Source organism: Schistocerca gregaria, chromosome 4 (assembly GCF_023897955.1).
Source record: "Schistocerca gregaria isolate iqSchGreg1 chromosome 4, iqSchGreg1.2, whole genome shotgun sequence".
NCBI lineage: Eukaryota > Metazoa > Arthropoda > Insecta > Orthoptera > Acrididae > Schistocerca > Schistocerca gregaria.
This window is the reverse complement of record NC_064923.1, coordinates 560,355,469-560,499,647: the sequence shown is the minus strand read 5'-3', so window position 1 is coordinate 560,499,647 and position 144,179 is coordinate 560,355,469. Positions and strand designations below refer to the sequence as shown.

General features: G+C 41.5%; 2 protein-coding genes across 2 annotated transcripts; one reads left to right on the top strand and one right to left on the bottom strand.

The window, feature by feature from the left end:
• The first annotated feature begins 23,905 nt into the window (after positions 1-23,905).
• On the top strand, positions 23,906-86,862 carry LOC126266731 (glycosyltransferase 25 family member-like). Its single transcript, XM_049971216.1, has 5 exons — positions 23,906-24,273; positions 35,087-35,318; positions 46,189-46,531; positions 85,167-85,286; positions 86,669-86,862. Exons 1-5 carry the CDS (start codon positions 24,035-24,037, stop codon positions 86,860-86,862), a joined length of 1,128 nt encoding a protein of 375 aa, XP_049827173.1. The 5' UTR covers positions 23,906-24,034.
• A 21,065-nt stretch (positions 86,863-107,927) lies between these two features.
• Positions 107,928-143,814, bottom strand: LOC126267814 (trace amine-associated receptor 4-like). Its single transcript, XM_049973120.1, has 4 exons — positions 143,809-143,814; positions 133,893-134,368; positions 121,688-122,114; positions 107,928-108,512 (listed from the first exon to the last, which is right to left on the bottom strand). Exons 1-4 carry the CDS (start codon positions 143,812-143,814, stop codon positions 108,252-108,254), a joined length of 1,170 nt encoding a protein of 389 aa, XP_049829077.1. The 3' UTR covers positions 107,928-108,251.
• Positions 143,815-144,179: the final 365 nt, after the last annotated feature.

The window sequence follows — 144,179 nt, the reverse complement described above, 5'->3', positions numbered from 1 at the left end:
ATAAACTTTGGTGATTAGAAGTCAGGGCGGTAGCCCATTTTACTAGGAACTTCCCATAGAAGTCGCCTCTGAACTGTTTATAGTGCTGTTACCGAGATTGATATTATCATTACAGATGTTATTAGTAGTAAGGTAAACTATGTTCTGCCCCACACTGCAGGCTGCTTACATCAGGGGCAAGTATACATTCAGGGGTAAAAATATTGTTCTCTCTTGATTGATGGGTCCTTAACCTATTAGCACACTGGACTCCCATTCAGGAGGACGATGGCTCAATCCCACATTTAGCCATTCTGGTTTAGGTTTTCTGTGATTTCCCAAAATCGTTACAGACAGAGGGTGTGATGGTTTCTTGGAAAAGGAACAGCCAACTTCCTGTTCCATCCTTCCCCAATCCAATCAGACCGTTGACCTCGCAGTTTGGTCTCTTCCCCCAAACAACCCAACCCAACCCTTAACCTATTGTTCTGCTAACAGGATTAAGACCCCTGGAGATAATCCATCCTATTGATTGACAGGTTATGACCACCTGGGAATAAGCCTTCCTTTTGAATGACAGGTCCTTAATCTATTGTTCCCCCATCCCTACCTCTCCTCCTCCTCCCCTCCACCTCATTCTATCCCATCCCTCTGGGAACTCTCCTTGCTGACACAAGCACACTTTTTATACTAGTTTGAGCAATTAATTAGATAAATCGTTCAGTTAATTAAATCTGCCCTCTCGGAAAACCCCCAGACCTTCCCCTCCCTCTACCCTCCCAAAAATTGATGGGAAAAAGACTCATATTTCCCTTCGAGGGGAATCAATTGCAGTATATAGAATATTGTTTAAACAACTTAGACAATGTGTCGAATATTGTTTATTTAACAGTTTAGGCAATTCAAGGCAGTGTATGGAATACAGTCGATTTATTTAGTTAAAAATTGAAAATTTGTGATAAGTTCCAATGGTACCAAACTGCTGAGGTCATCGGTCTTTAGGCTTACACATTACTTAATTTAACTTAAACTACCATACACTAAGGACAACACACACACCCACGCCCAAAGGAGGACTCGAACCTCCAATGGGAGGAGCCGTGTGAACCATGGCAAGGTGCTTTAGACCATGTGGCTAACCACGTGAATATTTAAAGAATTTCTCAGGAAACCGATTGCAGTGTACGGAATATTGTTTAAACAATTTAGACCACGTGTGGAATATGTTTATTTAAACACTTTGAGCGATACAAGGCGGTGTTTGCAATATACTTTGTTTATTTAGCTAAAGAATTGGTCAGGAACCTGACTGCAGTGTGTGGAATACTGTTTATTTAAACAGTTTACAGGATACAAGATGGTGTATGGAATATAGTTTATTTAAAGAATTTGCCAGGAATATTTAAACGACTGCACTGCTTTTTTTAAAATCTGATCGCACTTGGAAATGCGGAGTAGGATTAGTTTATATTTTCTGCTGGAGTCAGGAGTGTTAAGGGTCTTATTATTTATTTTCTCAGTTTTCGGAGCACACTATTATCTAAATACAGACGGGAAAATCAGAACAATTGCATATCTAAAAGTCCATGACATATTTAGAAACCCACCGTCACTTTTTGCAGCTGTACAAATTACTAGAATCTCCGCGGCAAACTATTTGGTACAGGTCGAGAAACATACAGCAGTCATATTGTACTGACAGTTAAACCCTGTGGTCTACAGATCGTGAATGGAATGAAGTGTGGTACAGTAGCCGCCATTTGTGGTCTCCCGTGAGTGTGTCTATCGTCAGGGCACCGCAACGAAGGTCAAAACCGCCCAATGTCCTAATTACAGATCACGTTTCTAAATACCACGGACCACGTACCACATATCGGCCTCCTTTGATCTCGCGGCCCTCAAACAAAGCGCCAAGTGGCAGCATCCTGTCTCTGTCTTACTGAAGAGGCCACCCCTTGACTGTATGAACCACTGTGCTGAAACATGCAGACAGAGGACTGCATGTCTCTTCACAGCGCAGTGTTCCTATTGGCTAACGCTGGAGACAAAGGGAGAGCCGACATAATTTCCATATCAAAAATAGAGTGAAATAAGCTGATATCACTGTCCTTTCAAATTAATTGTTTAATAATTTACAGCAGTCAAATAGATCTCTTACAATATTCACCTCCACCTTACTATGATCCTTCTTCGTAATAAAACATATTTTCAAAGTTTGGGTATCACACACAAGCATTATGCAAATCAAGCGATCAAATACACTCCTGGAAATGGAAAAAAGAACACATTGACACCGGTGTGTCAGACCCACCATACTTGCTCCGGACACTGCGAGAGGGCTGTACAAGCAATGATCACACGCACGGCACAGCGGACACACCAGGAACCGCGGTGTTGGCCGTCGAATGGCGCTAGCTGCGCAGCATTTGTGCACCGCCGCCGTCAGTGTCAGCCAGTTTGCCGTGGCATACGGAGCTCCATCGCAGTCTTTAACACTGGTAGCATGCCGCGACAGCGTGGACGTGAACCGTATGTGCAGTTGACGGACTTTGAGCGAGGGCGTATAGTGGGCATGCGGGAGGCCGGGTGGACGTACCGCCGAATTGCTCGACACGTGGGCCGTGAGGTCTTCACAGTACATCGATGTTGTCGCCAGTGGTCGGCGGAAGGTGCACGTGCCCGTCGACCTGGGACCGGACCGCAGCGACGCACGGATGCACGCCAAGACAGTAGGATCCTACACAGTGCCGTAGGGGACCGCACCGCCACTTCCCAGCAAATTAGGGACACTGTTGCTCCTGGGGTATCGGCGAGGACCATTCGCAACCGTCTCCATGAAGCTGGGCTACGGTCCCGCACACCGTTAGACCGTCTTCCGCTCACGCCCCAACATCGTGCAGCCCGCCTCCAGTGGTGTCGCGACAGGCGTGAATGGAGGGACGAATGGAGACGTGTCGTCTTCAGTGATGAGAGTCGCTTCTGCCTTGGTGCCAATGATGGTCGTATGCGTGTTTGGCGCCGTGAAGGTGAGCGCCACAATCAGGACTTCATACGACCGAGGCACACAGGGCCAACACCCGGCATCATGGTGTGGGGAGCGATCTCCTACACTGGCCGTACACCTCTGGTGATCGTCGAGGGGACACTGAATAGTGCACGGTACATCCAAACCGTCATCGAACCCATCGTTCTACCATTCCTAGACCGGCAAGGGAACTTGCTGTTCCAACAGGACAGTGCATGTCCGCATATATCCCGTGCCACCCAACGTGCTCTAGAAGGTGTAAGTCAATTACCCTGGCCAGCAAGATCTCCGGATATGTCCCCCATTGAGCATGTTTGGGACTGGATGAAGCGTCGTCTCACGCGGTCTGCACGTCCAGCACGAACGCTGGTCCAACTGAGGCGCCAGGTGGAAATGGCATGGCAAGCCGTTCCACAGGACTACATCCAGCATCTCTACGATCGTCTCCATGGGAGAGTAGCAGCCTGCATTGCTGCGAAAGGTGGATATACACTGTACTAGTGCCGACATTGTGCATGCTCTGTTGCCTGTGTCTATGTGCCTGTGGTTCTGTCAGTGTGATCATGTGATGTATCTGACCCCAGGAATGTGTCAATAAAGTTTCCCCTTCCTGGGACAATGAATTCACTGTGTTCTTATTTCAATTTCCAGGAGTGTACATTCTGTCCACAAGGTGGTCGAGATGTTGTTGTTCAAGCCTGCCTCACTCTTCGACGGCGGCTCTTCAGAGGTCAGCTAGTGTGTGACTTAAGTTCCTACAGCAACGAACATCAAGTTTCATTGTTTCCAGTCATGCTCAATAATGTCGTCATTCTATTCATTTGCTCCTTGCCTTCTGGGGAAAGTGTCCACCAAGTGGATGCAGTGTTATATTGAAAAACGAGCTCACCGCCGAAATGTTGACTCTAGGCGAGGACAATAGGTTGAAGCATTCTATCCTGACGCTGCACTCTATCTGAACAGGCCTCGGAAGTCCCAACAGTGCTGACCGACAGCCATATCATCCTCAGCTAACTAGTGTCATCAGATGTGGATGTGGAGTGACGTGGGGTCAGCAGACCATTTTCCCAGCCTTGTTAGTTGTGATCTGGAGTCACTACTGCTAGATCAAGTAGGTCCTCAGTCGCCACCAAGAGGCTAAGTGCATCCTGGTAGGTCAATAGGGCATGGTGGCCCAGATGGTCACCCATAGAAGTGCCAACATTGCCTAATAGTGCTTTACTTAAGTGATTTGACGAGAGCTAGTGTATCCACCATGGCATGGCCGTTGATTAATACTAACAGTCCTCAAATTAACATCGATAGTTATGAGAGGTACGGTATAATACAAGCTCGAAACGTAGCTTAGCTAACTTGTTGTTGGGCAACATACCTGAGATGTTTGTTTGTTCCTGATCACCTCCAAAACTTTCTACGATAATCACCAGACATCAGACAATTCCTGCACCCATTAGTAATTACAACAAGATGCATTCCTGCACTCATTAGTAATGACAACGAGATGCCATTTAGTCAGGCTCCAATACTGGTGTTGCATCACCGATCACCTTTGTGCAGCATTGTGCTAAGGGATTTGTACTGTTGTTGTGATCAATGTGCAGAGACCAAATAGAATGCGTGGAGACTTGCTTACTGTGTGGTTCAACACATCCCTTCAAATTCAACCCCAAAAGGTGGTGTGCAGTTCTGTTGCATTTCTCTTAGCGTGCTTAAGAGTGGTTCAACTTATCCCTTCAAAGTCGACCCCAAAAGGTGGTTGCAGTTCTGTTGCATTTCTTTTGGCGTACTTAAGAGTCTTAATTTGAAAGTAGTGACCATCATCTAGTTTTGTCGACCATGAACAACCACTAAGAATCAGATATTAATATTTCATGGCTATTGATAGCAGCTGAATGTTCGACTAACATCACTGTGACGAATGTCATTGCTGTGGACAACTTCCCAAGCTGGTAACCCTTCTTGCAATTTAAATTACATTACATTGTACGTACTTTTCATTCCAACTGATCAACAGTGAGGAGATCCTCCATGTCAGAAGAATAAGAATACACATTGAATATTTACGATGAAAAACAAATAGGAATATGACAATGTACCTTCCACAGGTCCCAAGTGAAGTTATCGTTGTGTATGTGGAATGAGTCAAAATATTTTTCAACATATTTTCATTTGTGAAATAATAAACGCTGAATAGAAAAATCACTCTATAACACTTATTTACAATGGTTTCATTACTGAACTGAATTTATGTAGAAATCAGATTGTACTAATATTCACATTATTTTATACTGTTACCCACTGCTTCGTTCACTTATCAGACTAATTTATGTTAACATAGTCAGTTAATGGATCATAATTAAATGCAGTCTCACTAAAACCCTCCCACTCTCTACATGTAAAGGAACAGCTCTCTGTTTGTCGTACACCCTTTAAAGGACACTGTCGTTGTCATTCTTCAAGCGTCTGGAAGCTGTAAGAGACGTTTGACCTTCAGTGTCTAAAATACGATGGGCTTATGACTGTTATAATGTCTTTGTAAGTCTTAAGACCACCATATGTTGTGCATCCAAGTTCCAGCGGGCAAGAGCTTACTCTGAGTTTTTTATTTTATTTTTTATTTTTTATTTTTCTTTTTAAGTCTGAGTAACTTCCAGAGCTTGAGCTCTCTTAGAATTATGTGCTAGCGAGGCTTGCAGTAATATGGTTCTCAGGCAGGTATACGGTTCCCAGGCTTATCGTCTGATTTTATTCTTATATTTCCATCCAAAAACTCTCCAGCTACGCCAGCCTATGGTGTTCCTCAGGGCTCAAGGGAACTCCACACCAAATACCAAGAGAATCGGTTCAGCAGTAGAGTCGTGAAAATGTAACAGAGAAAGTTACTTTCGCAATTATTAATAGGTTAAGAATTGAATAAGCGTTGTAATGATTGCATTGAATCATATTATGTGGAACACACAAACCAATAAAAGCATTTTCACTAATGTACTAAAGTTCAAAAGTGGAAGAGTAAATAGCTTTTTCGAAGAGCAGATAATTTTCCTTAATTTTCGCAATATTCTTCAAATCAATAAATATCTTGTACTACACACTTGTAAAGTAGCCTATCTTCTTCATCATAGTTCAAGCTATATCACGCTAAATTTCATGCATATCGGTTCAGCAGTTTAGCCATAAAAACATAACAGGTAGAGTTATTTTCGTGTATACAATACTAGTATGGGAATATGGATTGGCACAGATGTAACACATTGAGGATCGTATAAGCTTTGTGTTCCAGCTATTACCCATGGCTGGGCTCGCATATCAGTAAAATGAAACGAAATGTGCATATGGTTTTATTGTCTGGGAGGCACTAGTTGGGATGTTCAGGAGGTTGGTGCAAGTCTTTTTATTTGACACCACTTGTGACTTGTACATCGATAGTGATAAAATGATGATGAGGACAATGCACACATTCAGATGCGAAAAGAAAAAACAAACCGACAGAGGCGGAAACTGAACCCACCATCATGAAGGAGGAACGCTGACTGCATGACCAAGAAATATTCACACAAATTAGAATTTTAAGAAGAAGTTATAAGAAAGCATGACGCTCAGTGGCTAAAATGTTATCAGCTTGAGACTGTTATTAATATTGAAGTATGGTTTGTACACACAGAGGATTGTATAAAAATTGTATTCATGATGTTGAATCCGTATTATGTATAAGATGTCAATCAATAAAAGCATTTTCACGAATATAACCAATTTCTAAATCAAAGAGTAAATAGCTTTTTCAATGAGTAACTGGTGTAGTCTTCAAATCAGTAAATGTGTTGCAATACATACTTTCTACAGTAGCCTATGTTCCTCCTCGGTATTAAAGGCACCTCCATTCCAAATTTTACTAAAATCATTTCAGGGATTTAGTCATACGAGTGCATAACAGACAGAATTACTTTTGTATTTCTAATATTGGTATGGATTATTAGTGAAACACACACACACACACATCAGTTGTGTCTACTAAGAAATTCATCACTGAAGTAGAAGGAGTTGGCTATTCATAAATCCTTTAGACTTATCTTAAACTGAACTTTATTAGTAGTTTCATGGGAATTGGAAAATTATTTTTGGACCAAAGTAAGTGACATTAAGTCTTTGTAAAGATTATTCTTAATTCTAGTGTTGATTCCATGAAATGTGCTGTTGGTTAAAACACGAGATGTATTTTTAATTACAAATTTAATTAAGGAGTAAACGTAATGGGAAGCGTTCTCTAAACAGGCTTCTGGAGGTTGTTCTTGAGTTCATACCACAAAAAAAACTCTTATTACACTTTTTGTACCTGGAAAACTTTAGCTTGGCTTGATGAGCAGTTCTGTGGTGTGCTCCTCCGAGCTCAATTTACATTGATGAGCCGATACATTATGACCACTGCCCACCGCGAAGTTGTATGCTGCCCGGCGGCGCTGAGGGCATGTGACGCGATAAGAGAAGTATATGAGAGTAGCAGAGACAAATGTGTAGTCATCCCAGCGATGATAAGTGGCGAAAATGAGTAAATACGCCAACTGAGGCGACTTTGACAAAAGCCAGATTGTTGTGACCCACTGCCTGGGGGGAACATCTCGAAAACGGCGAAGCGCGTCGACTGTTCGCGCGCTACTGTCGCGAGCATCAGTGGAAAGTTATTGAAGAATGCTGAAACCATGAGAAGGCGACAAGAAATTGGAAGTCCATACCTCATCACAAAACATAGGGAAACGAGGCTTGCGCTCTCTTTAAAGCACGATAGCAGGTGATCTGATGACAGAGTACTGTGCTCGCACAGGCACAAGTTTTTTGGTGCACTTCGTTCAGCACACAGTGTTGAACATGGTGATCCACAACAGATGTTAAGCCACGTCGATGGTTGTGTCCAGATACGCCGTCATTCAGGTGAACGACTGCTCAAAACATGCGGTGTGCCATGGATGCAGGCTGGTGGGAGCAGTATATGTTATGGGGAACATTCACCTGTGCTTCCATGGGATGTGAGGTAGTAATCAAAGACGCCTTGACAGCTATGGTCTACATGAACATTACTAGGGAACACCTGCAATCAATTATGCTTGATGTCTTCCTCAACAGTGATGGCATCTTCCAGCAGGATGAGTGTCAGTGTCACAAGGCCAATGGTTTGAGGAGCATGATAAAAGAACTCACGTTGATGTCTTGGGCATCAAATTTGGTTTATCTGAATCCAATGAAACCCAACTGAGACGCTACTGGGCGCCAGGTCCGCGCCCACAATCCAACCACCCATAAACTATGGGAAGTGTGTGAGCTGTTCGTAGGCAGCTGATACCATAAACCGCTGGAAACCTATCAAGTACCTGTCGAATACGTGTCATGCAAAATCACTACTGAATTGCATTCCAGAGACGGACAAACACATTTTTAAGTAGGTGAGCATAAATTTTTGTTCCGTAAGTGTCTTATCAAGCTACTATCCCAAGAATTTCACTTTGTCCACTACTTCTGTCTGTTTGTCATATTTTTGACCTATACTGGTGGGAAACCTCTCACAAGTTCTGAATTGCATGTAGTGTGTTTTTTGAAAGTTTAGTGATAGACAACTGGTTAGCAACTATTTATTAATGTCCATGAAATTTTAATTAACTGATCTTTCTAAGATTATGCTATTTATTACAATGTATGCATCACCTACATAAAAAAAACTTGGGATCTGGTAATGTTACTGATGAAAGGTCATTGATATACACAAGGAAAAGCAAGAGCTGTAAGAGAGAACCATGTGGAATGCCATAGCTTAATTTATGTCTCTTTCTTAATAACGCCCTATGTTTCTCATCAGAGATACAGGCATTGAACCATTCTGCAGCATTTCCTGTTACAATTTAATATTCTAATTTAATTAAAAGAATGTTATGATTTACGGTCAGATGCCTTTGACAGATCACAAAATATACCAGTAGCCATAATTTATTGTCTAATGAATTAAGTAACTATTCCCTGTTTGTATAGATAGCGTTCTCAATATCAGAACCCTTTAGAAATACTAATGAGACTTGAACAATGTATTATTTGTTGTCAAGTGGTTAAGAAGCTGACCATTTATTACCTTTTCTAAAATTTTTGAGGAGGCTGGCAAAACTGAACGAAAATTTGACAGTAATTCCTTACCTCCTTTCTCAGACAAAGGCTTAACTTCAGCATATTTCAACCATTCAGTAAATGTTCCACTGTTATACAACTGGTTACATGGATACCTTAATATGTTATGAAACTTAGAAGCACTTATTTAATTAACTTTGTACATTTTATCATAACCACTAGATTTTATTAGTTTAGAGATTTTATGATGGGCACTACTTTTACTAGGGTAGTGAGGGTCACATTCATATTAATGAATTTCTGTGTATTTTCTGGTTTGAGGTACTCTATGCCCACATCTACTGAACCTGACAACACCACCTTTTCAGTAACAGCTATGACATGTTTGTTAAAAGGTTTTGCAACAGTGCAAACATCTGTTACCAATGTATCATTTATTCTTAATGCTGTTTGCTCCTCTTTAAGTCTGTTTCTAGCAGTCCTTTCCTTTACTATATCCCAAATTGTCTTTATTTTGTTATGTGATGTGATTATCTTTTTCTTGTAGTGTATTTGCTTTGGAATCCCTCTTACTACCTTTAATATTTTGTAGTATGTCTTGTAATGTGCTATAGCATCAACATCAGAGCTGTTTTTGTTTTACAAGAAACTTTTATTCCTTTTATTATCCATAGTTTCTTGTAGCCTTTGGTCTAATTTGCGTTAGTTTTGGGGAAAAACAGTGTCCAAAGAAGATAAGCACTTATTATTTAGGATGTTACATTTTTCATTCATGACATTAGTGCTGTATACATCACTCCAGTTCATGTCTGTGAGGAGTGTCCTAGAATAATCAATTTTTTGTTTACCAGCCTCTTGGATTCAGATTTAATATACATTATGCACAGTCAGCATTAACATTTAACGAAAAGAACTACATGTCATGGTCTGAGTAACCATTGACTGTTGATTTTATAATATAATTTTGTTCATTAGACCTGTATATAAAGATATTATCAATGGTAGGAATTAAGTTGAATGGTAGTAGCACTGACTCTAATAGATTCTCACTGTGAGAGTTCTTAAGGAAACTGACTTTAAAGTCACCAGCAAGCACTATTTCCTTGTTTTTTGGTTTTAAGTAGGCTAATAAGATTAAAGGCGATTTATGAACAGATTAAAATTACCTGCAGGTTCTCAGTATACACTTACTATCATTAATCACTTATTATGAAATTCTACTTCTGTTGCATACGTTTCCTTGTGCTGCTCTAGGCAAAATTTATGAATGTCTATGTTCTTAAATTAATAACAGTTCTTGATGAATGTGGCAACTCCTCCTTTCTCCATGTCTGCTCTACAGAAGTTAGATGCTAACCTAAATCTTCTACCAATTAACACATAGACAGAGCTATTAAAAAAGAAGTGGCAGATTTCAAACACTTAATGCTTCCAAACTACAAAAGATAGAAACACAATTACAACGTTCCTGGAAACAGAAAAATTCAAATTTCTGTCAATTGAATGTGAGCAGCATGTATTACATGACACATATCAAAACGGTAGCTCATTTCCTGACACACACGAAGCAGCTCGTCTTTCGTTATCGAATTCACAGCTTCAACAATGCGATCTCACAGACTTTCAAGAGTGTCTAGCATGTGGGGGATACAAACACAGTCTTTTACCTAACTCCACAGATGAAAGTCAAAAGGTGTTAAGGCTGGAGAACTTTGAGGTCACCGGCAATGAAGTTCATCTTCTGTTTCTCCCAGGTCTCAAAACTCACCCCTTATGACTTTTATCTGTGGGGCACATAAAAGACCACTTTTCTATCCCTCCTACGCCTGACACTCTTGAAAGTATGTGACATTGCAGTGTTGAAGCTGTGAATTCGGTAACAAGTGACCAGCTGCTTCGTATGTGGCTGGAAACGAGCCACTGTTTTGAAATTTGTCTTGTAACACATGGTGCTCACATTGGAGAAAAAAAAATTGAACTTTTCTCTTTTCAGGAACGTTTTGTAGTTTGGGAATAATAAATGTTTGAAATCTGTTCCTTTTTTTTAATTGCCCTGTATACCAGTGGTCACAAGATTTTCGGAGAGGCCGTTTATGCTAGCTGAGTTTGATGACTGTAGTTCATAAATGCTGATAATTACTTTATTTATATTGTTTTTTGGTTGTCAAATATTTTGATGCAGTAAAGATAGCTGACATTCTCCACTGAGTGAGTTAAAATTTGGCGGAAATAAGATTTCTGCCGATTGCTGAAAATTCGTAACCAACAGTTGTTTCTGCTGATGGAATATGCTAAGATTATGTTATTTGGTTTCTTTCCTAAAGTGGAGATTTGTTTCACTCTTAACCTCTCGTAAAACGTGGTGTCTTTCTGTCCTCCCTAATCCTAAAAAGGTAATAACAATGTGCACATGTTCTAACCTTGAAATGACCGTCCGAAGTATGCTGAAAGACTGAACAGTATAGTATACAAAAGCCGCATTGTCTCATTCACAACTAGAGACCTGCTACATCTACTCACTTACAATGAGATTACAGATTCACTTATATCTCAATTACATAGGCGACTTCACATAACGATATCTTGTGGTCCAAAACTATTTATAAAGAAGTTTACGACAGAAAAGGCATGCCAGTGAAGCGAAACTTATCTGAGCAGTTTTTCGGTGAATTTCACTAATTGAATATTCTCTACCGATCCGTCAGGTAACATTGTCGTCTTGAAGTAAGGCGACACTACTACACCGATGATAAGCCGAGTAATTTCATAATACTCATTATTATTCAACAATTTATGAATATTTCAATACTTATTGACTCTATGTTGATCAGTCTCTATAACATTCTGGAAACTGGAAAGTGTCACAAGAAACAGTTGGGATCAATGGAAGTCTTTGAACGAATTAATTTGACTGTGAACCTATAGCGTCCCCAGTGCTATATTACGAAAAGACTTTAAAAAACCGTATTTATAAAGAAGGGACATTTAAAAATTTAATAATATATTTTTATCATGTAACCGTAAAATAATGATTTCTATGTGTAAATTTTGAGGGCAAAGAAATATAAGAAAATGATCTAAAGAGACGACAAGGTACGCTCTTTTGTCAATTTTTTAGTCTTCACTTCATCTCTGGTCTTGGTAGTGTGTAGACGGACATCTTGCGAGTGCTGACAAATGTAAGCATATTTGTATGAGTTAAGCAGATAATATATTGATTTAATCTTATTGTGCACTTTTAATTTGTAAGAGGTGATCCCGATTTCATGTCCGCCTTCCTTGAATTAACCTGCATTCAAGAAATTTACAGTTGAACAATCGCAGCGGGCGATGCAGCCAACGACGCCATTACATGGCGATATTAACTTATAAAAATTTAGCGGAAGCGAAAAACTCGCCCGCTATTAACATAATATTCATTTTTCTCCACAGCCGCCCGACGTTGCAGAAAATAAGTAGCTTTAAGATTCTTATTTTCAGTACCATAGCCGAGAGCCAGAGCCAGGACACCGACTACAATACAATGGTTAACGGAGATAAGAAAAAATACTCTCGCGCTTTTGTGGGCCTCAATTGTAATTAATAATTAAAGATTTATTGCTTTAAAGTGAACTGAGTAGCCGAGGAAACTAATATGAAAAGTTTATTCCAATGTTCAACTTGTATGCTCTTGTGGACGGTGGACGGTGAATGACGCTCCATAGCAGAATGGGAATAGAGTAACAACAACTCCACTGCCTGGGCAGGGGCGGGGGGGGGGGGGGGGGGGGGGCTCGGGGGGAGGGGGGGCGGCCAGTCGAGTGCTAGATTAAGCGGAGCACCAGTATGCTCACCGATTGCAGACCCATTTAGTAGTAGTAGTAGTAGTTTTATTCATCCTTAGATCTCTTTTTACAAGGATATAGGACATGTCAAAGTATTTACAAGCTTAGATCAATTTACAATAAGCTAATTCGTATACACATATATTTACAGACTTCTAGTTAGAGACAATCATTAGATTTTACTCCTGGTATACAATAATTTATTTACAAATAACTCATTAAATAATGTAATGCCACACTATTCACTCATATTTCACTATCAGTCACTGCACACACTATACACACATTGTTTCATAACACTTCACTCACTACATACACACACACACACACACACACACACACACACACACACACACACACACAGGTGATCCTTGGGCCATTTTCTGTACTGCAAGTTCCCATTTGCTATCCTGAAAAACTGAGTCAGCATCCCTTCATAATGAGTGAGATGTTGAGCTCAGAAAGAGGAAGAGGTGTTAGTATTGTGCTATGCATAGCTTGAGGGGAGAGTGTCTCTAGAAAGGAAAAAAGAAGAAAAATAATAAAGTGAAGGTGTTATGTGGAATATTGGATGTTTTATAATCATCATTATTATTATTATTTGTTTGTATAACATTTTTTATCAAACCCCTACTCTGCTTTATCTAAGTAATCCTTCAATGTGTAAAATGTATTGCATAACAGGTACTTTTTAGCTGCCTTCTTAAATAAGTGTATTTTTGAAATTTCTTTAATCTCTTTTGGTAATTTATTGTACAGTTTTATTCCTTGGTAGAAAATGCTGTTTTGAGTTTTATGTTTATTTTTTCTTGGTAAATGTAGGTTGAGTCTATCTCTTGTTGCATGGTCATGGACAGAGCTGTGTGTGCAGTAATTGCCAATGTTACTTTTGATGTGTACAACTGACTGGTAAATGTGTTCACATGGAGCAGTTAAAATTCCCAGTGTTTTGAACAGATCTTTACAATGAGCTCGACTACTATTTCTGGTTATTATTCTTATGGCTCTTTTCTGGAGTTTGAAAATTGTGTTCATATTTTGTGGATTTGTTCCCCAAAAAAGAATGCCATAGCTAAGAATTGAGTGTACATATGAATAATATGTAACTAAAAGACACTGCATGTTACACACAGATGATAGAATTCTAAGGGCATAACATGCTGATGACATTCTGTTTGCAAGTACCTTTGTGTGTTCGCACCACTTCAGCTGAGAGTCAATATTCATTCCTAGAAATTTTGCATTTGTTACACAGTCTATAGAGGTGCCATCTACATTTAATTTAACATTGTCATTTTTCCTCTTCAAACTGAAGTTCATGGCATTAGTTTTCTTTATGTTTAATGTCAATTTGTTGCTTATTGACCAATCGTAAACTTCCTTGAGAGTTTCATTTGCTTTCTCGGTAAGGAGTTCTCTTGTTCTCTCAGTGACTATAATATTGCTGTCATCAGCGAAGAGAATTTTCTCACCATGAGTAACACTACTGGGAAAGTCATTGATGTATATCAGGAATAGTATTGGTCCTAATATGCTACCTTGTGGAACCCCTATATTAATATGTTTTGGTTCTGATAAGTATTTTACTAAATGTTTAGATCTATTTGAAGTATGTGTTATCTCTACTCTTTGTACCCTATCTGTTAGGTATGATCGAAACCAGTCATTAGCTACCCCTCTTATTCCTAATGCTTCTAATTTATTTAATAGAATCTTGTGGTCGACTGTATCAAAAGCCTTAGAAAGATCCAAAAATATGCCTGTGACACACTCATCTTTATCAAGAGCATTAAGTACAACTTTTGTGAATTCTACTATGGCTGACTCCGTATTTTTGCAACTTCGAAAACCAAACTGTGATTTGCTTAAAAGATTGTATTTATTCAGATAATTCATTAATTTGTCTTTCATAATTGCTTCTATTATTTTTGAGAATGCTGACAGCAGGGAAAGGAGCCGGTAATTTTCTATGTCTTCTGCATTACCTTTCTTAAGCAAAGGTACAACTCTTCCCTGTTTTAGCTGCTCTGGAAATGTCCCTGATGTGAAGGATTCATTTATTATATTTGTTAATGGGCCTTGTATAATCCCTATGCATTGTTTCAGTACACACATTGGTACATCATCTAAGCCTTCTGACTTTTTATTTTTTAGCTTTTGAACAGTTTTATTGACTTCATTCTCTGTGGTTGGAAGTAACATCATTGTATCTAGTGCAACAATTTTTGCAGGTGTTATATTTGTTTTGGGGAATTTTTGCTGTAACTTCTCTGCAATACTTGAAAAATGCTCGTTTACATAGTTTGCTAAGTGTTGTGGATCATTTATTACCTTATCCCCCTCCCTTAGCAGTATGTTATTCTGCGTTTGTTTGCCTCTCCCCATTTCCTTTTTTATAACATCCCAGACTGCTTTGCTTTTATTCTCTGCATTATATATTATTTTGTCATTAAATGACTTTTTTGCAGCAATCAGCACCTTCCTATAAATCTTTTTGTATCTATGATAGAAATTTAAGAATTCTGGATCATTGTGAATCTTTTTCATGGAACTGAGGTGTTTAAGTGTTTGGGAGGACTTCTTAATACCTGCTGTTATCCATCTGTTTTTGTGAGATGTTGATACAGTCATGCATACTTTTGGAAATGCTGTTTCAAAGTTCAATTTAAACAATGTGGAGAATTTGGAGAATTTCATATTCACATTGGTTTCCTTATACACTTCATCCCAGCTTTGTTTTTCTAGTTCTTTTGAAAAATCTTTTATTTTGATTTCTGATAGATGTCGTTTATAGGCTTGTAGTTTAGGGAATGGTTCGATGTCTGATTTTACTGTTGTTATTTGACAGAGATGGTCTGATAGTCCGAGATCTTTTACAGCTACATCACATTTTTCCCTGTCTATATTTGTGGCCACATGGTCAATTACTGATGCAGTCATTGTAGTAACCCTTGTTGCACTATTGACCAATAGTGACATGCCAAAACTTTGAAGGATATTTATGAAGGTGCTGCTGGATTCATTTATGATATTAGTGTTCATGTTTATGTCCCCACACAGAATTATGTTGACCTTTGTACTTGAGACTTTATCTAGAACTTCTGTTAATTTATTGAAAAAAGTGTCCACACTACCACTGGGAGATCTATACACACACAAAATGATTAATTTCTTGGTGATATCGAGCCCTGATAATTCAATAGCTGATATTTCAATGTGTTTGTCTTCACTTACTGTACTGAGGTCATGTCTAGATTTGAACTGTGTTCCTTTTCTGATATAAATGCATGATCCTCCACCCCTTGAAGTAGTTGTGCAGTAAGAGTTTGCCCTTTCATACAATGATAATACTACATGTTGGATTTCTGTGTCTCTACACCAGTGCTCAGTAATACAAACTACTGTGCAGTTCAAAGATTGGAGCTCAACTTCTAATGCTTGTATTTTATTTTTTATTGATTGCATGTTTTGATGGAGGATTGTTAAGTCTGTGAAATGCCCCATGTTACTCTTTTCGATGGTTTGTTTTTCTTTGTGACATCTGCAGAATTTCTGCCCAGGTTAGAAGAAAGAGATAGGGACAGAGATCAGAAATTTGCTCAGATGCTCCATGAGCAAGGGCAACAGAGAGACGAAAAACTGGCTCAGTTGCTATATGAGCAGGAGAAAAAATTAACGCAAATGCTACATGACCAAGGGAAACAATTTACGCAAAAGCTCAGTGAGCGCAGTGAAGCGAAACTAGATCATATACAAAGCGAACTTGCCGAGATGCGGGACGCGTGCAAAGAAATACCCGATCTTGTGCAAAGCTTAGCCGGCGAGATGCACAAACTACAGATATCGCAGGCTGGGCTTGAAGACAATGACCAAACTTTAACCAACCGCGTGGATAATGTACAGATAGACGCACGTAAAGTATTGATACATATTTGGAAGTGCAAGCTCAAAAAGCTGACAAAGAATTCAATGAATGGCTAGAAGTAAAGGATCGCGAGATATCTGCAAAGATTGAAAGCGACGTAAAAACAGCTGTAGAACAAGCGACTGCGGCCGCGAGTGTAAATATTGACGCTAGCGCTGCCGCACTACATGCCGAATTAACACAGATCAAATCCCGTGTGACAGAGGAGTTGCCAAATTGGCAACAGGTCACGCGGAGGCTGTCTGTATTGGAAAGCAATGTAAACAGTGGCGGACAGATAATGAATCCAACTCCGCGTACTGATTACTATAATAACGCAGACTGTATGCAGGGTGCGATTGCGCAACCGCAACCTAATGTGAATTATGAGCACAAACAACATGCGATACCGTGCAGCGCACATCATGAAGTAATGAATGTCCCAGAATGTAGAAATCATATGTGCAAAAAAGAGGACAATGTAATAAAACACAGGACATTCCAACCCTTCAATAGCGAAAAACGAAATGTCCACCCTGTTGTATTTATTAAGAGCTTCAGGAATGTGTTTCCCAGGACATGGACGGAAAGACAAAGAATACAGTTCGTAGTCTACTTTATTCAAGGTGACGCGGCACTGTGGGCCAGCGACGTGTCCGAAAAATGTCTAACGATGCAACAGTTTGAAGGTGCTTTCTTGCAAAAATGCTGGTCCTATTTTTAGCGTCTATGAAAGAGTACGAAAGGAGTTATACAGTACAGAAATGTACAATCCTAAGATGGGAACGTTACGAAAATATTTTGAAAAGTATATAAATAAAACCAGGCACTGGAACGAGCCAATGTCCGATCGTGACATAATCAGATTAATAAAAATGAAGTTGCCCAATGAAAGTAAAAGATATTTCATCAATGTGCCGGAATACGATATAGAACAATTCATGGAAATAGTGGCTTCTGTTGACTTACTGACCGAAGATATGAAAACCGAAAACAAGTGGAACCATGCAGGCTGAAATCAACAAAAAGCCGATTACAATGGCAACCACAGTAACGGTAGTAACTTAGTACCAAATGGTAACGGGAATAGGCAAGAGCACCGACAACAGAATCGAGGCACAAACAATGGCAATGGTTATAACGGCAACGGTTATAATCGTCAAAATCGAAAGAGACATCATGATGGACGCATGACTAATGGATATAATGGCAACGGCAATCCGCAATGGCGGAACAACCGAAACCAGTGGCGCGGTAGTAATGAACCGACAGCACAGTGGCAACAAAACACAGCGCCACAAAGGAACGCCAACCCAAGTCCATCATACAACATGTCAAGAAGTTACAACCGACCACCGCAAAACCACGGCTATACACAGTATCAAAATGCGCCATCGGAGAGGCAGGGCGGCCAACCCCAACAACAACCAGAACCATAATGTGAGGTTAGTGGAAGTGACAGACAACTGTCAATCCACTAATGCTCATCCGTTAAACTAAAGACAGCCACAATACGCTCTCCGTTGTTGGCTGCAGGATGGTGTAGTGAGGGCACATTCACGGATGACAGCCATAAACTTTGTATGCTGAGATACAATGAGGGAATAAAAATAGAAAAGGGACTTGTAGACATACCGCAGAAATGTAACCGAACCGACAAAAGTGTTGTGCAGACTATATTGCAAGTAGATATGTACGGAGCACCAATACAGATAATAGTTGATACCGGTGCGTCAACGAATGTCATGAGTGCAAATTTTTACAAGTACTTGAGTCAAAATAATAGAATACCCGTATTGCCAGTGAAGAATTGTCGTGTAACAAGTGCAATAGGCGTACAATCTCATATAAAGCACTAGGTGCAAGTCGAGTTCACGGTAGGAAATGAAGTAATGATAAGCTCGTTCCTAGTAGTTAAAGGATTAGGTGTTGCTTGCATCCTGGGGATGGAATTTTTACGCCATAGGGACGCAAAAATCGACCTCTTGTGCGGGGAAGTAAGCCTTATGAACGAGGGTAGACGTGTAATTTTGCCATTGTTGAGGACACGGGAAGTACACGGTAAATATTGCCGGAGCTTTCAGTCTAGATTTGAAGGAATACAGGTAATGAATTTATATTCTGACTTAAGTACAAGACAAGAATTTATTACTGAAGACAAAGAGGAAAAAGGGAAACTGATAGCCATGAAAGTCAGGGAGTCAGAACATTTGACTGAAGCACAACAAAACGAATTGACTCAGCTACTTGCAGATTATGGGAGTGTGTTTTCGGAAAAAACTGGTGTTATCGAGGGCTACACCTATAATATCGAAGTGATCCTCACGATACTTTATGTCACGCAAACTACATCATCCCGTGGTCAAGGAAGGAGGCAATCACGAAGGAAACAAGAAAAATACTTACAAAGACTTAAAAACGTTGGTTCAGTAGAGCAACTTTTACATATGTGAATGGTAGGTTAAGTTTAGTGTATTTTTTCTGTGTGTAAACGTTCAGATTTTAGTGTAACAGGTAAAGACGATGAGGAACACAAAATTGGTGGGATTCAGTCTTGTAGATGTTAAGGAATAACAGTATTTTTAAGCAATTGCATTTTGAAGAGAAAAAAAATGAACGTAGATTTAAGAATGTTTTACAAATTTTATGTTTAAAAATGCTTTAAAAAATATTTCATTTTTAAAAAATTCAACAGCATGTAATGATGAAAGAATTTTTCATTAGTGTGTCATGAATATTTTTGAATTGTAGTAGTAATGAAACTTATGAAATTCAATATGATAGTGTATATGTTGTTCCATGTATTTATGTCTATATCGATCTTGAAATATGCTCAATCATAATTTACTAAACAACATGAGTGCAAGGTGTACCTCACCCAAGGTACCTCGTGTGTTGTGGACAAGGTACAAAGCAAATCAGTAAACGCGACTGCCTCTAAGCACTGTTAAACTATATTGCCGTCTGCTAAGGCAGAGATTTGCACGAATTTATCGTGTAACCAAAAGTCACAAATCTAACACTAATCTAGGAACTTGCACGCTAGGCCTAGATTATAAAATATGTACAATAATGCGAGAGGCAAAGTTTTGTGAAGTCGAGCCTGGCTCTGGAGGGCAAGTACGCAATGAGTGGGCAGACATGGCATGGGGACTTACCTCAGATGAGACGAAAATACAATTGTATAGTCAAAAAATCTGAAGGCAAGTATGACTCTAAGTGGAAAATGAAAAGAGATAATTAGTGCGAGAGACTGGTAAAATCCAGCACGAGCCCAAAATCCAGTTCAGGCTGAATGAAATACATTAGTGTTTGTGAACTAATCGAAACAGTTACTTTAAACAGTGTGAAAAACTGTGAAGGTGAAACTGTGATACGGACAGTGAAGTGCTAGTATTGAACGTTCAACAGCGGTGAAGACGCCAAACGCTAATATTGCGCACGAAAAACTGTGAATTTACTTATAAATGTGAATCGTTAACGTGAAGTGAACCCACAGTCAATATTTTTGAGACAGACTGTAATTTCAGTGAGTACAACAATGCGAGATTGGAATGCGATGCGTGGACTGTTGCAAAACAGCGACCGCAGAAACGGCGAATGTTTGTGCTAAGCTCGTGTTGGGACACTCACCAGTGCGTGCGAGTGCGGCGAAAACATAAATAATTTTGTCGAGACAAAAACTGACGTGTAATGGAAACAGTGGCGCATCAAAACTTCATTCACGGGAGAAGATCCATGTCATGTATTCAGCAAGACACGGAAACTGGCGAAAACTTAACAACTGCCGCGCTAATAAATACTTGTTTCGCACTAGCGTAACCATCTGCAGCGGAAAACAGATATTACGTTGGTTGTGTGTATGTTTCATGTGCTACGTCGGAGATGCGTAGCAGAGCTGACTCCTGCCAACAAGCGTGGGGGGCGAATATCATCCCACTCCGCCACGCCCAGGCGAGACAGAAGCGCATCGCCAACCGTGAAGCCGATCAGCTGATTCTGACGTTCCGCTGGCGTCGAGCGGGCGTTGACCTCTCCGCAGCCGCCACGAACGCCGAGCACCGAACACACGAACCGGCGCCGTCGCAAGCAAAACGTCGCGGCGTAGAGCATCAACGACACGGCAATCAGTTGTTATAATGATCTCATTCCTTTGCATAGTGCAACAAAACATTATTTGTAATGTATGCACGTCCTGTACTCCAATGACATCCCAGAAACAATTAAGTGAAAGTAACGAAAGCAGTTAGTCTGTCGCTCCGCCGAGGTTTTCCCCGTGGTTTCCCTACGGCCGCGCCGAATGGGGAGCGAACAGTTGACACCCGTGGGACTTGAAGAATTACGGACTAGCTCGTGATTGTATACCTTTGAACACTGCAAAAGTTGCAACCCTAAAAACAAGCAGCCAAAACGAAACTAACTGTATTTTACGTCCTTTTGATTTGTACATGACTATATTCGTAACCAATTGTGTATTACATTGTTATGTAAATAACTTCATCTGTATTACACATTGTGTGCAACAAACCTCAGTAATTACAACGATTTAAACATACGATGTGACGTATGAAGACTGTGAAAGAAAAACCTGCGAGTGGACACTGTAGGCATGAAATAGGAAATTTTTATGTCAGAAACCACGAACATTTTTATGACATAAACATTTCCGGGGGCAATGTAGCGTCCCCAGTGCTATATTACGAAAAGACTTTAAAAAAACAGTATTTATAAAGAAGAGACATTTAAAAATTGAATAATATATTTTTATCATGTAGCCGTAAAATAATGATTTCTATGTGTAAGTTTCGAGGGCAAAGAAATATAACAAAATGATCTAAAGAGATGACAAGGTACACTCTTTTGTCAGTTTTTTAGTCTTCACTTCTTCTCTGGTCTTGGTAGTGTGTAGACGAACATCTTGCGAGTGCTGGCAAATGTAAGCATTTTTGTATGAGTTAAGCAGATAATATATTGATTTAATCTTATTGTGCACTTTTAATTTGTAAGAGGTGATCCCGATTTCATGTCCGCCTTCCTTGAATTAACCTGCATTCAAGAAATTTACAGTTGAACAATCGCAGCGGGCGATGCAGCCAACGACGCCATTACATGGCGATATTAACTTATAAAAATTTAGCGGAAGCGAAAAACTCGCCCGCTATTCACATAATATTCATTTTTCTCCACAGCCGCCCGACGTTGCAGAAAATACGTAGCTTTAAGATTCTTATTTTCAGTACCATAGCCGAGAGCCAGAGCCAGGACTCCGACTACAATACAATGGTTAACGGAGATAAGAAAAAATACTTTCGCGCGTGTGTGGGCCTCAATTGTAATTAATAACTAAAGATTTCTTGCTTTAAAGTGAACTGACTAGCCGAGGAAACTAATATGAAAAGTTTATTCCAATGTTCAACTAGTACGCTCATGTTTTAAGATTCAGCGAGTCTAACATTCATTAACGTAACAAATAATTTAAGATTAATATTGTTAAAAAGGAGAACTTCACAAAAGCATTTAACCGTAAATCAAAATTGAATGAAATATCATTTTTATTAAGGCCCACCACGTAAGTCGGCAACAATCAAAAGATATTAATAACAATAATAATATATTAAATTACGACAGCCGACGGACGCGGGAAACCTCACATACACTTATTATAAGCAAGTACGCGAAATTAATGATTAAATTGAGGATAACTTGGTTGGGAGGACACAGCACGTTATATTGGATGGAGAGTCATCAAAATATATAGAAGTAATATCGGATATGCTGCAGGAAAAGTTTATAGGACCGTTGCTATTCATGTTGTACATTAATCACTGTCTAGTCGTGTCAGTTTTTGCTGATGCATTTATCTGTAATGACGTCGCGTCTGAAAAAATCTGCACAAACGTTCATTCAAATCTCGATAAGATGTGAAAATGATGCAAAGGTCAGCAATATGCTTTAAATATTCGGAAATGTCAAAGTTGCTCCAGGCCAAAAAAAGAAAAAAAGCATAGGAGCCTATAATTACGATATTAAAGACACACAGTTGAAATCGGTCAACTTCCTATGTGGAACAATTTGTAGATTAGATTAGATTAGATTTACTTTCATTCCAGTTGATCCGTAGTGAAGAGGTCCTCCAGGATATAGAACGTTTCAGAAAAACAACAATACATGAGAAATATTTACAACTCAAACAAATAAGCTAATATACCATTCCACAGGTTCCAAGTGGAATGATCGTCATTTTTAATAAACACTATATGAAAGAATCATTTTACAAATACTGATGCACTGAATTTAAAATAAAAAAGTTTTATTTATTTATTTATAAGGTAATAAAGGTGTAATACGACTACTATAATACTTATTTACAATGAACACAATACTGCACTGAAGTTGGGCAGAAGTTATATTGTACTTACATATACACACATGAATCAGTTGGTTCTACTGAGAAATTCATCAATGGATTAGAAGGAGTTGGCCACCAATAAATCCTTTACGCTTCTCTTAAACTGAATTTCATTGGTTGTTAAGCTTTTTAAGGCTGCTGGCAAGTTATTCAAAATGTGTGTTCCTGAATAATGCACACCTTTTTGTACAAGACTAAGTGACTGTAAATATATGACATGAAACGAACACTTTCGCGGGTGAACCAATGGCAGACATGGATTTGGATTGCGAGGACGAGATTACAGTAACTACAGCGCGCACCTAGGCGTTTAAGCAATCATTCTTATCACGCTGAATAAGTGAATGGAACGGGAAATAGCACTAATAAATGGATGGTGGAATGGGAATTACCGCTCTGCCATGCAGTTTGCAGAATATGAATATAAAAGTATACAAATAATTGACAGTTTATTAATTAGTGCAGTTACAATCAAGTACAAGTTGCTCCTGGAGTACGCCAAAGTTAAAGTGATTTCTGTGTATCACCACAGTTAATAATTATATTGGACTGTGATACTACTGATGGAAATTTACTTTTCGATACTAGTTTAATTTGATGTATAGTCGATATTATGCTGTATCTCGAAAAATCGACAACAGTACTATCGATGAAATGTCGACATATTACCCCTTGGTGTGGTTTGCAAATTGATTTCTCTACCTGCCAACAGGTGGCATTATCGTAGACGTCAGGGGGACTTTTGAATTCGAAACATAAACAAATCGGTGTACACAGTAACTACACAGAATATGGGAAGCAGAAGGCATAACGTGGGAATGCATTGCCCCGTCAGTTTCAGTTTTGGTTTCTACAGTGCAATACTTATTATTTTTGCATTCATTAGAGCAGAAGAACTTACCGATCCTCAAAGTTTGAGAGATCCTACGGTTGTCATCGCAATTCTAGTTCGAAATAAAGCTCATACATTGCCTTACTTTCTGACACTCCTAGAGAGGTTAGAATACCCTAAAGACAGGATATCACTGTGGTACGTTCGTTTTTAAAATATCTTTTCATATTTTATCTATAAAACCCAAGTTTTCTTTAATGTAAGGCTAATATCGAATCCCTCACTAAAAGACCTCGGGGGAGAAAATACGACCCTTATATTATAGCGATAAACTTATATTATGTATCATTTAACATTATAATGTTTTATTTGTTTATTTTTAAATGAATACAATGTGTAAAACTCCGCGATGTGTTTCGTATATTGATGGTTCGTGCGTGCTATCCATGTAAAGTCTAAGAAATTATTTTTACATGTTCGCTGCGAGTGTTTTATTGTTCTTGTTAGAAGTAACATTGCAGTTCTGTTGTCGTAAACTTAAAAATTTAGTGCGTGAAATAGGTGTATGTTCCTGTCATGGAAGCTGTTTTGAGATGGACTGGTTGTAGTTAGCCTTTCAGAGCAGAGTTCAGAAAACGAGATGATATGCATGACATTCAGTGTATTACTTACTCAGTGACAGTGTTGCAGTATTACTTTATTTATATTTTGTAAGTATGTTAACTACGCTATAAAATGTACTATAAGTTTTGTATTTGTATCAGACAGGGAAAAATTGTTAACAGATTGTTTTAAAATCGGTGTAACGGGTTACTTTTCTTTTCGTTTGCCATCCATATAACTGTTAATATAAAGACCATGAGCTCACAGATGGGAGAGTTACTGGTTTTCAGCTTTCTTGTATTTGCAGTCTCTGCTCATGATTGCTTCCATAAAATTGGTGTCCCAAAGTTATCCACGATGTACCTCTATGTACCAGAATATATCCATTGCATTTGTATTTCACTGTTTGTTTTTAACCCATGGGTATTCTGTTGGAATTTGCAAGCATGCACCAAATTTGGTTGGCAACCACTTTGCCCAGTCTGTATCTCTTACAGCTGGTGTATCAAGGTTATTATTACAGTAGGCTAATCTCACTTTTAATAGAAAAAGTTAATTTAATATACTGCGGAAACAGAACAAATCAGGAATTTCTTGTACTTGATCTCTCATTACTAAACCACACCTGTCCTTTTATTTATTTATTTATTTATTTCTTTCTTTAAATTTATCTAATGATTACTGAGACAATAGCTATGGCTATATTATAAAATATTTTCTTTAGTAAGGACCCAAGCTGATCACAATATTTTGCAGTTCATATTTGATTACTATTGTCAGACTGGTTTTTTGCCACCTATAAATCTCAACTACTTAAGGCAGTAGTATCTAGAAAAGATTCATTGTCACACCATACCCATATGTCATAGTTTGAGTGCATGAATTTCAGTGAATTACCAACAGCTATTGTTGTAATCTTCAGCTTAACAGCTGGTTTGATGAAGCTCCAGGAAAAAATTACATTGTGTCCTTCTCATATTTTTTGTTGTTAGTGTGTGTACATAATATTTACCAAAATGTCCACTGGATATATATCTGTTATCTAATTCAGCTTCCAAATACATATTGTGTGATTTTTTGTTTATAAAGTAGGCTAATTGCATCTGTATCACTCGACTTCAGTCAACTGTACATCAGTTTTTTTCTTGTATTTGTGTTGATCCTACAGGCTATTCTCAAGATAGTATCCTTTCCATTCAGATGATTTTCTAAGTCTTTTGTGGTCTCCGACAGAATTATGTCATCGGCACATGTTGTGTGTTTACTACTTCTCCTTTATGTTTAATTTCTTCTCTAAATTCTGTTGCATTTCTGTTAGTATTTGTTTTGTATATGTCTTGAACAAAGTGGGAGATAGACTATATCCTTGTCCCACTCCCTTCCCAGCTGCTACCTCCCTTTCATGCCCTATGACTCTTACAACTACAATTTGGTTGTGTACAAGTGTAAGCAACATACCACCATAAAAGGACTATGCCTAGCAAAGTACTGTGGGATCCAAACAAACTGTCTGCCAGATTACAGCATTACTTTTTTTGTACTGCCAGGTTAGTTTCATCATGGTTGGCTCTCCTAAGGCTCTTACAACATTCTTAGGGAATGTCATGTAGTCCAACTTCCTTGTTTCATTTTACACCTTTCTGTAATGTATCAAAGTATACTCACCGTATTACTTCCCCCATGTTATCTTCATCCATTTTTGTAATATTGTTTCAACTTCCTTTCCTCTGCATAGTCCTCATATTTATTCCTTCCACCTATTGCCCTTTTCTCTTTTGTTTTGCGCTGCTTTGTCATCAGAAATGTGGATGTTCATGCATCTTCTTACCTTTCCTCCAAAGTTATACAACAGAATGGCAAATAGCAGTTAATCCATTTCGTAATATTGTCATTATTCCATCCTGGGTTTTCCACTGTTTGACTTTCTCAACAATCGCTGGCAGATTCAAATTACTGAGGCCTCTTTTCCTTTATTTCATATTTTTTGCAGTCTCATAAAGTTTCATTCTGTATGTCATAACTATCAAATTAGGGTCGGAGCATTGTCTGCTTATGGACACATTTTACAGTGTAAAATCTACTTTCTAAAACCTTGTCTTACTGTTACCTACTGTACCGAGAATATTTAGTTGTCACCAGGTCGCATTAATGTGTACAACCATGCTCCAGTATTCTTAAGTCAGGTGTATGCAGGGAGGCTTTATTCCTTTCTCACAGTCCACATTTTCATGTCTTTTTTCCCTCCTGTTCCTTTTCCCACTATCAAATTTGACCATCTTAACTAATTTTTAATTTCCAGTAACATAGTGGATGATTTCTTTTAACTAAGCATATCTTTTCCATCCCTTCATCATGTGCAGAGCTATCAACAATGTATACTTTATTATTCTAGTTGTCATGTTTTGCTATCTACGATGATTCATTCACTATGCTGTTCGTGGTAGCTAACCCACATAACTATTTTTTTATTTTGTTCATTATTAGACCTATGCCTCAGATATGAATTCTATTTTGCATGTATACCAGTGCACTGAGACTCCTGTTCTTTGTGCCATTTCACTTCACTAATACCATCTATATTTAGCCTGAACCTATTAATAACTGTACATTCCACTGACCAAATTTTCATATGGACAGCCACTCCTTTATTTTTATTAACTGTATAATACAGGGTGTACATAAAGTCTGGGAACACTTTCAATTGTTTGTTGCACAAGAACTATACATTGTAAATATGTTATACATATTGCATTTTCAAGAGAAACTCGGAAAGTTTTTTTTACAAACAGTCAATATGCGAACCATGAGTAACCCGGTAGACATCAATACGGTAATCGAATTCTTTCCCTGCCCATCCCAGCATGGCATCACCGACTGTGGCAGTCACTTCCCGTATTCTCTCCTGGAGTTCAGCTACATCACGTGCTAGAGGCAGTAGCGACACCACATCTTTAATGTGTGCCCACTGAAAAAAGTCACACAGAGTGAGATCTGGTGATTGGGGAAGCCATTTCATGAAACAGCTGTTCTCTTCTGTAGCATGGCTGATCCATCACACCGCAGCTCCGTGTTCAAGGTACCCACGAACTTTTCGATGAAAATGGGGTGGCGCCCCATCCTGCTGAAATGGTCTTCCGTGTTGGTGGCTTCTTACCGTAGTTGGTTCTAAGCATCCGTTGAACAGCTGTAGCACACTTGTTTTTGTCAAACTACAACACACAGAAAGCTCGTTCCACACCGAAACTCGCCACATTTGCGACCAGCGCTGACTATTCGCATACTGCCAAACTATGATGTGGCGGTATATATTTAAAAAAAAAAAAACAACAACACTTCAAAATGACATATGTGTGATACCTGTGCAATGTTTGGTTCTTGTGCGATAGATAGTTGAAAGGGTTCCTGGACTTTATATACACAGTGTATTATAATACACATGTGTATCTCTCAAGGGGAAACCTCCAGTTTTATTGATTTTCAAGTGCTGCCCAAACAGAGATTACATACATGTGTGATTTACAAATTCTCTTCTTCTTCCATTATAATGTAGGTTGCAAAAGATTTCAAATTCACTGCAGCTTGATTGACAGTCTCTGAATGATAAAATCTTACCACACTGGCTATCATTGGATAAAATGAAATACACATTTATTTTAATTCATTCAGTTACCAAAAGTGATACAAAGTTGTCATTCAGAATTACAGTATTGGTGTGAAAATCTCACACTTTATATTTAAGATGTTTTTTATATTTAGGTACATGTTTTCAAAAGTGTGCTGTTCATTGGTATTCTGTTTTCTTTGTTCTAACCATGCTACCACTATCATTGTTTCTATTTCATCTGTGGATGTGGTGCAACTCTATGTTGTAGAATTATTTATGCTAAAAAAAGTCCTTTGAAAAGTTTCTGCTCTTGCCTTACTAAGTGTGTTTGGTAATCAGCCTTGGAGGACAACTTAGTCAATGTGTCTTGATGGAAACAATTCTTTGCATTATATGAAGGAGTGAGACATAATGTATTACAAAATTGTTAAGGCTCTCATGATCACTTGTTGACAAATTGCCTGTTGGCTTGTCTCTTGTTCCTGGGCTGACATATGTTTGACAACAAGTGGCAGCCACAGAACACGAGATGTGTGAGTTTTCCCCTTCTTTGGGTAACCTTGTGAGCTTTGAATCCCTTGATCAGTTTGAATTTATTAAACTGTTATGCAGTTACAGTATCAGCTGTTTTCAAATTGATGTTCCATGAATAATGTATATCATACTTTCTGTAACATGACACAGTAATTGTGTGAGTAGTTGTTGGCTGACATAACTTTCTATTATATAGTCACTAGCATGTAACACAACAGTGGAAGCCTGCTTCTGCAAGACTTGTTTTTGTAGGAAGCAGTACTGTCCATCAACATGTGATGAAATGATCAGTAACATTACAGTGGTAAACAAGTTCCATAAACTTTAGGCAGTGAATTCAAGTTGATAAATGTCATCAGTTTTGGCCTCAGCATATTAGCTAAACTAACAACAAGACTATCAATGTCACCGTTGTGCCCACCATCAGAAGAAAAAAGAAACATGAAATGTGTGAAAGATGTCATAGCTGTCAGTATACTCCCTCTGAATGTCACCATTTCTTAATACACTGTCATCCTACTCTTAGCATCTGTAAAAGATACATTTAAAAAGATTTATAAGATAAATTCAATTCAATACTGTAAATGTTTTATGATAAATGCAGTGCAAATGAATATAAATGACATTCTCACAACAAACTTGATCTGTTGAGACACAGGTTCCATTATGTTGCAGTAAACTCCTCTGAAGAACTGTACCAAAAGTGCTCAATGTTCCCTTATGGTTACATTTATGTAATTACTCTGCAGTTCATAATTAAGTACCCAGCAGGCGGTTTATTGAACCACCTTCAAGCAAACGAGTGTGGTAGCACAGCACTGGATGAAGGTTCAAACCCATGTCTGGCCATTCTGCTTTAGGTTTTATGTGATTTCACTAAACAGCTTGAGGTAAATCCCAGTATGGTCCCTTCAAAAGGGCGTGGCCACTTTTCTTCTCCATCATTTCTTAAGCAGAGCTTGTATTCTGCCTCTAAAGACCTCCTTATCGACAGCTCAATAAACACTAAAGTCATCCTCCTCCTCCTCCTCCTCCAAGCTATTTCTCTACCATTCCACTCCCAAAAAGTGCGCAGGAAAATTAACACTTAAATCTTTCTGTGTTAGCACTGATTTCTTTTATTTTATTATGATGATCATTTCTGCATATGTATATGGGCACCAACAAAATGTTTTTACCCTCTAAAGAGACAGTTGGTGATTGAAATGTCATTAGAAGATCCTGCTGCAGTGAAAAATGCCTTTATTTTAATGATTACCACCCTAACTCGTTGATCATATCTATCACACACTCTCCCCTATTTTTTGGTAATACGAAATGAGCTGCCCTTCTTTGAAATTTTTTTATGTTATCTGTCAGTCCTATCTGAAGCAGATCCCATACCATGCAGCAATGCTCCAAAAGAGGATGGACAAGCCTAGTGTACACAGTTTCTTTAGTAGACCTGTTAACATTTTTCAAGTGTTCTATCAGTAAACCGCAGTCTTCAGTTTCCTTTCCCAACAACATTATCTACATGATCATTCCAATTTAAATTATTTGTAATTCTAATTCCTAAGTATTTAGTTAGGTTTACAGCCTTTAGATTTGTATGATTTATCATGTGATCAGAATTTAGTGGATTCGTTTTAGTACACCTGCTGATGGCTTCACACTTTACATTACTTAGTCAATTGCCACTTTTCACACCGTACAGATATTTTGTTCAAATCATTTTGCAGTTAGTTTTGACCACCTGATGACTTAAACAGGACAGTAAATGATAGCATTATCTGCAAGCAATCTAAGAAGGCTGCTCAAATTGTCTCATAAGTTGTGTATGTATATCAGGTACAGCAGAAGCCCTGTAACACTTTCTTGAGGAGCAGGGGATGTTACTTTCATTTTAGGCAGTGACTTTCTGTCAGTAACTGTGAATTGTTGATTGATTTGATTTGATTAGTTTAGATTTTCGATCCATAGATCCGTACTGAGGAGATCCTTGTGGATGTGGAACAATCCCCCTTTTTTTAAGCTGAAATGACAATACGAATAGTATGATTATATATAATACATCATTTGTTTCTATTAAGAAATTCACCAATGGAGTAGTAGGAGTTAGCCACTAGTAAGTCTTTCAGGCACATTTTAAACTGATCTCTCTTTGTAACTAAATTTTTTATGTTTGCTGGCAAATTATTGAAGATGAGTGTTCCTGAGTAGTGGACCTCTTTTTCAACTAAAGTAAGTGCTTTTAAGTCCTTGTGCAGATCATTTTTGTTCCTGGTATTATATGTATGAACTGAGTTGTTTGTTAGAAAAAGAGATATATTATTTAGGACACATTTCATTGAGGAGTAAATATACGGAGAGTCAGTAGTTAGTATACCAGGTTTCTACAGGACATCCGTGAATTTACTCCACAAATAATAAGTATTACACACTTTTGGACTCTGAAAACTTTTGTTTGACTTGAAGAGTTACCCCAGAATAATATACCCTATGACATTACGGAATGAAAGTAGGCAAACTATGCAAGCTTTTTCATTTTTATGTCGCCTATGTCTGTTAACACGCGAATTGCAAATACAGATTTGTTAAGGTGTTTCTGAAGTTCTGTGGTAAGCTCCTCCCAACTGAATTTATTATGAAGTTGTAATCCCAGGAATTTAAGACTGTTAACCTCTTCTATCTGCTCTTCTTCATACTTTATGCATATGCTGGGTGGAAACCTCATACAGGTTCTGAATTGCATATTGTGAGTCTTTTCGAAGTTTAATGTCAGTGAGTTGGCTTTAAACCATTTATTAATATCCATGAAAATATCATTAGCAGATCTTTCTAGAACTACACTCGACATACTATTTACTGCAATACTTGTGTCATCTGCAAACAAATCTAACTCTGCTTCTGGCAGTTCAACTGATGAGAGGTCATTCACGTACACAAGAAAAAACAATGTCCCTAAAATGGATCCTTGTGGGACACCACATGTAATTTCTTCCTATTCTGGTGATGACTGATGACTTAATTCACTAGTCCCTTGCACTGACACCCTTTGTTTGCTGTTACCGAGGTATGACTTGAACCATTTTGCAGCACTGCCCGTGACACCATAGAATTCTAATTTATTTAAAAGGATGTTGCGGTTCACACAATCAAATGCCTTTGACAAATCACAGAAAATACCTGCTGCTTGTAATTTGTCATTTAATGAATTAAGTACATTTTCACTGTAGATGTAAATAGCCTTCTCGATATCAGAACCCTTCAGAAATCCAAAGTGTGTTATTGATAATATGTTATTTGTGGTCAGGTGGTTGAGAAGCTGCCTGTACATTACTTTTCTAAAAATTTTGAGAATGCTGGCAAAAGTGAAATCAGTCTGTAGTTCGAAGGTATCTCTTTATCCCCTTTCTTGTACAGAGGCTTAACATCTGCATATTTTAGCCAGTCAGGAAATGTCCCAGTTATAATTGATTGATTACACAAGTAACTTAGAATTGTATTAAACTCACAATAACATGCCTTAATTAACTTTGTTGATATTTCATCGTAACCACTAGAATGCTTAGTTTTTAAAGATTTTATTATGGAAGTTATTCCTTCTGGTGAAGTGAGTGATGTATTCATGTACCTGAAGCTATTTGTAAAGGCTAGTTTCAGATATTCAAGGGCATTATTATCTGATCTGACAATCCCATTCTATCAGTAACAGACATAAAGTACTTGTTAAATAGATTTGCCACACTATGCCCATCGGTTACTTATGTGTCATCTACCCTTAATGCTATTTGCTCCTGTTCATTTCTGGTTCTACCACTCTATCCCATATTGTTTTTATTTTGTTCCCTGACATTGCTATCTTCTTCTCGTAGTGCATTTGTTTAGATGTCTGAATTAATATTTTTAATATTTTACAGCATTCCTTGTATTTAGCTAATTTACCAGCATTGAAGCTATTCTTGGTTGACAGATACGTTTTCATTTTTGTCTTACAGGAAATCTTTATTCCTTGTGTAATCCATGGTTTTATTATAGACTTCTGTTTAATTTGAGTTACTTTTAGAGGAAAACAGTTTACAAACATGGTACTGACATTGTTCATGAATGTGTTATATTTTTCATTCATGTCATGAGCACTATAAACATCTTTCCAGTTCATATCTTTGAGCAGTTTTCTAAAACACTCAATTTTTGGTTGATTGACTACTCTCCTGTACTCAGATTTAGCAGTCTTGATAATCTACTTAGAATTTACATCTAATCTGCTAGTCCATTTATTACAGGTTTTATTATATGATTTTGTTCCTTTGACATGTCTATAAAAATGTTATCAATGCCTGTCCTTGAGGATTTAGTGATCCCAGTTGGAAAGTTTACAGTGTGAGGTAGATTGAAAGACAACATTACTAACTGCAGTAAATGTTTACTGGATGATTGCATTAGAAAATCTGTATTAAAGTCACCGGCAATCAAAATTTCTTTGTTTCTTCCTGTTAAATAACCCAAAAGAGCTTCTAGATGATTTATGAATAGATTATAATTTCCTGCAGATGCTTGGTAGATAGCGACTGTTATGGCAGAAGATCATGAATCCAGTTTCACAACAGAGACGATACTCCATAAACACACAATTTGATTAGAAGTTGCTTATGAGGAATGGTGTCAAAAGCCTTCTGGAAACGTAAAAATATGGAATCACTTTGACATCACCTGTTGATAGCATTATTTACTTTGTGAGAATAAACAACTAATTATGTTTCACAAGAACAATGTTCTCTGAATCCATGTTGACTGTTTGTTAATAAACCATTTTCTTTGAGGCAATTCATAATGTTAGAACACACAATATGTTCCAAAATCCTACTACAAATCAATGTTAGTGATAATGGTCTGTTTATAATGAAAGGGACATAAATGTCTGGCTGTTGTTTTTTTTTTCAACTTTATACAAAAGCAACAGAAGAACACCAATTGTAAATACATTTTTACGCCAAAGTTTGTCGTATCTCTGAAATATAGAGGAGATGCTGGGTCGCAGATAGGCAACACACACACACACACACACACACACACACCACTGGTGTGTGTGTGTGTGTGTGTGTGTGTGTGTGTGTGTGTGTGTGTGTGTGTGTGTGTCTTGTTGACGATGGTCAGTGGCTGAAAGCTTTAAGTGTAAGAGTCTTTTCTTTGTGCCTATCTGCGACTCAGCATCTCTACTATATGGTAACAACTATCCTTCTCATAGTATTGTTATATTCCATCCTGGATTTTCCATTGCTTGATACCTCTGAAATAGTTAAATAACTGAATTTTCCACATCAAGCGTCACTGATATGAAGTTTCATACAAAATAATGAAGTCCATGTCTCCTTCATCTGGTCACGTACACACCACATTAGGTTCCCTCTGCACTTCCAATAACTTTTTACAAATGAATTTTCGAGTCATTAAAGTATTCATAGTAGTAGTATAGCCAGTGTTGATTCCCACGGCTCCTCAAAGTAGTTTTCTTCCCATTCTGATTTTGAAAACTCACTATCCGAAATTCTCAATCTGTTCAATCAATTCTGTTAGTTTTTTATGTGTGCAGTTACCATGTCTTTTTGCGGTAGTGAACTCAGAGATTTAGTTTTTACTACTGTAAGATGAAAATCCAATTTGCAACTTGAGACTGTAATGTGCAAAAAAGCAATACTTGAAGGTTTATTTGGTATCGCGTGCGTGCGTGCGTGCGTGTGCGCGCAAGTGTATACCTGTCCTTTTTTTCCCCCTAAGGTAAGTCTTTCTGCTCCCGGGATAGGAATGACTCCTTACTCTCTCCCTTAAAACCCACATCCTTTCGTCTTTCCCTCTACTTCCCTCTTTCCTGATGAAGCAACCGTTGGTTGCGAAAGCTTGAATTTTGTGTGTATGTTTGTGTTTGTTTGTGTGTCTATCGACCTGCCAACACTTTTGTTTGGTAAGTCACATCATCTTTGTTTTTAGATACATAAGTGAGGTATATTGTTAGATATGAAAATGTTGCTACATTCATAGGGACAAAAATGCTGGATAAATAGCAGCATTAAAATTATCTGCTTTCAAAAATGACATATTTGGTTACCCCTAAAATGGTTTAAGTATTTTCTTATGTTTTGTCTGTATCTTCAGTTAGATTGACACACAGGTGTGCAAACAATTGCACATGACTGCAATTTCATGAAGAAATTGCATTGTTTTGCTTGGCAAATGTTTTTCTATTGTTAATAAAGTTGCTGTTGCACTGTAATTATACTTTTCTCCAAGGATAAGAAGTGACCACAATGAAGATTCGTCTCTGGAAATACTAAAGAAGTGGCTGACAACTGTTGAAAATGACTACCATTCTATAAGTGCTGAACTGTTGTCATCACCACCCGACCGCTTGCCAGGGGAGAACAATTCTGTTGCATGGTCTAAACAAAGATTTACTCATGTTATTCAACTGAGAGAAGAAGCACTAATGGTAGCAAGATATGTGTGGGCAGATTATGTATGGGTGAGTGAAAATATGTGTATGATCAGTTTACTACCAGGACAATATTGTGACTAATGTTACAGTAGAAGCCATTTTCAAATAACAAAATATACCTACATTTTTATAAATTTTTATTTGCAGCTATGAGATGCAATACACATTTTGGCAATTACACAAAGATTGAGAAAATTTTGTATCTAATGAACTGCTTGTAATGTTATAAAATTGCTAGATAGTGAACATCTGTGGATAATTTTTTACTTGAGCAGTAACATTTTTGCCATTGACTGGATATGTTTACTGTAAACTCCTCAATTTTTAATCTTGGATTTCAGTCTAGCAACAAGTAGCTTAAATGCCGAAACAAACAAAATGGATGTTATCTTGTATGGTGCTTATTAACATTTGTAATATACACCACTGGTGTGTAACAGATGGAAATTATTTTTGAGGAACTGTTTTTATGCTCCCTACGCCCGTCACTGAATTCAGTTCCTCGGGAACTGTTTACATCTGTTGTAAACCAATGCTACGCATAATGAATACTGATGTGCCATACAAGCTCGCATCAGTTTTATTTCTTTTACCTATTTTGACAGTTGCTGTGTTCAGTACGACAGTTGCTGTGTTTCAGTACGTACACAAACCACTTGCTAATGGGGAGTAATGACTTAGAAGATAACGTGATGTTCGATGATTTTGTACACTTTTGACAATCTTGGGGAACTTGCTGGAGATTGAAATTTCAGCTGTTCTGGCAACAATGATGAAAATGATGATGGACCAAAAGACAATTCTGTCTGCGATTTAAAAGGGAAAAAAAAGGTCATCAGAAATGTTACACATGTGCAACCTGAGAACAAAAGTAGACAATGATGTATTTTTTACGTTGGTTGCAATAGAAAATGTGCTGGGCATAACTGAAGCAGAAAATAATCACCGATTTATTTGCAAAATAAAATGATTTTTTTTCATACTTTTAGAAATATTTATGTTCATTCAAAGTGTTAAAATAAATAAAAATTGATAAGAAAGATCAGCTTCCTCTTAATTTTAATTGTAGCTCTTCCTTTCACTTCTCATTGTAAATAAATATGAATGGTTTTAAAACTATTGTATTATTTATTAACTATGTTCATATTTACTTTTTCTTAATTTTCTCTCAGTTATTTGAACTATTGCTAAGCTCCCTTGAACTTCAAATTTTCAAGGGTCATGTGTGTATAAAATCTGACTGAAGAAAATCTCTTCATTTACTGTTTTCAACATTGTTCCTGTGTTCTTAAGTAGCTCCCTTAAAGTATGAATCTGTATAGCAGCTCTTGTGTGCACACAGAGCAAGACCCACAAGTGTGCTCCAGCTGTCTGGAATCTTGTCGCACAAAGCTATTTAAATCACGTTTGCACGTATAAATTCCCTTGACCCCCTTTAATCGGCATCTATGACCAATAACACCTTGTGTGGTGGCTTGTATGACAAGGAAAAAAAAAGGAGATTGATGCTGGACATCTTACTCGTGTGTCCTGTGGCATACTGACATTGGACTTGGCCAGAGATGGAACTAGTGCAGGTGGTTTCTGCCGCCTCTGGAGGGAGCTGTTGACTTTGCTGTGGTATGGTGAACGCCATGAATGGCGTGGGAGGATTAAAGGCTCAATTTCTATGGACACCAACAGTTGTGTGAATGAGTATTTAGGCTCTTGTGACTTTCAGTGGGGCCTGCACTCTGGGTATGGACTTGGGTGGTGCATGCCTGTGGGCAGGATCACAGTAAGTTACGCATGTCCTAGTGAGGTGTGAGGGGCATGGGCTATGCATGGTGCTGTGACTAAAGCTGTTTCCTATGGCATACCATCTGCGCATTGTCTGCCTGTGATGTCAAAAAGCTGGGGGACTCCTGTGATGAACGATGAGGCCTTGCAATCAGCCTGGGTCCAGTTGAAACTATGAGCCCAGTGGTGGGATCATGTGCAGTAGTAGGTGCTCAAATACCCTTGTGGGCTCACAAAAATGGTTTATAAAAATTTGAACACCAAGCAATATTTGTGTAAATGCAAAATTTTGGCCAGGCTGCAACTAATGTCAAGGGTTGTTCTATACATTGTGAGGAAGCTGGCGAGAGTTTCCTTGAACGATATTGTAGCTTTCCTCAGCTGCCCACAGATGTTTGTGACAAACTACTACTCTGCCTCTGAATTAGGTGCTGTGTGAAAACGGCAATGTCTGTAGAAATCCACATAACTTATGGAAAATTTGACACTGTATCCACTACTAGAAACCATATTGCTCCATGGACTGGTCTGGCGAAGTCCACATTCACTCACTCCCAGAGGCGATCTGGAATTGGCTGCGAGTAAAATTGGTTGGTGGGGTCAGCCAGATTATACAGGCAAGTGAGACATGCTTGGTCCACATGTTAAATATCTTTGTCCAACTAGGCCACACATGTATTATGTGAATCATCTGTATAATACAGTGGATAGAATCTGTGTGAGACAGAGACTCGGCATTCTTCCTCCTGGTAGCAGGTCCATCTTGTGGCTGTGGCTACTTAAAGAGCTGGATACTCAATCAAGGGTATTTTGCATAGTACATCCAGGGTGAAACAGCATCTTGTGAATATTGAAGTCTGGGTGCATTCCCATAGACACATGATGTAGTGCATTGGCATTTGTTGTTGGGCAGGGAGGTGATGCTGTATTTCTTAATTGTAGTTACTTAAAAATGTCGCTCACTGTTGTAGTGTACAGCATGTTATCTCAGATTGGGAGTCATCATAATATGTCGAAGTAACTTTGAGTGTGCCCCAGGGAATTGTGTTGGACCTGTGCTGTTCATGTTGTGTATTAATGACCTTTCGGACAATATTAATTGTAAAATCAGGCTATTCATAGACGATGCAGTTATCTATAGTGAAGTACCGTCTGGGAGAAGCTTCATAAATATTCAGTCAAATCTTGATAAGATTTCAACATGGTGTAGAGATTGGCAACTTCTAATGTTCAGAAACTTCACAAAAATGAAAAAAAGTAATATTCTATGACTATAATATCAATGAGTAACTGTTGGTATTGGACAACTCATACAAATACTGTAGGGATGTAAAATGGAATGATCACACAGGTTCAGTTGTTGGTAAAGCAGGTGGTAAACTTCAGTTTATTGGTAGAATACTAGGGAAGTGCAGTTGGTCACTTGTGTGACTGATCCTAGAATATTGCTCAAGTGTGTGGGACCTGTACCAGATAGGACTAACAGGAGATGTTGAAAATGCACAGAGAACAGCAGCATGAATAGTCACAGGTTTGTTTAATTCTGGGGAGAATGCCACAGAGACCCTTGAAGACAGTTTTAAATTATCCTGAGAGAGTCTATTAACAATGTTCTGAGGACCAGCTGTAAATGATTACCATAGGGTATACTACAATGCCCTATGTATTGCTTACACGGAGGCGTGCTGATAAGATGAGAATAATTACTGCATGCACAGAGGCATTCAAACAATCTTTTTCCCGCATTCCATACATTAATGGAACAGGAAGAAACCCTAATAACTGGTACAATGGGGCATACCCTCTGGCATGCACCTCATGGTGATTTGCAGAGTATAGATGTAGATTTGGATGAGAAATATGTAGAACTCTTTAAAAAATACATATTCCCCCCCCCCCCCCATATTTGGCACCTTGTTTTAGTAGACAAGAGGTATGGGTTTTAATGTAAACTATGGTCTGGAACACTGATTAATGTATACTGGGACATATTTGTCAGAAACATCATAGATGGACTGTGTCAGTAAAAAACTTAAATTCCATACAAGCAAAGAAATGATCTGAAATAATTTGTTTTGTTTAATATTAATTTTCCCTAAATAAAAATTTGTGAAGATTTATGTGAAAACAATCACTTTAAAATATGCAAATTGTAAACAAAATGTTCAAGTATTCCAGTTGCCTTCATTTACAAATGTTACCATGTTGAAGTATTTTTAATTTATGGATGCAGACATTTTAAAAATAATGTTAATGGAGGGATGCAAAAAAAAAAAAAAAAAAAAAAAAAAAATTGTTTACTTACCCAGTGATATAAAATGTCGGACATATAGTCATACAGTAAAGAAAAGTTTAAAAACAAAGTGAGAATATTTCTCCTCGACAACTTCTTCTATTACTGTAATGTGTGAAAGATTGTGGGAAGGAACTACTAACTCACATCTGCATATCCTTTTTTAAAAGCAATTAGCAGTATTCAGCATGTAACCATACATACAAATTAATTTGCTGTGCGAGTGTAAAATGACTCATTCAACATCATTACAATATATAGTGCAAAATGATCCCTGGAGGATCTACATCTACATATACATGACTACTCTGCAATTCACATTTAAGTGCTTGGCAGAGGGTTCATCGAACCACAATCATACTATCTCTCTACTATTCCACTCCCGAACAGCGAGCGGGAAAAACGAACACCTAAACCTTTCTGTTCGAGCTCTGATTTCTCTTATTTTATTTTGATGATCATTCCTACCTATGTAGGTTGGGCTCAACAAAATATTTTCGCATTCGGAAGAGAAAGTTGGTGACTGAAATTTCGTAAAAAGGTCTTTCCGCGACGAAAAACGTCTTTGCTGTAATGACTTCCATCCCAACTCATGTATCATATCTGCCACACTCTCTCCCCTATAACGTGATAATACAAAATGAGCTGCCCTTTTTTGCACCCTTTTGATGTCCTCCGTCAATCCCACCTGGTAAGGATCCCACACCGCGCAGCAATATTCTAACAGAGGACGAATGAGTGTAGTGTAAACTGTCTCTTTAGTGGACTTGTTGCATCTTCTAAGTGTCCTGCCAATGAAACGCAACCTTTGGCTCGCCTTCCCGACAATATTATCTATGTGGTCCTTCCAACTGAAGTTGTTCGTAATTTTAACACCCAGGTACTTAGTTGAATTGACAGCCTTGAGAATTGTACTATTTATCGAGTAATCGAATTCCAACAGATTTCTTTTGGAACTCATGTGGATCATCTCACACTTTTCCTTATTTAGCGTCAACTGCCACCTGACACACCATACAGCAATCTTTTCTAAATCGCTTTGCAACTGATACTGGTCTTCAGATGACCTTCCTAGACGGTAAATTACAGCATCATCTGCGAACAATCTAAGAGAACTGCTCAGATTGTCACCCAGGTCATTTATATAGATCAGGAACAGCAGAGGTCCCAGGACGCTTCCCTGGGGAACACCTGATATCACCTCAGTTTTACTCGATGATTTGGCATCTATTCCTAGGAACTGCAACCTTCCTGACAGGAAATCACGAATCCAGTCGCACAACTGAGACGACACCCCATAGGTCCGCAGCTTGATTAGAAGTCGCTTGTGAGGAACGGTGTCAAAAGCTTTCCGGAAATCTAGAAATATGGAATCAACCTGAGATCCCCTGTCAATAGCGGCCATTACTTCGTGCGAATAAAGAGCTAGCTGCGTTGCACAAGAGCGATGTTTGCTGAAGCCATGCTGATTACGTGTCAATAGATCGTTCCCTTCGAGGTGATTCATAATGTTTGAATACAGTATATGCTCCAAAACCCTACTGCAAACCGACGTCAATGATATAGGTCTGTAGTTAAATGGATTACTCCTACTACCCTTCTTGAACACTGGTGCGACCTGAGCAATTTTCCAATCTGTAGGTACAGATCTATCGGTGAGCGAGCGGTTGTATATGAGTGCTAAGTAGGGAGCTATAGTATCAGCGTAATCTGAAAGGAACCTAATCGGTATACAATCTGGACCTGAAGACTTGCCCGTATCAAGCGATTTGAGTTGATTCGCAACCCCTAAGGTATCTACTTCTAAGAAACTCATGCTAGCAGATGTTCGTGTTTCAAATTCTGGAATATTCCATTCGTCTTCCCTGGTGAAGGACTTTCGGAAAACTGCGTTCAATAACTCCGCTTTAGCGGCACAGTCGTCGGTAACAGTACCATCGGCACTGCGCAGCGAAGGTACTGACTGCATCTTGCCGCTTGTGTACTTTACATACGACCAGAATTTCTTCGGATTTTCTACCAAATTTCGAGACAATGTTTCATTGTGGAACCTATTAAAGGCATCTCGCATCGAAGTACGTGCCAAATTTCGTGCGTCTGTAAATTTTAGCCCATCTTCGGGATTTCGCGTTCTTCTGAACTTCGCATGCTTTTTCCGTTGCCTCTGCAACAGCGTTCGGACCTTTTTTGTGTACCACGGGGGATCCGTTCCATCTCTTACCAATTTATGAGGTATGAATATCTCAATTGCTGTTGCTACTATATCTTTGAATTTGAGCCACATCTCGTCTACATTCGCATAGTCAGTTCGGAAGGAATGGAGATTGTCTCTTAGGAAGGGTTCCAGTGACACTTTATCCGCTTTTTCAAATAAAATTATTTTGCGTTTGTTTCTGATGGATTTGGAAGAAACTGTATTGAACCTAGCTACAACGACCTTGTGATCACTAATCCCTGTATCAGTCATGATGCTCTATCAGCTCTGGATTGTTTGTGGCTAAGAGGTCAAGTGTGTTTTCGCAGCCATTGGCGCAAGTCAAGGAATCTGCAGCCAACACGGTCGCAAAACCGTCTGAGCCTCTGATTCAGACCCTCCACCCGCCTCTGCACCAAAGGTCCGCAGTCGGTTCTGTCAACGATGCTGCAGATGGTGAGCTCTGCCTTCATCTCGTAAGCAAGACCGGCAGCCTTCACCAAATCAGATAGCCGCTGGAATCCAGAGAGAATTTCCTCAGATCCAAAGCGACACACGTCATTAGTGCCGACATGTGCCACCACCTGCAGCTGGCTGCACCCTGTGCTCTTCATGGCATCCGGAAAGACCCTTTCCACATCAGGAATGACTCCTCCCGGAATGCACACGGAGTGCACACTGGATTTCTTCCCCTCCTAAGCTGCTGTATTCCTAAGGGGCCCCATTACGCGCCTAACATTGGAGCTCCCAACTACCAGTAAGCCCACCCTCTGCGATTGCCAGGACCTTGAAGGCTGAGAATGATCCTCTGAAACAGGGCAGGCAGCTGCATCTGGCTCAGGCAGAGACAGTGCCTGAAACCGGTTTGTCAGACGCACTGGGGAGGCTTTCTGATCAGCCTCCGGGGATACCTTTCGCTGCCTGCCACACCTTGGAATCAACCACAGGCGAGGGCTCAGCCCCACTGCGGGCAGCAACTGGGGCAACCACAGCGGCAGACCGATCTGGGAACAGACGGGACGAGGTTGACATCCCCGTGATACCCAAGTCCGGCTCCCCACAGTGGTGCCCATTGGCAATAGTCTCAAGCTGCGTGACCGAAGTCAGCGCCGATTGCAGCTGTGAGCGAAGGGATGCCAAGTCAGCTCTCATCCGAACACAGCAATCGCAGTCCCTGTCCATTCTAATTGATGTTGAACAACAGTTACTGAAACACGAGTCCGTGCCTAGATAACGCAAGCGAAACACGCAAAGAATGTATCAACTAACCTGTACAAATGCCTAACGACTGTGCTAAAATCTGCTGAATTTACGATTACAGTAACTAAAACTCGAAATTGCACCTCCTATACGAAACTCACACGCAATTTAAATAAGAATCTACCAAGTAAACACTAAAGCGCGATGCTACAACTGTCAAATACTATAATACACCCGAAATATGAATTAAACAATGCAAGTACCCGAAAACACGCAAAGAAATTAATTAAACTATCTAACAAATAAGTAAGCTAGGGTTATACGACTTGCTGCTGCAGCTGCTTATCCAACGGCAGCAGGATGAAACTAACCAACCAGTGAAGTTTGAAATATTTATAGCTTGAACGACTGATTACATTGTTTTCTACAGCGTTCTGTAGTACAGATCTGTGTGCTTTACTCAAATATTTTAATGCATAAATGAATTTCTTTTTTTCTGAATATGGAAAAAAGTGTCTGAACTGAAACATATGTACACGAAGTTCTGATCTATATAATTTTGCAGTTTACACTAAGAAATGTGATGATGAACTTTGCCATCTACAAGTCATTAAATTACTTTAAATGATGACAGGAGAGGAATTCGTGATGGATCACGTCAAGTCAGTCAGAAGACTGATGGTTCTAAACAACACATTAAACAGTGATTGATATGTGTGCCAAGGAGAAACATAATTGGAAATGTGGGTCAACATAATAAAAATACAATATGTTAAATGCGGCATAACCACTGGTGTTGTATAATTCATTTGAAAAGTGGATCACATACGTCTGTATGAATAAGGTCTCATGAATTGCATTATATAACTCTCCTAATAACATAGCAGTTAACATCCAGATCAGCTGTTATAAGTTTTAATTATTTGATCGTCTCATTTCAATAATGAAACCTCATGTTCAGTTGACTCTCTCTCTCTCTCTCTCTCTCTCTCTCTCTCTCTCTCTCTCTCTCTGTGTGTGTGTGTGTGTGTGTGTGTGTGTGTGTGTGTGTGTGTGTGTGTGTGAGAGAGAGAGAGAGAGAGAGAGAGAGAGAGAGAGAGAGAGATTTGGACATTTAAAAGGTGGAGATGATTTGATTATTATTAAGCTAGTGGACAAAATTGTTTGTCAGATGCAGAAACACACGCATATCTTGAATATCTTGATACATGTGCACTCATGGCTTCTGCTGTGAGTGGCAATCTCATCGGAGGGGGGGGGGGGGGAGGGAGGGGGGTAAGTTCGACATAAAAGAGGCGTGGGACTGGGAGGGGAGGGATAGCAGGGCAGAGGGGGTAGGGGAAGGTGCTATATCATGGCAGGGACTGTGTAGGTATGGGATTGTTGCCTGCCTAGCGATATAGATCGGAGTGCAGTGATACACGTCATTTATGTTTGTGGGATCTTAGTTGCCAGTGTCAGTCAGTTAACTTTGTATACTCACTGATGTACTTCGGTATCCGGAAGTGATGGCTAATCACCCTGCATTGCAAGAAAATGTGCAGAATATGAAGAAGAGGAGGTATTTGTGACGTAACAAACGTTCAATCGTCTCTAATGATATTACAATGTGTGTTGAAGAGTGATACAAAAAGAACAGTTGGCTAATATTACCAGTTACAATCAAAGGGCTGCAATTTGTGCAAACGTCAGCCTCACCACAAAAGGATGCATAAGGAAGGAACGAGAAAATAAGCAGCATGGTTTACTGGAATTGCCATGAAGGAACACTAATAATTATGGGAGGAAACCTATCGTTATAAGCAGTTTCACAATCACATAAAAACTTTGATGCTTATGGAACAGCAGCATTTGATTGTATTCAGTCACTAGATTTCTATCTCAGTTATTGTTCACCTGGTTCTAAGACATATTGCTTAAAACAAGCGCAGAATAGATATTCTAAACACTGCTGAAATTTCCTTCGAAACATATATATTGATTCTGGTCTTTTAAGTAAAAAGCTTGACAAACGAGACTGTTGACATATTAATTTTTATTTTTTGGTAGGAATTTTATTTGTTAATCTACAGCAATTTTATCCTCTTGAAAACATTCACCATTACATACTAAACACTTACACCAGTGCTTTTTCCAATTCCTGAAACACTTTATGAACTATTTTCTTCTAATAGTTTATAGGTCTCTTAACTGTGCATTTTAAATCTCATCCATGCTTGTAACACTGCTGACCTTTAACGCCAGCTTTGAAATGTTTATATCACTTGTATGCCCTGGTCTACTCATAACAGATTCACCAAAAGCAGTATTTAACATTTCTAAAAAATTGATACACTTTTTTCCATTCTTATAACAAAATTTAATACAGATTCTCTAATCTATTTTTATACAAAACAAATAATTGTTGGTGGTACCAAAACACATGTAACCTTTTTGACAGCTGACAACAGAGTAAATATCCAATATGCGTAGCTCTGTACATATATTTTTCCGGCATGTTTACGAAGACTGTGACAAAAAAAAGTAGTGCACATTCGACTAATACAACACACAAAATTATAAATTTCTGCTTACTTTTTGAACACTCTTCATGTTGCAAGAATTGTGAAGTTTCAATGCAGCCCTCCAAAGAAAACTTCTACCTTTTAGTAGAAACAAAAAGTAAGAACAACCCTTAAATTCTAGAGATTAATTGCATTATATGGGGTTCGTTTTACGAACAGCAATAGACAAACATACATTCCCTTGAACAGGCATTCGGTTCTATATTTGTAGTAGAATCCTGACTTTTGTTCTTATGTTAGTATTATTTATTCAATAATGTTGTGTTTCAGAAAAAGCTACTGTCTTTTGTATTCCTTATGGTCTTAACACACTTGTCTAAAAATAAATGCAACTGGGACGTATCTGTATACTGCACTGTGGCAGATTTAAAGCATGTGTTGTGGCAGGGCCAGTACTACATTGTGAAACAGCCTGTAGTAGTGCCATGTGTTGTAGCTGGGTAGGCAGAGTGGGGACTCACTCGCTCGCTCTTCAGTTTACAGAAATAGAGGCATGTAAAGGATGGAGACCAGCAAAGACAGTGTTGCATGGAGAGTTCCCACTTGCAGAATTCAGTGTATAAAACATGCGAGTAAACACAGTTTTTACATAAGTGACGTGAAAAGTGCATCACCTACTCCTGCATCTTGGGTATTTCATTATGTAGTTCTGAAATGTCAGTTAGACCTTCCCACTGCAAACTGTTTAAAATCATAAGAATTTAAATTCTTTTACTTTTTGTCCTCTGTACCTGCTATTTATCATGACATCAACTTTAACTTCTATTAAATATCATGGAATTTGCTGATATGTGAGTGCTCTATGCAAAACTTCATTTCTTTCCAGGAAATAATTTTTTGTTTGTAATATTTTCATTTATGTTTCAGTTTCTGGACTGCGATGTGTTTCTGACAAATCCAAATACACTCCAGCTGCTTGTGCAGGAAAACCTCACTGTAGCAGCCCCAATGCTCAGATCTGATGGAATGTATTCAAACTTCTGGGCTGGTATGACAGAGGAGTATTATTATCAGCGAACAGAGGATTACCAACCTATATTGTACCGGGAACGTACTGGCTGCTTTTCGGTCCCAATGGTAAATTCTGCAACACTGATAAATCTAAAGAGAACAGCTTCCACAAAATTGACATTCGTGCAGAATAAAATTCCTGCTTATGATGGACCATATGATGACATTATTACCTTTGCCATTGGAGCAAACAAATCAGGTACATACAAGTAATAGTTTAAAGATTAATTTGTATATATTGTTGAAATTAAATTTTCAAGTTGTGGCAACATGGAGGCAGGTAAAATGATACAGTAATTTGCCAAAAACAAATTTCCTTTAAGGGGCTGTTAGATCCTGCACACAAGCAGAGTAAAGTAGTAAAGCAGAGTAGTGATAAACATCAGCATTTTTCCAGTTGTGTTTAGTGACCATTTTTAGCTGTCATGTTTCTGCAGCTTAGTTCTTCATATGTATAACTCCGAAGGAATCATTGATACTCTTTGAGGGAGTAAAGTTCACCGTCTCTCTAACATATCTGAAGTAAAACCAAACAATGGAAAGTCCAGGACAGAGCAACAACAATACTATGGAAATTATAAGATTGTTACTCATCATATATAGAAGATGATAAATCACAGGCAGGCACATCAGAAAGACTGTACTTCCTCAGAAAAAGCCCCATTTGGTCTAAAGCTAAAATATATAACAGTCTTTTTGTTGCAACTCAGCATCTCCTCTGTATGGCGAGTTGCAGTTTAGCCTTTTCATAGTATTGTTGACATTTCTGAAGTACCTAGCTGGGGCCAAATTTTGAATACAGTAGAGAGCTCAGTCAACACTTATTGTGTTTGGGCTTCTAAGCCCAGGCTAGTGAAAGCTGATAAGCACCATAATACTTCTACAACCTCAGTAAGCTCAGATTCAGTTTCATTGGCCGCTGTTGATTGCAACACTGTACTAGTATACTCACAATGCTGATGATTCCATATCTGAAAGAGGACTGTGAGCTTCTTGTCAAAACAGTCTGTTGGATTGGATTGATAGTGGTTAGTGTTCTTTAAAGTGTGAAGTGAGTGGGCATCATGAAGGAGTGGAAAAGGAAGACATGAGAACAAGGAGAAATTACAGCAAGAGAAGCAGTAGATGGTTTTGCAAAGAGTCTTTTTTGATGCAGTGGTACAAAAAATATGACATGCTGAAGTATCTTGGAGTCATAGGCACCTCTTTTAAGGCCTTTGGACAATGACGATGACGTTACTGGCTGGAAACAAGAGTTTAACAAGGCTACTGGTGCTCTATGCAGAAACAGATTTTGTGGCTAGTGACATTTCACAGTCCGCCTCTACTGATACGTTGTGTTGCTATTATTACCCTCGGGTGACATTCTCTCCCTCTCCCTCTCTCATATAAACAGGAACAAATAGTTTGGTTTCTGGCTGAGTGGTGATGGTCCCACAATAACCCAAGGAAGGTGCTGCCAGTGGCTCTAGAAATGTAATATCATGGAACAGTGTCAGAATGAGCTTCAGGTCTGCAGGGAAAGTGTGCAAGGGAGCATGGTCTGCCTGGTGCACAGATTTTTGTGGTGGATTGTTGATTATGTCATCGTCATATTGATGGGCACGAATGTGATTCCAGCATATGATCACCAAAACTCATGGCATATGCACTTCCACCATGGTTACCCTTTTAGTGGTGATCAAACTAGATGATAAAATTCTTCATTGTCTCATACATATAGCCAAAATTCAATCCTGGTGTGGAAATATTGGACTGTGACCTCTGTAAAGTGGGCACAGCTATTCTGCTTGACAAGGTGGAGCAGCATGGTGTCTTAACACCGATGGAGAAGTTCCACCCTCATCTTGTTCTTAAATGATTTGTTCTGTTTTAAGAAATAGTGGAAGTTGCTCTTCATTCTCAAAATACAATGACTTTTCCATGTGATTTAAAAGAAATACTAAGTGTCTGATCTTGCATTAGACTGAGCAATGAAATTATTCATTCCATTACCCACTCATATACCTTTAAAGGACTGCAACTACAACTGGCACCGAAAGTTGATATCTAACAGTTAAAGCAAAAATTATGTGAGCACCAGGAGTTGGACTTGCATGTTATAGAATTTCTCTTTATTGCATAAGGGATACATAAAATGTATGTACTACTGTTAGTTTAAAAAAATAATGATAATAATAAATTAAGTTCTTTTGTTCCTTTGACTGTGTTGGTGTTGACCAAGATGTGAAAATCTGCATGGGAAATGCTTCGTTTTCTGAATAGGTGACTAATGGTCGCAATAGATTTTCAGTACAATTACTGTTACAATACTGGACACAATATCTTTCATGCCAACAACTTTGTGTAATAAGTGCATCATTTCTGGCTTTTGTGTTGGAGAAACTAATATCCAACAGCATCTTTTTGTGGTACTGTGGACAAGGATGAGGCCCTGTTGTAAAAGTTGATGCTGTGGGGTAAACAAATGCTGTGCTTCTGGGTGCCTAACATTGAATCATTCCACATACCACCCAAAATGTATTTACTTATGGACATGCCTCAGTACTAAATAATTGTCAGTTTCTTGATGACAGATTTTGCCTTTACTGGGAAAGCTTTTATATTTTCAGTCCTTCCTGTATCAGTGGAAAAAAATATATTTTCTGTGGTATCTAAAGTATTCTTAGGATCTGATAATAGGAATAACAATATGCATGCATTAGTAAATTTCACTGTCAAATGAAAATGATAGTAATTGTAGTTGACCTAAAAGTATGTCCAGCAGTTCAGTTGGTGAGTTGCACTTAGTGTTTCGCTAGTGGGATAAGAAATTCAGTGATTCATTCGTGATCAGTAACCAGATGGAACTTGACCCCAGAAAGGTGCTGGAGAAATTTCTGCTCCTCGTAGGTGATATAAGTACCTCTTTCTTGATTTGAAAGAGTTCCATTATACACTGGTTGTAGTTTTTAAAAGCAGCTGTTAAGTCCATTCATTCCATCTTCAGCTTAATGTGAGATGATTGCTCCAGTTCCACGCTTTCATTCATCAGTTGCGGCTGTGAGTGATTTTCGTAATGTATACTGTACGTGGAGGCTATAAACAGGACCCATAGGGCAAGAATTTTGTACACCTCTGCAGGGGAAGAGTCTGCAGAGGTGTACAAAATTCTTGCCAGTCATTTGACATTAGTAAGGGTGATTTCAAGCTGCTTACAAATGTTAGCCAACTCATTTTGTGTTAGAGAACAGCATTCACAGTGGGACTGCATTTTGGCTGGTGCCCTGTGTTACAGGGCAGTAAATGGAAAACCTTAAGGGGAGCCGGAGGTGTCTATGTTGCCCATGTTAAAATCACTAAATTTGAGGAACATTTATGAATAAACTACCAAATAGAAAAATTTGAATTTTGTTTTTTACATATAGAGTTGTTTAGTATTGCAGTTTTGACAGAGGGATTTTGAAGTATCTTTTCTAGTTTCCTTCCAATTTTTTTTTAAATTAATGACGCAATTTTTATAATTGCTTTATAATTAAACTGAAATGAAACTACTGAACATATTGCCAAATGGCTGTGTTACAATGTAAGTTTGACCACTAGGAGTGCTGTATAAAAATTTCATCTCTCTAGCTTGAGTGGATTTCGAGAAAATGTTCCTTATATTCGAAAAATTCTAATTTACTGGAAATGGCTATCAAAGTTTCTCAATAGATTCCTGCACTATAGGATGGATTATCAGGGTCTTCTTCTTCATCCTCCAAAAGCTTCCTCTTCTGTCTTCTTTTCTGGCCTGTTATTCCATCATACTTCATATGCCTTTCTCTTCTTTCTGCTCCTCTTATCCTTTCTCTGTCAATATTTCTTGGTGCTCATACAGTGTTCACTCCAGCTGTAAATCCTAATGCCTTCAGAACTTTACACTTCACACTGTTCCCTTGGTTGTAGGTTGCTTTTGCATCATAAATGCCAAAGTGCAGTGTTTTTATGCTTACAAACACCCTTTTAGGAATCACTTTCCAAATCAAATTGTTTACACTCTCATTATCCTGCGTCTTTCCGTGTAGACATTTGTGTAACAATTCTGGCTGTGCTAAGTCATGAAAAATTGGTTTTATTGCATTTATCACAGCTGCTGGCAAACCATGTTTGTGATCATAGTCCTTTTTTGCATTATATTTGCACCAGGAATCTTTTGGGCACAGGCTGTGTTGAGGGTATTCATTGGAAGAGGCAGTATGAAGGAACAATGCCCACACTACTTTTCACATGTCACTAACATTACTAGTATTTTGCCTTATAGCATACCCATAGTATCTCTGTTAGAGTCTCTGTAGACGTTCAATCACCTCATCAGTAAGCCTACCTCTCCCTCCTGTTGTCTTTCCATCACTGAGCTTACTTGAACCCAAAGTTTGTTTGAGCCTTCAAAGCCGTGCACCCATACGCTTTTGCACATGCCCAATGCATTCCAACTTTTCAACAACAAATTCATTTCCATATGGTTACAGTTCCTCTACAGTCTTGAAACCTTTGGAGCCACCATTCCCAAGGTAGTATTTGTACCTAATGTTGTATCTGGGAACTGAACGTTCAAAAATTTGTTTCACTCCAACCACTTCCATTGCTCCACTTGATCCACTAAAATTTGCCTCATAGGTTCCACTGTGCTCTCCTTTGATTTTATTTTTGCACCTACAATGTTTTGATAATATTGCAATATCTATCACTTTTGCACTATCACCACAAGTAGCAGTTACAACCCCATTCAGGGATTTATGACCCCTCTTTTGCCAGGAACCATCTAATGCCACTACCAAATCCCTAGAACCACCGTTCATTTCTACAGATTCCTCCACTGCTTCCTTCATGGTTTTCAAAGCCACATCTTCAACAGAGGATCCTACCAGTTCACAGTAGTACCCAAATTTGCTTGGAGGCAATGGCAAGTTCATAATACCACAGAACAGTTTACCAGCAGCAGACCCTTTTCCAGTGGATCGAAGACCATACACAAGTCGAACATTCACATCAAACACGCTAGATCGTCCATTTACACCAAAGAGACTTGCAACATGCACAGATTATCTTCATCTCACTAGCTAAACCAAAGTGCTTTGTTATCTCTAGTCCCACTCCTACACTTCAACACATTTTGCACAGAACACTTTCTTTCAGCACAGAAGATAATAATCCAATATTTAGTACTTCATTAATATCATAACTGTCACTAACATAGTCATGAAATCTGTCACTTCCACTAGTAAGCTTCTTGTTAGAAGATGTCACAGGGCAATGGCCGGCCATGTGTTGCTTACCAGAAGAACACACTGTTTCAGTAATTGTAGTATCGCAATTTGGTATTAGTTTTAATTTTCTTTTCCCTGCGTTCTTCCTCTTCTTATATACACGGTTACTAAAACGTGGCATCGTAACCAGAACAACGCTTTACACAAGATGTATAATACTACCAACAACAGACGCAACACTGAACTAATTCAAAATGGTAAACAGGCAAAGAGATGATGTTCCTCGCTCTTAGCGCTTCATTTGTCACAGAAAACAATGTAGCCAACCCTTGCACACTCGCTGTATGCGTAACATAAGGTGCTGTATGCGTAACAGGCCGAGAAAATCCCAAGCAGTTCGCCAGGAAGTCACGAGAGGGTGTTAAATGCTTTCAGCGGCCGCCCATTTCCTCTGCAGGCGTGGCGGGAAAATGGTAATAATTCCACTTCTAGGGCGAGTAGAACAATAATTCAAAGTTTACATTAAAGAGGAATGTTCCAATTAATTTTCGGTAGCAAAAAGCAAAAAAATCGTAATTTTTTGGATTTGACCACCTCCGGCTCCCCTTAAACTAAGACCAGTAATTGTCTTTTAATCTGAGCTAAAAGGTACCAGTTCCCTATAAGAACTGAAACAAATACACAAAATGAGATTTCTATTAAGGCAACAGGAAAACCAATGATAAAAATTGCCAGTTCCCTGTAAGTTTTAGAGGTTAATTATAGTTGTTAGCAAACTCAAAAACAGAATTAAATGTAGAAAATATATAGGGCTACTCCTGTTTAAGGGAAAACTAGATGCAACACATATGTATATCTGGTATAGTAACTAAATCACAAACACTGATTTACTGTGAATTAGATTGTGGACAGGACAATGGTATCTTATGAAAATTCTCAAAGATTCACATTTATATGCACCAGTATACAATGAAAATCAGGAGTGATCTATTCTTTGGCTGTAACTGTGAACCACAAATGCTGATTTGCTATGAAATGAGTTACGTATCCAAAACACTGATGTTGACAACTCATGAAAATATAGTTTTGTAAGTGACCAAAAATTCCCAGAAATAACCTATTTCTCACAGAGTTATATAATGAAATTAGATAATGATTGTTTTGATCGAGGATAGGCCCTATTTCTCAAAAAATTTTACTAGAGCACAAATAAATTTAAGCCTATTGATGATAAAAGTAAAAGTTTATTGTGGCCCTTGCGATTATTTGAAATTTTACAGTATATCACAGTACAAATGGCTAAAATTATGCAGAAGTGATGTGAACAGTAAAATATGTGAATCTAGAATTTCAGATACGCACAGGAATCTGCACACGTGGACTCACCAGTGGTTCTGACCAGTTGCTGTGGCTCATCAGTCCACAGGCATCACTGGTTATGGATATGGAGGGCCATGTGGTCAGCACACTGCTCTCCTGGCTGTATGTCAGTTTATGAGACCAGGGCTACTCAATCAAGTTGATTGTCAGTTTGCCTCGCAAGGGCTGAGTGAACCACAGTTGGCAGACTGGATGGTCACCCATCCAAGTGCTAGCCCAGCCTGACAGCACTTAACTTCAGTGATCTGATGAGAACTGGTGTTACCACTGCAGCAAGGCCATTGAACTTTCTGATATACAAATAAACATCCAAATTGCATGGATTTTTCACATAGCTGTTTCCATGGCAATGTGGACATTAGTGTGCTGAAGAACAACACTGTGGCTTGAGTTTATTTCAGTCAAAAGCTTGAAATTGTGTACCATTAACAAAGTACACAAATATTTGCCAAATAACAAAACATTTGGAGGCAATAAAAGATTGGCATCTCCGTGAAATTTAAATTATGTGCAGTCTTTCTGTGGTGAGGTAATCACTGTCTCAGTTATTCTGCAAGATGCCACTAACACGGCAATATACTATAAAACCAGTAATGAGTCTTTCAGTATGAAGATATAAAATCTACTCAGCAAACTGCAGCAGGAGGAAACCTATAAAAGGTATGGAAATGTGTGTCCTTTCAGAGCCAGTGGCCCTGTCTTCTGGCAGAAGGATTGGATGAAAAAGAAGAGGATGAAGGAAAAGGGTTGGCAAGGTTTAAGAAATGGGTAGAGTTACTGGAAAGCCATCCAAAACCCCTGGTAAGGTCTCAACCACTTTTTGTTTCAGTATGCAAATGGCAACTTCTGCAAATCATTGTTTGGTAGCATGCCTGAGAGTCGTGTCTGCAGTACTGGTACCAAAGGTACCTCAAGTTCTATCTTCTCCTGAGGATCCTGTCTTCTCGGCAAAAAGTATGGGATATGTCATTACTCATACACTTAATAGTGAGTGGCATTTCAATGATAGAGCTAGGTGTCTTGTACATGGTGCACAGGGACCAGGGTAGACTCAGGATCTTATACTGATCCACATAACCAACAAGTTAGAGGTGCTGTCTGTTGTGGTTGGCAGGAGAGCCAACACCGTGCTACTAAAGGATGCCGAAATGCACGCGCTTCAGCTCACGCAGGCTGGCGTGATGTCTGGAACATGGCAAGGGAATTAGAAGAGAAAAATGGACGTAGCTGGTGGAATACTTAACTTTAAACCATTAATGACGAATGTCGCTCTTGACATTATATGATTCACAGTATCAATAGTAAATGATAATGCCGCCTTGCTAGGTCGTAGCAAATAACGTAGCCGAAGGCTATGCTAACTATCGTCTCGGCAAATGAGAGCGTAGAAGTCAGTGAACCATCGCTAGCAAAGTCGGCTGTACCACTGGGGCGAGTGCTAGGAAGTCTCTCTAGACCTGCTGTGTGGCAGCGCTCGGTCTGCAATCACTGATAGTGGCGACACGCGGGTCTGACGTATACTACCGGACCATGGCCGATTTAATGGCTACCACCTAGCAAGTGTGGTGTCTGGCGGTGTCACCACACTGTCATTCACTGAAAGTGACCCAGAGGGACACACTTCAAATGTTTTGTGGAAACTAGTTTTGTCTGGTATAAAGAGGAGCAAATTCAAAAGGATAGGCATCTTTTAATCATCGGCACTTCAAACATACGGTGAATGATGGTAACCCTTATAACAATAGCAGCTAGAGGCAGGAAAGGACACCAGGTGTACTCAGTGTGTATGCCCAGGGGCCTGATGCAGCATGTTCAAGAGTCTCTTTTGGCAGCTGTTGAGGGAACAGGGTGCAATCCATCCAGTCCAGACAATAGCTGTAGGAAACCAAAAGTATCAGTGTAAGATCAAAAGAAATGCCTCCTGCAAGTGAGAGTATTAAAATTGTAATGGTTAACTGCTGAAAAACTCAGGGAAAAGTGTCAGAGTTCCAGGTGCTCTGAAAAGCACTGAAGCTCACATAATACTAGGCACAGAAAGCTGGTTGAAACCTTAAATTGACAATAGTTAGATTTGTGAGGAAGATTTAGGTGTATATCAAAATGATAGGCTAACTGGAGAAGAAGATGGATTATTTGTCACCTTAGAGAAGAAACTAAAATCCACTGAAATAGAAATTTAAGCTGCATGTGACATTCTTTGGGTAAGACTCAATATCAGGGATGGGCATAAAATGGTAATTCGATCCTGTTATTGCCCCTGGACTCAGTTCCAGGGTAACCCAATACTTTAGAGAAAACCTCAGTTCACTCGTACATAAGTTCCCCAGTCATACTGTAACCATCAAGGAGACTTTAATTATCCAACAGTCAACAGGGAATACAGGGTGTACATAAAGTCTGGGAACACTTTCAATTATTTATTGCAGAGTAACTAAACATTGTACATGTCATACATATTGAATATTGAAGTGAAACTCTGAAAGTCTTTTTTTTACAAACATTCAGTATGCGAACCATGAGTGACCCGGCAGATGTCAATACGCGCTCCACATTCACTTCATTCTCACTGGGATGTTCGCTTCTCTTTGCCAGGCAGGCAACCCATCATAATGGATTTGTTGTGCCAGAGGTAAATAGCTTTCCTTGTTAGTGTCTTCATACCGTACTTGGTTCTAAACATCCATTGCATAGCTGCAGCACACTTATTTTTGTTGAACTCCAACACACAGAAAGCTCGCTCCGCACTGGAACTTTCCATGTTTGCGACTAGTGCTGACTATCAGGAAATTACCAAACTACGTTGTGGTGTAGCAGAAAGATACATATGTTCAGTACACAAACAAAACAAAAAAAATAAAAAATAAATAAAAAGTAAAAAATAAAAAAATAAAAAAAAGTCGGTAGTGTGATATCTCAGTGAGGAACTTGAAACTTTCAGCACAGAGTAGTAGCTTGTACGCATATAGAGAAACTGTAGCTCAAGTATAAAAGAATAGTTGACCATGGATTGGACAGACTTGTACGCAGATGTACCCAGTTACCCAGTAGAACAGCTCATAATAGGAGGGAAAATAGTGTCACTTTAAAGAAACAGAGACTACTGCATAATAGACTTAAAACAAGGGATGGGACTGTAGATAATGAGACACTGAATGAAACACATTTGTCTGTCAAGAGAGTAATGCATGAAATCTTCAGTGACTACCAAAGCAGAATGTTGTCAAATGATCTTTCATAAAACCCAAAGAAATTTACTCATATGTAAAGACTGTTAGTGGCAGCAATCGAGTGAGATAGGAACTGAAATTTAGGGTAGCAAACTAAAAGCTGAAATGCTTAACTCCATTTTAAGATGTTTCCTTACAAAAGAAAACCCAAGAGAATTGCCCCAGCTTAATCCCATACCACTGAAAAGATGATTGAAATAATTATTAGTGTCAGTGGTGTTGAGAAACAGCTGAAATCATTAAAAGTGAACAAAGGTCTAGGGCCTGATGGAATCTCTATCAGATTCACTACTAGGTTTGTTTAAAAAATTCTAGAAAATTTTTCTGTACTTACCTTTTACATTTTGTGTATGGTTGGCTTTTAAATACTCTTCTCCACAATTGATACACTGCTCCCAATGCTGTTTCCACTTCTGGAAGCAGTCTTGGTACACCTCTTGCTGGATCACATGAAGGGCCATCTGCGAATTTTCTTTTATCTCATCTATCATTGTAAATCTTCATTCTCTCAATGGAGTTTTCAACTTCAGACATAAATACAATGTCCACAGGGGCCAGGTCTGGAGGGCACGGAGGTTAAAGCTGCACAATGATGTCATTTTGTGTGTAATAGCTGCGCACCAACAGTCATGAATGTGCAAGTACGTTATCATGATGCAAGTGTCATGAATCATCTCTCCACTTTTCAGGCCATTTCCTTCTCAGATTTTCTTACAAGCATCACAATATGTCTCAATAGTACCATTGCTTAACAGATTGTCCCTATGGCTCGAAGTCATGATGAACTAATCCTTCAAAGTCAAAGAAAACTGTCAGCATGACTTTGACATCTGACCTGACCTGACCTGATGAGGTTTTTTTTGGTCTTGGAGTACCTTTTCCAATCCAGAGTGAAGATTGAACCTTGGTCTCAACATTATAACTGTAGACCCACGTCTCACCACAGGTTACGATTGTCCTAAGGAACATCTCGTTTTCATTTGTGCAAACCAAAAGCTCTTCACAGAATGTGAGGGGAAGGTATTTATGGTCTTGACATATGAGCTGTGGTGTGAACTTGGTGGCAACACGATGCATTCTAAGATGCTGTGTCATGATTTCATGACATGATCCAACTGAAATGTTACATTCTTCTACAATCTCTCGGAGAGTCAGTCTTCGATTGGCCCGCACAATTTCGTTGACATTTCTGGCATGAGTATCATCGGTAGACATCGAATGGTATCCTGAACAAGGGCCATCTTTAACTTCCATATGACCATTTTTAAATCATGTGAACCTTTTGTAACATCAAGTACAGCTTAAGAACTCATCACCATAGGCTTCCTTCATCATTTGGTGTAAGATTTCTTGAGTTTCATGCAAAATTTAATGCAGGTGCAGTGCTCCTCTAACTCTGCTATCCTGAAATTTCCAAACTGTGCGACACAGTGTTTTACTCAATAACCACTGAACAGTAACTAACAGGCATACAACAATGAAACTTCCAGCAGCTGCACTTTAAACATAGGCCTGTACAGGGATGAAAACCACATTTTGTTCCAATGAACCACTGGTACGAAATTATGACTGTTCTGGAATGTTTTGAACAGACCTCATGTAATCAGTTGTTGGTACCTCAAATGAAAAACCATGCCCAGTTTTCAGAAGAAAGCACAGGTCACACCTGTCTACAAGAAAGGTAGTAGAACTGATCCACAAAACTACCATACAGTATCCTTGACATCAATTTGTTGGAGAATCTTAGCACATACTCTGAGCTCAAGCATAATGAGGTACATGGAGCAGAATTACTTCCTCCATGCCAAACATCTACCATGTGAAACCAAATTCACACTTCTCTCACATGACATAATTAAAGCTTTATATCAAGACTGTCAGGTGGATGCAGTATTTCTTAATTTCTGAAAAGCCTATGACTCAGTGCCACACCTACACTTACAGTCAAGGGTACAGTCATATTGGGTATCAGATGAAATTTTTCACTGGATTTGAGACTTTTGGGTATGGAAGAATGCAGCTTGTGAACTTGGACGGAGAGTCATAATCAGACGTACAAGTAACTTCGGGTGTGCTCCAGTGAAGTGTGTTTGGAACCTTTATATTCATGTTGTATATTAATGACCTTGCAGACATTAATAATAGTAACTTCAGACTTCCTGCAGGTGATGCAGTTATCTGTAATGAAGTACTGTCCAAAAGAAGCTGAATAAATATTCATTCAGATTTTGTTAAGATTTCAAAGTTGTGTAAAGACTGACAAATATATTATGTTATGACTATAACATCAGTACGCCACTTTTGGAATCGGCCAACTCATACAGATACCATGGTGTAACACTTTGTAGGAATATGAAATGGAGTGATAACATAGACTCAGTCAGGGATAAAGCAGGTGGTAAATCTTTGGTTTGTCGGTAGAATATTGGGGAAGTGTAATCAATCTACAAAGGAAATTGCTTACAGATCACTTGTGCAATTCATTCTAGAGTATTGCTCAAGTGTGTGAGGTCCGTACCAAATAGGATTCGAAGAGGATATTGAATGTATACAGAGTAGGACAGCATGAATGGTCACTGTTTGTTTGATTCATGGGAGAGTGACATAGAGATGCTGAAGAAACTGAACTGGCAGACTTTTGAAGATAGATGTAAACTGTATGAAGAAAGTCTAGTAACAAAGTTTGAAGGAACGGCTTTTAAAGATGACTCTAGGAACATACTACAACCCTTCACATATTGCTCACATATGGATTGCAAGGACAAGATCAGAATAATTAAAGCATGCACAGAGGCATTCAAACAATCATTCTTCCTGTGGCTCCATAAGTGAATGGAATGGGGAGAAACCCTAATAATTGGTACAGCGGGAAGTGCCATGCACTTAACATTGGTGTGCAAAGTATAGATATAAATGCAGATGTAGTATGTCCCATATATATCAGTGATAGTCAGTCTATGGTTGACAATATTTAACTTTTTTCTGTTTCAGTTCAGTCCTTGATTGTTAATGTACGGAGCAATTTGTTGACATGCTTTGTTTTGTTGCCATGATAGTGATTCTGTACTCAAGATAACTGGGGCTGTCTAATGATATGCACTGGGTCAGTTGCTCCAGAAATGCGGGAATATCATCAGCACCTTAGAAATGCTAGATTGAAGTCACTGGTGTTTGTGAAACTCAAAGGGGCTATTCAGTACTGGGCAGTACAGTTTAGGAAAAGTGCTGTCCACTAATTATCTAGTAGCTCTGTGGGCTCAGAGCTGGAGTATTTCTTGATATTGTCGTAAGGTTGATTGTGACTCGAAATTGCTGCAAATGTGAATTGTTATGGATGGCTGCTTTATAATTAATATGAAAATGATGAATGGGAAACATAGATTTCAATTTAAAGATCCTTCAGGGTGTAAGCATCTAATTGAAGCTTCATTAATGTAAATTGGATGTTGTGCACTCAGTAGAATTTTGGTTATATTATCATTTAAAAGAATGTGGGCAGTGACCACATTGTCACAATCTATGTGTTCTAAAGGTGTGTGAAAAAGTAATGAGACTTATTTTTTATGTAACAGAGTTTTTTATTTCTTTCAGACAACATTTTCCTCTTCGGAGTAGTGCCCTTCAGCAACTGTACACTGATAGAGCCATTGTTCACAATCTTGGTAGCAGTGCTGAAAAACTTCAGCTGGTAGGGCCATTAACATCTCAGTCATGTTCTTTTGAATGTTCTCCAAAGTCCCAAAATGACATCCTGTTAAGGCATTTTTCTATTTCAGAAAAAGAAAAAAGTCACAAGGACTTAGATGAGGGGAGTACAGGGGCTTTGGAACAACAGTAATGCCTTTTGAGGTAAAAAAATTCCATGATGGAAGTGGCCATGTGATGTCAGGCATTGCCATGATGCAGCATCCACTTTCCTGTAGTGTCCAACCACACTCAATTCACCCTTTCCTGAGCCTTTCAAGGACATTTTGTAAACCATAGGTTGACAGTTTGTCCTGGAGGAACAAATTCTTAAGCACGATACCCATACTGTCAAAAAAGCAAATCAGCATTGTTTTGATCTTTGATTTGCTCATTGTTTTTTTTTATTATTATTTGTCAAGGAGATGTTTCATTGTGCCACTCCTCACTTTGGTGCTTTTATCTCAGGATCATGCTAAAATTCCAGGGTTGACCACCTGTGATTACACAACTGAACCATTTGTGGTCATTGTCAGTCCTCTTAAAAAGACCAACACAATCATTTCTTTGATTGTCTGTCTGCTCAGTTGTGAGGTTGCACGGCATCATTTTGGCACAAGCCTTTTGCATGTGCAAAATTTGGTCAAAATTTCATGTATGGTGAACATGTTTAATAGGCCATCCATCATCCGTATTGTGAAACGTTGATTTGATCTCTCGAGAGCATGCACATATTGGATGTTTCCATTGGTTTTTTAAACTGAAAGTCTTCCTAAGCAAGATCCATCTTCAGCATGTTCTAAGCCTTCCAAAAATGATATGTGCCAGTGAAAAAGTTGTGCTCTTGGTAAGGAATGTTCCCTATAGGCCTGCTTCAACTTTTCAAAGGTGTTGCTTGTGGATTCTCCAAGTTAAACACAAAACCAAATGGCAAAACATTACTCTAAACTGCACTGTTCCGTTTTCGTAACACACAACAAAAACACTACTTCACTGATGCACTCTCAAAAATAAAGTGATGGCTGTCAGAGCTGAAACTTGGACTGAACATCTGGAAGGAATGAACACACCGGTCTACACTGGTTGAACAACACAGTGTTGCCAGATCACTTGTGTTGGCAGTCCCACTAAGCTTCTCACACACCTTGTATATCTAGTCAGTAGGTTGTCTACAACTTTAATAGACAAAATTGATGATACCACATGAACATAAAACGTTAATGTAATCACTCTCAACAAAACCAAATATTTAAATAAAAAAGCAGTCTAGATCACAAAAATTATTTATTTTCAGTTCCTGTAACCAGTTTTCATCTATATGACCATTTTCAGACCATAGGCTTTGCAAACATTACACAAAATCTACAAATCTACAAATAAATGACTTAAAAATTACTAAAAATGAAATATGGTGCAGGCATCCATTCCATTCCAGTTATGTTGCATGTACCAAATTGTTAATACTGGGTCAGTTAGCATTGATGTTATGTAACTTTGAAGATAACTACAACTCATATGGGTATTGTGTTACTCCTGTATGCAATATATATTGTTTGAAACACAGGCTTCCAATCTGCTATGTCTGCAAGTTTAGTAGTGACATTGTTGCCACAATAACTACTTGAAACATTGCTTTTGTTCAGTTTATACAGAGGGAGAAGTCACTGTGTTTTTATCTTGAAGTTGGAGAATTATAGCTATCTCTGTGATGGCACTGATGTACAATTGTACCACATGTTTTCAGACATTGTTTCTATAAGCCATTTGATGGAGATGCCTTTGGGTGAAGCAAAAGGTGCAAAAGACATTTTTATGGATGCACAGCGGTGGAATTTTGCGTATTTGACAATTTTGTCAAGATTTTGCAGCACTACATAAGGCTGTTAGGTGGCATAACTAGGGTACTGTAATCCTCACTCCACTGTTCCTCCTATTCACCATTGTTGTATTGCTATATTTGAATGCACCAATAAAGCAAAGTCAATAGTTAGGTACTTTCATTTATTGTTCAGTATTCTACACAAGAATAATTTGTAATTCTAGAACTTCTTGTAACTGGTTTTGACAGAAAATAACTAAACTGTCAATTACAAACTCCACTCCTACCACACGGTCTTAACTTGTAAATTGTAGTGATAATGCAATATTGTGTTGCCTAAATAATTAAGAATAATTTAATATGAAATGGTTTGGTTGCTACAAATGCTTAATTATTTTAATAATATAAAACCTTATTATCAGTGTTATGTTTCTGCAGAAAGAAAACACTGTAAATTTCGATTTTTAAAACTGATCTGTATAATGTTAACAAATAATATATAGTAAAAACGCAAATTTATATTCAAAACATTTTTTTAATGTTTAATGTCAAGGTAACTACATCATTTTCAACACAAAAAATTGTGAGATATTAACTATAATCTTATACAAAAGAGGAACAAAAAATAAATTGTAATCAAAAGCAGACTAATTTATTATATGAGAGTTCAATTTGATGGAAAGCACTAGTCTTACTTTTTGTGTCTGAAATGCTTGTCAGACCACCATTTTTACCACAAGAGACAGTAAAAATGTCATAAGCAACACTGATTGCACTTTCTTCACAAGTCATTGAATTATTTTTGTTTTAACAAGAACAAAATAAAAGTTTACAAAACCGTAACCATTTTTCTACTCACAAATGATATACTGAAAACTAATCTTTCACTGTTTTGCTGCTGAAGATTACTCAATTGCTCCATCAAACTGACATCTATATCTATAGTACGTACATACAGCCACCTTATGGTACATGGTGGAAGGTATCCTTTACTTCTAGTCACGTAAAATGTACGTTGGTGGCAGGAAAAAGTGTTCTGCATTCAGCCTCAAATGCTGGTTCTCTCAATTTTCTCAATAGCACTCCATCTTCAGGCCACAAGTGGCCCATCGGGACCATCCGACCGCTGTGTCATCCTCAGCTAAGGATGCGGAGAGGAGGGGTGTGTGGTCAGCACACCGCTCTCCCGGTCGTTACGATGGTTTTCTTTGACCGGAGACGCTACTATTCGGTCGAGTGGCTCCTCAATTGGCATCACGAGGCTGAGTGCACCCCGAAAAATGGCAACAGCGCATGGCGGCCCATAGCATCTCTCAAAATGAATGTCACCTTCCCTCCAGTGATCCTGATTTAAGTTCCTGAAAAATCTCCATAATTCTTGTGTGTTGTTTGAACCTACCAGTAAGAAATCTAGCAGCCCACCTCTGAATTGCTTCAGTGTCTTCCATTAATCTGACCTGGTGAGGATCCCAGACACTTCAGCAGTATTCAAGAATGGGCCTCACCAGTGTTCTATATGCAGTCTCCTTTACAAATGAACCACACTTTCCTAGGGGGACCAGATGCAATTGTTTAAAAAGGAGGACAAATAGCTTCAAAAAGGAAGACAAAGGAAGAAAAAAGAGGGCACATCAAACGGGTCAACTGCAGATGAGGATACCACCCGTCAGCTTTGGACAAGTTAGGTGACTGCCAGGAATTACTGGTGAAACTAGTAGTTAATTGTTACTGATGGTCAGGTGGTGGTTAACTGAGCAATATAAAAAAAATTAAAATCATTGATTATGGTGACAGTGTGGCGTCAATTGTTTTGTTATGTCAGCAACATGGAATTGTTTACAAAGCGAAAAATGTAAGACAATTCACCTCCCTTCATTCGATGCACCGCTACCAACATCTACAATTCAAGCAGCAAGTGACGACATGTAAACTACACTTTAACCTTCCGAGTAAAAGTAAATTGAATAACCTTCTGAGTAAAAATAAATTGAATGACTATGAAACAATGAATTAAAACCATGACAGTTAATCTGTCGAGTTATTTCTTACCTTTATTGGCCACTGAGACGTATGTTCCAGCTCCATATATCTTACATTCCGCTTCTAATTCATTTCTCCCGTTCTTAAAGCCGGATATTTGCAGAAAAGGACTTCAGAAAATGTACACTTTCATTTAGGTGTAGCCAAATATTTTACGTAACTCACTCGGTTAAAAATTGCACTCACAAATCACACATGCACTACAGGAAGTCAAGCCAATACAAAACGAAGATACGAAATGAAAATTTAAAATAATTGGTATTTGCATTCGCTTATAGGTAGATCAACGATAACATCGACGATCCTGGTTCCACTTACTAACACCGCCTTCATGTGTGTTTATCACAAAGGCTGTGCCAATAGTTTAAGTATTTAGAAAAAGAGCAATAGAACGGGACAAATTGTAAATTTAACTGTATTACGCTCAACTTTGCGAAAAAGCCGTACACTGTAAAAATCCGCCTGGACCCCCAGACAAAGAGCTAAAAAGAAAATGTCCGGATTAATCCGGATGTCTGGTCACCCTACACTTTCCTAAGACTCTCAGTAAACCATAAACCAAAGTGGACCATTCACTTTCTTACTACAGTCCTTACATGCTCATTATATTTCATTTTGCTTTGCAGTGTTACTTCTAGATATTTATTCGACAGGATTGTGCCAACAGCACACTACTAATGCTTGATTTGAATGTTATGGGATCATTTTTCATACTCATCTGCATTACCTTACTTTTTTCTATATTGAGAGCTAGCTGCTATTCATCACACCAAATAGAAATTTTGACACCTTTCCCTACACCACAGCATCATCAGCAAGCAGCTGTACACTGCTGCTTAGCCTGTCTGTCTGGTCATTTATGTATGTAGAAAATAATAGTGGTCCTGTTACACTTCCTTGAGAAACTCCTGATGATAATTTTGCCTCGAAACACCCGCTATCAAGGACAGCAAAAATTTCATTTGTCATCGAACGAGGTGATGCAGTGGTTAGCACACTGGACTCACATTCAGGAGGATGATGGTTCAAACATGCATCCCGACATTCTGATTTGGGTTTTCTGTGATTTCCAAAGGTCACCTGAGGCAAATGCCAATATGGTTTCTTTGAAAAGGCACAGCTGACTTCCTTCCCCAATCTTCCCTAATCAAATGGGACCAATGACTTCACTGTTTGGTCCCCTCCCATAAATCAACCAACCAACCAACCAATCATTTACCAGTCTCCACCACCATGCCATGTAAGGCCACTGAGCATATTTTGAGATATGAAAAAATAAGCTTAAGTTTGCTACAGTACCTCATGCAGTTAGTGATGGAGACAGTGACTGCCATACTTCTAGCTTCGATAATTTGATGGAATTGCAGCTTGATGTCAACATCCTGCAGGTCAAAAGTTTTCCATACATTTGTGCACCATCCACAGTGCAGCTGTAAATTTTGCTGTATCTGTGATATTTGCTATTCACTTCCTCCTTATCAGGACTGAACCATATTCTTCCTGTACTGAGAAGAAACTGAAAATTTTCATCCATTTTGTTTACTGTGGAGAACCTTGTGTTCATTTCCACATGAAAATGCTACATCATTCCTTTCATTACTCTTTCCATTTCTTGATCAGCCACCAATCCTGTGTTGGAGGTCCACACACCAGCCATTGGATTTCTTCATCTAATGTTCCTTGCAATGTCAAGTTCCAATTCTTTGCATGATCTGATCCTTCCTCAAGTGACTTGGGTATTAACTTCTCTCTTTCTTCATGGAACTTGTCACATACTGTCTTACTATCAAGCACAAAGTTATGCATATTCATATAAGTTTCTTGGAGGCTTTTCAGAACTTTGCCTTCATGAAAATTTCATCGCAGAATCCCTGCATAATCAGGAAGTCAACTCTCAACATGCAGTTGTGTAGTTGACTTACATCATCTCTTGTTTCTCTGGTCTCAGAGTCATCTGCTTCCAACCTGAACTATCTGTGCAAGATACTGCCTGATGCAAAACTTCTCTTCTTATGTTCTTCCTGGTCTTAAATTCTCATAAGAAGACTACGGGCAAGCTTTTTTTAGGTACCTCTCAATATAGTGTCAAATGAGGAACGAAAACATGCTACAGCTGAATAGTTCCAAAATGATATCGTCATCGCATCTTTAATAGATTAGTTATCACAGTTCACAAAAAGAGCTCTATTGTGTCTGTCTTCAATCTGTCAAATAACTTTGCCCTAATGACTAGTCATCCTGCTTCACTGCCAATCCATTTCCATTTATCCTAAGATGTTATTTATAAGTGTTTTGATTTCATTCAGGCTTATTTTGATGAAGCCAAAGAAATACTCTTGAAGACCCATACTTCTATCTTCAGAATCCATGTCAACATATCTAACAACTTGTGATGTCTGCTTGTAATTTGCCTGATCAGGAGTCAAGTTGAACAAAAACTGTTAGTGTTTCACATTATGTTTCGCATTGAGAAGGCTGCAGTGAACAGCAGATCCTGTTACATGAATGGGAGAAGACATGTAAGATGTGTTAAATGTTTAAATTTCCACTTGGATGAGATATTCTTTCATGATAAGATGAATTTTCAAGCAGCTTCAACAGACCAAGAAGTTTTCATGCAGACGAGGTGTCATTTCTCACCAAAGCCACTCCCTGTGTCCGGAAAGCCAAATTTTGCAGTGTCAGGTATTTTAGGTAATGAACAACGCCTTTTAGAGTTTGCACTAGGTTTCCTCCTCCTCTTCAAACTCTTTCCACTGTGTCTGTCATAACTGTTTTTTTATGTTTCCATGAAGATCCAGTATTTTAACTGTTTTCCATTATGTACATCTGCCCGCCTGTCTCAAAGAAGACAAGAACGCCCAGTTGAAGAACAAAATACCGTACATACAAAATCATGCTACCAACCAGCAACTTATCACTGTCCTTACATCCATTGCCAACATTCCTCTTGAACCAGCAGTTGCTCATTAGATTATTTATTGAATGAAATGATCCATCATAGTCCAAAGTTTTGCTTGCATTTTCACTTGAAGCATCTTCACTGCTGGATTTGTGCAAATCATCTTCGCTGCTAGCTTGAACTGTAGGTTCAGATCTAGCATTATCTGTTTATGTTGGCAGATCAGGAGATATCACTGAAGACAAGCTACTTTTTCTAGTGATTTCCAGAAATGCCTTGATGTACCTTCTGTAGTTTCCACTTCTTCTGTCTTCAAATTCCCTCCATCCCTCCTTCCACTTCTTTTCCTTTTTATTTGATACATATGGTGGGACGAGAAAAAAAGGGAAGTAAGAAAGGTGCTATTCAAGCATTCAGTGAAATGCATGTGTAATGACGTTTTGGAGGACTGGGATTCAATTCTCCGTCTGACCATATCAATGCTTTCTGTACATCACTTAAAGCAAATTCTGGGATGATCCATTTGGACAATTTCCTTCCTCATCCATTCCCAATCCAACCTTGAATACCTTTTGTAATGACAAACATGGGTAATACAGGAGACACAGTTTGAGAGTACACATCAATGCAGCTAAATAAACTTCAAGAAGAAGGCTCCAGCATTAGAGCCAAAGTTTTGGTAACAAGAAGAATATAGTCTTACAAACATACACAAAATGTGTGGCAATATGGTGAGAATGACTCTCTTTTTAAGTAGATTTTTATATCTCTCTGATTATTCTAAATACAGAAAGTTCCTGATGATTCAGGGATGAGGTGAACCTGCAACTACACAAATAACCAGAAAATGTGGATAATCCAAAATACAAATCTTTTACAGGAAATTGCTATTTATTGTATGTACTGTATTTAACATCATGCTACATGCCACACTTGAAAGCCCACTGTATTATTTGTGTGTTACTTTTTGGAAAATGACAACTTGTTTCCAAATTACATTTTTAATACACTGTATTTGGTGTCACTTGCTTTCAGCTCATTTTGGGAAATGAACTGACAATGGTTCTCATTTTATGGAGAGTTAAAACATGGGAAATGTCAAACTTATTTTTTCCTTACACTCTAATAACAGATCATCACATTTGATTGCCTTAATGCGCTTGTTAATGGAATTGTTGGTCATCTCTTCCTTGATCTCTTCCTCTGCCAAACACACTTCATTCACTATATGTGCATCACTTAACTGTGCAAACCCCTGCTCATAGGCATCACTGTTTAGCCAGTCATGTATGATTTATGTCTCCTGTGTCTTCACAATGAGAAAGTTGTATTTTAAATGAAAATAATGATTATAATCACAACAGATTGTTTCGAGCTTCATTTTATTTCGTCAAAAATTCAATGGATAATCCTTAACCAGGATAGCCCACAAGCTGGATAATTGGTTCATGGATAATCAGGAGCTTTCTGTAATTGAAATATGTCAGCTCTTCATACACATTCCACCTTAAAAACTTGAAAATGAGAATGGGAATTTGAAGAGTGATATTGAGTATATAACATGACCAGAGTTGATAACAAACAAATGAAAAGTGACAGCTGCACCATAACTTTCAGTACACTTCTCTCACCAGGCTACATAAAGTCTAGATGTGTGTTCCTTATATTTAACCTCATATTTTCCAAGGGATGATTTGCTTTAATTGAAAAGCCTGGACTTCCTCATGCTCAGGAAGAGGCAAATTATGGGAAATGCAATCAGCAGTAATCACATACTTGCTCCTAGAAATGTGAGGCAACTTTTAGGAAAACATCCAGTTAGGAGCGAGGAATGTCCAATGTTCCAAACAGAAGATAAATACAAGACTGTAAGTAACAGAAGATATATTGAACCATGAGGCCAAGAAGACGTATGAATGTTCGTACTGCCAATATTCTTTCTTTCACCATAATATAAAGATGAAAAAAGTGTGTCCGAAAGCAGTTATCATTTAATAAATCAGAGATACTGAAGCAGAATTGGAGCTAATGGTTAAAAATACATAATCTATAGGGATTCCTTCAGCCAGTTTATTGTCTCTGAATTGTACTCAGTAAATACAACAATCTAGATTCTTGTAGCTGCAGGTGTCTCGTAGGAAACAATAACAGCAACAGTATTTACATCATCATTGTGCAAAGGGGGAAGCACAACAAAAGGGGAGGCACTAGAGATGATATAGTTGCTCTTTCACATACCTGCACTCAGTGATAGAACTGTAATGAAGGAAGATATGTGTTGTAGGGTAACACTGCAAAAGTGAAAGGAAACATACACATTTCACTTCGAACTTTATTCTCTCAGTATTTTTGACACATCTGCAAGATTTCTCTGAAAGATCAGCATTTCTTAAGATGCACTTAAAGCAGTTTGGTTGCCATAGCAATCAATAACACATTGTTCTCCATAAAGGGGTAGACTCGTACTCTTGTAGGTTTCCTTTTGTTGTGCATCCAACATATTCACGACCTGCACATGGGTTTTACAATTTACAGGCAGGTGCCTGCACATCATACACCTTAATGTCAGCTTGCATGTGGGTAAGAACATGGCCCTAAACTTCACTATATGCATCTGCACACCACAGTTCTGCACACATTCAGACACACGCGCAGCTGCACCCTGCTCAGTTGCATGGTTAAAACGCATGTGTGAGAGCCTGTATTAACCTATGGCATGTGGGATCTTTTTTGCTTAGAGAAACAATTCAAAGCCACTTCAGTTTGACTGTGTTAGGGCTGTTTAACAGCAACTTACATTTTAGAATAAAGAAGTGATAGGTAACATCTTTCATTGCATACATTTGAAAGGAGCAGTTTTGAAATATATTTTCAGCATAAACATTAAGACTCATCTTGTAATGATACCCCATCTTTCTAATACCATCATCGTAAAATGTCGTCACCTAAGACCTCAACCATGCAGGACCACCTGCACACAGTTCTTTATCATCATCAAAGTTTTGTGTTGTGAGACAGGTCCTCATGTGTGGAAACAAGTGAAAATCACTTGGAGCAGGGCCTGGACTGTATGGTGGATGGACAGAACACTCCCATCTGATACCGTATGAGATCTGTCAAGGTTTAATGGCTGTGTGGAGTTGTGCATTGTCGTGAAAGAAAAAAAAATCCTTGGAAAACAACATCCCTCAATGTTTGTTTTGTATCTCTCTTCTTGATTATGTTAGTGTTTCACAGTATCTCTCACTATATATTGTTTTCACATTCAAAGAAATCTCCCAGAAGCTTACTCTCTCCGTCCCACAAAACAGTTGCCCCATGGTCTTTCTTGATGGCAATGTTTGCAAACATTTCCTCAGTTTCACGCAAAAACTTATATAATCTCATGCAATAAACTGTTGTTTTGTCTTGGAAGTCCATGAACTGTACCCAAGTCTCATCTCCTGTTATGACATGATCACAAAATGATTCACCATGCTTGTTTTAGTTGTCAAGAAACATCAAAGACGCCATGTTGTGATTTTTGTGGTCTTCTAGCAAGAGTTTCAGTACCCATCATGAGCACAAAGCTCATGGTAGCCTAGGTTTTGTGTCCCAACACAAAATGATGAAGTTTGTGAAATTTGAGGAAAGTGTGGTGACAGCTCTGAAATTGTGAAGCGTCACTTTTTGTAAATCCTTTATTGGTTTTCTCCACCTGTTCAGCATAAACAGTGCTTGGGCATTTCGCATTTCATTATGAACCTTAGTGAAGCCATTGTTAAACATGAAGCACCATTGCCTCACTCCAGGTTCACTCATTACATCATTTCCATCCACTATACAAAATTTCTTTCAAGTTTCAAATTATCTCAGTTTTTTGGTGAACAAACACCAATTCAGTGGTCTTATCAACTTGTGGAATTTTCTACTGCAGCTCACACTATAAACATACACAGTGAACAAAGCCACTCCACCTCGCTCCCCCTCCCTCCAGGGTATGACCAAGCGAGGTGGCACAGTGGTTAGCACACTGGACTCACATTCGGGAGGATGACGGTTCAAACCTGCATCCGGCCATCCTGATTTAGGTTTTCAGTGATTTCCCTAACTCACTTCAGGAAAATGCTGGAATGGTTCCTTTGAAAGGGCACAACTGATTTCCTTCCCCATCCTTCCATAATCCAATGGGACCAATGACCTCTCTGTTTGGTCCCTTTCCTCCAAGCCAACCAACCACCAGGGGCTTACCATGTTTTGATGAGTTCATGCTTGGCTACCATGGTGCTCCAGCCTTTGCAGCACCTTTTCCCTTCTGTTCTCCTTGTCTGTTCTCCTGCTATTATTTTTCCCCCTCCCTTGGGGAATTTTTGAGATTGTATTCTGAAGGCATAGTAGCCTGACATCAGAACAGTCCCTCCTCTGTTTTTTCTTTCTTTCTTTCTTCATCATCTCTTGTCCTTCCTCTACTGGAGCATTTTAGTTTCCTCTTTGTTTCTTCTTCCTCCCTGTGCACTCCTGTAGGCCAGCCTGTGTGTCTGATGTGGAACGGGTGGATGAGTAAAGCCTAATTCCCAGCCCTGGGTCTACAGGTAGGTTTCGCACATACCCTCTGGTACAGGCCAGGTTCAGGAGGAGCGATTGCCTGAGCTGTTACCTTCCCCAATTGCCAATTGGTACCTCTGCCAGGAGTTAGGGATGCGTGACCTGAGGTGTGTTTAAATAATGAAGGTCAGTATTTTACTAGGGTTAATCCGTTTATATTTCAGAAAGATCTTGATACAATTGGCAATCTGGTGAAATTATGCTCTCGTTTATGTAGTAGCACTTTGTTTTTGGAGACCAATTGTGATTCTCAAGTCCCACAACTGCTTGCAGCTTCATTCCTCCATGGCGTTCCTATTCATGTCAAGGCCCATAGAATGCTAAAATCTCCATGTACTGTTGTTTCAATTAGGCTGCTCGATGGTCTGACCAAGGGAGAAATCCAGACTTCCTTCTCTGATCAGGGCATCACTGCAGCCCACCGGGTAATGAAAAAGGTTTATGCAACCTTAGTGCCTACACGCATTATTCTTCTCAGGTTTGATAGAGTAGTGCTTCCAACGAAGTTCAAAGTGGGCTATGAAGTCATCACGGTCCTACCATACATTCCAAACCCAATGCGCTTCTACCAGTGTCAACATTACAACCACACATGAATGAATGTCCTGTCAAAACATGACCCAGTGTGTTACTTGTGGTAGGGATGCTCATGATATTAATTACCTACCTCCTCCTCCCTGCTGTATCAAAAGAATGTCCCACGTATCTTGATGAGCGGGTCGTCTTCGAGATCTGGGTGACAGAAAGATTGCATTGTACTGTTGCTTGCAAATTGTTGGTTAGTCAGAAGCCCTGCATTTTACCATGTTGTTGTTGTTGTGGTGGTCTTCAGTCCTGAGACTGGTTTGATGCAGCTCTCAATGCTACTCCATCCTGTGCAAGCTTCTTCATCTCCCAGTACCTACTGCAACCTACATCCTTCTGAATTTGCTTAGTGTAGTCATCTCTTGGTCTCCCTGTACGATTTTTACCCTCCACACTGCCCTCCAATGCTAAATTGGTGATCCCTTGATGCCTCAGAACATGTCCTACCAGCCGATCATTTCTTCTGGTCAAGTTGTGCCACAAACTTCTCTTCTCCCCAATCCGATTCAGTACTTCCTCATTAGTTATGTGATCTACCCATCTAATCTTCGGCATTCTTCTGTAGCACCACATTTCGAAAGCTTCTAATCTCTTCTTGTCCAAACTATTTATCATCCATGATTCACTTCCATACATGGCTACACTCCATACAAATACTTTCAGAAATAACTTCCTGACACTTAAATCTATACTCGATGTTAACAAACTTCTCTTCTTCAGAAACGCTTTCCTTGCCATTACCAGTCTACATTTTATATCCTCTCTACTTCAACCATCATCAGTTATTTTGCTCCCAAAATAGCAAAACTCCTTTACTACTTTAAGTGTCTCACTTCCTAATCTAATTCCCTCAGCATCACCCGACTTAATTCGACTACATTCCATTATCCTCGTTTTGCTTCTGTTGATGGTCATCTTATATCTTCCTTTCAAGACACTGTCCATTCCGTTCAACTACTCTTCCAAGTCCTTTGCTGTCTCTACCACAATTACAATGTCATCGGCGAACCTCAAAGTTTTTATTTCTTCTCCATTGACTTTAATACCTACTCCGAATTTTTCTTTTGTTTCCTTTACTGCTTGCTCAATATACAGATTGAATAACATCGGGGATAGACTACAGCCCTGTCTCATTCCCTTCCCAACCACTGCTTCCCTTTCGTGTACCTCGACTCTTATAACTGCCATCTGGTTTCTGTACAAATTGTAAATAGCCTTTCGCTCCCTGTATTTTACCCCTGCCACCTTCAGAATTTGAAAGAGAGTATTCCAGTCAATATTGTCAAAAGCTTTCTCTAAGTCTACAAATGCTAGAAACATAGGTTTGCCCTTCCTTAATCTAGCTACTAAGATAAGTCGTAGGGTTAGTATTGCATCACGTGTTCCAACATTTCTACGGAAGCCAAACTGATCTTCCCTGAGGTCGGCTTCTACTAGTTTTTCCATTCGTCTGTAAAGAGCTCGCATTAGTATTTTGCAGCTGTGACTTATTAAACTGATAGTTCGGTAATTTTCACATCTGTCAACACCTGCTATCTTTGGGATTGGAATTTTACCATCTGGCACTTAAAGTACCATTCTTGTCACACCTTGTTCCACAAAGTACATGGTCATGCTGACTTGCGACTTCAAATTCAGCATTGCGGTTTAAAATTGCCCAGTGTCGCAACAGTATCTCCATCTCCTTCTCCCTTACCTATGCAACAAGCCACCAAATATTCACTTTCATTGGCAAAATCACCTGCTACACAACCAGAATGCCAGAAAGGACAGAAGGAATACTTCTGCGAAGACATTTTATGTCCCTGCAGCCAACGAACATTGGAGTCTATATCAGCCAACCCACAAAGACTCCAAGAAATCAAACAAAAGCAAACGGTCTTTTCCTTTTACGGTCTTGGAGATCCTCTTCAATTGTGTCGCCATGCGATACCCTCACCTGGCTGACCTCCGTGTTGTCGGTGCACACTGTCAACCATTTTCTGCCCTGGACTCTGCAGACCGACCAGGGAGAATGCTGTCAACTCTGTAGGTCTCTTGGAGCAGGATGCTCCATCCTCTGCACCCTGTAGTATTGAGTCTTTAAAGGTTGTTGCTCAGCAGCCATCAAGGTGTTGAAAACACTTCACATTTTCCTCCCCCCGCCCCCTCCCCCCGCTTTGCCCGTCATGACTCCAAAGGAATGTTTGCAGCATTAGATCCAACAATGAGGAGTTATGTTCATGGAATCACAGTGTTCACTTGTTTTCTGCCTCCAAAAAACAAAATTTCTCCTCGTAACTGCTTTGACCTAACCCATTTCTTTGTGGTCCTTTTTGACCTTCCTCCTGAGGACAACATTCCGTCTCATGAGGGAGTCACACTGCTCATCCAGGATGATGTTCATAGTCTAATCGTCTCACTGAACACCCAGCTCCAAGCTGTTTCAGTCCACATTTTCCTTCCTTGCTTCACCTTTTCTCTTTGTACTGTCTACTTCCCCTCCCCCCGCCCCCTACCATCATTCAGTGTCACTAGGACAGACTTTCTCCAGATTACTGGACAACTGTCACTCTTTTTTGCTGCTCAATAACTGTAATGCACACCATCCCCCTTGGGTCTCTTCCAGAACCTGTCTAAGAGGTGCCCTCTTGACTGGCGTGAATCAACTCAACATCATCTGCCTTATCACTGGAGGACCCACATTCCTTTCAGACTCCATGCACACCTATTCTCATTTGTACCACTCGTTCTGCAATGCCCAGCTTGCCCATATCTCAAGTGGTCCATTCTCTCTGACACATACTTGAGCAACCATTTCCAATGTGCTACCCTTTTGCTGACTCCCACCCCACCCGTGTGTAAACCCAACTGGCAGCTTTACTCCTCCCTGGTGACCTTTGATGAACAATACTTCCTCAGTTGTGACGATTAGATTGAATACCATACAAATGTTATCCTTACTGCTGCAGACCGTTCCATTCCTTGTACTGCACCTTAATCACACCATGTCATGCTCCTGTGGTGTACTGAGTCATGTGGTGATGCAATTCGCATGTGGAGACATATGCTCTCAATGTTGTTAACCATCATCCTACAGTGGCAAACTGCATTCATTATAAACAGTTGTATGCACACTGTCATGGCATCTTTGGGATAGCAAGAAAGCTATGTGGATTTAATTTCTAGTTCTTTTAACAGTTTACTCCCTCTTCTGTCATGTGGGCCAATTTTTGACAGCTCTCTGGGACCAAGATCCATTCCTCAATTTCTGGTCTGACTGTAGCAGATGATGTTGCTGTGGACCACACTGTGTCTCCAACACCTTTGGCCACTATTTCTATGAAATTTAGAGCTCCACCCACTACCACCCTGCCTTCCTCCATTGGGAATGAGTGGAGGAGGCTCAGCTGATATCCATCTCCTCTCATAATCATGAATGCTACAATGCTGGCTTTACTGTGAGGGTGCTAGATATGCTCTCACTTCATCCAGTCTCCCTCCCCAGGGCCTGACAATGTTCACATTCAGATGTTCCAGCACCTCTCCTTTATGGGCAAGCACTTTCTCCTTCATATGAAAAAATGCGTCTGGGAAGATGGTACATTTTTCAGGTGCTGGCGTGAAGCCAGCCATTCCTAAGCCCAGTAAGGACAAACACCTTCCCTCTAGCTACCACCACATTTCTCTCACCAGCTGTGTTTGAAAGGTGGTGGAACATATGAGTCAGCCCCCTGTGGGTTCGGGGGTAAGAATAGGCCCCCGGTATTCCTGGCTGTCGTAAGAGGCAACTAAAAGGAGTCTCAAAAGTTTCGGCCTTATGTGATTGTCCCCTCTTGGGTTTGACCTCCAATTTTCAAAATTTCCATTGTTAGTGTGTGCCATTTGGAGAAGGACGCCTTACGTGGTGTTTTTCTATTGGTCCATCGTGCACCACCATCTTGCATGCTATCTATTGTCGTGTGGAGGGATTTACACCCCATGTCTTCTGGGTTGCCTCCTCGTCTTGTGCGCAATCCCCTTCTTAGCGCCCACGACAACTGTGGACCCTTTCAACACCTAAAATCCAGCACGGTAGCCAGTCTGTTGTGGTGGGGTCGTCATGTACCCTCTTGGTGGTAGCCCCCTGACCACGCAGGGATCGCACTACAGATGCCAGAGCTGTTTCCTCCCCATGCATGCCAAGGAGTATGTGCCCATCTTGTCTGGGGCACGGGGACTCCAGGCAATGGGATATCGGCCAGGTACCCATTGCTTTGGCTGGGTGGCGCCCTTGGGGAGAGCCCTCGTTCGGAGTAGGTGGCATCTGGGCGGGTGTGGCGCAATGAAGCGCAATAAATCACACCAAGCTGGTGGTCGCACAGCCACCAGTGTCTCTAAGCGAGGCAGAGTTGACTTTGATGCTGCACAATATGACCCTCAGTCGTTCCCCTCGTTGGCTGCACCGTGGGAGGGACACAGATCTAGTGCCAAGCCGAAGCCTTACGTACCACAATACCTTGTCTGCAGCAGGACTGATGGTGACTCCTTTCTTACGACAAAGCCTCTGTTTTTTGTGGAACACCTGGAGGATAAGTTTGGGGAAGTGGCAGGGTTGTCTAAAATGAGGAATGGGTCCATCCTCCTCAAGACGTCCTCCCCAGCCCAGTCACGGCCGTTGCACTTGTGTGATAAGCTGGGTGACGTCCCTGTTACTGTTTCTCCCCACAGTAGCTTAAATATGGTCCAGGCGATTATTTACCATCGTGACCTACTGTTACAATCCGACGACGAGCTGAGAGCCGACTTGGAACGACGTGGTGTGCATTTTGTCCGTCGTGTACATAGAGGACCCAAGACTAACAGGGTGGCCACCGGTGCCTTTATCTTGGCCTTCTAGGGTGCTGTATTGCCTGAGAAGGTCAAGGTAATGGTTTACCGTTGTGACGTCAAGCCATACGTCCCTCCCCCGATGCGGTGCTTCCAGTGCTGGAAGTTTGGGCATATGTCCTCCCGTTGCCCATCCAGCGCCACATGTCAAGATTGCGGACGCCCATCTCATCCCGATTCTCAATGTGCGCCTCCGCCTGTCTGTGTCAACTGTGGGGGAACACCACTCTCCATGCTCGCCGGACTGACCCGTTCTTCATAAGGAGTGGAAGATAATAGAATTTAAGACCCTGGACCGACTTACTTATTGTGAGGCAAAACTGAAATTTGAAAGGTTGTATCCTGTCCCTCTTCGAACATCTTATGCTGCAGCCACGGTATCATCGCCCTCGCGGGCGGTAGTTGTCGCCTCATCTGTGCCACCTTCAGTGGGCCGTAGGGGCTGTGCATCTCTGTCTCCCCCCCTTGTGCCTGGGGGGCAAGCCTTCCTCTGTCGCCCCCTTAGCAGTTGGGGGCAAACCCTCTTCTGTCACTCCTCCTGCGCATACTTCGGGAGTGACATCTGCTCAAAAACCGTGGAGCTCGATCCCTCCCCCTCCTTCTCCGCCGGTGTTGCCTCTGCCGGTGAAGCATCTCGCCAGAGACTGCCAGAGACACATCCTCACCATCTTTAACCGCATTTGGAGCGAGGGCGTGTTCCCGTCGCAATGGCGAGAGGGTGTTATTGTCCCCATCTTGAAGCCCGGTGCGGACCCTCTGGCGGTGGACAGTTATCATCCCATTACCCTCACCAACGTTTTGTGCAAATTGCTCGAACGTATGGTGGGGCAGCGTTTATGTCGGGTCCTTGAGTCACGCGGTCTCCTCACTCCATCCCAGGGTGGCTTCCGTCAGGGACGGTCTGCTGTGGACAATTTGGTGCGGCTGGAATCTGCTATCCGTACGGCCTTTGCCCACCATCAGCATCTCATTGCTGTATTTTTTTATCTGCGGAAGGCATATGACACCACATGGAGGCATCACATTCTTGCTACGTTGCATGAGTGGGGTCTTTGTGGTCAGCTCCCAGCTTTTCTTCAAAACTTTTTATTGCGCCGCTCTTTCCGGGTGCAAGTCGGTGCCGCCTCTAGTTCATCTTATATACAGGAAAATGGGGTCCCGCAGGGCTCGGTGTTGAGCGTCTCCTTATTTCTAGTGGCCATTAATGGTCTGGCTGCAGCGGTGGGGTCGTCGGTGTCTCCGACGATTTCTGCGTCTCATTTAGCTCAACGACTACGGGTGTCACCAAACGCAGGCTGCAAGTAGCCATACGCAAGGCAGCATCATGGGCTCTGACTCATGGTTTTCAGTTCTCTGTAGCCAAGACTCGAGTTATGCACTTCTGCAGGCGTCGGACGGTGCACCCTCATCCTGAACTTTACCTCGACAGCCACCTACTTGAAGTGGTGGACACTAGCCGCTTCTTAGGACTCGTCTTTGATGTCCGGCTCACATGGGTTCCTCATATTACTCAGCTGAAGCAAAAGTGCTGGCGGCACCTCAACGCCCTCCGCTGCTTGAGCCACCCATCTTGGGGTGCAGATCGCTGCATGCTGTTGCAATTGTACAGAGCCCTTGTGCAGTCCAGGCTTGCTTATGGGAGCCTGGCATATGGGTCTGCATCACCCTCAGTGGTGACGTTGTTGGACCCCATACACCACTGCGGGGTTCGGCTTGCAACTGGCGCTTTACGTACGAGCCCCGTGGATAGTCTACTGGTGGAGGCCGGGGTTCCCCTGCTGCGGATTCGCTGCCACTGACTGCTCACCGACTATGCTGTCCACGTGCATTGCTCACTGGGCCATCCCAATCATCGCCTGCTTTTCCCTGCCATGGTCCTTCCTCTGCCCGACCGGCGACCTAGGTCTGGGCTTTCCATTGCTGTCTGCGTCCAGTCCCTGCTGTCGGAACTGGGGTCATTCCCTCTTCTGCCTCCCTTCCGTGTCCATGCACCCACGCCTCCATGGTGTGTGCCCCGTCCATCCATCCATCTGTCTGGACTTGGCACACGGACCCAAGGACTCGGTTCTGCATGTGGCCCTCCGTCGCCGTTTTCTTGCGCTCCTCGCCTCATTTTCAGGCTGTGAGCCTGTGTACACTGATGGTTCCCTGGTTCATGGTCGTACTGCCTATGCTTTTGCTCATGCTGCCCATGTTGAACAGCGCTCCTTGCAGGCTAGCTGCAGTATTTTTACTGCAGAGCTGGTGGCCATACCGCGCGCTCTAGAGCATATACGTTCCTGCTCAAGGTACGTATATCGTCATCTGTAGTGACTCCCTGAGCAGCCTCCAGGCTGTCGACCGCTGCTACACCTCTTCTCCTCTCGTATCCTTTATTCAGGAGCCTGTTTTTGCCATTAGTCCTTTTTATGGTTCCATTTAGGGCGGTCCTGCACCTTTCCCTTTCTGTGTCCCTTGTCCTCAAGTCTCTAATAATTGGTTGCAGATTTTAGTGTGTATTCGGATGGTTGAATCTTTCCCTTTTTTGTTCTCATGGTCAGTCAACCAGTCTTAGTCCCTCTTCTTTTCTTCTGTTTCTTTCTGTCCGGTGATTTCCCTAAATTGCTCCAAGGCAGATACCAGGATGGTTCCTTAGAAAGGCCGTGCCGATTTTCTTCCGTATCCTTGGCACAATCCAAGCTCGTGCTCTGCATCTAATGACTTTGCTGTCAATGAGACGTTAAACCCCGATGAGATGTTAAACCCAATCTTCCTTCCTTCCTTCCTTCCCATGCCAGGGGGTGTTGGAGCAATGTCTATAGTGCAGTGCAGTGCAACTTATTGTCCTTGCAGTACATCCTGTAGCAGTGTGGCGATGTAGATACAAGTGTCCTGGCTGGTCTTGACAAAGTTCTGACAGATTTGCTGCAAGGTGTACCTGGCTCTTTGCCTGGAACTGAGTGGGTGATGGAATGCTACTTGCTGGAGGTTGTGCTCAGCTTTAAATATTCAGTGGAGGAAGGATATCTGTAAGAGTCAGATGACCACATAACCTGTGGATGGAAATGGTCCCTCGAAAGCAGTACCACTATTTTGCTGATATGCATGCGGTAGCATGGCTGATACCATTTGGTGCACCTGTAACAGCCAGTGTCTCAACTGACTGTTTATAATGATATCGTGTACAAAACATGTAATGACTGTGTGATATTTGTAAATAGTCTTAGAAGAGAAACACATGTCGGCCAAGGCTAGGCAAACCTGTTGGTTGAAGACGTTGTGCTGGGAGCATAATGTAGTTGCATACAGCTGATATACAGCAATTACCCGTACACAGATGGAGCCATATCTCAACAAGAGGAAGCAGAGGATCACAGTAACAAGCGATATCAGAGGACTAAGATAAAATTTGGAGTGAGGAAACATAACTAACAAAAATGATGTGCTCAGGAAATTTGAGGACTCTTCAAAAACTGTGATGTTTTCTGATGCCACAAGTATAGTGATAAAGGACCCAAAGACATCAACACTCTGTACAAACAGGAGAATAGCAGAACTGGCTTGCAGCTGTTTCCTTAATCTTAAAAGAAAAAGAAACTTATATTATGCAATTCCAAACAAACAAAATGACTTCCAGGTACCAGAAGCAGAGGCCAATCTATGTTCATGCACTGAGTGAGGTGCTATACGTGAGTTTCCTTGCCGTTGTGATGGATAACAAGCTGAGTTGGCACCAGCTCATGAATAAGTTAATTAAAAGGCTGAGTCCTGCCTGCTTTGCACTCATCAAACATGCTCATTTTGTTGACCTGCTGACAGGACTGCTAGCAAACTTTCTCTCGGTACTTCCCTCCAGCACAATCTTCTGGGGCAATTCAGCTAGGGTCAAAAACAGTATGTTCCACTGAAGTATGCAGCAAGAATATGAAGACATGAAAGTTGATAACTGAACCACTTTCAAAAGTCTTTTCAGGGTCCAAAGGTTTCTTACACTTACATCCATAATGACATTTGTATTTAATGTCAATAATGAATTTACAGTGAACTGTGCAGTTCACAACCACAATACTGAAAGTAAAATTAATTAACAATAGACTATCTATCCTTATCCAAAACTCAGAATGGAGTTTCATATTCTGATTACTATTAAAAGACCAGTCCTAGGTTGCACATTGCTTTTTAATGGCTGAAAAACAATGCATTTCATCTGGGTAGGGCATCATTAGGTTATCTGAAAGCACAATGAAAAATGAACATAATAAATAACTAGGCATGGTGCTCAAAAGTAAAACAAAAAAGTAAGTATTTAGACGTAAAGGGTAGGAAATCACATAAAAATGTTATAGTTACTGGCAAAAAAACATTTGTCAAACTGTCCTAAAATACCCAGTATAAAAACCACCAAGAATAAACCTAAAGAAGAATACTTAAAAATTTTTATTATTGGTTTACCTTGTGCAATGTGGAGAGTAAGACCATACACATAAATTGTAAACATGGCTCTGGGGCCAATAAAGACTATTGTGCAACTGAGGACTACCTTTTAATGTTAATCACAATGTAAGGTTGCTATACCACCGTGCCACATTGAATTGGAATAAATTTTATATTCTGGTTAACAGTCTGTATGTGGTTGCCGAAGACATCAGACCTGAAATTTAATCCCCAGACATTCAAAAACATTCTTGAAGAGAGTATGGGAGTTCATTCTTTCCTGTTCAGTTTAACTGACGAAGTCTTCTCAGGTTTTCAGCCATATTGTGGTGTCAGTGCAACAGTTTGACAAGTTTCCTACTCATCATCTTCAGAAGAAGTGTTGGATTCACATTAGATTTGTTCCTTTATAGGCATTGGGTTGCAGACTCATCTGGTGCGCCAATCCCATATTTCTGCAGGGTTGTGGGCAATCTGGGGGTCACGTCAAAGTGCTGCCTGTCTAGTCCATCTCTCTGTGTCAAGAGTGTTCCTGGTAAGATACTGCTGCCCCAGTTGAGAAGATTGTCTTGTAGTGTTATATCCACTGCAACTCTGATGACCGAATGCCAAACCCTTTGACATGCCGCAGAACTTCTCTCTGTGCAAAACCAATCATGTGGCCTTCATTGGTGCTGTGCTCTGCTACTGCAGACTGGCCAAGGCGTATGCTCCTCACATGTTCAGTGCTGCAAGATGTCTCACTGTGTTTGGCTGCTGTATTGCATGCCACGTGCTGTAGACAGCAGGTGCGCATGCTCCTAATTGGTCTTCAGCAGACCTAAGCATATTGTTAATTTTAACATTGAGTGGCAAATGCTTTTAAGTTGAGTTTCTCCATTATCCTGGCAGCCCTGATTGTGGGCTGTCCTGTCTATGGAAGTAACACTAGGCATTTGTTTCTTTATTTGAGTTCTTTTTCTTTTCCCAGATGCTTTAAAGCCATAGTGTTATTGGTGCTGAAGGGTACAACATTCTGACCATATCCTTGTCCAGTCCTGAGTTGTTGAGAAGTAAGATGGCCTTCTTTGTCACACTATGTGTGGGGTCCTTCTTCACTCGCGTGTATGCTGGATCCTGTGCAACATCTCAATTTTCTGTCAATAGTCATCTGACGGTTAGAGCACTGTCACATTGCCTCTGTTGTCAGGTGCTAGGATGACTGATTCAGTGTCCTAATGGAGGGCATGTATAGCCCTGCACTCTGGCAGTGAGACATTATTATTCATAATTTTGGCTTTTTCACAGATACGGCTCATTTCTCTTCTCATGTTTTTATCAGTATCAGAGGAGAGTCGACAGCTGGCTTGTTTGACACTGCTGATAATCTCTCACATAGGTAATATTTTTGGAACCAGTGTGGGGCCCATGTCCCCCGCCTTGAAGGCCGCCCGCATTGCCACCTGTGCTGCCCCGCCAGTCAATCCACATGCTATTTGTTTGTTTCTTTCATCAGTTGACTGAATCGAGTAGTTGTACTTTCCTATGTAGCACACACATGTATGTCGTCATCATTTTATACGTTTCTGTCTGACACGTAGATAGCCAACACATACGTATGAGAAAAGTCGCGGCCATTCTAGTGATCATGATATGATATTCTGTCTGGCATTTGTTCGAGAAAAGTCATGAATATTCTATTGTTTTCTTGTACAGAGAACCTTCGATACGTAGTGTTATAAATATGGACTGTTGCTGAACTGTAAGCTAGTTTACATTCAGAGGCAGAAATATTAAGACTGAGGTCGACTATGGAGGAGGATCAACTTAATGGCTTAGCTCTGTTGAACTCTCACCCTGACATTGATTGTCCTATTGATGATGTACTTAATCAATTTTCCAGGAAGAATGGGTGAATAGAATTCATAATTTAAGGAAGAGAACCACAGCTGTAACTTTTTTATATCATAAGGTGGCATGGTCTTGTATATATGCATAATCAGTTTAAATAAAACTTTCTTCAACTTTGCATATGACTTGATTATTTTTTATTACTATAAAAGTAAAGTAGCTCAAGGTATTTTTAGCACCCCCTCCTTTAGGTGTTTCTGTATCCACCACTGCTTGGAATTGGTGCAAAATTCAGACCTTTTGACAGCAGTAGTGTTGTCACCTTGTTCAGTTCCTTTCTTGTCAAACTGACTTACACTGGAATCACTAATGTCAATGTTCTGCAGATGAGCCCCAGAAGTAGTTAAAACATGTTCTCTTGTTTCACAGCAGCTTTCTGCTTGGAGATTTCACTGGTTGCAAATATGTTTCCATCCATCACCTCCCATATGCAAAGTGAGAGACTGAATGCTAGTTGCAGGTAGCTAGTGAACAAAGTTTTTTTTCAGTTTTGTCCAGTTATAGCCTGTTGAATGTCACATTTGTTTTTGAACAGACTAAAGTGCTGTGCTACACCATAGGTCCTGAGATTCGATCTTCGGTGGGCAGAATAGAAAGTCAGTACCAGGACCCAACATCCAGACCCCCACCCCCCACACCACCATCCAGCTGGAAGGGGGGGGGGGGGGGATGGACCAGCACTGCTAGGCTCAACGTCTTTTCTGGATGCATGTGACTGGCCAACCCAATGGCCTGTCTGCAGGGTCTGCCATCCAGCAGCTATAAAGAAATGAACATGACATCAACCCACCTTAACTTCATCTGAAGATGAGGTGTAGGAAAACTTTGCACCAACACAGTGCCATGGCTTGTCTGATACCTCCAGAAGATTTCTCAAAGCTGAATAATATCTCATTAGCCATTCCTTCTATAATTCATTGGAATATTTGGACTCTGCGATCTAATTTCTGCTTAATTCTGATGTTCATAGTAAGTAGATTTTGACTTTGCCAGTATACAGACAACTGGTAGTGTTCTGTTCTAGGCAAATACTTTTTCATGTATAAGATTAAAAAAAAGCATCTTGGAGTGTGAGAAGAGGAGCAATGGCTTTTTCAAATCAGCATATACATTTATAAACGAATCTAGAATTCCATAATTATCAGTGTGAGTAGATTAGCACTAGTCATAATTTGTTATTAGCATACTTTTCAGATGTAAGCTGCATAAATAACTTATGCCTGTAAATACATGAGCTGTTCCACATGCCTGAAACTTTTCCTTCATGATGGAATTCACAAAACTTAATCTGTGAATTAATTAATTGGTAGCTGTTTCTGCATCTTTCATTGTCTGAGAACATCTACCATACCTTTTGCATTGTCAGTTAAAAGCTGTAAAAGAAATGACCTTTTTAATCCTTGTTTAGTGCTTACAAAATAAGTTAAAAAGTTTCAAACTTCTTTGCCTCAAATAGGCTGCTGTTTGATGTCTCCATACAGGGGACAATTTTTTTCCAAATCATAAAGTGACAAACAGCTAACCAGGATTATTTTTCTCCACCCATCGCCAGAGTCTCAAGTGAGCTATTATTACCTTTAAATTCACAGTCGGAATGGCTGGCCAGAACTCTCATCCAGGAGGTACAATTTTAGTATTTCTGATAGGTGCAAAAACTGAAAAAATATTCCTAACTTTTGGAATTATTAGTTCCTTCTTCAGTGAGGAATGACAATTTTTTTTTCTGTGCTGAAAGAAGCCCACCTCATAATAGATATGGTTTTATATAAAAATATATGAAGTGGAGTGAATTGCATTGGAAGAAAGTTAGTAGGGGAGGGACTAGATGTGGAAAAGGGATACTGTAAAGTATTATTGGAAGGATGGGTGTAATTGTATGCTATTGCTGAAGAATCTAACATGATGAATGTGGAAACTGAGAAACCTGTAGGAAAAACAAAAACAAAGCATGCGACATAGATTGTTGGGGCTGCTGGTTTAGAGATGTGCTGGATTCTTGTAGTTTGCCCAGTTTAACATCCTGTAGGATATATTTAACACATTATCTGCAGCAGCGAATTCTTTCAATAGAAACAAAGCTACTGCTTATTCTCACGAGCTAGTAGATATAGTAATAGAAGAGATGGGTAGCATTTGTAGAATTATTTTTTACATGTAATTTAATGTTGATCTCAGATTTGATGAGTTTTGTTAAATTTTGTAACATCCTCTGCTAAAGAATGTTTATGTTGCAGGAATTCCACTTCATATTTGCAACACAGAACCATTTGGGTACATCAGTATACCTCTTGGAGATGAAGCAAAGCTTGAGGATGATTTTCTCCAGATAACTAACGTAAAGGTGTCAGCAATTGGTAAGCAACTTGTTATGCATTGAATCAGAAACAGCAGCATTCAAATGAAGATTTGAATGGGATTTGAATATGTCTGCTTAATTAAATGAATGAAATCAGAGGAGGTCAAGACTGAACCTTTCATTTTCTGAAACACTTTAGACAGTACAGATGAATGGGTGGGTGGGTGGGTGGAGGAGAGGGGAGGGAAAAAGAGGGGAGTTTAAGAGACAATGTGGATTTCTGAAGTATTATGTATGTGACTTTATTAAGGAAAAAGAAGTAACTACATGATCAGCACCAGAAGACCAATCAATGCTGACTTGTCATCCTGTCATCATTTGCCAAATTACATCATTTGGATGTTGTGTGGTAGGACATGGCATCAGCACACTGCTGTTCAAACTGTTGACAGCCTTCCAGACATTTGAATCACTGCTTCTCATTCAAGTAGCTCCTCAGTTTGCCTCATAGGCTGAGTGCATCACATTCTAGTCCTCCAACCAAGGAAACATCTGTGGGAGTACCAGGAATTGTACTTTGGTATTCATCTTTTCAGTCAAGCACATTGACCACTGAGCCAATGATGTGGAGCCTAATTGTATAATAATGAGGATTACGGGAGCCAATCAAGATAGTCTCAACGTACCATCCAAATGTTCACAGTGTTCAGCTGCAAGTTCTCAGAAGATAATCTTGATGGATTGTCTCATGTTCATTTGCCCATCATAGTGAATCAGTTCTCTACTCTCCGCACTAATCTATTGTAGGTTACACAAAGAAAGAATGACCTACTGGTAAATGATATTGGTGACATGAAGTCCCTGTTCCCATATGATCAGGTTGAAAACTATTTATGTTGAATCCAGACACCGAGATTTAACAGCAGTCAGATGTGGACTGAGTCTGCTGAGATCATAAGACTCCTGCCAATTAGCACTGTTAACATCTTAAAATGCTAGTGTACTATGGGGAAGGTTTCTGGGATTATGATATTTTTCCACAGATGAAAGAGTATTACAAATAAAGGAAGAGGGGAAAATCAGGCAATTGCTTCAGGCCAAGTCACGCATCCAGCTACTTCTGCACCCACATTTGCTGCACAAAGTTTGGCAAAATGGACAATAACAAATCTTGAAGCCCATTGTTTCTGATGCTATAGTGTTCTATCATTCCATCTTTCCTTTCCTCCTAATGCAAAAGCTCTCTCTCTCTCTCTCTCTCTCTCTCTCTCTCTCTCTCTCTCTCTAAACATTGTATATTTTGTCATTATATTTACTTACAAAAAGTATTTATCACATGTTAAATTTATACTTTGTGAGTGTGTTTGGGAGGGGGGGGGGGGGGGGGGGGGGAGAGAGGGAGGCACATATGTGGACTCAAGCATGTTTGTTTACTTACAGCTGACGGTGCTGACTTTCCAATAAATGACATTTTTCTGGACTACATTATTTACCCAGAGCCAGATGCAATGGGCTTTGATGAAGTGTATATGATCAATTTACAAAGACGCCCAGAAAGGAGGAAAAAAATGCTGAAATGTTTCCAGGAATTAGGTATTGCAGCAAGTATCATTGACGCTGTCGACGGAAAGTGAGTAGCAACGAAATAAAAACCTTTAGTTCTTTTTTGCCTTTCTATTATGTACTGTTTTCATATCTGTTTTTATGAACAAACACTGCCTTTTACAAGAAATAATTGCTGATATTATTCATGTAATATTAACAAAAACAATGAAAAGTTGTTGATATTGGGCAGAAACAGCAACATACAGTATTCACCATATAGCAGAGATGCTGAGGCTGAGTCGTGATAGGCACAATAAAAAGATTCCCACAATTAAAGCTTTCGACCATTAAGGCCTTTGTCAGCAGTATACACACACACACACACACACACACACACACACACACACACACACACACACACACACACAAACATGCACATGTGTCTGCAGTCTCAGAGAGCTGAGACCACACTGATAGGTGATGTTAGTGACTGGACTGTAGTAGGTGGTGGTAGATGGATGTATGGGACAGGTCTTGCATCTAGGTCTATCATAGGGGTATGAGCCATGAGATAAGGGATTGGGAGCAGGGGTTGTCTAAGGATGGACAAGTATATTGTGTAGGTTCGGTGGACGGCGGAATACCACGGTAGGAGGGGTGGGAAGGATAGTGGGCAGGACATGTCTTATTTCAAGGCATGACGAGAGGTAATCGAAACCCTGGCGGAGAATGTAATTCAGTTGCTCCAGTCCTGGATGCTACAGTGAGACCCTCGGTACCTTGGTATATTTTGAGAGGGACTGCTCGTCACTGCAGATGCGACAACAAAGGGTGGCTAGGCTGTACGAAGGTGACTTCTTGGTATGGAATGGGTTGCAGCTGTTGAAGTGGAGGTATTGCTGGTGGTTAGTAGGTTTGATATGGACGGAGGTACAGATGTAGCCATCTCTGAGGTGAAGGTCAACGTCTAGGAAGGTGGCTTGTTTGATTGAGGCATTACCTACAAACAAATTCACGGTACGGTTATGGGCACCTGCATGGCACCATCCTATGCTGACCTATTCATGGACCATGTAGAGGAATTGTTCCTACAAACCCAGAATCCTAAATCCCCCACCTGGTTCAGATTAATTGATGACATTTTTGCTATCTGGATTGAAGGTGAGGACACCTTATTCACATTCCTCCAGAACCTCAACAACTTCTCCCCCATTTGCTTCACCTGGTGCTACTCAAACCAACAAGCCACCATCCTAGATGTTGACCTTCACCTCATAGATGTCTACATCAGTACCTCCGTCCATATCAAACCTACTAACCACCAGCAATACCTCCACTTTGACAGCTGCCACCTATTCCATACCAAGAAGTCCCCTCCATAGAGCCTAGCCACCTGTGGTTTTTGCATCTGCAGTGACAAGTTGTTCCTCTCAAAATATACCGAGGGTCTCACTGAAGCCTTCACTGACTGTAATTACCCTCCTATCCTTGTACAAAAATAAATCTCCTGTGCCTTATCTTTCCAGTCTCTCACCACCTCCAAAAGTCCCACAGTCAGGCCTACAGAGGAGTATTCTCCTCGTAACTCAGTACCATCCAAGACTGGAGCAACTGAATTACATTCTCTGCCAGGGTTTCAATTACCTCTCGTCGTGCCTTGAAATAAGAAATGTCCTGCCTACTATCCTTCCCACCCCTCCTACCGTGGTATTAAAACCGTCCACTGAATCTACACAATATTCTCATCCATCCTTACACAACCCCTGCTCCCAATCCCTTACCTCATGGCTCATACCCCTGTAATAGACCTAGATGCAAGACCTGTCCCATACCCCCATCTACCACCACCTACTACAGTCCAGTCACTAACACCACCTATCCCGTCAAAGGCAGGGCTACCTGTGAAACCAGTCATGTGATTTACAAGCTAAACTCCAACCTCTGTGCTGCATTCTATGTAGGCATGACAACCAACAAGCTGTCTGTCCGCATGAATGGCCATTGACAAACTGTGGCCAAGAAACAAGTGGACCCCCCTGTTGCTGAACATGCTGCTAAACGTGATATCCCTCATCTTAATGACTGCTTCATAGCCTGTGCCATATGGATCCTTCTCACCAACACCAGCTTTTCTGAATTGCACAGGTGGGAACTTTCCCTGCAATACATCCTACGTTCCCGTAACCCTCCTGCCCTCAAACTTCATTAGTCACTTTCCTCACCCATCCAGCCCCCTCCCTGTTTTTGCAGGCAAATCAGTTGTTCATCACCAGCAAATCAACACCGTCCTGCCATGGTATGTGCTCAGAAGTAGACTGAACTAAGTGTTCATGCGAGGATGCAGTTTATGAATCAAAGTTTGGTAGACTAATATCCGGTGAATTTGAGTCCTACATATGATCTGGAGTTAATTATTATGTTCCACAAACTATTATAGCAAATTTCTGGACTTATTGCACAGACAAGTTTCTGACTGGGAAATGCCATGTTCACTAGCGAAGTAGTCAGTCGTAAAAGGATGGAAATGAGCGGCAATAGCACTATTGCAGTGTAACAACCGCAGGTCGCAAGAATACGCAAATGATTTGAGTCCCTCAGTCGTGTACAAACTCCGCGGGCCGGCATACATTCCAGATCCACGTGCAGAAAAGACATTTTTGGGAGGACAGCGTTTCCTGACGCTAGCGCTTATGTAGCGTGATAGGAGTCATTTAATTGATATGTCAACTCGCTTTTCGTTTTCCATGAACCAATCACGAGGTTTCCGAGCCTCCAGCAGTCGTAAGTAAAAGTGTCACTCGATCAATAAATTATCTCTTACTTGTCGTTTGCTATTAACAATATGCTCATAAGCACTTCCGACTTTCCCAACGTAGCTTTAAGTTTCTCAATTATAGTGCATATTGCACCCTGCTCTGCCGTGAGGAGCATGGAAGCCTTAAATATGTACGTTTTTGGCAAGGGTATGGACATTCAATATTTATTCGTCCACTTGGTTTTCTATCAGTTTCAGTAGATACTTGCACGCGAACGTGCGACGAGTCAGGCCGTTTTCATGTCCCTTTTCAGCTGCTTGACCACTTCAACACAAGCAGCTTTGTGCCGAAGACACATAAATCAGTAAAATTTTCCATTCTCGTCTCACAGATTCGGCCGTACGATTGTTCTTCAGCCCCTGTAACATAAGATCCGTATCACCCCATATGCCCTCGCGAGACAGACTACAATACAGTACCTCGCTCGATGAAAACTTCGTTTTATTATTTTTCTGGGTCATTGTAAAAATACGGCAGTGAAACACTGAAATTTTTTATTTTTTTTATTTATTTTTTTAAATTATTTATTTATTTATTTATTTATTTATTTATTTATTTATTTTACTCACCAGTGACGATAATCAGGAACAGTCGACAAATTGAGGTGGAGGAAGGGTCAAAAGGCGCTGAGCACTATGGGACTTAATCATCTGTGGTCATCAGTCCCCTAGAACTTAGAACTACTTAAACCTAACCAACCTAAGGACATCACACACATCCATGCCCGAGGCAGAATTCGAACCTGCGACCGTAGCGGTCACGCCGCTCTAGACTGAAGCGCCTAGAACCGAACGGCCCCACCGGCCGGCGAGGAAGGGTCAAAATTTGATGCAGTAGGTTTGCGAGATGCGGGAGGAGAGATCCTTCAGTACATTTACGTACGAAAATAACATAACAAGCAGCAGCTCTCATGAGGCTATCCATTTCCCAGAACCAAAGCAAAAAAAAAAAAGGTTCAAATGGCTCTGAGCACTATGCGACTTAACTTCGGAGGTCATCAGTCGCCTAGAACTTAGAACTACTAAAACCAAACTAACCTAAGGACATTACACACATCCATGCCCGAGGCAGGATTCGAACCTGCGACCGTAGCGGCTGCTCCGCTCCAGACTTTAGCGCCTAGAACCGCACGGCCACTCCGGCCGGCCCTGAGCAGCATGTAGATCAGGCACTCCTCAGGAAAGAATATAGATACCCGTCGTACATCTCGGAGACTTGGTACATACTTAAAGTTGTATAGAAAAAAGCTGCCATCTTTTGGAGTCACATGAAACACTTTTATCCTCTGAAGCTATACTACATCACAACAATGAATGGAAACGCAATAAAATGTATTCCAAACTTTGAGACATACTCTCAATTAAGATTTACAATATGTAAAATATTATTTACAATTACACAAATAAGGAAGTACGGATGTTTCTAGTTACTTCATGATAAGGGGTTTCTTGAAACACTTATTTTAAATTTTTATCGCAGTTTTGATGGTCAAATCAATTAATTTGATCTTACTTTAGGGATGGTTTAAAATTTATACCCTTCATATCTGGAATATTTCGTGTGTGATATGTTGTACTTTATCCAGTGTATTGAAATTCACGTAGCCATTTGGTGGCACTCTGCAATGTCAGTTTGCAAGAGTATGTTGGATATTTTGAGTTATGTATTGACACAGCAGTAAAACTACGGTTTTTTTAAGGTGATAAAAATACTGAAAATTTAAAGCATGCGGAACATTGTTTCCACCCCGTAAAAGACTATTTGGAAAAATTATTATAAAACTCAGTAAAAGTCCTGGAAAAAAATCTGGGAAATTTAATCGGCCAGTAGGATGTCTACTCTGTCCCTCTTCTCCCCACCTTCCACCAATGAGACCAACGAGACTGAAGCATTCCCTCCTCCATCCTCGTCTTTTGTATTTGCGGCATTTGAGTAGGGGGGGGGGGGGGGGGGGGTTCGTTCTGGAGCTGGACACCATAGGAATTTGATCAGGCTGTGTGTATTTGTTTATAACAAAATGCAGTAAGTCATCTCTTGAGTTATTTTTGTTAATAACAGTTTAATATTACATCATTTCAGATGTCAGGAGAGACCATACCCTAGCGGATATAGACCGAAGTAGCAAAAGTTCTGGACTAGCGATATGCACATATACAGACGGCAGTAGTATCGCATACGCAAGGCATAAAAGGCCAGTGAGTTGCCAGAGTTGTCATTTGTACTAAGGTGATACATGTGAACAGGTCTGAGACTTGATTATAGGCGCATAATGGGAATTAATGCGGAGTGATAGTTGGAGCTAGACGCATAGGGATTTCCATTTCAGAAATTTTTACGGAATTAAGTGTTCCGAGGTCCAGTGTCAAGACTATGACGAAAATACCAAATTTCAGGCATTACCTCTCACCACGGAAACGTAGTGGCTGACGGTTTTCGTTTAACGACCGAGATCAGCGGTGTTTGCGTAGAATCGTCAGTGCTGACGGACAAGCAACACTGTGTGAAATAACTGCAGAAATCAGTACGGGACGTACGACGAATGTATCCGTTAGGACAGTGTGGCGAAAAGGGGCGTTAATACTGTAACTATCCTACAGTATGGGGTCAACCTTTAAACATTACACACGTCCTCCAAGCCATACACATTGAGCAGATCGGTTGGTTGTTTTACAATAGGTGTGGTCTAGGGTGTACTTCAGGCGTCTTATAAAAGCACATTCTGTTCATAGGTTCCTGAGAAAACCCCGAAAAACTGATTTTTGCGTACAAAAAGGACGAATTGTGGGGATGACTTCTTTTATAATTTCTATTTACGGCAGATCGTCGAAAGTTTTACCATACGTGCGTAAGAAGCTTGAAACATTTTTTATACAATTATCCGTTAACGTGATCCAGAGGTTCGAAGGTACAGTACTTAACATGCGCAAAACATGCACGAACTATCCAGTCTGAGGCGGCAATTTGGCTTTTAAGTGACGTAGTGAAGGGTTTTAGTGTGATAGCAAGGGTTCTAGCGTCGTCGCAAGGGTTCTGATATCACTAAAGTACGATTTTAGTCACCAGCGAAACTTTATGACGCGCTACCTCTGTATAATGGTTACTTCACGCCTATACAGATATGCCCAATGTGATACTGCGATGACAAAAAAAAAAAGAGCTGAAAGGGTTCTTACCATGATTGGAAGTAACTCAAAGTGACCACCAAAAATTATGTAACACTTCAAAGATTACAATCTCAGTAAAATATTTCCAAATCGCAGTAAAATATTTCCAATGATATTTTTACTCTTTTAAAATATCATAGTCTGGGCTTTTCGATGAATTGTGATCGATGAGCAAAATATCCAGAAAAAACGTAAAGCAAACAATTTTGTGTAAACTTTATACTTCTGTTGTTTACACGTGTCAAAGTACTTAAATGTGCTGAAATACATATATAAACTGTCAAAACTGTACTGACCTACAGAATTCGTTTTATACAAGCAGCACACCTACTGTAATAGGGGAAAAGAAGGGCCCAGCTGGAGAAGGCTGCCGTCAGACCACAGAAATGGCAAATATGCACCTTTTTAATAGACTCTTTCAGAGAACTGGGAAACCAGCTACCTAAGTCCTCATTCAACCATCTAAAAAAAAAAAAAAGAATAGGCACGTGAACATATTCGCGTTTTTTGTGCCTGAAAGAGAGTAATAGAGGGACAGTTGACGGTGGAAGAGAGAGGAGACAGTGCCAATGGGAGACAGAGAATGGGGAGACAATGATGGTGGGAGAGAGGAAGTGGCTGTGAAAGAAAAATAAATGTGAAGACAATTGCAGTGGGAGCCAAATATATATACACTCCTGGAAATGGAAAAAAGAACACATTGACACCGGTGTGTCAGACCCACCATACTTGCTCCGGACACTGCGAGAGGGCTGTACAAGCAATGATCACACGCACGGCACAGCGGACACACCAGGAACCGCGGTGTCGTCTTCAGCGATGAGAGTCGCTTCTGCCTTGGGGCCAATGATGGTCGTATGCGTGTTTTGCGCCGTGCAGGTGAGCGCCACAATCAGGACTGCATACGACCGAGGCACACAGGGCCAACACCCGGCATCATGGTGTGGGGAGCGATCTCCTACACTGGCCGTACACCTCTGGTGATCGTCGAGGGGACACTGAATAGTGCTCGGTACATCCAAACCGTCATCGAACCCATCGTTCTACCATTCCTAGACCGGCAAGGGAACTTGCTGTTCCAACAGGACAATGCACGTCTGCATGTATCCCGTGCCACCCAACGTGCTCTAGAAGGTGTAAGTCAACTACCCTGGCCAGCAAGACCTCCGGATCTGTCCCCCATTGAGCATGTTTGGGACTGGATGAAGCGTCGTCTCAGGCGGTCTGCACGTCCAGCACGAACGCTGGTCCAACTGAGGCACCAAGTGGAAATGGCATGGCAAGCCGTTCCACAGGACTACATCCAGCATCTCTACGATCGTCTCCATGGCAAAATAGCAGCCTGCATTGCTGCGAAAGGTGGATATACACTGTACTAGTGCCGACATTGTGCATGCTCTGTTGCCTGTGTCGATGTGCCTGTGGTTCTGTCAGTGTGATCATGTGATGTATCTGACCCCAGGAATGTGTCAATAAAGTTTCCCCTTCATGGGACAATGAATTCACGGTGTTCTTATTTCAATTTCCAGGAGTGTATGTTGTTGTTGTTTGGTCTTCAGTCCTGAGACTGGTTTGATGCAGCTCTCCATGCTACTCTATCCTGTGCAAGCTTTTTCATCTCCCAGTACTTACTGCAACCTACATCCTTCTGAATCTGCTTAGGGTATTCATCTCTTGGTCTCCCTCTTCGATTTTTTACGCTCCACACTGCCCTTCAATGCTAAATTTGTGATCCCCTGATGCCTCAGAACATGTCCTACCAACCGGTCCCTTCTTCTTGTCAAGTTGTGCCACAAACTCCTCTTTTCCCCAATTCTATTCAATACCTCCTCATTAGTTATGTGATCTACCCATCTAATCTTCAGAATTCTTCTGTAGCACCACATTTCGAAAGCTTCTATTCTCTTCTTGTCCAAACTATTTATGTTCCATGTTTCACTCCCATACATGGCTACACTCCATACAAATACTTTCAGAAATGACTTCTTGACACTTAGATCTATACTTGATGTTAACAAATTTCCCTTCTTCAGAAAAGATTTCTTTGCCATTGCCAGTCTACATTTTATATCCTCTCTACTTCGACCATCATCAGTTATTTTGCTCGCCAAATAGCAAAATTCCTTTACTACTTTAAGTGTCTCATTTCCTAATCTAATTCCCTCAGCATCACCCAACTTAATTTGACTACATTCCATTATCCTCGTTTTGCTTCTGTTGATGTTCATCTTATATACTCCTTTCAAGACACTATCCATTCCGTTCAACTGCTCTTCCAAGTCCTTTGCTGTCTTTGACAGAATTACAATGTCATCGGCGAACCTCAATGTTTTTATTTCTTCTCCATGGATTTTAATACCTACTCCGAATATTTCTTTTGTTTCCTTTATTGCTTGCTCAATATACAGATTGAATAACATCGGGGATAGGCTACAACCCTGTCTCACTCCCTTCCCAACCACTGCTTCTCTTTCATGTCCCTCGACTCTTTATAACTGCCATCTGGTTTCTGTACAAATTGTAAATAGCCTTTCGCTCCCTGTAATTTGAAAGAGTATTCCAGTCAACATTGTCAAAAGCTTTCTCTAAGTCTACAAATGCTACAAAACATAGATTTGCCTTTTCTTAATCTAGCTTCTAAATTAAGTCGTAGGGTCATTATTGCGTCACGTGTTCCGATATATCTACGGAATCCAAACTGATCTTTCCCGACGTCGGCTTCTACCAGTTTTTCGATTCGTCTGTAAAGAATTCGCGTTAGTATTTTGCAGCCGTGACTTATTAAACTGATCGTTCGGTAATTTTCACATGTGTCCACACCTGCTTTCTTTGGAATTGGGATTACTATATTCTTCTTGAAGTCTGAGGGCATTTCGCCTGTCTCATACATGTTTCTCACTAGATGGTAGAGTTTCATCAGGACTGGCTCTCCCAAGGCTGTCAGTAGTTCTAATGGATGTTGTCTACTCCCGGGGCCTTGTTTCGACTCAGGTCTTTCAGTGCTCTGACAAAATCTTCACGCAGTATCGAATCTCCCATTTCATCTTCATCTACATCCTTTTCCATTTCTATAATATTGTCCTCAAGTACATCGCCCTTGTAATAGACCTTTTATACACTCCTTCCATCTTTCTGCTTTTCCTTCTTGGGTTAGAACTGGGTTTCCATCTGAGCTGTTGATATTCACGCAAGTGGTTATCTTTTCTCCAAAGGTCTCTTTAATTTTCCTGTAGGCAGTTTGTATCTTGCCCCTAGTAAGATAAGCCTCTACATCCTTACATTTGTTCTCTAGCCATCCCTGCTTAGCCATTTTGCACTTTCTGTCGATCTCATTTTTGAGACGTTTGTATTCCTTTTTCCCTGTTTCATTTACTGCGTTTTTATATTTTCTACTTTCATCAATTACATTCAATATTTCTTCTGTTACCCAAGGATTTCTACTAGCCCTCGTCTTTTTACCTACTTGATCCTCTGCTGCCTTCACTACTTCATCCCTCAGAGCTACCCATTCTTCTTCTACTGTGTTTCTTTCCCCCATTCCTGTCAATTGCTCCCTTATGCTCTCACTGAAACTCTGTACAACCTCTGGTTTAGTCAGTTTATCCATGTCCTATCTCCTTAAATTCCCACCTTTTTGCAGTTTCTTCGGTTTTAATCTACAGTTAATAACCAATAGATTGTGGTCAGAGTCCTCATCTGCCCCTGGAAATGTCTTACAATTTAAAACCTGGTTCCTAAATCTCTGTCTTACCATTATATAATCTATCTGAAACCTTCCACAGTCTCCAGGCCTCTTCCATGTATACAACCTTCTTTTATGATTCTTGAACCAAGTGTTATCTATGATTAAGTTGTGCTCTGTGCAAAATTCTACCAGACGGCTTCCCCTTTCATTTCTTATCCCCAATCCGTATTCACCTACTTCGTTTCCTTCTCTCCCTTTTCCCACTCTCGAATTCCAGTCACCCATGACTATTAAATTGTCGCCTCCCTTCACTACCTGAATAATTTCTTTTATTTCATCATACATTTCTTCAATTTCTTCGTCATCAGCAGAGCTATTTGGCATATAAACTTGTACTACTGTAATAGGCATGGGTTTGGTGTTTATCTTAGCCACAATAATGCGTTCACTATGCTGTTTGTAGTAGCTTAACCGCACTCTTATTTATTTTTTTATTCATTGTCAAACCTACTCCTGCATTACCTCTATTCGATTTTGTATTTGTAACCTTGTATTCATCTGACCAAAAGTTTTGTTCCTCCTGCCACCGAACTTCACTAATTTCCAATATATCTAACTTCAACGTATCCATTTCCCTTTTTAAATTTTCTAACCTACCTGCCCGATTAAGGGATCTGACATTCCACGCTCCGATCCGTAGAACGCCAGTTTTCTTTCTCCTGATAACGACGTCCTCCTGAATAGTCCCCGCCCGGAGATCCGAATGGGGGACTATTTTACGTCCGGAATATTTTACCCAAGAGGACGCCATCATCATTTAACCATACAGTAAAGCTACATGCCCTCGGGAAAAATTACGTCTGTAGTTTCCCCTTGCTTTCAGCCGTTCGCAGTACCAGCACAGCAAGGCCGTTTTGGTTAGTGTTACAAGGCCAGATCAGTCACTCATCCAGACTGTTGTCCGTGCAACTACTGAAAAGGCTGCTGCCCCTCTTCAGGAACGACACGTTTGTCTGGCCTCTCAACAAATACCCCGTTGTGGTTGCACCTTCGGTACGCGGCCATCTGTATCGCTGAGGCACGCAAGCCTCCCCACCAACGGCATGGTCCATGGTTCATGGGGGATTATATATATATATATATATATATATATATATATATATATATATAGAGAGAGAGAGAGAGAGAGAGAGAGAGAGAGGAGGGGGGAGGGAGAGGGTAATAAAAGCAGTGGAAGGCGACCGTCCAGAATTTTTGAGCTGCGTAGGTATGCTGGGGCCAGTGGCGGTGGGAAAAGAAGACAAAAGGAGACAATGTAAGTGACATGTAATGTAAATCAATGAGAGAAAAAGGAGACAGTGGAAGAGAGACAAATATAGACACTGACAGTGAAAACAAGATGCTGAGTATGAATTTGTAACTACAAACGGAGACTGGGCAAAGCTTTTGGAATGTTCTGTGTTAAAAGAGTACAAATATGTTAGCATACCAAAGTTTTTGGTGAGGAAGGCGGAATGAGGCTGCTGGCTCTTCTACACTTTTCCGAAATAGCCTTCCGAGAGGAGCATTTTTCCGCTGGTTGTACGTACTTTTCACACGTTTTCCAATTTTTACGTATTTTCCACTGTTTGTTTTTCCACATTTCCTTGTATTTTTCCCAAGTTTTATCGACTTACGTGTGTTCAGTTCCACCGCTCCTGATGTCACTTCAACGGTCGCGTTAGGTCGACGTCATGGTGCTCTCACCGAATCACAGTGCACTATGGACTTATGTAATTATATAAGAGAACTGTACAGGAAATAGTTGGGAGATAAATTGGGATGTAAATTGAAAAGCGAGCAGCGCTCGTAGCTGAGGAATCCGCTTTTCCCGGAAGAACTCTGCACCTGCCGTACAGGATAGTCAGAATAAATATCCGCCGTAGCATTACAGAACACAATGCTACGATTCACACAGAATGTGTCCATATGCTTTCCCTTCGTTTGTGTTATTAGAAACTCATATCTGTATAAACTGTAATGTTAACATACTTTATGGAAAATAAACATTCCGCTACCGGGACTGTCCACACTCTCCGTCGCCAGTGATCCATAAGGAAGGGTCTGCATAACTTCGTGAAATACCCTGTAGTTGCTTTTTGTGACGTATTTTGAAGTCCTCTGAAGGGCGTTCCCACACGCCCCACCACCTACTATCCACCCCGTTACACCTCCAGAACATAATTTATCCCTTAATAGGATTCTACTACACTTAAATGTGGGACTTAAGTTTCATATTTGCTCTTACCCCACGTCTTTTAACAATAAACATCAATTTTACATAGTAGAAACACTGTTTTTAACAATCAGCGATTTTCCCACCCCATACAATGAGGAAAAGATGTATATAAATTTTTTGTAGGAAATTTAATTTAGTTTGATTTTATATTGGGATACTTTTGGCTAGAAACCGCTGTTTTCGAGATGTTCTAGACAAACCTTAAAAAGTGACCTTTACACGCCCCCTCACCCGCACGCTCACACTCCACTGGTCAAGATTTTTAGTATATTGTGCATAACACTTCCTCCCTCCCCCTGTCACTATACCAAAATTTGAAACTGCACGAATTTTTCCCCCGACATTTTTTGGTGTTGATTGAGTGGGATAATTGCACTGCTGGAGAAAGTAGTATGGAGAAGAAAGATACATCAGTCAATAAAATATTAACCGGATCATACATTGATCTACATTACTGTCATGGGACGAATGCGAGCTCAGTGGTTTTAAGATTTGCGTTTCTTCTGTCGTCATTGTAGAATAGTTACTTTCGATGACAATACACAGCACAACACTCGCTCTAGAGGTGTTTCCTGCATTCATTTACACCTTTACAGGCAGGAGGAAGGCAACGAAATATTTATCTGACATGATTGACACCTGAGAGAATCCCCTCAATACGGTTCTGTGGAACAGAAAAAAAACCTCTCCGTCCGAACAGGCCTTGGAAGGCCCAACGGCACCGACCTGTCGCCGTGTCATCCTCATCCCACAGGCGTCAGTGGATATGGATACGGAGGGGCATGTGGTCAGCACACCGCTCTCCCGGCCGTATTTCAGATAGCGAGACCGTAGTCGCTACTTCTCAATTAAGTAGCTCCTCAGTTTGCCTCTCAAGGGCTGTGTGCACCCCGCTTGCCAACAGCGCTCACGCGACGCACGCGGCACTCCGCTGCTCGGCTCGCTGCGGCTCACACCGTTAGCGTTACCGTTACCGTCGCCAACGCCACTAGCCCATCGCCATGTCCGGACGCGGAAAGGGAGGCAAACTTGCTGCTGTGGCAGAGCTTCTGCTCACGCTGGCAGGAGACGGCCGCGGCAGCAAGAAGAAGAAGAAGCGCAGCCAACCGCAGCACAAGAGGCAGTGCTACCGCTGCCAGAAGATCGGACACGTCGCCAGGACGTGTAGGGACGCAGTCACTTATCTGAAATGTGCAAAGGCACATGATACACGTGACTGCGACAAGCCACCACACGTCGCGCCAACGTGCGTTAACTGTGGCGGAGCTCACGCCGCATATCTGAAGCAGCGGACACCAACAACCGCCAAGAAAGCGGTCCATGAAGAAGAGGCAGCCGTCCCGCCACCCCCGCACAAGGGGGAAAACGGGGAGGCCTCATCCCGCCCAGTGTCGCCACCGACGACGCCGTGGCCGTCCTCAAAGCCGCGATGGCGGCAGAGAGGGTGTCAATGCAGAAGGAGGTCGTCGGTCTCCATCGGCAGGTGCAAGAGTTGCGGGAAGAAATCCGGCTGATGCAAAAGAAGACACCCGCCTCCTCTGCCACCCCCACCGTTGTACGTCAAGTTGGGTTGGATGTGTCGACGCAAACGGATTTGTCCACGCAGACGGATGTGTCCGCGCAAACGGATTTGTCCACGCAGACGGATGTGTCCGCGCAAACGGACGTCGCCCCGCAACCTGTAGCAATACAGGAGACCGGGGAGATGCCCATGGACGTGGTGCAGTCCGTCTCGCCGCCGCCGCCGCCGCCGCCGCCGGATGTGGCGAAGCAGCTGCTGCAGGACATACAAGAGGCGGGAGGGATGTACTCCACAACCATCCCCTTCCCGGACGTCACCAACCTCCCAGCAGTCTTAAAGAAGATCGCGACCATGGTGCGGGATGGGCGGTACGACGTCCGGAGAAAACCATACCTTTTCGCGGAAGCGGAAGGGAATCCACCGCTTCCACACCGGCCGTTCGAGCTTCGTGGCGGAAATCGGGAAATTATTCTCGAATTCGTCACGAAGAAGGACCTCCACACCATAAACTCCAACCCTATCTTCACGCCGCGGGACTGGGGCTTTATCTTGGAGGACGAGGTCGCGCGGCTGAAGAAAGAAGTTGGAGATGGCGCGAGGAAGCTCACACCCGAGCTGGAATCGGCGCTGAACAACATAGCAGAAAGGGAACAACACCCAGTACCACAGGAACATCGCCGACACCGTCAGTATGCCTGCATGCTGGCAACCAGGATTTATGACCAGGCAACACCCAAGGACCATCCAGAACGAGAGGGAACACCATTCCAACAAATGAGGATCTTGGAGGAATAGCTGTACCAAGCTTAGACTCCATACCTCGGACCAAGGATCAGGCCCGTATGTCTAGCGTCAGCGTCAGCCAACAGCGCTCGCCAGAACGGGTGGTCACCCACCCAAGAGATAGCCCAGCCCGACAGCGCTTAACTTCGGTGATCTGACGGGAACAAGGCTGTGGAACAAGGAGTTCACCTAAACTGATATAATCTTTACTTGGGAGATGGTCATGAGCGCAGTGATCATTGTCGTCGCACTGCTGCTGCTGCTTCGCACTTGAAATTCCTCTTCTTGAGGATGTAAAGGAGGAGTTTGTTGTCGTTAGACATTTACTCCACTTAGATGGGGTGAGGTTTGCTGGGGCGTTTGGGGATAACTGGGACGGTTGTGCGTAATGGATACGTATGAGTGCCGGTCGGAGACAGGCGATAAGTCACTTGAATTGACAGGTACGCGTCGGTTAGGGGCCTTTACTTGACTGGCCCTGTCGACGCCTGGGGCTGTCAGTCAGCGACTGACAGAGCGGATATTTGATGGTGGTGATGATGGTGATGGGTGTCGGGCGCGGTGAGGAGGGTCTTCTAAGTCCTCCTGCCGTCAGGGTGCCTCTTCTTGTTGTCCTTCTTCTTCTTGTGGAATGTGTCTGCTTGTGACACTTTCGGATGTGTCACATCCTGCCAGTTGGCGTCTTCGGCGGTCCTCGCCCCTTGTTCTTGACTTGCGTTCTCTTCTTCTTGTTCCTGTTGTTCTATTGAGACGAAGAGAGCTTCCCACTGGACAGGAGTGAAAGGAGGGCGGGCGTTGTAGGACCTGAGAGTATCCAAGTGAATGGACACTACCTTCTGCAGCTGCGTCTTGGAGAGGGGGCAAGGGGCCTCCTCCATAATGACGATTGTCTGAGCGGCTGCGTCTTGTGTTTCCACCCTCGTGGCTTCCTGTATTGCTACGGGTTCAACGGGGGCGGCAGTCTGCGTGTCAGCATCCTTCTTCTGTGCTGGGTGGGGCTGGCTGGCCAATGCATCACGGAGACTGTGCACCAGCAGCCGAGCCTCGGCTAGCTCAGCTTGTAGTGTTGCCCTCTCTTCCGCCATTGCGGCTTTGAGGGCAGCAATTTCTTCATCGGCGGTGGCGCGGACCCTGGCGCACGCCTCGTTGACTGCGTCAGATGGTACAGCCACGTCATCGGCCACCAAGGATCCGCCAAAGGCGGGGGGTGGCGACGACGCAACGACCTCGGCTGTCTCCGCCTTCTTGGTGGTCTTCTGTCTCTGTCTAGCCTTGTCGCAGCGGCTCCAGTTCTTGATGTAGCTGCAGCCGCGAGAGTTCGCGGCATGAGGGCCGCCACAATTGGCGCAGCAGCGTGTGGCGTCTTTCTTGGGGCAGTGGCGCAAATCGTGTGCTTGCGCACAACGAAGGCATGCCACTGCATTACGGCAGTACTTGGCGACATGGCCAAGTTTTTGGCAGCGATAACACTGCTCCTTCCGCTCTGCCCCGCGTTCTGATGCGCCGAGCACGAGGCCCAGCAATTGCAGCAGGGCAGCAGCTTTGCCTCCAGTTCCGCGTCGTCCGTACATGCTGGGGAGCTAGCGCTAACATGCAGCGATCAGCTCACCTCCGCAGCCTGAGCGGGAATGGGTCGCACTGCAGCTTTGAGTATACATACTTACCCCAATCAGTATTCTCTGTTCCACAATGATTAAATGTATTTTGTCCCTGTAGCATATCTTTTCTGTTAGGAGTTGTTTGTTTTACACGAAAACATGACGAGACGCCAGTCATACTGTTGGAGTGAGTCGTTTCCTTGTTTTCTAGATTGTGCTGAGCCGCGTACATGTGATTTAGCTTGCAAGAGAATACGTTCAAGAAAAATATTTTACACGACAAATACGAATATCTCGAACACGGAAGTACGTTTCTGTCGAGCTGCTTCAAAGGATTTGAGGCTTCAACTGTAATACAGAAAGTTTTTCATTTTTATTTGTAATAAACATTCAAAATTTAAATCACAAAAGTATTACAAACATTAATTATTACAGTAAATTTGTACACAAAACACACGTAATACTGAAAAAAATTTTTGTATCTCAAATCAAGTGCAGACAAGCTACGTAACGTTTTTATGCACGCACCATTTGAATCGTAGTAGCTCTGGGGTCCGTTACCTATTATTCACAAAACACTATCACGACCACCAATCAGTTTATTGTGTTTGTGTTGCGTACGACGACTGTTATTCTCACACGCAGTTAACCGAAAGATTACACTCTTATCTTAAACGAACTTTTTTAAGCAATTTAAAGTCTTGACGATGGAATTACTGACGTTCGTGAGAATGATTTCTAATAAACTGTCCATGGTGCTATGGAGTTAACCACAGCTCTCATACTCATATTTGGTTTTTATTTTATTGTACCGATGCAATTACTATCACTTAATATGGTTCGTCAACGAGTTGCAGCAGTATCTTTGACTATTATGATCAGTTAACTGCTAGATAATTTAAAGGCTTAGGGTTGTCTTGTATTCTCTTCATGGCATTTAATCTTCCAGTTGTTGTACAGATCGTGGCGAGTTTCGTGGTGATTTCCTCGGAGTGTTACCATCTAGCACGTGAGCAAATCGTCACCAAATGTTTTGAGCATCGAAAAATTGTAACCTGCTGTGAGTCTTCGGGGCAGACGAGATTGTGTTGGGGTTACTAAAGGACCTAGTTGTGCCCAACTCTATGAAGTACTCGTACCCTACCCGTCGTGTCTGATGCCATATATTGGCTGCTGCGTTCTGCGACTGGTCACACTCTTACTCCAACTTCTTAGACAACTTTCGGGAGATATTGTAACGAGTAGCGCTAAGACTGTGTTCACCCTGGCGCCGACAACGATCGCCATAGTTCGCCCGAAAACATCGGCCGACATCGTCGTCACAGTATGTCCGACCTCCCTCGTCAGTTTGCCGCGGGGGATAGCCTTGCGGTCTAAAGGACCTTGCCACGGTTCGCGCGGCTCTCCCCGTCAGAGGTTCGAGTCCTCCCTTGGTCATGGGTCTGTGTGTGTGTTGTCCTTAGCGTCAGTTAGTTTAAGCTGTATTAAATAGTGTGTAAGCCTAGGGACCGATGACCTGAGCAGTTTGGTCCCATAGAACTTACCACAAATTTCCAAATTCCCATGTCAGTTTTTGGCGGGACCAGGGAGCTCAAATTACATTTGAATCAGTTCTGTCCAGGAGGTTAGATTCGTGGTGACGTTGAGAAGCAAGATTACGAACACTGGTCAGCTTAAAATAAATTCAGCACAACATACATGCGTCAATTAGCCTTCAATGAGTGTCATTCATCGTACATGTGAAATATAGTCATAAAATTTTGGAAGAACATACGTTGAACATCTAAAGAACTGAAAAGTGAGAACACACAGACGAACGATTCACTTGCTAACCACATCGTCTAACAGAATCACAATCCTACTGGCATGGTTGGTTGGTTGATTTGGGGGAGAGGGCCAAACAGCGGGGCCATCGGTTCAATCACATTAAGGAAGGACATTGGCCGTACCCTTTCAAAAGAAACATCCCGGCATTTGCCTGGCGCGATTTAGGGAAATCACTTTTCTAGCATGAAAATGCCAATAAACGGTAATAACAAAAAATGGTTCAAATGGCTCTGAGCACTATGGGACTCAACTGCTGTGGTCATTAGTCCCCTAGAACTTAGAACTACTTAAACCTAACTAACCTAAGGACATCACACACATCCATGCCCGAGGCAGGATTCGAACCTGCGACCGTAGCAGTCGCACGGCTCCGGACTGCGCTCCTAGAACCGCGAGACCACCGAGGCCGGCGGGTAATAACAACTTCTAGTCAACTAATGCCTCCCTACCACAACCCAATAAAAGATCCACTACTGTAACTTTAAGCATAAGGTTCGCCATCCAACTCACCTGACAACTTACTTTTTGAGGTCATAATTTACACTCAGAATTTCCAATAAAGGTTTCGCCTATTTTTGGTTTCCAGTAGAGCTGCGATTTCAGTCCATAGATTCAGAGTTATATCCCGATTATGAGATTTTTATCCTCACGATGCCACAAACTGCCTGTGTCTTGCATTAAACTTACCAGTTTCTTACAGCCCCATTTCGTGTGTGAGGACATCGACCAAAGAAAACAAACTGATTGGAATTTTACCGATTGTCATCCGAAGAGTGCACGTTCGAGCGCTGAGATGAGCTGTTTTGTTATCACGCAAGTAGTCGTGTACTTTTTTGAAAATGTCGGCCGATGTCGATCGTCAGCGGAAACCACCGATGTCGGTGCCAGTGTGAGCACCTAGCTGTGTCTACAGTCGGCGTATAGCTACTTTTGTTTGCAAGCTACTGCGTAAGTTATGATTAAAAATACAGCCAACAGCATTAGGTAACGGACATAACTTCTATGTAAGTTAAACTATTTAAGCAGTACACGCAAGGAATGTTGGCAGGAGGCACAAATGTTATCTGATCCATGTTTTATTGGCGTTTGAGGTGACATCTCGTGGCAGTGATGAGAGATGTGAGTAACCGCGCCATCTGTCAGCCTAATCGCAGCGCCCGTTTGGTGCGAATTACGGCCACTTTCCGGGCTCCCGACTTCGGCGCCAACCCAACGCGAACTATATTTACATTTATTATGCGATTTTACTCTCATTTCTCTCCACGTCGCTTAAATATGTACTACTCATCTTAATATCTGATACGTCCCGCATTGCATGTCGTGTAAGAAGTTGGCGGCAGGTGACGCTAGCCTCCCGGTAGCGGCAGCTAGCGACCATCCTTGCGCTGTATTCGGGTGACCTTATGCCTATCCCTTGTGTCCACGGACCTTCCACGCGAATTAGTCGATCTGTTAGTGAAAACAGTATCAAAATCCCTACAGTATTTCCTTAGGTTAGCCTTTATGTAAAGGCAGAAACTGCGGCGGGGACTTCAATTTATACAGAGTGGTCCATTGATAGTAACCGGGCCAAATATCTCACGAAATAAGCATCAAAAGATAAAACTGCAAAGAACGAAAATCGTCTAGATTGAAGGAGGAAACCAGATGGCGCTATGGTTGGCCCGCTAGATGGCGCTGCAATAGGTCAAAAGGATATCAAATGCGTTTTATTAAATGGGAACCTCCATTTTTATTACATATTCGTGTAGTAGGTAAAGACATATTAATTTTTGAGTTGAACAACTTTTTTCGCTTTGTAATAGATGGCGCTGTAATAGTCACAAAAGTATAAGTACGTGGTATCACGTAACATTTCGCCAGTGCGGACGGTATTTGCTTCCTGATACATTACTTGTGTTAAAATGGATCGTTTACCAATTGCGGAAAAGGTCGATATCGTGTTGAAGTATGGCTATTGTGATAAAAATGCCCAACGGGCGTGTTCTATGTGTGCTGCTCGGCATCCTGGACGACATCATCCAAGAGTGCGGACCGTTCGCCGGATAGTTGCGTTATTTAAGGAAGCAGGAAGTATTCAGCCACACGTGAAACGTCAACCACGACCTGCAACAAATGATGATGCCCAAGTAGGTGTTTTAGCTGTTGTCGCGGCTAATCCGCACATCAGTAGCAGACAAATTGCGCGAGAATCGGGAATCTGAAAAACGTCGGTGTTGAGAATGCTACATCAACATCGATTGCACCCGTACCATATTTCTATGCACCAGGAATTGCATGGCGACGACTTTGAATGTCGTTTACAGTTATGCCACTGGGCACAAGAGAAATTACGGGACGATGACAGATTTTTTTTGCGCGCGTTCTATTTAGCGACGAAGCGTCATTCACCAACAGCGGCAACGTAAACCGGTATAATATGCACTATTGGGCAACGGAAAATCCACGATGGCTGCCACAAGTGGAACATCAGCGACCTTGGCTGGTTAATGTATGGTGCGGCATTATGGGAGGAATGATAATTGGCCTCCATTTTATCGATGGCAATCTAATAGTGTAATGTATGCCGATTGCCTACGTAATTTTCTGCCTATGTTACTACAAGATGTTTCACTGCATGACAGAATGGCAATGTACTTCCAACATTATGGATGTCCGTCACATAGTTCGCGTGCGGTTGAAGCGGTATTGAATAGCATATTTCATGACAGGTGTATTGGTCGTCGAAGCACCATACCATGGCCCGCACGTTCACCGCATCTGACGTCCCCGGATTTCTTTCTGTGGGGAAAGTTGAAGGATATTTGCTATCGTGATCCACCTACAACGCCTGACAACATGCGTCAGCGCATTGTCAACGCATGTGCGAACATTACGAAAGGTGAACTACTCGCTGTTGAGAGGAATGTCGTTACACGTATTGCCAAATGCATTGAGTTCGGCAGAGATGATTTTGAACATTTATTGCATAATGTGGTATTTACAGATAATCACGCTGTAGCAGTATGCGTTCTCAGAAATGATAAGTTCACAAAGGCACATGTATCACATTGGAACAACCGAAATAAAATGTTCAAACGTACCTACGTTCCGTATTTTAATTTAAACAACCTACCTGTTACCAACTGTTCGTCCAAAATTGTGAGCCATATGTTTGTGACTATTACAGCGTCATCTACCAAAAGGGGATAAAGTGGTCCAACTAAAACATTCATATTTCTTTACGTACTACACGTATATGTAATAAAAATGAAGGTTCACATTAAAAAAAAAACCGCAGTTGATATCAGTTTGACCTATTGCAGCGCTATCTAGCGGGCCAACAATAGCGTCATCTGGTTTCCCCTTGAAGCTAGACAATTTTCGTTCTTTGTAGTTTTTTCGTTTGACGGTTATTTCGTGAGATATTTGGCCCGGTCACGATCAATGGATCACCCTGTATATGGATAGATAGATAGACAGGATGAGTACAGCGTTAAGCACATCGACTCTCACTAGCTGCCCGTTCAGCGGTCGAGTCACAGAAATTGAAGAGCGAATCGTTGACTACTGAGCAGTTCCGGGGACATTAATTGGTCTATTGCTTTGCCTAGTTACGGTAATCATCTCCGAGGAGCAGTAGCAGCGAAGTAGTAGAGTTAACTGACAGGGATCTTCTCTGCAGAACGGCCTGCAGACGTTTTAGCTCGGACACACGATAAAGCACACATTGTTCAGTTGCGAAGCTGTTGTGGTCACAGCCAAAGTTTATAAGCAGACGCGTCCAGTGGCGATGTCGACGACGAATCTGTGAGAGACGGCAGCTCTACAGCGCGACGCCGATCTGCTCGTGGCGCAGGCCGCTGGTCCTGCGCGCGCTGGCGCGTAGGCTGCCGTTGCGGCTGGGCGAGCGCAGGGAGCGCATGCGGAAGGAGGAGGGCCCCGCGCTGCCCGACAGCTGGCGCAGCTGCGTCGCCTCGCTGGAGCTGCCGGCGCCGCCGCCCGCCTCCGACTCCGCCTCTCGCCGGCCGGCCGCTCGCTGGCAGCACACGCCCCGCACCGTCGCGTTCATCCGCTTCGTCGCTGCCTGCAACACGCCACGCACGACAGCGATTAATGCGGGAACAGAAAGAAAGCGATTATAACTGTGTGTCGGATCGAGACTTGAACTCGGGATCTTTTCCTTTGTCGGGCAAGTGCTCTACCACCTGAGCTACTCAAGTACGACTCACGCCCGGTCCTCACAGCCTTGCTTCTGCCAGTCTCGGTCCGGCACACAGTTTTAATCTGCCTGGAAGTTTCGTATCAGCGCACACTCCGCTGCATAGTGAAAATCTCATTCTAGAAAGAAAGCTGGTTGGCTGCGTGCAGACTCGCCGCAGTGTCCGGCGCGGCTATCCTCGTCTTTGGGTGCACACGTTATCGCTGGTTACCCTGCCACTCACGGTGCTGCAGTGCCATTATGAGTAGAGCATCAAGCACGCTCCGTTAGCTAAGTAATCTTTCTCACACAATTTTACACAAACTAATCATAAAAAAACTATTTTGAGGTTACGTATAGCTTCATATGCTAGATTCATGATGAACTGCCCATCATCTCGCTGATGGTTATTCTTACTGTCATATTCTCATTTAAGTAAGTCGCTGTGCGAAGTTTGCCATAAAATAGACTACTGGCCATTAAAATTGATACACCAAGAAGAAATGCAGATGATAGACGGGTATTCATTGGACAAATATATTATACTAGAACTGATATGTAATTACATTTTCACGCAATTTGGGTCCATAGATCCCGAGAAATCAGTACCCAGAACCACCACCTCTGGCCGTAATAACGGCCTTGATACGCCTGGGCATTCAGTCAAACAGAGCTTGGATGGCGTGTACAGGTACAGCTGCCCATGCAGCTTCAACACGATACCACAGTTCATCAAGAGTAGTGACTGGCGTATTGTAAAGAGCCAGTTGCTCGGCCTCCATTGACCAGACGTTTTCAATTGGTGAGAGATCTGGAGAATGTGCTGGCCAGGGCAGCAGTCGAACGCTTACTGTATCCAGAAAGGACCGTACAGGACCTGCAACATGCGGTCGTGCATTATCCTGCTGGAATATAGGATTTCGGATGGATCGAACGAAGAGTAGAGCCACGGGTCGTAACACATCTGAAATGGAACGTCCACTGTTCAAGGTGCTGTCAATGCGAGCAAGAGATGGCCGAGACGTGTAACCAGTGGCACCCCATACCATCACGTCAGGTTTGGGGTACACTGACCGGCCTATACTTCCACCACAACTGTCAACTACCATTCCGTTTATGGTCAAAACTTCAACAACACAATGAAGCGTTGACCATCCGCAAATAAATACACTGATCTTACGTTTTCTTTACTGCTTTGTTAAGCCTCAAAAGAGAAAAAGCCTAGTACGGTACGTAACTCAAGCAGTATGATCCATCTTCGCCGGCCGAGGTGGCCGTGCGGTTCTAAGCGCTACAGTCTGGAACCGCGCGACCGCTACGTCGCAGGTTCGAATCCTGCCTCGGGCATGGATATGTGTGATGTCCTTAGGTTAGTTAGGTTTCAGTAGTTCTCAGTTCTAGGAGACTGATGACCACAGCTGTTATGTCTCATAGTGCTCAGAGCCATTTGACCATCATGATACTGTAAACAGAACCTGGATTCGTCCGAAAAAAAATGACGTTTTGCCATTCGTGCACCCAGGTTCGTCGTTGAGTATACCCTCACAGGCGCTCCTGTCTGTGATGCAGCGTCGAGGGTAACCGCAGTCATGGTGTCCGAGCTGATAGTCAACGCTGCTGCAAAAGTCGTCGAACGGTTCGTGCAGATGATTGTTGTCTTGCAAACGTCCCCATCTGTTGACTCAGGGATCGAGACGTGGCTACACCATCCGTTACAGCCATGCGGATAAGTGCCTGTCATCTCGACTGCTAGTGATACGAGGCCGTTGGGATCCAGCACGCCGTTCCGTATTACCCACCTGAACCCACCGATTCCATATTCTGCCAACAGTCATCTCGACCAACGCGAACAGCAATGTTGTGATACGATAAACCGCAATCGCGATAGGCTACAATCCGACCTTTATCAAAGTCGGAAAAGTGATGGTACGCATTTCTCCTCCTTAAACGAGGCATCACAACAACGTTTCACCAGGCAATGCCGGTCAACTGCTGTTTGTGTATGAGAAATGGGTTGGAAACTTTCCTCATGTCAGCACGTTGTAGGTGTCCCCACCGGCGCCAAACTTGTGTGAATGCTCTAAGAAGTTAATCATTTGCATATCACAGCATCTTCTTCCTGTCGGTTAAATTTCGCTTCTGTAGCACGTCAACTTCGTGGGGTAGCAATTTTAATGGCCAGTAGTGTATATGGCTCACTGTGGTTTTGCACATGATGCATATTACATCACATGCAGCTGTGAATGAAATTTCACTAATGTATTAAATTTTTCTTTAGACTCTGAGGGAGGTCTCTGTCTGTCTCCAAATTCGAGAAAATGGAATTTATGTAGCGTGTTCACTTCCGACAGCGTGTGCGAGAGAATAAAATATTGACGACATACCCCAAATCTCCTAAACTGTTCGAGGTACCAAAACAAGATTTTGGCAGTTGATACCACCCAAGAAGACCGTATTTTGCGGTGTATTTAACATAAGGGGCTTCCTTATCTGTGGCGATAGAGCAGAAGCTATGGTTTTTATTTAATTTTTTCAATCCAGTACTGTAATTTTGTAAGTCTTCGACAGCTATTGAGAAGACAATTTTTTAACATGAAATAAACACGAATTTTCTTATTTTATCATACAGCAAACCGACACACTGAAGTTTTCCCGTGAGGTATTGACCATCCTGATCTCCTATTGCTTGTTTAATAACACACTCTGTTTCAAGATTCTGTCGCAGTAGCTCTTGCAGGCTGAATATGTGCAATTTGTACTCTGTTTTGGCAGAAGAAGCGAAATTAAACCTGTCAAGAGAAATGTAGCCGTTCCCCATAACTGATGAAGCCTCGTCAGATGAGAAATTATTCACAATTCAGACAAATATAAATCGCCAAGTCTGTTGCAATTTTGGCTGAATCATGTAACCCACCGTATTTTTAATAATGAACGACTGGAATGGAAACTTAGCAAAGGATTTTCTTCCTGTTTTTTATCTGAGAAATATGAAAAGAATTCGCAGCAAACAGTGTACCATATAGCGGTTACTATCCCCATTCGGAATGAAGTGGTGAACTCCTCCACGATCATTAACTTTTAATTTGTTAAAGGTAGATTGCATATATTTATAATCTGTTTTAACAGTAACGAGTAGTTCAAGTGATTCATAAAGTAATGAAACAATATGATTTTTAACGACCATCGACATGAGGCGAAACGAAATTTGCTATGGGTTTTTGCATCAACATCAGTGCAGCAATTACAAGTTTATTTTCATGTAGAGGATATACTTCTTGATAAGTTATTGACACCATTTGTCCTCAGTTCCTCACTTAATAAACCACTGTTTCAGGAGATATAAGGTCCACAAAGAAAATCATCTGCTAAGTTGTGGCATATGATCCTTATTAAGAAGACCCTGGATTACAAGATTACTCTGAAACTGCAACAGAATAAATGATTCATTTTGGCAGATTCGGTAACCGTCTCTCTTTCCGAAAAGCGTCATCATTGGCGATATTTGGCTAAAAAGTTAAATAACACAGATGAAAATAATTCGCCAATTCTGTTGCAATTGCAGCGGACTTCTGTAACGCAGCGTATCTTTAATAATGAACTCCTAGGACTGAAACTTAGCAAAGGATTTTCTTCCTACACCTCATTTATAGTAGACATGAGAAAGTACAACAAATACCGTACGATCTACCCTTTCCTATCCCTATACAGAGTTAAGGAGTGAATCATCTTAATACAATTATTGTTTAATTCACCAGTGATATTGTCTTTGACGAATAGTTGGCAAGGTTCTGCAGGTCGTCATTGCGTTGATAGCTTCGGAGGTACAAAAGAGTTCTATTGGGTCAATGCTACTCTGCAGCAAAGATGCAGATTGTTCTATTAGAAACAACTTATTTGGTGACTGTTTATCTGTGGATAAGACTCGTACAAAAACGTGATAGTCATCACTTAATGAAGCGCTTGAGACTACTCATTAGGGTTAAATTAAACTATATATACAATCTATCTGTAACACGTTAAAAGATGATAATGTGGGAGAAATTCACCGCTTCATTATGAAAGAGGATAGTACTGAAATATGGTACAATGTTTCCTGTCAATTATCTTCATTTTTTCAAGATGAAAAACATGAACAAAATTCTTTGGTAAGTTTCCATTCCAGCTTTCACTATTAACAATACGATGGTTTACAAGATTCTGCCAAAACTGCAACAGAGTTGGTGATTTATTTTTGTCTGAATTGTTAACATTTCTCATTTGAAGAAGCCTCGTCAATTATGAGGAACGGCTATGTTTCTCCTATTGAAAGGTTTAATTTCGATTTTTTTTGCCAAAATAGTGTATAAATTGCACAAATTCGCCTTGCAATAGTTACTGCGACAGAATCTTGAAACATTGAGTCCTATTAAACAAACAATAGGCGACGAGCATGGTCAGTACTTTAAGGAAACATCTCCTTATGCTGATGTGCTGTAATATAAGAAGAAATTTCGTGTTTATTTTCATACTACAAAATTCTCTTCTCAATAACTGTCGAAGACTTAACAAATTATAGTACTGGACCGAAAAAATAAAGTACAAGCCATAACTTCTGCTATTATATCACCGTAGTTAAGAGAGTTCCGTACATTAACCATTTAGGAAAATACTCTCTTCTTTGGATGGTCTCACTCGCCAGAATCTAATATCGTTATTTCGAACGGCTTCCGAGATATGAGGTATGTTATGAATATTACTTTCTTACGCTCGTGCGGTGAGAAGTGTACGTACTATATAAATTCCATTTTTTTGAGATTGGAAACAGATAGAGACCTCCTTCCAAGTGTAAGTAAAAATTTAATATTTTATCTAGATTTCATTCGCAGCAACTTACGGTGTAATATGCACCAAGGGCAAAGTCGTAGCGATCCATATTTTTCACTGAAAATGTTTTCGTATTTTTCACAGCAAGCAGTTATTCAGCATGGCAGTGGTTGATAGAGTTCTTGGATGTTCTCCTGAGGGAAATTTCGTACAATTGGCGTATCATATTGTCAGAATGCAGAGATGGCTGGAGGCCCTGTCGAAAGTATTCCAAGCGTTTTCAAATTGGTGAGAGATTCGGCGATCTTGTTGGTCAAGGTAGGGTTTCATTGGTCATCTGGGCTCATTTAAAAGTGAAATGATCGCTGAAGATAAATCTACTCCAGTCAGTGAGATTCCAGGCCGATGACATGTCTGGCGACGCTCGCCGTGGGATACCAGTCTGACTGTTGCCCACTATTCGGCCCGACAGCCAGGAGTGATGGTCTGGATGGCATTTCTTTTCTTAGCAGAATCCTTTTGGTTGTCAGCCATCATTGCCGGCCGCGGTGGCCGAGCGGTTCTAGGCGCTTCAGTCCTGAACCGCGCGATTGCTACGGTCGTAGGTTCGAATCCTGCCTCAGGTATGAATGTGTGTGATGTCCTTAGGTTAGTTAGGTTTAAGTAGTTCTAAGTTCTAGGGGACTGATGACCTCAGATGTTAAGTCCCATGGTGCTCAGAGCCATTTGAACCATTTTAATTTTAGCCATCATTGGCTTACGTTTCAGCAAGTTAGTACCTGTCCACAGACGGCGAGAGTTTCTATTTCTTGTCGTCGTGTTTGCCAAAGTCTACCTTGGCTAGGAAGGTTTCCGGATCTCACCACAATCGACAACGTTTGGAACATTATGGGCAGAGCCCTCCACAATTAGCGCCAATTGTACAGTGTGGCCCAATATCCCTCAGGAGGACGTCCAACAACTCGGTCAATCAATGGCAAGCGATACAAGTGCTTCCTTAAGGGTCAGAGGTGGACTTACTCAGTTTATGAAGCTCTTTCTCTTGAATAAATCATCCAATTTTTCTGAAGTTGTAATCATTTGTTTGGTACATGTACGTCACATCTATCGATTTTCGTCCCATTCGGGTAACTCCTTCGTGATGCGTCTTTTTTTTTTAATTTTTTCTTGAAGTCTGTCTAGACATGACATTGTAAATCGACATGAAATGGAACGAGCGCATAAGGTCGGCTGTAGGAAAGACCAAGGGTTAACTTCACTTTATTCGGAGAATTCTAGGAAAGCGTTCTTGACCTATAAAATAGACCACGAACAGAACACTTCCTCGACCCATTCTTGGGTACTGTTCGTCTGTTTGGGATCCCCATCTGGTCTCAGTAAACGAAGACACCGAAACAATTGAGAGGCATGCATGGAACTGTTACGTGAACTCAAATGGGAATCTCTGCAATGTCGAGAAAGTTTAGAGAAACGGGCTTTGCGGCAGATTGCAGAACGATCCTACTGCCACCAACATACATCTCGCGTAAGGTCTGCGAACACAAGATAGGAGGAATTGGGCCTAGTGTGGAAGCATGTAGACAGTCGTTTTTACGTCGCTCCACTAGCTTGTGGAACAGGAGAGGTAATGACTAGCAGCAGTACAAAGCACTCTCTGCATGCAACGTATTGAGGCTTGAGGATTATGTATGTGAATGTAGAAGTATTGAGCATACTAAAACGCTTATGACGTCATTAGGTGCTGAGGAAAGCGTATAATGGAACAGTTATCCCATCATTCTCTCTCTGCAAAGAAATCCTAAACCTTTCGTGTTCGAACCATTTTCAGTATTTCGAAAATACTTTTTTTTCTTTTCCTAAATGGTGGTTATGATAGCTCAAGTGCCCCCAAACTTGTGCTACTGTTGTAAATGTTTTAGGTTCGATACATGGAAAGAGTAATTTTCTATGTTAAAAAACCACTCCCCACAAACCATTATATAAGTAAGCTGTGTTGTATGTATGGGAATAACAATTTGCGTGGTGGGGGATGTGATATTACTATTGTTAACTGTCAGAGAATGCTCCACGCGTATAACCACACGCAGATATTAGCAATAATGGCAAAAGAATAGATATGCTGCGATATGGTAATGACATAGCTGTTGTAGCTGAAAGTGAAGATGATGCTGATGCAGTCTTGAAGATGCTGGCGAACGTTTTGGAATAGCAGCCTGTGTTTACATTACAAGTGATGCCACTGCGTTATCGTTGCGACGCAATATTTTCCCTATTTCGTTTAAGGTTGATTCCGGGAATGCTTATTTCGAAAAGAACACAGCTGATTTCCTCCCCCACTTTTACTTCGAAAAGAACACATCTGATTTCCTCCCCCACTTTATTCCACTCAGTGACTACTCTCTGTCTCAAATGAACTTATCGTCGAGGGGACAATAGCAGGCGATCCCATCTTTTAAACAGACCGTGCTATAAATTAATTTTCTCTCCATTTCGATTCAGTACCTATTCATTAGTTATGTTATACGTTCATCTAATCTTCAGCATTGTTAGTAGCACTACATCTGAAAATCTTCTCTTTTCTTCTCGTTTAGCATCCATGTTGACTTCTGAACAAGGCTATACTTCAATACTTTCATAAATAGCTTCGTAGCTTGCTAGGCTTCTGAACCACTGAAGGTAATGGCTTGACAAGGTGTGTGAGCCGGTGCGCGAGTTCTGTACGCCATTTCCGTAGGGGTGGACGGGGCAATATAAAAGACTAAGATGGAGAGCGAAGGAGGAGAGGAAAACGAAAACGAAGACGGCGAAGAATCGGTCACTAAAATAAGAAGAGGCGGAGATGTGCGAAAAGAAGTCACTGGAAGATCGAGCTCTCACAATGTTGTGTAACATTTCCACTAGATCTACCACTTTCTGGTATGGAGACATTTCGGTTGCTACATGGGGTCACTCTCGTTATGTCAAGCTGAAGCAACGGAAGTATAAAAATGGTTCAAATGGCTCTGAACACTATGAGACGTAACTTCTGAGGTCATCAGTCCCTTAGAACTTATAACTACTTAAACCTAACTAACGTAAGGACATCACACACATCGATGCCCGAGGCAGGATTCGAACCTGCGACAGTAGTGGTCCCGCGGTTCCAGACTGTAGCGCCTAGAACCGCTCGGCCTGTAACGGAAGTGTAAAGGGTGTGTTTTTTCATCTTTCAGATTTCCTCGTAGTGAGTTATGAATGGAGTGCTTCAAGAGGTACAGGAAAGTTATTGATTCAGTTTTATCCACAATGTTTCGACGACCGACCCAGCTGCGTTCTTCACATGGTTCGACTCCAACTAAGCAGCGAGTACGCATAACACAGCTCGTAACACCTGGGTGAGACTAAGGGGATGATTGAAATATTCTGCATTATGGTGCAAGCAACGCAACTTTCGACTGCTTGTTATTACATGTTTTGAACTGCATAATACACTCCTGGAAATTGAAATAAGAACACCGTGAATTCATTGACCCAGGAAGGGGAAACTTTATTGACACATTCCTGGGGTCAAATACATCACATGATCACACTGACAGAACCACAGGCACATAGACACAGGCAACAGAGCATGCACAATGTCGGCACTAGTACAGTGTATATCCACCTTTCGCAGCAATGCAGGCTGCTATTCTCCCATGGAGACGATCGTAGAGATGCTGGATGTAGTCCTGTGGAACGGCTTGCCATGCCATTTCCACCTGGCGCCTCAGTTGGACCAGCGTTCGTGCTGGACGTGCAGACCGCGTGAGACGACGCTTCATCCAGTCCCAAACATGCTCAATGGGGGACAGATCCGGAGATATTGCTGGCCACGGTAATTGACTTACACCTTCTAGAGCACGTTGGGTGGCACGGGATACATGCGGACGTGCATTGTCCTGTTGGAACAGCAAGTTCCCTTGCCAGTCTAGGAATGGTAGAACGATGGGTTCGATGACAGTTTGGATGTACCGTGCACTATTGTCCCCTCGACGATCACCAGAGGTGTACGGCCAGTGTAGGAGATCGCTCCCCACACCATGATGCCGGGTGTAGGCCCTGTGTGCCTCGGTCGTATGCAGTCCTGATTGTGGCGCTCACCTGCACGGCACCAAACACGCATACGACCATCATTGGCACCAAGGCAGAAGCGACTCTCATCGCTGAAGACGTCACGTCTCCATTCGTCCCGCCATTCACGCCTGTCGCGACACCACTGGAGGCAGGCTGCACGATATTGGGGCGTGAGCGGAAGACGGACTAACGGTGTGCGGGACCGTAGCCCAGCCATATGGAGACGGTTGCGAATGGTCCTCGCCGATACCCCAGGAGCAACAGTGTCCCTAATTTGCTGGGAAGTGGCGGTGCGGTCCCCTACGTCACTGTTTAGGATCCTATGGTCTTGGCGTGCATCCGTGCGTCGCTGCGGCCCGGTCCCAGGTCGACGGGCACGTGCACCTTCCGCCGACCACTGGCGACAACATCGATGTACTGTGGAGACCTCACGCCCCACGTATTGAGCAATTCGGCGGTACGTCCACCCGGCCTCCCGCATGCCCACTATACGCCCTCGCTCAAAGTCCGTCAACTGCACATATGGTTCACGTCCACGCTGTCGTGGCATGCTACCAGTGTTAAAGACTGCGATGGAGCTCCGTATGCCACGGCAAACTGGCTGACACTGACGGCGGCGGTGCACAAATGCTGCGCAGCTAGCGCCATTCGACGGCCAACACCGCGGTTCCTGGTGTCCGCTGTGCCGTGCGTGTGATCATTGCTTGTACAGCCCTCTCGCAGTGTCCGGAGCAAGTATGGTGGGTCTGACACACCGGTGTCAATGTGTTCTTTTTTCCATTTCCAGGAGTGTACAAAGAGGAATTACTGAAATCCTCATCTTTTATTTCGTTGTAAAGTCGTGTTGATCACAATGAGCGGAAAAAGAAGTGAAGCAGCGTTTATTACGTAGCATGTCTAGCACGCCACATGGGTGCAACAGAAACATCGGGGATACTCAACAGATTAATGCTAAAGATATTTTATATTGGGTACTTGATTAAATTTTCACTGCTTGTTCTACGGTAAACACATGGTTATTTTAATAGAATGATATAAGATAATTTACTGAAAGTAACGTCCTTCGACAGCTACAACCTTCTTGATAGGTGATCCACTCATGGATCCAGTTTTCGAGATTGTTAAAAGATGTGTTATTCAGAAGGGCCATGGTGCATGGACCGAAACAAGTGCCAATGCGGAGGGTTGACGTCTGGTGAATATGACGGGTGGGGAAGACATTCCGTCGCATTTCTTTCAAGGTTTTATTCACTCAAAAACATGTGGTTTGGCGTTGTTATGAAGCAGAATGACTTTGTCTTGTCTGAGCATATTGCGTGTGTGTGCTTTTCAGTGCACGATTCATTCGCGTAATTATGCTTCGTAGCATTCAGCGTTTGTCCTGGTTGCAGCAGCTTACGGTACACCGCACCGACCAGGACGCGTTTTGTCACTCATTCAAAATAATTGACTTTGCATAGTCGAAAGCAATTTCTGCACGTTGTTTCCGACAGAGCATGTTCTCCATAAGCTTCCAGTAACAAACGATGACTTCCTGAAGCAGATTTCTAGAGATGAAAGCAAAAGAGTAACACTTTCCAAAAATGAGGTTTTGGACTTGCAAAACTCGGCATGTTCGAGACACTAAACAGGCATGGTGTTTTCACACGACTCGAAAGTCAAACAGATGACAAAACTTAATGTTTCTACTAGTAAATAGTCGTGTCACTGTCAACTATGCTGCTTTAGTACAGTTTCTGCCCTCTTTTCATCAGCTGCGAGAATTAATTCAAATACCCAATACGGCGATGAAACTACTACTTCGGTGGCATGTGCATCTCGAGTTTGGTTCCTCAACACGCTGAAATATAGCAATTTAACAAGAGCGGTTGGGAGGGGCGGGAGGCTGTGGAATAAACAAGTACTGGGGAATGGTCGCCAGGAGAGAAAAGGGATGGGGGCGAAAGGTCATAGTTTGCACAGAGCGCCTGTTAGGCGGCGTGATACACGTTGCAATAAAGGTCGCGTGTAGCGACAGTTACCCGCGCTACACTCACGTTCTCACAGGAGCGACATCAGAAGCAACGAGACATCACAATCAGCAACTAGCCTCGCGTGTGATGGGCCGTTTCCACCCTTTTTGCTGACAGCCTCCTAGTATGTCAGGTATTTACTCGAGATTGGAAAAAAGTGTGGCTCTTCTTCTAGCGTCGAAAACAATTTCGCCATGTTAGATACATTTGGCACACAGCATTGTATGACGTAAAATGCACCCAACGTAAATTGGCCAGCGACTGTATTTTTTACTACAAGTTTTTCAGGATTGTGCTTTCCATAATTTCAATTTCGATGTATCACAGTGACTAGGGATAACAGCGAAAAGAAAACCAGTTCGTTTTCAAGTTGTCACATCAATCTATAAGATGCAAGAAAAAGAAAAAGTTTTTGCCGAATAGTTTCCTCAAAATTTAATGACAAAGATTGCCTTGCGGAGAACTTGCAAACAGTGATTTTAATTTTTTATGCAAAAAGTAAAAGTCTTACAGAGAAACTAACTACATAAATTACCTCATCTACATAAAACAATTTTTTTAGGCGTATCAGTCGACCTTAAATTCCATCCTTGCGTCTCTTGTGGTATAGTTGCGTAAAGCAAAAACCGCTGTGTGTTGCGCTGGCCTATCGATAGAATAGAAAGTTGTACTGGTGTTCTATAGCTGTAAGCTAAGTCGCTTCACCCACGTTTCTACGCGCTCCACCTACAATGTGTGATCAAAAGTATCCGGACACCGGGCTGAAAATGACATACAAGTTCGTGGCGCCAACCATCGGTAATGCTGGAATTCAATATGGTATTGACCGACCTTTAGCTTTGATGACAGCTTTCACTCTCGCAGGCCTACGTGCAGTCAGGTGCTGGAAGGTTTCTTGGGGAATGGCAGACCACTCTTCACAGAGTGCTGCACTGAGGAGAGGTATCGAGGTCGGTTGGTGAGGCCTGGCACGAAATCAGTGTTTCAAAACATCCCAAAGCTGTTCTGTAGGATTCAGGTCAGGACTCTGTGCAGTCCAGTCCATCATAGGGATGTTATTGTCGTGTAACGACTCCGACACAGGTCGTACATTATGAACAGGCGCTCGATCGCGTTGAAAGATGCAATCGCCATTCCCGAATTGCTCTTCAACAATGGGAAGCAAGAAGGTGCTTAAAACATCAAAGCAGGCCTGTGCTATGATAGTGCCACAAGCCCCCTCCGTGAAAAACAGGACCATACCATTACACCACCGCCTCCGTATTTTACTGTTGGCACTACACACGCCGGCAGATGACGTTCACTGGGCATTCGCCATACCCACATCCTGCCATCAGATCGCCACATTGTCTATTGTGATTCGTCACTGCACTCAACGTTTTTCCACTGTTTAATCGTCCAATGTTTATGCTCCTAACAGAAGCGAGGCGTCGTTTGGCATTTACGGTCGTGATGTGTGGCTTATGAGCAGCCGCTAGACCGTGAAATCCAAGTTTTCTCACCTCCCGCCTAACTGTCATAGTACATGCAATGGATTCTGATGCAGTATGGAATTCCTGTGTGATGGTCTGGGTAGATGTCTGCCTATTACACATTACGACCCTCTTCAACTGTCTGTGGTCTCTGTCAATCAACAGACGTGGTTGGCCTGTACGCTTTTGTGCTGTACGTGTCCCTTCACTTTTCCACTACACTATAACGTCGGAAACATTGGACCTAGGGATGTTTAGGAGTATGGAAATTTCACGTACAGACGTTTGACGCAAGTGACACCCAATCGCCTGAGCACGTTCGAAGTCCGTGAGTTGCGCGGAGCGTCCCATATTGCTCTCTCACGATGTCTAATAACTACTGAGGTCGCTGATATGGAGTACCTGGCAGTAGGTGGCAGCGCAGTGCACCTAATATGAAAAACGTATGTTTTTGGGGGTGTCCGGATACTTTTGATCACATAGTGTATGTGGGTCGCTTCTGCGACATATCATGAATCACGTCACGTGTCGTATCGCATATATTGTAGCCTTAGTGATAACTGCGTCTTGCCCTAGTTATGCCAGAGCACAGACTAATTCCCAGTCAAAAACATCAGAAAATGACTTAAAGCTTTAATGCAAATCTACACGAGAATAGCTCGCACAGCAAAGTATACAATACCTTTATTTCGTGCATACGCGCAGCGTATATGATGGGATTGATGAGTGTCTTGAGGATTACGAGGAAGTTGACGGTAGTGAAGATGAAGAACATGTTGATCCTCTCGTTCGTGCGCGTGGGCAGAGGGTAGAGGCAGTCGTCGCAGTAGAGCACGAAGATGAGGACGGCCGGCATGAGCGCGACCAGGTAGGAACCCAGGATGAGCAGCGTGGTGTAGACTGCCTTGACGTTGCGCGCCATCTGCCGGCTGCGCTTCTTCTGCGGGCAGTTCCACTCCTGGACGTACTTCATGCGGCTGAAGCGCAGCCGGCTCGCCTGGTGGCGCTGCACGATCACGAAGATGTGCGAGTAGATGAGCAGCATGAGTAGCAGCGGCCCGAAGAACAGCGACGAGAAGACCGCGCGGAACTTGTACTGCCGCAGGAACCTGCCACACGGCGGACACACCTGGTCAGATACACCAATATTTGGCGTAATTTAGTACGTGCATAAATATTCTTGATCAAAGTGCAGAAGTTGCCGAACATCTCCGGGCTTTGATCAAAAATTTGTTTGCAGACTAATGCAGTGGTTAGTGTGTAAGACACAAGGTCTCAACACTTTCGTCCCAAAGTCACACAAGGATTAATTCCACTACAGGCTTTTTCAGCATACACTGTCTGATCAAAAGTATCTGGACACATGCTAGTAGACGTCAATGTAGTGTGTCCACGCTTTCTGTATGTAACGGCATGAACTTTGCTGGGGACACTTCCAGTGAGGTTTTTCAATGTCATGGAGGAATGGTAGCACACCCATTTCATCAAGAACGAAACCAAACAAGGTAGTGATTTTGGGCGCTGGGTCTGTGGTGAAGTCGACGTTCTAACTTATCCCAAAGGGGTCCATTGGATTCATGCCAGGACTTTGGGTTCAAATGGCTCTGAGCACTATGAGACTTAACTTCTGAGGTCATCAGTCCCCTAGAACTTAGAACTACTTAAACCTAACGAACCCAAGGACATCACACACATCCATGCCCGAAGCAAGATTCGAACCTGTGACCGTAGTGGTCAGGACTTTGGGCATGCCAGTCCATTTTAGATATGTTATTGACCACAAATCATTGTCTGACAGATGCTGGATTATGGCAGGGTGAACTGTCATGCTGACACAAACGAGCATTGTCTCCAAATTATTCCTCTTCTTCTGTCAGCAGCATACAGCGCTGTAAAATGTGTTCGTATCCTTCCGCTTTTAGTGTATTCTGAAGTGCAGTAAGGGGTCCCCACCCTAATCACGAAAAATAGCCCATACCGTAACACCACCTTCTCCATTCTCATTGTTGACATTGCACATGACGACAAGTAACGATCTCCAGGAATTCGCTAAATTCGAACCTTTACATCGGCTTGTCCCTGGGTGTAGCGTGATTCTTCTTCGCCTTTTCCCGGCCTTTGGGGGTCGGCTTTGTTATATGGTTTTTGGCAAAGTTAGTGACAGATGGCAGCCGACTGCGCTTCCTGACGCCAGAACATAACGTGATTAATCACTCGCGTCCAGTCATCAACTGTCCAGTGGCGTTTCTCTTTGCACCACCTCGAGTGTCTCGTAGCATTCGCTACAGAACTGTTTGGCCTACGAGGAAGTGCTTCACCATTGTATCTTCCTCTTTTTTACTGCCTACGCACAATCTTTGTGCTAACTGGACTTCTGTAGCAGATGCGAGCTAACCAGTGATTCATTCTGCAGATTTCGTGTGACTTTTCACAACCACACTCCGCAATTCTCGACGGTCCCTATGCGCCAGTACCTGATCTTGGTTTACAGCACCAGCAGTCGAATTGCGTATCTTTAGAAAGGTTGAATTATGCTTGGTGGTTTTGTTACTCAGGGGACAGCCGGTGTCCAGTCCACTTTTGAAGCCACTGAGTTCTACTGACAACACAATACTCCCTGCCTCCTTTTTTATTGGCAGGCCGGCCTCTCGCGACATCTACTGGTCAGTTCTGCATTACATACATGTTTTCGGATACTTTCGATCAGATAGTGTATTTAGAGAGTATGAGCCGGCCAGGGTGTCCGAGCGGTTCTAGGCGCTACAGTCTGGAACCGCGTGACCGCTACGGTCGCAGGTTCGAATCCTGCTTTGGGCATGAATGTGTGTGATGTCCTTCGGTTAGTTAGGTTTAAGTAGTTCTAAGTTCTAGGGGGCTGATGACCCTAGAAGTTAAGTCCCATAGTGCTCAGAGCCATTTGGACCATTTAAAGAGTATGTTATCAGGAGAATGATTGATGACTGACATGGGAGAATTTGAGTTTGAGGATTACGAATTAGAAATTTCAGATTTTATAATTTTTATATTTTCCACAGTTTCTTAAACAAAGTTTAAGGAACTGTTTGGGCGAATGGAGTAGGAAAGCAGTAAATTTCGTTCAGTGCTGAACAAAAGCAAGGCCGAAGTTATAAACCCTAATCGCCGCTCGGGGTAGCCACGCGGTCTAGGGCGCCTTGTCATGGGCAAATTTCCAATAAACCCTAATCGTGATGAATTCTGCCGTAAATATATGGGTTACCAGTAAATAATGATTGATTACTTCATTTACATTTGATAAGCGTGACAGCTGCGCCAAAGAAAAAAATTCGCGAGAGAAACACCATTAACGTTAAGAGTTGTATGAATAGGCCCTGGTATTAGTACACAGTAAAAAATATCCCATTATGGCTGCTAAGAACACTATCAGAGGAGCTGAACATAAACAATAGGTATTTGTAGTGTGAGTATATAGGAGACTATTCCGAATATTGTGCGTTGTTTGGAGGACCATTGTCGCATTTATCATATGCTGTGAAAATCTAGAATCGTAAAGGAATTTCTCGTTTTTTGTCCCTTTATCAAAATGTTCAAATGTGTTTGAAATCTTATGGGACTTAACTGCTAAGGTCATCAGTCCCTAAGCTTACACACTCCTTAACCTAAACTATCCTAAGGTCAAACACACACATCCATGCCCGAGGGAGGACTCGAACCTCCGCCGGGACCAACCGCACGGTCCATGACTGCAGCGCCTTAGACCGCTCGGCTAATCCCGCACAGCGTCCCCTTATCATTCTACTACATTGTCTCATTACTGATGTCGAGCAGATTGTGTAATCTTCGAAGTATAACATTCCTCGGAATTTTTGCTTACGTTGGGAAAGAAAATGTCATGCGTCCAAAAATTACGTGAAACACAAATAACGTATCTGTCATCTCGAAATAAGTAAATCGGACAAGAGAAGCGAAATGGGAATGATGATTGAATGTTTCAATTCGGTTATCACTGTATCTGAATACAGTAGTATAGTGCTCTAACATTGGTGACAAGCTCATCATGTACACCATGAAGTAATGCTATACATTGGCTAGTACCTGAACTTAGTCAGGTGGAAACTTGATGATATGTGTCAGTGCCTTTTTACGTCTCCCTCCATGGCAAGGGGACAATGTTGAAATCTTTTCAGGGATTCGTTTCGGCTAGGGATAGTGTAATGTTATTGTTTGATAGCAGCTCTTTCGATTCAGTTTTACATCTAGTCGTCTGTTATTGTGAGAATTCAGTGAAGTCGCTACTGGAGCCAGAAGACAGCAATTACGGCGGTACACCCTAATTAAAAAAAACCTGCCGACTGCGTCCAATATTTGCGTAAAAAGGAGCACATATTTTGGCGGTTTGTCTGTCGTATTCTGTTTGCTACTAATTAATAACAGGAGAGTGATGCATCTGCTCAGCAACAGAAACTTTTTTGCACTCCGTGAACAAACTCTGTATCTCTAGAACAGCTTATAGTGTTTTGGTTGTCTTGTGTAGCAAGAAGGCTTTGCTGTTAATGGAAGACTGGGAACCTATCCTCTCGAAAGCTAGGCGAAATTAATGGTCTGCAGTACGCGCGAGTGATGGGAAACTAAAGACCAGTACTGGGCGCTGTTAGATGGAAGCCAAAATAATGGGAGTGCTAGAATGCCGATGTAACTCTCGTTCAAACAAATTACAGCGTTTACTCCGCGGAAAATGTCCCTATCAAGTAATGCATGATGGAATTTATGTCGTTTGTTGTTTCTCTGCATACAGCGATGAGTGATAAGGACTTAGGAGATCGTAAAATTATCCTAGAAGGCGTTTAATGTGCTGATAGGGCGTCATAACGATTGCCCTCGTGTTTCGAGAGCGTCGTATAGAAAAGTTACAGAGAAAGCCTTTATCCAGTAAAGACACTGAAAACTACGAAGAAAATGGTTCAAATGGCTCTAAGCACTATGCGACTTAACATCTGAGGTCATCAGTCCCCTACACTTAGAACTACTTAAACCTAACTTACCTAAGGACACCACACACAGCCATGCCAGAAGCAGGATTCGAACCTGCTACCGTAGTAGCAGCGCGGTTCCGGACTGGAGCGCCTAGAACCGCTCGGCCACAACGGCCGGCAAATACGAAGATGCTCATTGCTTGCTTAGGTAGGCGCTGTTCTAACTCTGGCTTACGTTTACATCTTTGTGTGTCAGGATGAGAGGTGAACTGATGCTCTTCAGCATTGAGGGTAACTATTGTAACTATTCGGAAATAAAATCCAATGAAAGAAATACTCTTGGGATCTTCCAGATCATTCGAGACGAACTACTTTTTAATTTTTTGTACGATTTTGCGAGATATTGTGCGCATTTGCGTTTAAAACCGTAAGTATTCTTGTCTATCTACGATAGCTCTATCCCCTCTTTCTGGCGCGTGGTTATAATATAAAACACGCTTACTCACTTTTCGCAGTGATTTTCGGCAAATTCATCCCCCAGTTTCATAAACAAAATATTGTACTGTATAAAATTGCAGAAGAAACCTTGTAAAATCTGAAGCAGAGTGTAATTACTAACCGATTAAAATTGCTTGCCGTACTCTGTCCAAAACCGATTCCATTATACATATCGGAACAAGCGAGGTGGCGTATTGGTCATTCTGGCATATAGTTTCGATTTTTAAGGAAGAATTCTTGAGTATTTTTGTTGGTCTGGGATCCATACTAAATTTGGCACTTCGGAAAAATAATCTTCCAAATCAGTGACTGAAGTATACAGCTTGCAGAAAAAAGTCTTTGCTATTAAGGTCACAGCAGGAATTGCCGGACCGAGCAAAACTAGCCAGAATACATAGGAAATACATCGTTATGGCATGAAATAGCAGCCAATCAGCGTCGACCGTGCGCAGGTATCAGCGTTTTCCTGTCTTGCCCCAGATAGTGACCTTTAGGTTAAGCACTGCATATACTGGTTAAATTAAGTTAATTATGTTAATAGCTTAAGCTGAAAGGTCTAGATTAGGCAAACTTTAGATTCGTATCCCTGGTCTGATTGTTAGACGAAATTTTTCTGTGATGTTAACCGAGTGAAGTGAAGTGGCTGCTAAATCGTACACGCTTGAAGTAGTACAATACTATCGTTTTGTAAAAGTAATAAGTTGCGATAAAGAAACAGCAGTATAGTTAAATCGTTGACATGAGCCACCGTGACATTCAGTGCTGGCAGTGATGAAATATTAAGGACACCTGTTACAAGTTTTGCTGATGTACAGATAACAAGATTTGAGCTTTGTTCTAACAAGTATATCAATAACTATACACTAAGATCATGATAAAAGAAGTTCACTTTAATTCCTCTAATTTTGTTTTTAAGTGGGGCGTTACGATTTGTTGCTGTTTAGCCATGACATTTTGTTGCACGCGGAATGTACAGACAATTTGCTGACGTAAATTCCTCTTCCGTTGTTGTTGTTACCGTCGGTTTGTATAATGACTGATGTCAAAAGTTTTTATTGATGGGAAGGACACACACTGGAAACATTCTATGGCCAGAATACACAGCCAAGCGTTAATGTAGGAAGAGGCAGACATGAAGGTCATGTTCAAGGAGGAAATCGGTGTTTCGCTTGGATCACGAGTCCAACTTTTCGTGGATTTTGCGGACAATGTGCTCTTTTGATAGAAAACTGCTCAACCTCATTATTTTACATATGAATTAGTTTTGTATTTGTCTTAATTGTATCTAAACTACAGAAAAGTATTCATGGCTATACAAAGCGTATCATAATTAATGGCGTAAATGTATACAGTTGAATGTACACGATACTAGAAGCCAAAAAGTCTCAGTAAACATAAATCCGCAAATATTGTAGTTCCCATCCACCACTGACTTGATTTTGTGTAAACGTTATCCCGGTTAGTGACAGGTGGCAATACTGTACGATATCAATAAAAGTTATTAGATATTCTTTGGTAGAAGTGGAGACGTTCTGAATGAAAACAACAGTTACATGATTGTACTCGTAGTTAAAGGAGGTGTTCCAAGTGTCGTTCCTGTACCCGGATGTAGGCCTTTATCCGTAGGCGAAATGAGTTTAGATTCCTTTCAAATACATCTAGAAAATTTCGAAATTATTTACAACCATTGACTAGTCTCTTATCCAATTCTTGAAACGTGTTAACCTTGGTACATTAAGGTTATCACGGTTCAAGAAGTGGATAAGAGACTAGTCAATGGTTGTACACTAGACCTTCGTGGTCCCAAGCACAGAAGTCCCTGAGGTTCAGATCAAGTGCTCTTGGAGGCCACGGTATAGGTCCTCCTCTTCCAGTTCATATTGGGCCATATCTGCGCGTTAGATTTCTTAAAATTGCAACAAAATGTGTCAGTGCTTCATCTGCTTGTGCCACATCCTGTGGCGTTGCTCTAAGGGAACTTCTTCATTCAATCCTGTGAGATGATGCTGCAAAACTGTATGTAATTTCGTCCTCTGAGTTTGTTTTACAACATGTATGGCGCAATAAGACGATCACCTACTGCGCCTAACCACATATGCAGTAAGAAACGTCTGTGACATTGAGACATGCACAGCTCGTGGGTTGGAACCTAGATGACTCCAAATATGAGAATTGTGATAATTGCGCACACCTTCACGAGTGAACCCTGCTTGATCTGTAAATAAAATGTAATTATGAAAGGTAGGGTTGCCTACAACGTCTTTTTGCATCCACTGAGAGAACTTTAGTCTGGGACACTAAACTCGTCGAAGGTCGTACCGCTAGATTGCATCGCATGCGTTATGCTTCAAACACTACCGTGGTGGCTCATTCCAGGAATTTCTGTGGCAAGTCTCCTTTTCGAGATTCCTAGAGAGTGTTTGTGTCCAGCGCCACACTTTCAAGCTCAGGTGTAATTAGTGCAGGCCTACGCGCTTCTGCAGCATGTGCAAAGCTCCAAGTTTCTCGGAGCTGTTGATGTGGGCTTTTAAACGGGATGCCTTCTGGCAGCGTATGCTTCTTGGTGCAAGCGTGCAGCCTCCCGTGCATCGCCATTAACGCTACTACACATGAAATAAGTATCTGCATACTCCTCGCTACTGTGACGTTACATGCTACATGCACTAACACTCGTACGACACAGCTGTCCTCCATAAACAACTGACGCTCATGGCACTCTGTGTACTGTACTGTCGTATCCATTCTGCTTACAGCTCTACGTCTCGAAACTGTAAATAAAAACCACACCACGGACCGGCATACAGTGTTTACACGCAATCAAGTCAGTAGTGACTGGTAACCACAAAGTCGCAATTATCTCGCAAACGGTTCGTTTGCAGACCTATGTTTACTGAGACTTCCTTGTTTCTAGTGACGTGTACTTTAAACTGCAAACTTTTACACCATTAATTATGATACATTTTTATAAGATGGCAAAAGACCCTCCCTGGCTGTTGATTTTTTTTTTTTTAACTACCAACGATTTCATGCTGATTTAGGAGCATCCACAGGTGACCTAAGCAGCGATTCAAAAGGAGGTGTTTAACAATCTTTGTTCTTACACTGGCTTATAAAATATTTTTATACGAGTACAGTGGCCATTCTTTCTCCAGCGCCATCTCGGAGGGTTTTTGGATACCACGACCATTGCAGTTTTCCTCGTGGCTGTTTGTGTAGCTTATATATACTTCCGCGCGCATTGTAGGACTTACTTTATTCTGCCCTTACCAACTACTCGTTTTATTTTGTTTTAGGCACCACATCTTCTTTTATCATTTTGACAAGTGCTTCTAGCGGGTTTTAATTTATCAGTAACGTGAAGGACGGGGGGGAGGCTTCAGGACAGCGTAAAATAATGTTGTAGACAGGACTAATCTACTTCACATAATAATTTTTAATAAACTAATGTAAAGTGGAACGTTATAAAATACTTCTTTTCTGATTCCTGTTTAGATTAACTGAGGATGATGCGCCTAAATTGGTGTGAAAGTGGTCGTGGTTTTAATAAAAAAACTTCCGACAACAAGGAAAGTGCTTTTTATCTTCTTAAAAAATGTGTACATTTGGCTGGTGTTGCCCGCAATTCAAAATACACTGAGATGACAAAAGTCACGGGTTAGCGATATGCACATATACAGATATCGCGTAGACATGGTATAAAAAGGCAGTGTCAATTCTACATGTGAAAAGATTTCCGTCGTGATTATGATCACACGACTGGAATTAGCAGGCTTTGAACTCGGAATGTAGTTGGAGCTAGACGCTGGGACATTCCATGTCGGAAATCTTTCGGAAATTCAGTATTCCGAGATCCAGAGTGTCAAAGCTGTGCCGAGAATACCAAATTTCAGACATTACCTCTCACCACAGGCAACGCAGTCCGCAGTGACCGACGGTCTTCACTTAACGACGGAGAGCATCGGCGTTGGCGTAGAACTATCAACGTTTACAGACAAGTAACAGTTCGTGAAATAACCACAGAAATCAGTACAGGAAGCACGACGAACGTAGCCGTTAGGACAGTTCGGCGAAATTTGGCGTTAGTGGGTTATGGAAGCAGACAATCGACGCGAGGGCCTTTGCTGAGTACACGATATCGCTTGTAGCGCCGCTCCTGGCCTCGTGGGCGTATCGTTCGGCCCCTAGATGACTGGGAAATCGTGCCCTATCCAGGCGAGCCTCTATTTCAGTTATTAAGAGCTGATGGGATTCGTGTGTGACGCAGACCCCACGAGGCCATGGATCCAGGTTGTCAAAAAAACACTGTGCAAATGGGTGGTGGCTCTTTAATGATGTGGTGTATGTTCACATGAAATGGAATTGGACCTCTGGCCCAACTGAACCTATCATCGAGTGGAAGTGGTTGTGTTCGGCTACTTGGAGACCATTTGTTCCCAAACAGTGATGGAATGATGAACATGCACAATGCACCATACGCCACGTCACTGGACCACAAGTGTCCGCAATTGATTGGAAGAACATCCTGGACAGGTCAAGCGAACAATCCACACAGCTCACCTCCCATTAATCCCATCAAACATTTATGGGACATATTTGAGAGGTCAGTTTGTGCACAAACTCTTGTACCGGAAACATTTTCGCAATTATGGACGGCTATGCAATATATCTGGAGGTGACTACAAACGACTCGATGAGTCCATTTCCATGTAGTTGCTACACTACACCGGGAAAAAGGAGGTCCAACACGATATTACATGGTGTCCCATGACTTATGTTACCTCAGTGTTTGATACGCTTTGTGTAATTATTGGTTTGCGTGAAAGGTGGTACTTAATGAATATTGAAGAATGAAAAAAAATCGGAATTACTGTTATTTTGGTAATTTTTGCTCAGTTAGACGTCTCCTACTCAGACCTCAGCTTAAATCATGGCGACCAAACTAAAACTGGTGTGAGCTTTGCTGATATCGTAATTTTCACTTTGTAGAAATCATGCGTCCGTGTCAGTGGTGGTATTTTCAACGTCTGCTGTGAAGACATGCCAATCTGGGGCGTGCAGCTGCATATATTCCACTTCCACTTCTGATATTTCGGCTGTGTATCGTTCAACCATCTTCAGAGTGAGCCGAATGACTGACGCTGCATCAATCGCTCCGTCCTTTCAAACTCGCGGACCGCGCCAATGCACGTGCGGCCACACATGCACAAGGCGCCAGAGACCTTCGATCGTCAGCAAAGAGGTACAACATGTGCATAGATTATATCTGTCTCTACACGGTAGACCCACACTGTGATATCGATGCATAACTGCGAGCTGTACTGTGGCGACGTCTTTGTAAGTTTATTACAGAAAGTGCCGGATTCCATAATCTATCCAAGCTGAAGCCGCTATCTCTGTTAATTAAATTCGTCGCCAACCAATTTTAGAGTGATTCTTTCGAATTCGGTTGGCGACGAATTTAATTAATAGAGATAACGGCTTCTGCTTGGATAAATCATGGAATCTGACACTTTATGAGATAAACTTACAAAGACAACGCTACAGCACAGCTCACAGTGATACATCTATATTCCAGTGTGGATCGACCGTGGAGTCACAGATGTAATTCATGCGTATATTGCACCCACAGACATACATTACTAGACCGGCAATGCCGTATACAGTAGCATTAGTGTCACTGAATAACAATATGGCGGCGAGCGTAACGAACCTATAAACAGCTGTTTATTTACTGATGAAACACTCGTAAGAAATGGGAATAGATTGATAAAACTACGTCACCTTGAGAGTTTTAACATAATGAGCATTACATGCTTCGTGTTTATCAGTAATTTTTCGTACAGCAGACGAAAGATGCAAGGAAAGGAACAATTCTCAATGCAAGCATAACTAGAAACATCTTACGAATTTTTGCTTTTGTACTGATGTAATCCTAAATAATTACATTTCAGTTTGTTGTATCCGAAATACCGGCAGTATTTAAATAGGTTATGTATATTTTAGGCGGTTTCATAATCTAATATTAATAGACGTAGCTTACTGATGCGCGTTTAAGCAGTTTTGATCAACTTCGGCTTTTCTTCGAATATTATGCTCGTTATGAAAGTACTCCTAAAAGCAGAACGCGCTATTTGTCGTTAATAACAAGTGTATTTGTTTCATTTTTTTTCATTTGAGTGCTCATGTGAAAAGTACAGTCTGCTTTAAACGTGTTTTATGTAACTTGATGGTTTCTCAAAACACGATTCTACGTTGGATGTGGTAAACTCAACTAATATGTAAATATTTGCTCAATTGAAGAAATTCTTTAAAGCGCGTAGTGTAGCTTACAAAGCCTCATTTTTTTTCAAAAAATCGTGTTAGTACTACACACAAACTTCCTGACGCCGCCATCTTTTGTCATATCTCTTTGTCGCCGGTCAACATCTGTGGTGCCTTGTTTATCTGTGACGGCATACGCAGTGACTGTGTCACCTGGTTTAAAAAGGACGGAGCGAGTGCTGTGGCGTCATTCATTAGGCTCGCATTGAAGATGCGCAGCCGAAACACCGGGAAGAGGAGTGGAATTTATGCGGCTTAAATTACAATGAAATGAACACCCTTAGCTGCTTACAGGCGTTGACATACGTCAACTGGGACAGATGAAAGTGTGTGCCCCGACCGGGACTCGAACGCTGGATCTCCTGCTTACATGGCAGACGCTCTACCCATCTGAGCCATCGAGGACACAGAGGATAGCGCGACTGCAGGGATTTATCTCTGGCACGCCTCCCGAGAAACCTACATTCTCAACGTATCGTTCCGCACTACATGCTTAGTGCCCCCGCCCATTATACTCATTACTCACGGCGCGTTGCCGATTCCCGTACGAGTTCAGGTCAGGTCAGGTGGCCGGTAAGCCTTAACTATATATTTACTAAGTTGGTGTCTGTTCTTTCTGACATGTCCGAAAGAACAGATACCATCGGTGACTAAGCAGCTCTTTAGAATGAAATTACACACGGGAGGCGTGCCAGAGATAAATCCCTGCAGTCGCGCTATCCTCTGTGTCCTCGGTGGCTCGGATGGATAGAGCGTCTGCCATGTAAGCAGGAGATCCCGGGTTCGAGTCCCGATCGGGGCACACATTCTCATCTGTCCCCGTTGACGTATGTCAACGCCTGTAAGGGTGTTCATTTCATTGTAATTTCATTCTAACGAGCTGCATGGTCCCCGATGATATCTGTTCTTTCGGACATGTCCGAAGGAACAGATACCATCTTAGTATATATTTATGCGGCTGCATGCCTGTAGTTTAATGGAGCAGTCATTGTGCCGAGAGAACGTGAAGATACTCATCTTATTGGTCAGTTTTATTTCGCTCACTCTGTACCAAGTTTTCTTTTTTGGGCGCGTTTGTAGTCACTGATTGACAAAAATGCCGCCCGCAGTACGTACGTGTAGTGGCACTCGGGGCTCTGGAAGCCCTGGTCAGGCACGAACGAAAAGTAGGCGAAGAAGAAGAAGGTAGGCAGCAGCCAAAGGGCGGCGATGCAGGCGGCCGTGTTGCGGTGAGTCATGATGGTGAGGTAGTGGAGCGGGCGCAGGATGCCCAGGTAGTGGTTGGCGGCCAGCGCCAGCAGGTGCGCCACGGTGATGATGACGCCGGCGAGGCGCAGCGCCTCGAGCAGCAGCAGCACGCACTGGTCGTGCTGCCAGCGCGCCAGCAGGCTGTTGACGGTGAGCCCGGCGGCCAGCACGGCCGACGCGAAGCCGTCCGCGGCCGCCAGGCTCAGCGAGATGTGCAGCGTGGGCGACAGCGGCCGCCGGATCCAGTAGGCGGATAGCAGCACGCGCGCGTTTACCGCCAGCGACGCGGCGCACAGCAGCAGCAGCGACGGCACGCTGAAGGCGTACAGCTGCCGCAGCGTCTCCTCGCCGCCGCCGCCCACGCCGCCGTCCGCGGCCTCCTCCCCCGACACGCCCACCGGTCCCGTCGCGTTCGGCGCCAGCGTCGCGGTGCCGGGCGCCCCGTCGCCGTCGGCCGCGTCGTCGCCGTGCATGCCCAGGCGACGTCGCGGATGTGCCTTACCGGGAACACTTACCGCTCGTCGTCATGGAGTACTTAACTGTGGCCTCAATACCCTGCATCGCTGACAGGCACTGTGCCAGCGGCTGACGTAAACCTATCGCAGTCAACATTTCGTCCCAGTTCGAGGGCGAATATCACCACTTCAGAGTAGTCCCACACTGTACCTCACAAACTAGGACACTTCATTTTCCCGGTTCGCTGCTAGAGTACGATAGCAATTGTTCCTGGATTTACATCTTTGCTGTTCAGTAGTAGATTACTGCCTTTGCGCCGTAAAAACCACATCTCAGAAAAAACCTGCAACAGAGAAAAAATATTCTAAGTACGTATAAGAATGAAAGCAGAGAGAACATTCCTCACTAAATAATAATATTAATAATAATAATAATAATAATAATAATAATAATAGTTACACGTGGCTCACAAGGGGACCATTCAAGCTGTTTAGCGCGGATTTTGATGAGTGTTAATTACGTTGAAGACGCATCTCTCCTGAGCACCTGGCTAGCGATGCGACGGTCGCTAGTTAATCAGAAAATCGTTCTCGAAGTTTTATGCGTTCCCCCCTGTATCAGTAATGTTACCACGTCTCGACAAAGCGACCGTAGCGGAGCGGCTAGAATTCACAGATACCACGCTGGTGGAGGCGGTTTAAATCTTCCTCATGTACTTTGTTTCAGTTTCGCCGTACAGAATATCATTACCAGAATGATATTTTCACTCTGCAGCGGAGTGTGTGCTCATATGAAACTTCCTGGGAGATTAAAACTGTGTGCCGGACCGAGACTCGAACTCGGGACCTTTCCATTCGCGGCAAAGGTCCCGAATTCGAGTCTCGGTCCGGCACACAGTTTTAATCTCCCAGGAAGTTTCATATGAGCACACACTCCGCTGCAGAGTGAAAATCTCATTCTGGAAACATCCCCCAGGCTGCGGTTAAGCCATTTCTCCGCAATATCGTTTCTTTCAGGAGTGCTAGTTCTGCAAGGTTCGCAGGAGAGCTTCTGTCAAGTTTGGAAGGTAGGAGACGAGGTACTGGCAGAAGTAAAGCTGTGAGGACGGGGCGTGAGTCGTGCTTGGGTAGCTCAGATGGTAGAGCACTTGCCCGCGAAAGGTAAAGGTCCCGAGTTCGAGTCTCGGTCGGGCACACAGTTTTAATCTGCCAGGAAGTTTCAGAATATCGTTAAATAGGAAACTCTGATTTTTTGGTTTTGAGAAGACAGAAGAAGCAATCTGTTTTTTTATTATTTATATTTTTAATTTTTTTAAGAACATTCGAAACCCAAGATCGCATAAATACTTATTTATTTAAAAAAAGTCTTGCTGTCATCTTCAGATCTTAAAAATAATCTCATCGGAATGAAATGTGTGTCGAGTGATCATGACAGGAGTGATCGTTGAAGAGGCCTGCACACTCGCGAACCCTGTCAACACCAAAACAACCTGAAGGACGCTCCATAAGTTGGGAGTTGCAGGGCGAGCTGGAATTCGAAAACCACTCATGAGTTACGCAAATTCCCATAACGGGAATATGTGATTCCGAAGCCATAAAAGCTCGGCTATGGTGCTGTGGAAGAAATTCTTTTTGTAGGACGGGGTTTGTTTCACACTGTTTTCAACTCTTGGCCGAGGTTACATGGCGGGTGTTCGGTGATGGTTTTCACAGCCATATCGTGGTATTCTATGAGCCCCATGGTTAGTCTGCAAGGTCGCATTGCTGTCAAAGCTATCAAGTCCATCCCATGGTACAGTATGTGTTCCCCAATACTGATGCTGTGTTCAGAGACGATAGGGACCCTATGCACTCAATTCACACCGTTTCAGAAGCGCTTTTGTCAGCACGAGGATGAATTGTCGCATGTTCCCTGGCCACCACAGTAACGAGACCTCAGTGTTATTGAGCCTTTGCGGTCTGCTGTGTAGAGAAATACATGTGATCGCTATCAATCTCCATAATCGTTACCTGAAGTTACCACTAGTGTAAAATTCCATTGAAAACTATACGGGACTTGCGTTTGTCCATTCCGAGTCAGTCGACTGGAAGCTGCATTGAATGCCAACGGGTTTCCTACACCGTATTAGACATGGTAATGTGTTGTGTTTTTGGTGTCCCGTATTTTTGTCCACTCACTTAATATGGTGAAAATGCAGTTTCATTTGAGAAAAATGCACGTACGAATTTTGGAACTTCCATGGTTAGGCAGAACGAGGAACTGACCACTCATGTATCTGCGCCGAGTGAAATATTTCCATTGGTTACTTGGTAATAATGGAATTAGACCAGTTGACACCATTATTTTAGAGCAACGTGTTGCATCGAATAATGTTCCTAATTTGCGCTTGCAGATTGTAGTGGATATACCTCTATCCTGTTTGTGAGCCCAATTTTGTCCGACTGCTCTATAATTAATTGTTGTCTTGGCATTCCTAGGACGAATTATCGTTGAGAAGTGATTCAAACACTGGACTAGTATTCAGGAAGAGTGGCTTCCATGACTCCGTCCAGAAAAAAAATGTATCTAGAAAGTTACTCTATTAAAGGAATGTCCGAAAAATCGTATATTAACATCGTTTCCAAGTGAGCCAAAATTTTATCGGTGATTTCCTCCCTGCCATTCTTTCCTCCTGCCACACTGGAAACATTTAAGAGAATTCGCAATAGAACTATGTAAGTCTTACGAAATCCTGGGGAATACTTCACTATGAATACAGGGGGAGTTGGTTTTCCCTCATATAAAAGTCTCTGATCGACAGCGGCGTCGATATACCTTTTACAGCGCTGATATTGGCATTTATCGCACAGTAATGTCGAAAAGATGCGTGAGATGATGCCACCTGTGTAAATGAAAATCCCCGGGGCGTTGTGGTCGCGTATTATGGTGCCATGGCAGCTGCTGCTCCTCCGCAACATCTCTCTCTTCACTGCAGGTATGTTTAGCGCCATACTAAAACAATATATCTGCATATAGATTCATACCCCTCAAACAAAAATACTTTATTCTATTAGCAAATAAAAAGTCCTATTTCTGGTGTTGTCGTCTTCAGTTCAAAGACTTGTTTGACGCAACTCTCCACAACAATGTAATAAACAAGACTCGTCTTTGCAACCTACATCTACTTGAACCTCGGTCCCCCTCTACAATTTTCCCGGTCCCCATCACCGTCCCAGACTGCTTATTCCTTGTTATTTCAGTATGTGCCCTACCAACCGATCCTTTCTTTCATTCAGTTGCACAATAAATTTCGATTCATTGCCTCCTCATTTGTAATGACATCTACCCGTCTACTGCTCAGCATTCTTCTGTAGTCCCACGTCTCAAAAGCTTTTATTCTGTTCTTGTTTACGCTGTTTATCATGCACGTTTCACTTCCAAACACCAATACGCTCCAGAAGTATACATTAAGAAAAGACTTCTTAACATCAGAATTTGTATCCGATGTTAACAAATTTCTCTTTTACAGAAACGCTTTTCTTATTACTGCCCATTTGCAGTATGTATGCTCTCTACTTTGGCCATTGTCTGTTATTTTTCTGCACAAATAGCACAACTCATCGAATCCTTAGTGTACTGATTCCCCCAATCTAATTCTGTCAGCATCAGGTGATTTTATTTTTCTTTATTCTATTACTCTTACTTAAAGTTTGCCGATATTTGTCTTATACATATTTTTCAAGACACTGTTCATTATGGTACTGATGACCTCAGAAGTTAAGTCCCACAGTGCTCAGAGCCATTTTGAACACTGTTCATTCTATTCATATGCCGCCGGCCGGTGTGGCCGAGCAGTTCGAGGCGCTTCCAGTGGCTGGTTCGAATCCTGCCTCGGGCATGGATGTGTGTGATGTCTTTAGGTTAGCTAGGTTTAAGTAGTTGTAAGTTCTAGGGGACTAATTACCTCAGATGTTAAGTCCCATAGTGCTCAGAACCATTTGAACCATATTCATATGCCCTTCAGAGTCCTTTGCCGTCTTTCAAAGAATTAAAATGTCATCGGCAAACCTTGAAGTTTTTATTTCTTCTTGAACTTTGATTCCCTACCCAAATTTCTTTATGATTTCCGTTGTTGCTTGCTCAGTGTACAGATTGAATAAAATCGGGGAGAGGCTACAACCCTCTCCCATTCCCATCTGCATCATAACAGTCTGGTATCTGTACAACCTGCGTACAGCCTTTCACCTGCTACCTTCAGAATTTTAAAGGCTGTATATCAGTCGACATTGCTAAAAGCTTTATATAAGTCAAAATATTCTATAAACATATAAAAATCGCAGTACTTTAGAAGAAAAACGCCATTTGCTAATTAATTTTTATATTATTTCTATACACAGACATGTTTCGCCTCTTCAGACACTTTAGACCCAGAAAATGACAGTTAAAGTGCTATGTTACGAAAACACAGTGACTAAAGAAAAAACAGGGACATTACGTGCGCGGTTGTGTACGTGACTCTGTGGCTGTGCCATCTGTCGAGGCATAACGACTCAGCTGTGCTTGCTTACTAGGGTGACTAATTTTTGGATCAGCGAGTCAAAGTACCTGCTTGGCGAATATTTGGGCAAATGTACTGACTATAAAGCCCATCAGAAAAAAAAATTACTGAGATCGAAGGCAGCTAAATCCCAGCGCTAGGGTGCTTACGAAACGCAAGTACAGAAAAATTTACACTTGCCCAAAATGCCGTTGCGTGTTTGTATAGCAGTTATTGTTCAGAAATTCAGTATTTTTAGGTTATGTTGCAGAAGTTAAGTTGTGCACTCAGAAACTGCAGGTGGTTTGAAAATGTTGGAGATGGGGAGGATTAAAAATGAATCTAATCTGCCAAAAAACTTGCCGACACTTTAAATTAGATTCTGTTGCCTCTAGCGTAGGCGGTCTCTAAATTTGATGACGGATTAATCATTGATGATAATTACTTACTGATGTTGTTAGTGTTTGGCTAATAATTTACTGCCAGCCAATGTCAGAGTTCTCAAGTGGCCAGTGTAGGGTCTAGGGACAGTCTGCCAACGCGTCTTTGATGTGTAGTTCACTGAAGTCTGAGATGGTATTGGGGAGACGGAATTCGATACTGGACGTTAACAATTCTTTAAGCGATTCACCTTTTCTAATGAAAAATTATTGTTAAAGTTTACACACCCCCGGTTACCTTGGTTTTGTATATGAAGAGTTTTAGTAGAACTATTTCTAATTTGCAAGAAACTTTCCAGTATTTACTGCTGTTGCGGCTACAGAAAGTTGAGTTTCCTGTTTACTTTAACTAATAATTAAAAACATTCATGTAGTCGAGTATTCGTTAAGTTAGGGGATCTATGACGGAGTGTATCAGCAGGTGCTTGAACTAGTTTTACTTAACGGAAACCTTCACAAAAGAGACTCACCTCATCAGTTGTTGTTAGACTTGCTAGAAGTATAGTAACCTTAATTATGACAGTAATTGGACCGTCTGCTAACAAGCGGATACATCCAGGTCAACAGGCGTCGTAGAAACTGGTGCAGACTTTTTTTTAAATAGCTCGTCGCAGCCGTACAGACTGCTTTTGAGGATTGTTTCTGTTGTTTCGGAACTGTGTTCCTCGTACAATTAGTGCACGGCCCCACAGAATATGGCATGAAAGACAGTACTTTAAGTATCTTATCTTCGTAATGAGATTATCGCCCGAAGTCTCATCATTCATTGTTCTTTGTTCTTCATGTTGATTTGTTGTTACAGTGCAGCGTTGTAATCTTTAGAAAAGCGTTTTGGAGATCAGCTGGTAATTTGTCTATGACTACTGCTACCACGAATTGTATAATTTACAAAAGATGTCCTTGGAAGGTTTTGTCACTGGAGCTTTTGCTCAATCTTTCCAGTACGGTTTGCAATGCAGACGTGATACCTTATTGACAAAGGTACAACCAATCTACATCTACATTCACATGGATACCCTGCAAATAGCACTTAAGTGCTAGGCAGAGGTTTCATCGAACCACCTTCTCAATAATTCTCTATTATTCCACACTCTGATAGCACGCGGAGAAAACAAACACTTGTACCTTTCCGTGCGACCTCCGATTTCCCTTATTTTATTTTGAATCGTTTCTCCTTCTGTAGGTGGGCGTCAACAAAACATTTTCACACTAGGAGGAGAAAGTTGGTGATTTAAATTTCGTGAAAAGATCCCGCCGCAACAAGAAACGACTTTGTTTTAGTGTGGTCCACCTCAAATCCTATATCATGTCCGTGACACTTCATTGCTTATTTCTCGATACGTGCTGCTCTTCTTTGAATTTTCCCTTTCTACTCAATTAATCCTATCTATAAGGATCGCACACCACACAACAGTACTCCAAAAGAGGACGGACAAGCGTGGCGTAGGCAGTCTCTTTAGTTTCGTCTTACCCACAACATTTCCTATGTGTTCTTTCCAATTAAGTTGTTCGTAATTGTAATTCCTGGATATTTAGTTGAACGCGCCTTTAGATTTGGTTGATTTATCGCGTAACTGAAGTTAAACGTATTCCTTTTAGCACTCGAGTGGATGACCTCATACTTTCAATATTTAGGGTCAATTGCCAGTTTTCGCACCATGCAGATATCTATTCTAAATCGTGTTGCAATGTGTTTTGATCTTCTGATGATTTTACTAGACGATAAAAGATAGCATCATACGCAAACAACCTAAGACGGCTGCTCAGATTGTCTCCTAAGTCGTTTATATAGATAAGGAACAGCAAAGGACCTATAACACTACCGTGGTGAACGCCAGAAATCATTTCAGTTTAACTCGATGACTTCCCATCTATTTCTACGAACTGTGACATCTGTGACAGAAAATCACGAATCCAGTCGCTTAGCTAAGACAATATTCCATATGCACACCATTTGATTACAGGCCGTATGTGATGTTAGGTGTGAATAGCCTTCTGCAATCTAGAACACGGAATCAGTTTGAAATCCCGTGTCGACAACACTCAACATTTCCTGTGAGAAAAGAGCTACTTCTGTTTCACAAGAACGATGACTTCATATCCCTGTTGACTGTGTGTGAACAGACCGTTCTCTTCGAAGTAATTCATAATATTCGAACACAGTATGTGCTCCAAAAATCCTGCTGCTTATCTACGTTAACCATATGGACCTGTAATTTAGTGGATTACTTCTACTGCCTTTCTTGAATAGTGGTTTGATCTGTGCAACTATCCCGTCTTTGAGCAGTTATATATGATTGTTAAGTACGGAGCTATAGCATCACCATACTCTGCAAGGAAACTAACTGGTATACAGTCTGAGCCAGAAGACTTGATTTTGTTAAGTGAATAAGTTACTCATGTTGGCAGCTGTCTTTGATTCGAATTCTGAAATATGTACTACTTCTTCTTTAGTGAAGGAAGTTCGGAAGGTTTTGTATAGTAACTCTCCTTCAGCAGCACTGTCATCGATATTATTTCCATTGCTGTCGCGCAGAGAAGTCAACGATTGCGTATTGTCGCTAGAATACTTTACATGCGACCAAAATCTCTGTGGATTTTCTGCCTGGTTTCGAGACAAACTTTCCTTGCGGAAATTATTATAAGCATGTCGCATTGGCGTCCGCTTTAAATTTCGAGCTTTTGTAAAAGATCGCCAGTCTTGGGGATTTCGCCTTCGTTTCAAACTTGGCCTGCTTTTTTCTGTAAGTATTCTTACCTGTCTTGTGTACCATGGAGGATCAGTCCCATCATTTTTTAATTTAATTGGAATAAATCTTTCAGTTGCTGTAGATACTATATCTTTGAATTCAAGCCACATGTGGTCTGCACGTCTATTGTTGATTTGGAAGGAGTGGAGACTGTCTCTCAGGAAGGCGTCAAACGAGTTTTCATCTGATCTCTTGAAAAATTATATTCTTCGTTTATTTTTGCAGTATCTACATCTACATCTACATCTACATGACTACTCTGCAATTCACATTTAAGTGCTTGGCAGAGGGTTCATCGAACCACAATCATACTATCTCTCTACTATTCCACTCCCGAACAGCGAGCGGGAAAAACGAACACCTAAACCTTTCTGTTCGAGCTCTGATTTCTCTTATTTTATTTTGATGATCATTCCTACCTATGTAGGTTGGGCCCAACAAAATATTTTCGCATTCGGAAGAGAAAGTTGGTGACTGAAATTTCGTAAAAAGGTCTCGCCGCGACGAAAAACGTCTATGCTGTAATGACTTCCATCCCAACTCGTGTATCATATCTGCCACACTGTCTCCCCTATAACGTGATAATACAAAACGAGCTGCCCTTTTTCGCACCCTTTCGATGTCCTCCGTCAATCCCACCTGGTAAGGATCCCACACCGCGCAGCAATATTCTAACAGAGGACGAACGAGTGTAGTGTAAGCTGTCTCTTTAGTGGACTTGTTGCATCTTCTAAGTGTCCTGCCAATGAAACGCAACCTTTGGCTCGCCTTCCCGACAATATTATCTATGTGGTCCTTCCAACTGAAGTTGTTCGTAATTTTAACACCCAGGTACTTAGTTGAATTGACAGCCTTGAGAATTGTACTATTTATCGAGTAATCGAATTCCAACGGATTTCTTTTGGAAGTTATGGTACCCAGTCTGGCTACGAAAATCCTGTGTTCACTAATCCCTGTATCCGATTTGATGTTCGTTATTAGGTCAGGCTTATTTGTTGCAAAGAGATCAACTGTGTTTTCATGACCGTTTGCTACTCGAAAGGGCTTATGAACTGTCAATGAATAACTGATCTTCGTGGAAAATTTTTTTGTTGAAATGTTCAGATGCCTCCAGTTCGACTAAATGAAAAATACTTGTACTTTACGTTAACTTAAAAATGAGGAATGATATTCTGTTGAAAGGTAGGTATCTTATACGGGATCGTACCCTGGCGCAGGACTGTTTTTAGTTTTTCGGGTGTAATCAGGCAGATGTGTGTTACGTGCAGTTGAGGATATCAGCGCGAAGAGGCATTATGGACTGTCAAACTATCATAAATTTTTGTCTCATCGTTTTGATTAGACATAATTGTCATTATGGAGGCAATTTTATTCTGAGATCGGATATTTTCGCAAGACTGATTGCTTGCTCAGGATGCTTAGCGTGTAACACAGTAGAAGCTAAGGTACGACTTGGTCCTTCGGTATGATAATGCCCAATCCGAACATAAGAAATTCACTAGAGATTTGTTTTTTCGTTGAAGATATGAACACTTCGGAATATAATTACTCGTTAACATTTGGCTCTCTGATACTCTTTCTGTGTTACTGCTTCTAATGTAAAATGTCTGTACTTATTATACCTTCATGGCGGAGGTAATTGAATGTAATCATTTCAGATTTTGGTTGTTTTATCTACAGTAGTTGGTCGGTAGTAGGTGACGTTGTGGCGTACAGTTACTGAACACCGCCCTGCTTACAAAGCTTCTGAAATAAATGTGATTTAATTTCTCTTTCATCTGCTTGGGCAATTAATTTCACAAATTCAAATCCTGACAAAAATTGTTTTTAGTTTGTTTGCCGTAAGTACATGTAAGTTCAAACTGACCCTGGTATCAGGATCATGTATAGAACTTTTTTTATTTCTTACACTAATGTTTTTCGTGATCTGGCACAGGAAGGACATCCATTTCTTAAAAGTATTTGTGTAAAATGGTTGTGACTACTACTTTCA

Coding starts and splice junctions, on each gene's coding strand:
- LOC126266731 (XM_049971216.1), top strand. CDS start 24,035: ATGGGAAGCAGAAGGCATAACGTGGGAATGCATTGCCCCGTCAGTTTC. Junction 24,274..35,086: donor AAAGACAGGATATCACTGTG/GTACGTTCGTTT, acceptor CTTTTCTCCAAG/GATAAGAAGTGACCACAATG. Junction 85,287..86,668: donor CGTAAAGGTGTCAGCAATTG/GTAAGCAACTTG, acceptor GTTTACTTACAG/CTGACGGTGCTGACTTTCCA.
- LOC126267814 (XM_049973120.1), bottom strand. Junction 122,115..133,892: donor AGCCCCGAGTGCCACTACAC/GTACGTACTGCG, acceptor GCCGTGTGGCAG/GTTCCTGCGGCAGTACAAGT. Junction 108,513..121,687: donor CGCGTATGCACGAAATAAAG/GTATTGTATACT, acceptor GGCGTGTTGCAG/GCAGCGACGAAGCGGATGAA.